The following is a 144,179-nucleotide window of genomic DNA, read 5'->3' as shown; positions in this document are numbered from 1 at the left end:
CATGGACAATTCATAAGCATAATGGAAATTAAATTCATTGAATAAAATATGTGCTGTAAGTTAAGCAATTGTCTCTAGCATGTTCTCTAAAAGCTTTGTCCATTCAATTTCAAATGATTCCAACGACAGATACATGGATATAACTTCTGATTTCCTCTGGCCCTCAGGACGCTAATATCTGAGTACTTTACCATCTGTAGCATATTTATTCTCACAAGACCACTGTGATGTAGTGAGGGACTATTAAATCCATTTTAGGGATGAGGAATAAGAGCCAGAACAATGCTGTGATCAAATAGGTGATCTGGGCTTGAGTAGGGTATGAATTGCAGCCTTCCTGATCATAAACTAAATCCTTAATTACTTCATTCCCACCCCCAGTACAGTCTTTGCTGGGAGTTTTTTCAAGCTGGGAAATTCTGTTGAGTTGGCAAAAATTCTATGAAATAAATTTATTTATTTATTTATTTATTTATTTATTTATTTATTTATTTATTTATTTATTATAGTCTATAGGGCTTTTTCCCAGAATGGAAGACTGGAAGGAGCTGGAGAATTAAATCTGAGTTATTGGGAATAGGTTTACAATCATAACATGAAGCTAACTTTCATGATATCAGTAAGGTAGAAACTCAGGGGAGGCCTCATGGAAGGAAGGGACAGTAGACGTTCCTTGTACCAATGGTCAAAAAATCCACAGGAGTTATACGTTTCACTTTTCAGATCAAATCAAAGTCAAGCACGCTAGATGGCTATTACCCAGCACAGTCCACTTTCCTTGTAAGAGCTTCAGATAGAGTTGGTTTTCAAGCTTGACTTGTAATTTTGCCTCTGCTGCCCCTTCCTGCTGTTTGTTCTCCTCAGTGTGTAGACCTGAAACAGTTTTTATCTAGGCACTAGATCAAATTACACATATCTAATCTGCTGTCCATTGCTATTACCTTTCATTTTTGCTAATTTCCAGAAATTCTAGATTCTCTAGCTATATTAGATTGCTTTTTTTTTTTTTTTTTAATCAGGCTGAATCAGAGTTTAATACTCTCAACCCATATTCCTCACCTCTGCTTGTGGACTTTATTATTACTCCTGGCTTCCTGCATGTTTACTTCACCTCCCTGCTTTCTGTCATCTGCAATCTTAATTGCTGTAGTTTAACCATCCTCTTCCAGTGAATCAATATTGACATGCAATGAGACTAATCCCTATGACAATGCATGAATAATTCACCAGCAGCTTGACCTATTGCCATTAACTGTTACTCTTTGTTTATAACCCTTCAGTTAGTGAATGCTCTACTCATGTGCTTACTCACTTCCAAGTCAATGTACATTAATTTTCCACGTTTTCAAGAAGCAACAAACAAGTTGCTTTCTTATATCTGGCTATATATACCCTAAATACAGTGTCATAGAAATAATTTACATGGACTTCTGTGCTGAATTATGTATCAATAAACTGAGGATGCTATGATCCATCTATCTCTCCCTAACTATTCTCATATGACCCTTTTCATTTTTCAATAATGCTTTGCAGCAAGAGTGTATGATTAGGCTTCAAAGTGTCCATTGCATCAAATGGGCCCTCTGATGGGGAGTGCTGTTAACCCACAGCAAATAGACAATTCACAAAGGAAAAAAAAAAGAAAAAAGAAAAAAAAAACTTTAAGCTATTTCCAATGAGTTTGCAACTAGTAAAGGCTGGGAGAACATACACAGTCAATTACTAAGGCTCAGATAACTTATGACAACTTAATTGTACTTTTGAAATCAAGGGTGCTAAGTCTGTGCTGTAAATGCATTTGCTTTGACATTTACAGTATCAACACATGCATACGTATACATACCATTGAAAGCAAATATAGCACCAGTTTTGCCACTGCCGGCTTTTCTATTGCACTGAATGACACCCTGACTCAGATTTGGATGTAGTAAGATTTCACCTGGACATATATATAATGCCTTTTTGATTGAATTGCATCAGATGGAAGAGTTAGGATTGTCCAGTACTTTAGGAGAAAATGTGAGCATTTTGAAGAGGGCTTTTAGTGACTAACAGCCCTTAAACTGATAACTTTCTTTCTTTCTTCTTTTTGTTTGCCCCTGCTGCTTTAAGTACTGTTTCTGAGAAAAGGCAAAATGAAGTCATGAGAAATGAAAATGAAATACTTATATCCCTATTGCTGATTCATATATTTACAAGAAATCTTTTAATCACTTTGACCAAATACAAATGCTAATAATTAGATCTGGCCTCCCTAAATATTCCCATTATTGTTTCCTATTAAACCATTTTTCTTAACTTCCCTTCCTCAAAAAGCTGTTATTCCTGGCATGGTATGGTTTACCCTAGTCTTCTCCAGCACTGACTACATTTCAGTGGTGGTTTAAGAATGATTTTTATATGTAGTCTGTAAAACTCTTTGGGATCTGTCATGATGAAAGGTGCTCTGTGTACAACACTATTATTAACTTATTATATTTCATCAGGTTATTCTATTTCACATCATGTCACTCCACTGAAAAACCCTTGCCAAAAAAAAAAAAAAAAGCAGTGCAATATCATCAATTGAGAAAACAGACTCCTTCAAAAGGCAATGTAGCATGCAGATAGCATGGAATTCCCCGGGAGTTCAGGCTGGCATTGCTATAGCGTGGGACATCTGCAATTTCAGCATGCATTATGTATAAAACTCTTATTTTCTAATGTACCGTGGGATGAAGAATAAGAACTGAATTAGATTGTTAAGTATGCTTAATATATCAATTTTTGAATTAATATATCTTCAGAACTACTGGAAATGATAATTTATATTTTATTAGTTTATGCAGATGGATGTAATTTGGCAAATTCTGAAACAGTTTGTTAAGCTTTTTAGCAGTCTTAATAAAAAACATCTGAGTCTTCTTAAACGGAAAGCTTCTATTCAATTGCTCATTATTTTAAGAGATAAAATAAAACCATTTGTTATTTCCATTTATTTTGCTGGACAGTCAGTGTTTATTAGCTTTATTAATCCCCTTTTTTTTCTAGCTAGTTCTTTGTAATGCTATATATTGTACCACGTAGTTTTTGTCAAATTTATAGAAGGCTGTTTCAGCTAAAGAATAAATGCAATGAAGATCAAACTTGGGTCTGAATGGTTTTTGGTAAGACTTCTGATGGTGACTCCTGAAATCCCAATCAAATTCTACCAGCTCTGATAGCTTTCTACACGTATTCAAAAATAGCTCATTTTAAAGAAGGAAACTAGATCCAAGTGAACAAGATCAAATGGATTTTGGAGTAAAAAAGTAACACCAACACTTTATTACTTGTCTTGCATATCTTCAGACAAACAAACAAGTACTAGTGTGATTAATTTATTGTATTCCCAAAGCCTCATAAATCTACAGGCCTTCTGTGACAGAATAATGAATAATTTTGTTTTGAAGGTTGTAGTTAGTATTCTAGCTAAGCAAGTTTCCTTTCCTTAAGGCTGTTGTGGACTTGTTCCAAGCCCTAAGCAAGAGGCATCACCAGAAGAAGCCAGGACTCTTCTTATGGTCTCAGGAGCCACCTCCTGCTCTGGCCACTTTGGTGATCTGTGGAGGCAGTGGTTTCACCAGGTCTCTGCTTCCTAAAGTGTGTTTCATGGGACGCTGGATAGCACAGCATGCTGTCCCCTCTCTTCCTTGCACATCTACACTTTCCAAACTATCACATGGCCCTAAATTATTATCCTTTTAACTGAAGGGAACGCTGCTCAATATGGATCAGATTCTTTGGTAAATCATGCTGTTTGGGGCACAGGGGAGTTAAAACTGAATGAAGGTGATCCTTCTTTGCACATTTCTAGTTCTGGACTGTATTTTTCTTAGTCCAACTTAAAACAGTCCTCAAACTGCTCAAAATTATGTGAGACTCAAGCACCTCTTTATAAGGCTCTTTATGGGCAAAGAAGCAGCTAGTAAATGAACTGTGGCCATAACCTCTGCAACTGCTGACTCCTTATCTGTGGTTCAGCACCTCTGTTGGGATAAGAGTAGTACACAGTTAAAGCTGTTAACGCTGCTGTATGCTAAGAGGCAGGTTGCATTCTCCTTGCAGCTCTTCTGTAAATGCATAACTATGCACTGTTAAAATAGAAATAAAAGCCTATGCTAAAATAACATATACATTTAATTAAAAAATAAAGGTTTCTGATTTCAGCAACTGAGACAGCTAGACCGTAATATTTTTACCATGCTTCTGTTAAAATCACATAGGGTATTGATCTCAGCCCCCTGTGGCTGTAAGCACAATGGGTGGACTGAGCATTCGCTCTGCATATGCTACTTGGCTTTAAGTCAGACTTCTTAACAGTATCTCAGTGGCATTTCCCCAGGCCAATTTCTTTTGTTGTGCTTTTCTTTTACAGCAAAATTTAAAAAAAAATAAAAAAAATATATATGTCACTGAAGAACCACATGAGAAACAGTTTTAAAATTGTGACATATCCTTCATCTCTGTAGAAATGCCCCCAGTGTTTCATCGTAATGAAAATATTGTAGGGCTGCATTGAAATGTAACTTATAAGAAAATGCAAGCAAAATCTCAGGAAAAATATACTCACTATTATAGAGTGAAGTCTGTTGAACTCCATTCTTTCACTCTGTTTGAAATGACTGATGAAAGAGAAGAAAAACAGCAAATGTAAAGCAGTGAGGAAGAAGGTTAGGAATCTCCAGCAGGAGACAGAGGGGAGTGCTGGGCAGAGGGTGCTGAATAGTCACCTGCCTTGATGCTTTGTATGCTGGCAATAAGAGTGATTTTAAGACATCTGTCCACTCACGCCCAGTAAAAGAAATACCATGAGCCACATTGTTTTCCAAAAATTGGGTTAAGCTAATCCACTGTAAGCCTTTGCAAATTGCCCTGACTGCGATCTTTTTGGTAAAAATTTGTGCTCTACTACTACTTTGCAGAGCTGCCATTAAGAATTAACAATTATTTTACCTGTAAATCAAACAAATCTGCCAGTTACTGAAAACAATAATAAATACAATTGACTAGCAAACACAGTATATATAGGTAATAATAAAATGAACACATCTCATACATTAATATTTATAGAGCCGTTTTTAGACCGTGACGATTCTCTTGGCTTAAGATTTGACTATTCCAATCTATTTCCTATATAGTTTTAATCTTCAGTTAATGGTTAGAAGTTTATTTTTTGTTTATGAAAATTACATGTTTTTTATGGGTCAAGAAAAAGGCCTTAGGAAAAATGTCGGGATGGAAAGGAGGGGGAAGTGCTCTGAACGTTGATGGAGAATTAATTCAGAACTCAATTCTTCCAGGCCTTTAATGTTTTCTTTCTGGAAAGACATTAGAGTTATTTCACTGATGTGACCCTTATGGCACTGAGGACAATGCTTTGATTTTTATTTTTTTCTTTACTATGCTTTCTGTTTTATCTTTTTTATTTGTTATATTTAATGTCTTTGTTACATATCAGATGTGATGTTTAAACTGCTGTAATTAGCAGCATTTTTTCCTTCTCACATTTAGTTTATTAATGTCGTTACTCACATTAGACTGTCTAAATATTTTGAGAACTCTTCAGGGATTGATAGAGGGCAATTAATATCAACTGTTGATATTCTCTTTTATTTTTTTCCCGTGCTCACAAGATCTTATCTTTAATCTAGATTAAAGAGATGAGAGAAGGAAAAGAATTCAAGTCATTTGGATCAGGATTCAGAATCTAAATGCCTTCAAAGATGTGCTTGGCTGTTTTGGTTTAGCCTTCTGCAGTGACAGGGACCATCTGAGGACTTTGGATTTGGATCCAGGTTTGGATTCTTTGGAAATAAGCCTCTCACAGAGGCAAAGATAAACACAAAAACTTACACGCCAGTTTAGACTGGACTGGGCTCACCTCTGGTTGCATATTTATAAAATTAATCTGGTATCAGAGCAAGGTTAACACTAGAATGATCATAGACAAAAAATAGATGGTCAGAGACAAACTAAGAAACCTGTATGAAAAACCTCTAACAAAAAGCTAAACAGTACTGCTAGATCTTGCTCCGTCTTCTAATACCCAGTCTGATATATAAGATCAGGACAGTAATTTAATAACATTTTATGGATGGAGCAAAAGGTCTTCTAGAAAACATTGAAATTTTATATGCTAAAAGATGCTTTCCTATATCTGAGGAGATTAATGGTGCCCCTGAATTTGGGCTCAGCAGTTAAAAGGAATGCACCAAATCCACCAAACATGCATGTGCACAAAAGCTGCAGAAAGATAGGCAGAATCCCATACCGCTGCAGGACTTGCTTTCCCACAGACTGAGGTTTTTTCTCCCCAGAAATGTAAGCAACACCTGATAAAGCTGACAGGAGCTACTGGAAGCTCTCTGATCACAGGAGTGTGGGAGGCCACTGAGATGCATCCGGTACTGACTGACAGACAGTTATTACATATTGACAAAATGACAGCCAGGTACATGATATTGAAATAGTGAACCAAGAGAGGAAAAAGAAATTCCTGCAGAATCCAGAAAAACACAGTTGCTGCAATTCTCCTTTCCATTTTAGTTTCTTCCTTCTTTGTAGCTTCTTCATGCTTCACCTTTTCTGTACTTCCAAGCCAGTTTCTCTTGCAGTCTTGGGAGGTGGTGGGGTCAAATCCAAACAAGGAAAATAAGGTTGTTGTGTGGACTAGTTTGTGACTAGGGTTGGCCTTGTTAGCTTTTATGCTTTGGCTGGTTTCATCTCACCTAACTCTAGGCAGCTGGCCAGGTACCTTAATTAGGAAAGTATTCATTGTTAGCTCCCTCTTGAAAGAGAAAAGGGAAAATCTTTCCAGACTGTTATTCGGCTCACCCCTAAATCCCCTGCTGAAGATGTCTCTCTTTCTTAAGAGACTATCAAGGTAGCCTAGGGCAAATATGCTCCTCACTTAAGTCCCTCAGCTAAACTATGTGAATCAGGCCTTTGCCTTCAGATTATGTCCCACAAACCTTAACTCAACATGCATAAAACTGAGGAAGAATGAGAGGAAAAAGTGGAGACCTGCAGGCAAGAAAGTGATGTAGCTGAATCCTGTGTGACACTTTTGTTCAGCCAGTAGCATTGTGCATGTAGTTGCATGAGCTGGCACCATGCTTTTGCATGTTGGGACATATGGAAACCAGAGACGCCACAGTGCCACTCAGTGCTACAGGCAAAAAAACGTGCTGGTCTTTGTTTCTTACATCCCCAGAGACTCAGCCAGCGAGAAATAAATCCTGAGAGGCCTGAAAGAAACCCACAAAAATGGGTCAAATAGTGGAACCAGGTCTCCTACTCTATTCTCTGAGGAAGATTAAAAAAATGACATTTTCTGCCTCTGAACTGTTTGCAATCTAATGGGCTTGAGAAAAAATCTGTGTGGGAAGAGTCCTGAATGTTGGAATAGTTCCAGCTGTGGATCAGCATTTTGTGGTCCAAGCCCAATACCTGGACAAAAAGCAAAAATCTAGACCGTGCCTCAGCAGAAGAAAAACATGAACTTGCTGTTTTCCCTGTCTCAGGGCTGATGGCAAATATTTAATACTGCTTACCACGTGAAACTGCAGTAAAATCAGCCAGCACACACAAGTATTTTGGCATCCAGGCTATTAAGAAATGATGACCTGGTTCTGATCTCGAGAATACATAGATCAGTATTAACCCCATTCAAGACAATGATGTTTGGCAGCTATAAAGGCAGTTTTTGTGGAAAGAAATCTACCTTCTATTATTGGTGACCAAAATTACTCATTTCTTACCTAGTTCCTAAGAAAGGTGTCCCAATTTTTAAATACATATTTAATTTGTAAAAATCCTCTACCTCTGTTTTTTCTCCTCTACAGCCGGCTATTTTACTTTACTGATTAATAAGGGTCCAGCAATGGGCTGCAAGTTTGAGGAAGTAATAAATGTGTGGTCCCGAGCACAGGGATCCGTGGAGAACTGAATCAAAGAATCACAGAATGGTCTGGGTTGGAAGAGACCTTGAAGATCGCCCAGTTCCAACCCCCATGCCATAGGCAGGGATGCCGCCCACTAGGTCAGGTTGGCCAAGGCCCCATCCAGCCTGGCCTTGAACACCTCCAGGGATGGGGCATCCACAGCTTCTCTGGGCAGCCTGTGCCAGGGCCTCACCACTTTCTGAGTGAAGAACTGAAGTGTAAGAATTGAAGAAATGAGCACTTTCTGTGGATCTCCTCAAAATGATAGATGCATAGGAGAATCTACATTGCAGAAGACCTCTGGACATAGAATCATAGAATAACTTAGGTTGGAAGAGACCTTTGAGATCATCAAGTCCAGCCAACAACCTACCACCACCAAATTCACTGCTAAAATGTACCTAAGTGCCACACCCACATGTCTTGAATACCTCCAGCGATGGTGACTTTACCACCTCCCTGGGCAGCCTGTTCCAATGCCTAACCAGGCTTTCCATAAAAAAATTTGTCCTGACACCCAATCTAATTCCTCCTGAAGCAACTTAATGCCATTACATCGCATCTCAACATCCAGTGCGAGCACCTGCATAGAGCAGAACCTTCAGTGTCAGGTCAGTCTGCTCAGTGCCCTGCTCAATCAAATTTTGAATCTCTCCTAGGGTGTAGACTCCATCTCCATCCTGGGCAACCTGTTCTAGTGCTTGACTAATGCTGTTGTGAAAATTAGTCTTTCTTTACTATCTTCAATGGGTAATTCCCAGAGTGTTTATGAAGGAATGTAATGGATGTGGCTCTAACTGTCCACTTATCTTGAAATGACTTGAAGAAGACAGAACTTTTTGCTTCAGAGGTCCAGTGCTTCCCCACTCCTCTTCCCACTCTCCCGCTCCTCTCCCCGCTCCCCCCCCCACCCAAAAAAAAAAAAAAAAATGTCCAGCCTAACTAAGCCTTTCCTGGAAGAGATGGAAAAGTAAGAACTTCTTATCTATCTATCTATCTATCTATCTATCTATCTATCTATCTATCTATCTATCTATCTATCTATCTATCTATCCATCTATTTATCTATCTACCTACCTACCTACCTACCTACCTATTTATTTATTTTTATTGGAAACTTAAAAAAAAAATGTAATGGAATTATTCTTCTCCAATTTACCCCTTGAGAAAGCTGTTCTTGGAAAAGTAGCCTCTACAGAAACTGGTAGATCTAGAAATTCTGGATGTGCCACAGCAAGATTAAAATGCAAGGGGCAGATAACAGGGCTGCTAAGATTTTTGTTTTATTTGCAAAAATCTGTTGCAGAGTAACCTGCAGTTTTGTGTTTTACACTCAGCATTGTGTATTGGAATTAGGACAACAAACATTAAAAGAGACGTCACTGCCATCCATGATGTGTTGAAATTCTGGGAATATTTACTCAAAACAACTACACTGCTGGCAGTTCATTCTGTTTCAAGGTTGAAAAAGTTTCCGTGTCTCAAAAACAACAAGGAAAATAAATGACTATTTTAACAGGTCCTGGCTGCAGAGACTCAGAATCACAGAATCACAGAATCACAGAATATCCCGAGTTGGAAGGCACCCACAAGGATCATCGAGTCCAACTCCTGGCTCTGCGCGGGACCACCCAAAAATCAGACCATGTGTCTGAGAGTGTTGTCCAAATGCTTCTTGAGCTCCGGCAGCTCGGTGCTGTGACCACTGCCCTGGGGAGCCTGTCCCAGTGCCCGACCACCCTCTGGGTGCAGAACCTCTCCCTAACCCCCAGCCTGACCCTCCCCAGTCCCAGCTCCATGCCGTTCCCTCGGGTCCTGTCGCTGTCCCCAGAGAACAGAGCTCAGCTCCTGCCCCTCCAACTTGTGATTAGATCACTTCATTGTCAGGGACAGTTTAAATCAATTCTGCCATTGATCCCTGTTTCCTGAGAGTGATTACAGCAACTATTCTGTTCTTTCCTCATGATTAAATGTAATAGTGATGGAATGGCCAATACAGTTAATACATGCCAATAGTTAAAGGGAAGTGGTATGAGAATTACCCAGCTGCAAATTTTGCCCAGCAAAGGCACTGAACTTGACATAATTGCAAAAGGTATTGCATCATATTTTAAAAGTCTACTATTTTCCTGTCATATGCTCAGCAAATTTCTCTGTCCCATCAGAGGGATTCTGGTCACCCAGGACTGCTCAGTGAAATGATGCTGGATGCTCCATGGTCATTCTCACCTCTGGGGAAGGCAAGTGAATTTCTAAGGGTATTCATGGATGATGTGTGCAAGTACTGGGAAAGTTCTGCAGCAGATGTCAGTGATGGGTAGATCTCATAGACTATCTGACCAAATTAACAGAATGATGTTATGCTTATCATTTTCTCGGCAGAAATATATATGTTTTATTTAATTCTGTGGCCAAATGAGTTTCTCTGATTGCTGTTTGTTTTTCTTTTTCTTTACAACACATCTTGGCATCACACCCTCTGTGGATGCTAGCAGAAGGCTCTGTTGCTTGTGACCCCCTGAAAGAAGGCCATGCCCTGTTTCTACCTTGACACATTTTTATGCTTTAAACATATGTTGATCTGGTGTGGTTTAGTCTGCATGGCAATGTGCAGTGCCATTGTACAGTGTACAATGTACAGAATCCAAACTTTTTGAAAAGGATACTTATGAACATAATTTCATGTATTTTTATCATATTTGAACTAGCAAATATGAAGTACCCTCTTAGGGCAGCAATATTATGAAAACTCTCACATGCTTGGAAATATGAGATTGTTTCTCTGTTTTATGTACTTCAAACATACTACATGTGAACAGAATACATTTCCTACAGAATGAGTAAAATCTCAAGATAGCACTGAAGAAGTTCCAAGATGTAGAAACAGGGGTGATGCAGTCTATGAGAAACATGTTCTGCTTTTCCATCCCAGGTCATACCTTTTGAAATTGTTGCTGTATCTCACTCACGTGCTGGCACTGTGTGGCTGACCTGCATACAGTCCTTTCAAATATTGATCTTTAAATTTGCAAATATGAATTTTCTTTAAGTGTTGCCCTATGCTCTAATTTACTCTAGCCTCCTGATGAGGCCAAAGAGGTGAAGGATCTACAGCTGGAAGAGGCATAAAGACAGATCTCTGTTCAGTAACATACAATGTCAAGGTGAAAAGTCTTGATAGTTTGCTTGTATAGATGAAGTGGTGCTGTAATTTGCATCAAATACAAATTGTATTAAGCTTTACATTTTCTCTGTCTCCACTGCATCATAGAGAGGGGATTCTACAGATGTAAAAAGCTAAAACAGGTACACAGGAGGCAAAAACAATATTGTGACTGGTCAGCAATTACATCAAATTAATTCTGACCCTGTCACCTTTGGTTTCAGAGTCTCTGAGATCCCAGGAGAGTTTACAACACCAGCATTGCCACGTATCCAGAGAGTCAAAAATGGACAAGATAGTAGAAATGAATCCCAAACCACAATTCCTCACTTGCACTCTGTCCCTTCTTCCACATAAGCTGTATTGTAAAACAAACAATGTTGCTGCATTGAAGATTTTTGAATATGTGAAGTTCTATTCTTGCTGGAGAGAAAAAGCATGATATTAAGCAACAATTTATTTTTTTTTTCCAAAAAGAAATCACAAACAGCTTCATCCTCTCTCTGTTCAAGTCCAAGGGAAAGAGCCCAATCAAAATCTCAAATCTACTATAGACTTGTCAGCTACAGGCTGCCACTAACCATGATAATTTACATGTGGATGAATGTGTGCATTGTTTGATTTTAGTTATAAAGAGGATAAAACTGGACATGGCCAATTTTAAATTGGACTGATGCTGGAGTTAAATGAAACTGAGATAGGAGTTCAGGATGAAAGGACTGAAAAATAGGCATTTTCCCTCAGTCCTGCAAAGACTTCTCAAGATGTTTTTACCAAAGGAATAGTAGCAACAGAAGCACTGAAGAAAAGAATGATTACCTTGGGGTCACTGAAGGAGGCCATGTAGCTTTTGAGCCCATATTAGATTTGTTACAGATCACATTCATTTCCCAGGTCAGAGATCTGAGTTGTGAGCCCAAAGGAAATTCCATATCAATTTCTACTTTGGAGAGTTTACTTTTACAGTGGGAGCTTTATGCCAGATTAGCTGAGTAATCCATAGGCCCTCAGTGAATGGTAGGAGGTTACTTGATATTCTAGAGATTTCTCCTCATAACTTCAAATATAATTTCTTTAGCTACACAAGTCACTTGATTTTTAATTGGAAAATTGTGTCATTTGAGTTTTTAATTTGAAAAAAAAAATTATCACAGAATTTACACTTGTTTATTCTCAAAATATAGGACAACTTTACTTCAAAGGTACCACCCCTAGATGTGCTCACAATCACAGCCTGTGTCTGGGGGTACCAGTACCCTGACTCTATCAGTGTAGCTCAGCTGATGTTGTGCATGAACAGAAGATAAAATGCACTCCATTTCAGTAACTCACACCTTCATTTGTTTGACATCAGCATGCTCTTTATGCACAAATTTCAAACTTTTAATTTTCTTGATTTAGTATTGAGAGAACAATTTCATTCTGGTGTTGGAAAAAAAAATCTGAAATCTGGGTTCACATTTCTGTTCTTAAATTTATGAATGACTAACAAAAGACTTTATCAGTATGAGTTTCTACTTACATATCATTGTTATATTGGCAATCCTTAGTCAGTAGTCCCACGAACAGTTTATTTTGGCATAAACCCCACACTGCTGCTGAAACAAATGATCCCACCTTCCCACTACTTGTTCCCACCCATACCTTCTCTCTTGAGTTGGCATCAATGTCCACGCAGCTGCATGGTGAACAGATATGCTTTCTTTGCAAAGTATTTCTTGGCTCAGACTAGAGGGCTTTCAGCAGTTACTACATTTGATGGTGACACTGGCAGCACTAGCTGAAAGTGCTTATAGGATGAGAAATGCTACGCATGCACAAACTGCAGTAGCGAATGCTTTCATTAGCCTTTTAATAGAAGGTTAGAAATTATTAGCATCAGGTTAATTGGACTGTATCTCCTCATTATCAAAAAAGTGCTAATCACTACCTACCTATCTGCAATGCTTCAAGAGCATTGTGAATTTTGACAAGATCTGTAAGCACAAATTCTTCCAACAAGACTGTAAATGTCCTTATGACAGAAAACACATAAAACTATGTGAAACTCAAGCCTACAGATACCAAACTTCATGTATTAAGCAGACATGGTGTGCTTCAAACTTTCCAGCTATTTTTATTTCTCACTGTTTAGATATATAGGCTTAAGAGGAAGGGACAGGACTACTCATAGGCTTAGCTATAAATTCTGACCAGTCAGGAAAACCTGAACTTCAGCAGTGGTATTACGCAGAGTGTCATGTTTAAGCAAAGATACACTTCTGTATTTTATTCAATACTTACTCACTTTCATCAGCACTTTCCATTTGTATCAGTACTGCATAATATAATGGAGGGACATTTGCTCTCTAAAAAAATTTGCAAGTCCCAGATCCCTATAACGTTGCTGTGTAACAGTATACGGCAGCATATGGTTCTCTCCAGTCAATGAAAGGCTGGTGAAGAAGGAGTCACTGCTGTCTTACTTTCTGAGCAAACTACAGTTGGGAACATGAATGCCTAGGTCCTGCTGCTGACTAGGAAAAGAGGTAACAGTTCCCTGGTTTTGGCTATATAGCGAAAGCTGAAAAATAAAAATTGAAGAGTCCAGTAGAAGTCCAGATTAAGAAAAGGAAGACCAGAAATATGCTGAGGATGGAATATGCCAGGGGAAAAATAATTGGGAGATCTGGCCAAATTAAAAACAAAAACAAACAAACAAACAAAAAAACCACCATAATTCTGCTCAAGTATAATTTATACTGACAAGGTTTACATGAGAGCTGGAAAAAAAAATGCCATAACTGCAGTATGTCCTAATGTCTTTACCAAATAAATCGCTATCTGCATGATAGAGATATCTGTTAAGTCATCTGAGTTAATCCAATGACAACATTTTAGTGCTTCTGCCCATGGAAGGATTATTTTTTTAATATGCAGGGGGTTGTTTGTTTGTTTTGTGTGTGTGTCTTTGTTTTTGTTTTGCTTTTATTATTTTTTAAATTTTAATTATTGAATAGTATTATTCCAAAAACATCACTGAAAAAGCGGAAATCTTTCAGAAAACTTTATGGCTTGTATCACACAAATTTTGTGTTAACACATTTGGATTCATTTTGTGAAACATTTGAAACAGTTTACTCCATTTGTGATTTGAAGTGCAAAGGAAAAGAAACTCTAGGGATGCAGAAAGATCCATGTTCTCACTGTGTATCTAAAGAAAGAGAGTGTTGCAGAGGGAAACACCACACAAGACCTCTCTAGTTTTTGCTGTAACCATTTTAAAGAGTCATCATTTCTCCATATAAGGACTCACATTGTGTGTTCAAAGACTGCATTATGTATTCACATACATAAAACAAAGCATCTGGATCGCTCATCTACTTCATTGCTTTCTCATTATTTTTCTTAGAATGTCATTGATAAAGTGCTGAGCAGGTTCAGGATCTCCCAGAAGCCTGAATAAGCATATTTCCAGTTGGCTATGTGGTCCAGAGTATAACAAGCTGCAATGAGATAGAAAAAGTTAGAAATCTAATCTAGTCACAGAGTGAAGCTTCCTCCTGAAGCTCCACAGCTGTCTCTAGACAGCAGGTATCTTAGTAGGTATCAGAATTAACTGGTGGGAAAGACCTGAACTGCCTCTCTCTCTTCATTAGCTATGGAAGATGCCTAGGCCACAAGTTAGCCTAGGACTTGGACTGGTAAATTTAGGCAAAAGGACTCCCATTTTTTTGTGATAGACTTCAGCTCAGAAGCTAGTCAAAAAAATTGCAGGTCCACTAGCAGTTTTTGCCACCACTCCATGCTGCCACTTCAGTTTATAGCCTTTTTAACCCTTATCTTAGTTCTTCTAGTTCCTGCCATGCCCTCAAAATCTCCTCTGAGAAGTCAATGCCACTTTGGTGCATATGAGTCACAAAGCCTCGTGAGCCAAACGGTGTCTGGCACACATCAGCTTCATAATTCCTCTCAGGTGTCAATACTCCTACATTGCTTAGGACACCAACAGTCTCAGGGTTTTACTGGGTGAGAAAGCTACATTTCCTGCATTATTTCTGTTGTCTCAATGTACATGCTGAAATCTCAGGTTGCCTGTTATGCATGATTAGCTTTCTCATCTTCTCTCAGCACATGAAAAATTTCTTTCCTCCTATATTATCAGCTGTGTTGAAGTAAACTGATGTCTGGTCTACTTTAAAATCAACTGTCAAGCAACTTTAGAAATCTTCCAGTGTCCCCAGGTTTGCTCCGTGAAACTGAAATCACTCTAATAATGTGACACAACAGTGCATGGCCATCCTTTTGCTTCAGCTTGGAGGTGCTGTTAAAAGAAACTTCACTTCATGTTCTTCATATGCTGAACATGTTACAGTGCAATGGTTTCAAACTCAACTGCATAGGCTCTCATCTTTAATTGATTTCAGGTGTAACATATTCATAAAAAAGCTTACCCTAGTCAATCAAGGCACAAGGCATCAGGATTTTCATTGATGAACATATATTCACCTAATTTGGTGATCTAGATAGCTCAACAAGTACTTTATAGATCAACCAGAATTTCTTTTATTATAACACTTAATGACTGCTGATTAGTTCCCCTTAAAAGTAATTTAGAAGGAAAAAAAAAAAAAAAGCAATGCAATAAGACAATCAAACAGCTCTCATTCCACTCCTTTCTTCCCATGATATACAACTATCACTCAGAGAGATATCAGAAATAGTTGCTGGGGGCTATAACAAACAAACTTCCATTAGTCATCTCTTGTATTTTACTTGTTAATATCTGAAGAAAGGAAATAATTGCTTAGAGTAGCTCTCGTGCCAAAACAACATCTCAAAATACATGTTCGTATACATATATACCTCAAGATGTTCTGGCATGAAACTAATTTATATTTAGTGGATATGAAACACTTGCATGGAGACTTTTCTTCCTCAGTCCATAGGTGATGCAGAGAGGAATCTCACAGATGTTAAGTTCTTCTTCTTTCCCCAAAATAGTCACTTGAGGATTTTGGACCTAGAGAACATATGTAAATTTTTCAAGACTAAATTACTATGCTAAAGGGAAGATATTGTCCTTCCAGATTACCATTTTTTCTTAGAAAAACTAGCCTGAGGATTCCTTAAGTCACCTTTCTCCATCAGCATATCCGGTAGATTAACATCTTCACAATTGTTTTATCTCCAATCCAACACGCAAGTTTGTTCTCATGCTGTGAAACATGTTTCTGTCTAACTACCTGCTTTGAGGCAAGGACTGAGGATATTCCTCAGCACAACACATTTTCTGAATTCTCCAACTCTTTGGCTTCCTGTTGGGGATGCAAATATTTTCCTATATTCTCCCCATTCCAGAGGTCTATACCATGATATTTCTAATCTTCAAGTAATAGTATTTTGTTCCCCTGTCACCAGAAAAGTACTCACAAGACTAAGATTAGCCCAGCAAGCCTAATTTCCCCAGACCACCCCAAGAGTCAATAGTGAAAAAGGCTTCAGCCAGGTTCAAGCAAGAGAAGTTAATTCAGCTCTTCTGAATGATTGTTTAGAACAATGCATGGGTTTTCACTGCATAGAGTCTAGGGAGATCAGTCCTACTAGGTTAAGACAGCTTTTTTGAATACCTTCCAAAGTGTTTTGGAAATTCCTGTCAAGCTTTTCTGTCCTTTAAAATGCTATGCAGTTGATTTCAAAGAAAAACATCCTCTGCATTACCTCATGTTGTGTGCAGTCATCCCTATCAAACAACCCTGCAATCTGCTTGGTGTAACCTTCCCTATTTAATGAATACACCATTACATCCTCCTCAAAGCGTGCAGCCTGCTGGCCTGCTGAAGAACATATCATGCCTTTACAGTTCTGATTGCCTGGCACTTTGGGAGCCAGAGAAGAAACCTGATGGTTCACATTCTGTGTTTATGTTGGTGAATGTTCTTGGAGTTCAGCAGGGAAAGGAAGTGGGCAGTCTTGGTCCTGAATCCTCAGTCTAACCCACAGTAATTGCTCTTTGCCTTTTTTTTTAAAAAAAAAAAAAAAAAAAAAGATTGTATAACTTCTACAAATGGAATGGGTGTTGTCTGCATATTTCTGTGGATTTAATAAAAATGCAGCTAAAAACTTTGGATTTTTGTTCTCTTTTCAAGGTTAAGAAATAATAAATGTTACAAATTTTAGTAAGTTCACTAAAATGTCATTATGCAGCCAGGTTAAAAAAAGATTTTAATTTTATTTAATTAAAGATCTTAACATCCCCCCATCTCTATGTGAATAAAAGTTTTTTCTTTTTTCTTTTTTTCTTTTTTTTTCTTTTTTTTTTTTTATTTTAAGATTTCTGTTGAATGTAGAATATGGGGAAAACCGAAAACATTTTTGCCTTAAGAACTGAAAAAGAATAAAACAAAATTTGGGAACCATAATGTTTAAGATTACAATCTTTTCTCTTGCTCTGTCAAGCACAAAGATGGAGTGACAATGGATTGACATGTTTGTTTCTCAACCAGATTACATATTGATCTGAGAATAAGATGTCAACTAGTGCCCTCATGTGGACGTGTGTGCTTCTATATATAAGACAAAACAAAGCAATAGGAACTTCAGTGTCTTGGTTTTGCACACAGAATTTGTACAATCTTTAGGACAGAATTTTTGCATGCAGAATTTGGACAATCTTTAAGATAGGCTTTTATTATTTGCTTGAGGTGTGGGCGATCCTATGTAGTTGTAAGCAGAATTTGTGAGCTGGATGCCAGGATATAGCACGGCTCTTAATCTAAATTTGACATACAAAATTCAACTCATTCTTAACTGCAGAGCCACAATCTCTCTCTCTCCCTCATAAACTATTGATTCATGTTAAAAAGTAAATGTTATCAAGTGACAGGCTTTCAGAACTAATCACACATTTTTCCAGGGTTTGGAAATATTTCATCAGAATATAAATTTTCTGAAAAAATGCATTTCTTATTTAAAAAAAAAAAAAAATCCAGATGTCAACCAGCACAGAGAAGAATTGAATATGCATAGTGCATGTAGGCTGGTAGAAATTATTCCTATTTGATCAGCCTCAGTAGAGGATGTTACCAGTAAGGATCTAGTCAAGCTTTTCTTGAAACGTGCAAAACAGTTAAGTGAAAAACATCCAACACTTCCATAAGAATACTGATTCAGGTTTATACATTGACTGTATGATGACAAAGATCTGCAGACTTTCAGCAAGGCTCCCATGTAGATGGCAAAGAAGTAGCTATAGGAACATGGCACATTCCATGCTGCAGCCAACCTGCTAGGGTCAGGGCAGATCTACCACTAGTGTCTCAAACCACCTACAGTAGGATTCATCTGTGAAGAATTTCTTCATCTTTACAGAGCTTGTGCATTTTTGATGCTATTACACAAAAACACTAAGCTTTAGGTGTTGAATTAATGAGGACATGAACCCAGCACTCTACAGCATCAGCTATATAACACAGAATCATTCAGGATGGAAAAGACCTCTAAGATCATGTAGTCCAACCTTTAACCTAACACTGCCAAGTCCACCACTAAAGCATGTTACTAAGTTCTAAATCTACTCCTTGTAAGAGTAAAAATAAAAGCTTGAAGGCAAAACAACTGGAATACTTTAAATGTTATTGAAGGAATTAATCTTGGGATACAATCAGAGTCTAAACTAAGCTAGACTGGAATTTGCAGAGTATCCTATCATGACAGTGCTGTGGGTGCTTCCAGGGGTAGGTAAAGACACTGATGTTAAATACTGGAAAACTTCAACAAAAAATCAATTTTCAAGCTGAGCAAAGTAGCTACAATGATCATAAAGGATTGATAGCTGCAATCTGTATTTTGATGTGACAAGCGTCTACCTCAAAATTTTGTTTCCAGCGGGTAAAGAGGTAGACTTTATTTCCATCAGCCACCAATGGGTCAGAACAACTCCAATGGAATTCCATTGCCTACGGCAATTCCACATTGTGAAATATTTTTTACCTTGTGCAATATTTCAGATTCTTACACATTATGAAAACTAGTAGGCCAACAATTTAATCTGGGAATATAAACTAACATGAGAAATAATCTGCGAGTGTTCCACATCTCTCTGTGCAAAGTGCTATACAAAGGAAGTACAGGAGAACATACAAGCCAAGTGAAATACTAGGTATGAGAAAAATATTATGCTTTTAAACACAATATCAGAGACATGATTTTTAGATTTGAAAATATTTCGATTTTTTTTCCCTTATCACTGCTCTGTTACAAAAATTTGGGGCCATCGCAGTAAGTAATGCATTTTTGACATTACAAAATATTTATGTAGTTATTTTCAATAATGACAGGTAACACAGTTGATATTTTAAATATTTAAATCCTCCAGAACAAATATTAGCCAGGTAGATGCAGTTCAGTGCCAGGCAATTTGAAATACAAGGTTCTTTGGGATAAAATTTGTCCTTTTGTCTTGGCATCAAAGATTGTGGAAACAGTTTTTAACTTGGCATCATCACTGAGTATCCTAGTGCTGTTTCCCATCATTCTTTACAGCATGTGTTATACTGCTTAATGGTCATCCAAAACTCCATAGCTAGCTTTATTCAAATAATGCCATGTGTATGCTGGTTTAATACAACCTTCTGCTATCCTTTGGGGCAAAGGACAGTATGAAAATGAAAAAGCTCATCTCTTTAGGAATACTGTAGCCATCAACAGAAAAGGAAAATATTTTATACAAAACCTGAAAATTTATGGATTTTAAAAACCTCATTTAAGAAGTTATATATTTCACTTACTGCTGTTGCTCAATGAAAATTAAATAAAAAAAAAATCTTGTAGAAAAGACTTGCCTGTAAATGAAACAGTGGAGCCGAAATACTTGTGTGCCTATGAATTATAGTTCCAGACTGCTTATACTCTGCCTTAAAGCTGTGTATTCTTTCTCTGTACTTGTGCAATGCATTTATATTGGAAGGCCCTCTTAAAACTGGGTGATCTATTGGTTTAGGGAGCTAAAGATTAATTCCAGATGTGGTCATGCTCTTGTAGCCCTTCAAAAAGTAACTACTGCACCATCTGTTTTGTAATAGACAATGTCAAAGAGTACCAAGGGGAATGTTAAAGACATTGGTCAAATGGCCACATATACCTCACACACAGGAATTCCAGAGGTCATAGTGCCACAGACAGATTCATATTTTCACTTTTTTCCCCTCCATTCTTCCACCATGGAAACTCAAGGAACAGTTCTCTTTCCTCCCCAAGTAGGAAGGAAATGTTTTCCAGATTATTACCTGTGTTGACATATTTGAGGCCAAATTTATCGGAATGACTGGAATTCATGGTGATATCTCTCTTATACTTGCCCCTCTTTGGGATCCTAGTAGGTTATCCCAAACAGCTTTGTTTTGTTTTAAATGAACTCAGTAGCAGGAGGTTAATGATCAACTGACTTTAAATCTGGCTGGAGGCCCAAGACAAATGGAGGGTGTAAAAGGTAATGAAGGGTTATTCCAGATCATGATAATTTTTATTTTCCCTGGCTAATACAGGAAGCACGAAGAAAAGTGATCATGTCCATTCTTCTAAATACAGTGTCATGCATCAATATCCACATCTCTGCACAAATGCACTCAGGTGTAGCACTAACACAGGTAAATTCATCACAACCGTAAAATAGGAATAAGAGAAGTTCTCTCAAGACTTCCAAAGTACAAATCTGAACTTCAGAACAGTAACTCATGATTTATACAAATAGACCTGAGAGAAGGTCTAAAATGAAAACACAATGAAACAGAAAGTCTAGTAGAGGTTAGACAATCACAATCTTGTGCACATTCTAAAGTGTCATTTTTTTTTGTGCAGTGACACTAAGTAAATCATTGGTAAAAAGAAATTAATACGATTAATAATACATCAACAGTTCATTCCTCTTTGGTTTTCCCAGTGCATCCAGTTATGTTCTATAACAATTCTTGTAGTAAGTTACTACAAAAATAGCTTAGGACTAGCAGACTGGTGTACCTACTTAAGTTTCATTAACTCTGATGTGGTTCTATCCATTCAACAGCACAATGCATGATCAGTGCCTTAACCCAGGCCTACTGCCTGGTTATGGTTAAGCTAGATCTTCACATTCAAAGTATGCTGCTGGCAGGTAAGAAACAAATTAACAGGAATAGTAGCTCCTCAGCATTTGCCTCTCCTTGGTACTATTAGAATGAAATTTCTCTTAAGCCACTCTCTATTGCAGTGGTGTAACAGCATTCTGTACAGGAAGATTTGCAATTTTTCAGTGTTAAACTATTAAAATTAAAAAAAAAGGTTGGAAAACAGAATATGAAATGTCTGCTTTGGAGGGCTTTGCAACAGCTTTTAAAATTAAAGACATCCAAAAGAATTATCATCTAAATGCTAATGTACATATGGACATGGGAGGATGCACATACATCTGTTAGCAAAAGCAAAGACCATGCCCTAGAACAAGATTTACTTTGAAATACTAGACTCAATAAACAACACTTAGAACTAACCATTACATGCCAGAGCTACTCACAATTGCAGTCCAAACCAAACACTGCAAGAAGAAAATGGTGCCTGAAAGAGGGATCCAAAACAGGCAAGATGTTAAGGGAACAATAATCTGGATATAGTCTATAGGAATCACAGAGAATCACAGATGTTTTAAAATCAAAGTCTCTACAATGCTAATGCGCCTCCTCCAGACCAGCAGAAATATTTTTAATTTCATTTTTCATAGGTACTTGTACTGACCATAAACAAAACACTAAACAAGCCAAGCTAAAAAATAGCAATTTCAGCAAAATTCACTCTTGCAAACCAAGAAACTGTTTCTGAGTCTAATATTCATGGAAGAAAAGACCTCCACAACTAACATGTATGTAGGGATAGTTTTTGTTGGATATTAATAATATACCTCAGCTTAATTTCTGTTCTTTTTCCTTAAGAACTGCTAGCCTCATTAATTGGTTCTAGAACGTAGTTAATAGATTCTAAGAGTCACACATCTTGCTCTATTCATGGGCCATGTTGGCCCAAATTCTGCCTTTAACCGAGTCACATAACACAGTGCTGAAAACTGACCCATCCTTTCAAACATGCACTAAAAGTGGCTTAGGTGAGTCATTAACTGGAGCTCAAATAAAGAAAATCCAGAAACTTGCTGCCTATAACTGCTCCCTCCTTATTCCATAGTGGACCTCACTCTAAATCCAACTCCAAATCTAGGGATAAATCTTTCAGAGCTTACTGTTTTGTGAGCTGAGAGGCTAATTCACTGCAGCTGAGCCCAGCTACTCACTTGCTTAACTCTGAGGATATGACACCTGTGGCACATCTTTTGCACTGGAAGAACGTGCCAGCAACTTTCTAGCTAGTGGCTAGGTCATATGCACTGTGTCAAAGTGATCTATTTCATGTTAGATGTATAGAGCCAAAATTACAAAGCCCAGAGAAAAAAAGAAAGCAACTATTTTATTCACCTGACACATGTCCTCTTGAGGAGAGTTCAATTTGTAACAATAGTTAATCATTCACAAACAAAATAATAGAGTTTTAAAAAATAACTCATTTGTTCCTCACAGCAGAGGATTAAGACATGGTGTACAAACTGTAAACTCCATGAAAATAATTGTGTTTCTGTTGCACTTTTTTTTTTGGGGGGGGGGGGGAGGTGGAGGGGAAGAACTTTATCACTTCAACTTTGCACAGTAGAAAATTGCTACTGTCTGTATCATTGTACCTCAGAAGCAAGAATTATATGTGGAAAGGTCTATTTCCATTCTCAGTGACCTTTTGAAATGATGGGATAGCAGTTCTAATTTTGAGGGCAGTTTTTATTTTTTTATTTTTTTTTCTGCCAGCATTGCATCCAGCTAGGATACTACTACCTACCCCCACTACAAACGTCTGCACACTGCAAGCTCAACATCACTACTAACAATTAAGGATTTCCCCCTGCTTGGCGTGATGGAAGAATTTTCTGTTTGACTGCTGTGAGGTTTTATGTATTGCCCAGTAAACAGCACAGAAATAACACTGGCCAGGACTGGAGGTACAACTGTGCTTGCCAAACCAGTGCCAAGGCCTGCCTGGCACACACACACCCTGCACTGTCATGCCGTCCCCTCACTGCACACACCACCAGCTTGGATTCCTCCACCCACTGTCTTCCCCCATGAGGAGTCACTGGAGGCCTACAGGGAACTGGGGTTGTTCAGTCTGGAGAAGAGGAGGCTCAGGGGAGACCTTATTGCTCTCTACAGGTACCTGAAAGGAAGGTGTGGGGAGATGGGGGTTGGCCTCTTCTCACAGATAACTAGTGATAGGACTAGAGGGAATGGCCTCAAGTTGTGCCAGGGGAGGTTCAGGTTGGAAATGAGGAGACATTTCTTCTCAGAAAGAGCAGTCAGGCATTGGAATGGGTTGCCCAGGGAGGTGGTGGAGTCACCGTCCCTGGGGGTGTTCAAGGAAAGGTTGGACGTGGTGCTTAGGGACATGGTTTAGTGGGTGATATTGGTGGTAGGGGGTTGGACCAGATAATCTTGGAGGTCTTTTCCAACCTTAATGATTCTATTGTCTGCAGGGAGATAGGCGATGCTGTGCCAAGGCAGTCTCTGTACTCTAAGTGAGGTTTTATCAACGTTTTAATGGATTTTTGGCTTTCATATGTTACATATAGCTATGCCACATTCGCGCAGCTTACATACGTGTGCCCTGCAGTGGATGCATGACTCCTGTAACTACGTGCTGACACCCCCACGCACTGCAGGGACCTAACTTATCCCCAAATCTGCCTTTTGGGAGTCTGCCTCCAGAGCTACGGCCCGTGCGCGGCGTGCACACCGGCCACCGCTGCCTCTCGCCCCGCGCACCCCCACCGCCCTCCGAAGCCCCTCGGGGCTGTCTCTCCCGGAGGTTTTCACCGCGGGGTAAAGGCCCCGGAGTGGGGCCTCCCTGCCCTGCACGGCCCGGCCTAGCAGCCCGGAGCCGGGCCACGCCACACTCCAGGCGCAGGCCGCAAGGGGCGGGCCGGACGCGGCGCCGCTCTCCCGGGCGCAGGCGCCGGCGTGAGGCCGAGGCTGTGCCGGCCGGGCTCTGCGGCTCCATGCGCTGCCAGGTGAGTGCCGCTGGCCCCGGCTCGGCTCTGGGTGGCGGGCCCCGGCCTCCCGTCTGGCCGGGGCTCCCTCGAGCCGGGCCTGCAGGAGGCAGGGGGCCGTGCTTGGTTACAAAAACACTTCTTTCCCCCCCCCACGGTGTTTCCCCCAGGTCACGGTGCTGTATTTTGCCAGGAGCGCTGAGCTGGCGGGGCTGCGCTCCGAGAGCGTTTCTGTGCCGCAGCGGATCACCTCCCTGCAGCTCTGGGAAGAAATTGTTAAGATTCATCCAAGGTATTTGGGGAAGGCGCTGCTGAGGTGCACGCCGTGTAACGTTTGTGGGGTGTTTCTGTTTGTTTTGTTTTTGTTTTGTTTTGTTTTTTAAACAGATTCAGTGTTTAGGGTTGAGCTATAACAAATATCAGTATTTTGGTATCATAACAGAAGTGAACTTTTCTTCTTGTAACCTCCAGTGAGTATCTTGTATGTTGGCCAGTTACAAAGAGTATGGCTTTACATAAACACTAAGAAAGGCTGGATCTGGTGTGTGTACCTGAAAGCTAGGCGTCAGTCCTATTCTCCAGTTGAACCAGTGTGAAGTAACTGTTGCGAATAAAGACAGAATGCCTAGGTTCTGGTAGCGTCTGTGGAGAAAATCAAGTGTCACGGGAAGGGATCCAGCCCAGCCAGGGCAATAAATAAAAAGTTTATGACAGTGAGCAAGTGGTTTTGATCACTTATCTTTAACTGTACTGCAAGTTGTTAATCTGAGTTTACAGCACTCTCTGGAAGGCAGCTGAAGAAGGGAACTGAAGACCAGGCTCAGGCGTCCAGCCACTCAACCCTTACAGAAGAAATACTTTCAGTCTCTCACGCTTTTGGCCTGCTGTGTTTTGGAAAAAGAAAAAGCGCTGTTGTTTGCATTTCGTAGGGAGTCTGATCCTGTGCTTCCTGGGAGTGGCAGCAGAATGGCCATCTCAGGTTAAGGCTGAGGGAATGAGCTCAGTCCTGCCAGGAGTAAATCTGATGCACAAAGGTGCAATGTCATTTAGAAAAAAAAAATAATAAAGAAAAAAAGGCATAACAGAGTTTAAGGTGTTAAGGATTTACTGTTGAATGCAGCAGGGTTTCCATAACTTTGGACTTAGGATCCAAAGTCTTCCTTTAGGCACAGTGCTTCTTTATTAGATCTCAAAGGATATGGGAAAAAAAAAAAAAAAAACCTTCTTAGCATTGGCAGCTGTTTCCAAAGGAGAAGCTCTAACAAGACTTTAGAGCAGGGGACTTTTCTTCATGCAGAATGTGACCAAGTGCATTTTTGTGGAGGAGGAGGAGGCAGTAAGGAATGAGTATATTTTACTTTGTAGTCTATTACTTGGTGTCAGAAGCAGCAGCACCTTTGGTCAGTTTGCAAAAGTTTGTCAACTTCACCCTGTTGTGAAAGATGATTTGGAGCCATACATTTTGCATGTGCAGTTACTTCACAGCGGCCTTCTTGGAAAATGCTTCTGTTCTTAGCTTTTCTGGAAAAACTCAACATAATTGTAGGGCACTGACCACAGACTTCTATTCATATTGCTAATGGATATTCAAACTGCAGCTTAAGCACACTTGACAATACTCTTCTGTTCTACCCATTTTCCCCAATGAATTCACTTGCAAGTGACATTAATTAGAAACCATCCTTTTAATGGGCACTTTAGTTCCATAGTTGCACTCAGTTCTTTGGTGACTTGCTTTACTCTTGTACAGTTCCTCCCTTCAGTCTGTCTTCTGAGTCAGTGCTACTGTGTTTTGCTCAGCCAGTGCCTTGCCCACTTTTGTGTATCTGGCTGGTAGGAAATAAGTTGATTTTTTACATGTACCCTTTTGGCATGCATGCTAGTTTCTAGGCAATACAGCTCTCAGCTGTCTGTGCCAGATTCTGTAGTCTCAAACAATACCGTTATTATGTGTGCATCTGCTAAAGTAAAATATTGGCATACTTGTCTAGTGTCTTAGTGGTGTTGTCCTCATACTCACTGTGTAATTGCTCTTGGTTGTGAAAGCAGGTCCCTGCTTCATGGTATCCAGAGTTGTGGACTCTCACACCAACATCTCACAGATGTGAAGGCCCAAAAAAACCCTGAAGATATGCCAGAAAGCACACCCTGTCTGCCCTCTTAGCACTGTTGCCACCCCCTTATCAATAGCAAATTTCAGGCCTGGAAGTGCAAAAGACCAAAAGCTTCATAATCAGTGAGGTTACACAAGAGTAATACTTTGACCACTGAAGCTTCATGAAATTTCAAGAACAGAATCTCTCAACACTTCTTTCTGCTGTGCAGTCCAGCCAGACTGAACTGGGGGAACATGTCCTTCTAATCCCAAATCAGACAGTTTGTATGCTTTTGAGTTACCTATTTATTTGTTAGAAGCTTCTAAAGTGGTTTAAATTGGCCAATTTTGATGTAGTTTATACAAGCTAATGACAAACCCCAATATCTGACTTCTGAAAATGTTACTTAATTGGTTTCTTCCTAGCTGCAACAAAAAAATCTAAGAGTAGGAGGTGGGTGTTCATGATGTATGATATTTTTAAAAGTATACTGGAAGCAGAGTTGCTTAAGTCTCAGCAGTATTTACTTCAGCTGCCCTAGACTGTGCACCAATTTGTTGTTTAATGACATCTCATTGTTAAATGCAAGCGCTCTATTTAGAAACCTATTTGTTCTCCTGCCATTCCCCTCCAGGCTTGCTGTCATCCGGGATCAAGTGATTTTTGCTGTTCAGCAGGAGTACGTGTTTCTTGGAGATCAGCTCCTGGTCCTGCAGACAGGAGACGAGGTTGCCATCATCCCACCAATTAGTGGAGGCTGAATTTATGCATCTTCTGTTAGGTAGGTATCACTTCTGACTTAGGAGAATGTCCTGTGGAGGATCATCCTGAGCTGGAATATCTCAAGGACTCTGTGTAATCTTCTTGTATTTTTTATTTAGATCCAGAGATGTGATGTGCAGTTCTCCCTATCTGCCTCTGATATTCTTTGGAAAAAGCATAACTTGTATTTCCTGCTGGAGAGAATCATTGTGCTGACCAGAAACTATAAGGTGCTGCATAAATAAATAATTAACATGTATGCAGTAAATGGAAGAAAATTGCCAGTGAGGTCAGGCATTGTTCTGTTTTTGTCTTTTAGGTCTTGTTATGATTTAGTAGTTGTTTCTGGCTGTCAGTACGTACCCAGCTTGTCTGTGTAAGATAATAATGAAAGATGTCCTACCACTTTTTAACAGTAAAGGTGATATAAAAAAATGCTGATTAAAAACACTTCTTTTTTTTGTGGTTGTCAAAGGATCAGGTACCCTTAGAATATCTCATTTCTTTGCGTGCTTTCAAGTGCCAGTCTCTGTATTTACTGCAGCTTGTTCCATTGCTGCTGCTCAGCCTGTTTCTCCTCCTCATTCTTAGACAAACTGATAACTGGTTTCTACGCAAAGCAGCCAGAAGTGGCACCAATGTCACTGAAACAGGCCAATAGGATGAAGACTTGATGAATGTCCTGGAGCGTAAATTAAACTTTGGATTGGAATCCAACAATCTCTGTGTTTATCAAAATCTCTGGTTTAAACTATTTGATTTCAGGATAGGACAGGGAGAAGGGGCTGACAATCTTACCACAGATTTGCTAGCACAGTGGTCCACGCTGGTAGACTGTACTGTTAAGCCAAGGCCTTGAACTAGTTCTTGTTTCATTTGAATGAACCAGACTTTCCTACAGGGAAGGAGCCTGTATGCATTAGAAAGAGGTCATTCCATGGTATTTGCACTTGATATTCTCTCAGCAAGTCTGCTGAGAAGTGAATTTGCCGTAGAGACTGGTCTCTTGGTGAGTAATTAGATGGTGCATGTTTTCTGAATAAATTGGGGCATCACTACTGGATAAAAGGCAGTTGGCAAATGCTCTTATTGCCAAAAGCAACATCAGGGTCTATTTGGTTTCAGCTCTTCTAGTCAGCCATGGATGAAAGCGAAGATGTGCCAAAAGATTTTATCAAGCTCAAGTCTGAAAAACTGTCTGTAGATGAAGTGTCAGAGCTGGTCATTTCACCAAACTGTGGGGCAGTGTCTCTGTTCATTGGTGAGTTTAATGTTTCATAGCTGGATCTCTGGTGTGTTAATAGTCTAATAAATGGAACCCAGATTGTCCCACACACCAGACTCGTGCTTCTCAAATAAATAAATTCCTGGACTGAACCCAGGACATTTAGAAAACTCATTCTGAATTATTTAGAACAAGACCATGGCAACTCTTAAACAGTTGCACTGGGACTCAGTGGTGAGAAGCTTTCCTGCTGGTGTGGGTCTCCTAGGGCTGAACAGAACAGCAGTGCTGGAGGGCAGGACTGCTTGGGAGTTATTCTGCTATCCACTTGGACACAGTTTATTTGTGGTGGGAAGTGGGAAGTTGTGGCTCTGCAAACCATAGGCCCTCACCTGTGTGAAAGCTGCTGCAACTCAGATCTCGGTTGTTGCCCAGGGTGGTGGTGGAATCACCATCCTTGGGGGAGTTTAAAGAAAGGTTCGAGCTGGCACTTAGGGACATGGTTTAGTGGGTGACATCTGTGATAGAGGGGTGGTTGGACCAGATGATCTTGGAGGTCTTTTCCAACCTTAATGATCGTATGATTCTGTGATTGGTTGAAGGCGAAGTACTGTTCTACCAGTGTTGAAGGTCAAGGCTGATAGCTCTGTCCTGTTGCTTAATGTCCAGATCTTCAAACCCTTTTTTGCTCAAACCTAAGTCCCACTGGGCTTCTAAATACTGAACACTTACATAGTTAAGACAAAAGATGTCCCAGCCTTGGGCATTACAGACTGCAGACTTGTATAATCTCTAGACTAAATTCATCATTGTATGTTAAAGATTTGTATTGTTTGAATAATCTCTACGCAGGCATGATTAGGGGAAGCATTTGCGTTTGCACAGTGCTGACCTTGGCCACAGTGGGAGATCCTCAGTTTTACTCAGTATTTATTGTTGCTTTTGGTTGATAACTATTTGTGTTTAGGTACTACAAGAAATAATTTTGAAGGGAAAAAAGTGATTCACTTAGAGTATGAAGCATATACTTCAATGGCAGAGATGGAAATAAAGAAAATCTGCAGAGATGTTAGACAGAAATGGCCATCAGTCAAACATATTGCAATGCACCATAGACTTGGGTATGTATGTCCAGGCCCCATCCTGCAAATGGTGTACTAATCCTTGTCTGGTTCTTGGGCGTGCTTACATACTTTCAGGATATGCAGGAGTCTGTGAGATACAAGGCAGCAAAACTTGCTGCAGGATCAAGCTCTTACTGCAGAAATAAGTTTCAGAAATTAAGTTTTGTTGTTTGAAATGTGTTTACTGCTACTGTTTGCTGGAACCCGTTGAACCTGCAGAATCTCGATCCTGGTGTGATGGTTTAAGAGTACAGAGAAGGAATTGAGATTTACTTGCAGGAATGCAGATGCTGTTAGGGCTTTTTTTGCATCCCCCTCCCCCCCTTTTTCCTTTTTTTTTTTTTTTTAAGAAGATACAAAGTTGAGTTGGTACTTCCATTGCAGTGCTGCAGCTTGTCAGTTTCTTGTCAGATTTAAATTTTGCCATACAGAACCTAAAAGCTTAGAATATGAGGAAAGGGAAAGGCATGACAATTGGCAGCCATGCTTGTAGGAAAACCTCCAGTTGTTCCTTGAGTCTTGGATAAGCATGTTTTGTTGGGTATAGAAAATGGGATACTAGTGTCTGACGTACTCCTGAGCCTTCACTGTTCATCACGTTTCTGACTAAAATACCAGGATTTGCATTGTGTGCAAATTTGATTTACAAATGTTTGTTTACTTTCTCTCAGCAGAAGGAACTTTGTGTGATCACAAAGGTTAATATTAGCCCCGAGGGGCAGTTTCTTTGGATTTCCTCTGTAGTCAAGAGAAAAAGAGATTCTCTCAAGGGCAGCTCAAAGTGTTTAAGCTTAGATTTTTCCTCTGAGCTGTTTTCCAATGGAGCCTTGCTATAGAGGGAGGATTAGAAGGCAGCTTTTGGGAATACTACCTTTGTGAGGAGGAAGACAAAACCTTGTGCTACTTCTGTTAGCTTAGTTTAGAAAAAAATGACACACTAAATGGAAAAACATACTTCTGCCAAATTCTGATTTCAAATTAAATTTCTGTTGCAAAATCTGTGTAGTTTGAGGTGCATAATTTCCTATTTAACATATTCTTATGCAGACTGAGATGATTTCTCAGGTTTCAGATAATACTTTGCTGTTCCTGACCTGTTATTGTTCATTTTTAAGCCAGCTTCCATTGAGTTTCCTATGCATTGTTGCAAGATAGCAGTTTTCCCCTCTTAATTCCATAGACTTTTTTTAAAATAATAATGGAAGAAAAATGCATAAGGCTGGTTTTATTTATTCTAAAGTATGGAATTCTCACATCTGGTACTGATTTTGGTTGCGGTTTTCTTTCTCTTTAAAAGTGCATAATCTTTTGGACATGGCTTGACACTTGCTCAGTATGAATGAGTCAGGAGAGCATGTGGCCAGAATACTGACGTGACACGGCTATGACTTTTGGGTGCTCTTGATGTTAAGCATTAGCTAAGGCTGCTGTTTCTCTTCTCTCCCTAGAGTTGTTCCAATAACTGAAGCAAGTGTAATTATTGCAGTGTCATCTCCACACAGAACAGAATCCCTTGAGGCTGTAACGTACTGCATCAACACCTTAAAAGCGTTCGTCCCAATATGGAAAAAGGTATGTTTGGGACAAATTTGATTCCAGCCTGTGCCAGAGTCTTAGACAGCTGGGCTGGAGGCTGCTGCTGGCTCTGTGGGAATGAGCTGAAGCATTATGTGCAGCATTTGCTCCTGACGGGGTGCTTTTTTTAGCAGTGGTAAGTTTCCTTTAATGCAACCAGGCTATTTGTGGTACATCAGGCACCTGAAAGGTCCTTTCTTGCCTCTATCTCCCAGCTACTCTTCATCTTGACTCCTTCCCGGGGCCAGACTGAAAGAGTCTTGAGCTCACTTCTGGGTGGCAAAGTTCGGTTCTGTGTAGGCTTGTGGAAGAGCCTTGAGTCAGCTCTGCATTGGACAGCATTGCAGTTTGCAAGTAAAAGTGGCATTTTTCTTTTTTTCCCCATGGCCTTGAGTAAGCACGAACCATTAAGCAACAGTGCACGTAAGCATAGCAACAGCACACAATGGAGGGATGTGCAGAGGTCCCAAAGCTCATATGGGGACACAACAATGTGTGAAGAGACCAGCCCAGGTCTAGAAAGAGCCATGTTGTATAACCACAGTGTTCCATGGAAGTAACGAACATTACCTCTGCCTTCTATCCTAGTCAAAACTTGGCATGTGGTAACAGTGCTTTTCTGAGTTACTGCTCATTGTAAAACACTGTCTTCAGTATCTCCACTTTTCTGACACCTCCTTCAGGAGGCTGGAGTTTTGTGGTCTCAGAAAGAATAATCAGGCTCAGAACACTGCTTTATTTGCTGCTTGGGACTGGACTGCTGCTGGGTAGTCCAGTCTGTCCTGAAAATGTAAAGCTGTATTTTGGGTATTAGTGTCTTTTTTTTTTTTTTTTTTAGCATCATCATTTTATATACATTTACATACTCTCATTCCTAAAAATGATGTTATAGCAGGTTAACATGGCATCATTTAAAAGGGGCAGCATTTCAGACATGAACACTCTGTACTCTAGAGCTTTTACATCGTTTTCTTCTAGATCTCTTTCTTTAGGTAACCTCAGCTTAGATGGGTCCTTCTAAATTTAATAGGTTCAGCCTAAGGTTCAGCATCTGCCCACATATAAGTCAGTGTTTTCTAAGGATGTTGCCCCTCTTTCTGTTTGCCAGCTAAGTACTGTGTAGTCCTGATGTGATCAGTAAATAATAGCAGGATGGCTGTTGAGTTGTTTGGCCTGGCTTGCGGCTGTATGTAGCAGACTCCCACAATATTTCCCATTCTTTGTTTGTATTTGCAGGAGATTTATGAGGACGAATATTCTTGGAAAGAAAACAAGGAATGCTTTTGGGCAAATTCAGAAAAATAACTGTACTCTTTTATAAATAAAGTGTTACTGCTCCTGATGAACATACTGGTGTAGCTTTGAGTTGTTCTTATTATTGAATCTATATGATTTTAAACAGTTGTAATAGACATTGCAATCTGAATAGTTTAATTAAGACTGAATAAAATGAATAATAATCAGGTTTTTTAAATGTTCTTGTCTCTCCTTTGCAATCATCTCTTTGTGCTTTTTAGCATGGAGTTCATTTTTAAAACTCTCTTCCCTAAAGTTCTTGGTTGCAAGTCATTTAGTCCTCTGTGATATATACTCCTTTAATGCCTTTATGTTTTTAGTCTTTGTTCATTGTCTGCATGAAAGGTCACAACAGGACAATCGGGTTATTTTTTATCTTAAAAAAACACAGTTTAATTTTATGTGATTGCAGAGTCAGTTTGCAAGGTTTATGCTATTTTAAAGTTCTTGTAACATGAAGGCTACTTGAAGTAGATTAAAAATGTTGGTACAGACAGGGAAGAAAATATAAACTATACCCTAGAGTTATTAACTTTTTAGTAGCGGTTACTTTCCAGTAGCTGTGTCTCACAGAAACATGCAGCTGGTAGAAGTCCATTACATTAAAAAAATATGTACAGACCTTGATTCAAAGTTAATTTTAATACTCAGCAACAAACTTGCATTAGCTATAACATGTAAACCTGTAATTACTTAATGATGTCTAGACATGATTAATTTTGAAGGAGGTTTTTTGGCTGTGTAATTTTGTGGTGATGCAGAAAAAAAGGACATAAGAATAGGTTTAATTAATTTTAGCAGTTTAACCTTAGACAGGCTAGGATTCAAAGTCATCAAAATGGATTAGTTGCTCAAAGAAAACTGAAATCTTTTGATTTTTTTGCAGTTTATATATGCATAGCTTAAATTCACATTTATGATTTTAATAGTTTTTCTTTCATTACTGTTTTGAAACTTACTTAAAGAAGAAAAAAAAAACTGACATAGTAAGAATTATAGTATGCCTGTGCTTCCTCTCTAAATAATGGGCTGCTCATAGGAGTAAGATTATTTTCTTTTTCTTACTGTTCTGAACCAAGATAGAGTTTAGATGCTAAGAGTTCAAGGTGTCATCGTGTATGGCATTTTTACCAACACTAAGAGGCAGTTTTATCTTGTCATCATTATCGATGTAGATAAGATAGATATAAGGGAAGGGGAGTGGGGTAAAGAGAAGTAAAATGATTTGCTAAAGCTTATATATCATGACGCACTCTTAAGCGTCAGCTGTATAAATCCTTTTCATTGTGTCTGCAGTAAAAGTCTTCAAAAGGCTGCTAGCAGCACAAAATAAAACAAGAAAAATAGGCAATGATCATATTTTCCCCCGTGATCTCAATCAGTTTTAATACTTTGTGATGGTTACTGTATCTAGGTTAAGTAAAATCCAGTGAAACGTACAACTTAGGTAGAGGCATGGTTAAACTGCCTGTTAGCTTACTGCTGCATTTTCCCACAATGGAAGTGAGTGAGTTCTTCCTCTGCAGGCCAGCAGCTGCTTCTTGCGTGCATGCACATACGCAGCTTCCAAACCATGTGGGCCCTATTATCTAGGCAGAGCTGAGCAAGTTCAAGGTTGCTTTTTCTTTGCTTTGGATGTTGAAGAGAAGGCCTCTGTTATTTGAGTGTCATTTTGCTGAGAATTTTACAGAATCCTGACTACAGATCACTTCCTCAGACTAGCAATTCTTTCAGTTCTTAAAGAAAAAAAGAAAGAAAACAAAAACTAATACATGAATAGTTTCCTATTTTTGGTATTCATTTCTTTCACGTTAATTTGTTTAATGTTTGCAACTAACTAGTTTATTAATTTCATACAAATGGCTAGCTTGCCTTGTGGTTTATGAATGAAGTAAAACCTGAGCAGTGCTTGCTTACTATAGCTATGCTTTGATGCAGGAGAATTGGTATTTAGGAGTTAAATCGTACTTGGGGCCCTATGGTGGGGGCAATTCTTACATAATCACCATCTTGCACTAGTACTTCTCTAGTGCTGTATTCTCTTGGAAGATTTATCCAGAGTGACCTTAAGTGCACCTTCCCCATCAGCAAGGCAGCTGGGAAGGAGGGTGCAGAAAAGAAGAGAAAGAATAATGCTGTACTTCCCTGCAGTGACCAGGAACAATGAATGGAAGAGATGTTGTACTGAGTCACAACTGAGTGTTACAATGTGTGTACACTGCCATGGTCAAAACAATGAAATGTCATTTTGTGTCCCTAGCTGTGCATGAGGCAAGTACTGCTTTGTTCTGGAACAATGATGCATCAGGATTGTGTAACTTTGGGTTCCTCAGCTGGCATCTAAAAGCGAAATGGAAAAGCCCCTAGGAGGGATGATGTGCATAATTAGAGGTAAAATGTATCTCACTGAAATTTAAGTACACACTCTGAGCTCCTTGTTCAGGCTCCATCTGAAGGGCTTACCTCTCTGCTAGGAAGATATTATCTGAAGAAGGCAAATTACTCTCCTCTAAGATAACTGCCTTAGGCTATGTCTGGAGCGACCCAGAAAGTGCTTCCAAATTTCCAGGCCGGGGGATGAACCCCAGCTGCTTTTGACTGCGTGTCAGGGAAGGATGTGGCTGCACATGTCCTGTTTTCACAGAACTAGGCTGATGGATGGAAACTACCTTGTGTTCTGATGAGGTCTGTAAGCTGAATGATAGGCAGCTGCGGATCAATATAAAATGCAGTCCTAGCTTTCTGGGATGAGTCCAGCTGTTTCTCTGCCTTGGCTATAATGGAAGGAAATCCCACCCTACTTCAGCTCTTCCAGCTGTGTCACAGCATGCTGTAGAGATGCTGGCTCCACATGGAGACAGATGTTCCTGGTAGCAGACCTGTAGACCAGAGAGTAAATCTGTAACTTGTGTAGTGATCTGCAAGACAAGGTGTGTGCTGGGTGCAAAGCAGGCATCTTCATAGTGCGAATTTGTCCTGAAACATCTTGTTCTTGGCTGGCAGCATACAAATACTCTGTTCCCTTTGTCTGGCAGGATGTCTGTATATCAGCATTGCATAATTTTAAAGTTTTCTGCCTCAAAACGAAATTTCATTTTGTCCTGTTCTCAAGAGAAGTTTAAATTGATAAATATTATGAAAATGTAATATGAAAACGTAACTGATGGAAGAAACACCTACCCAGGAGATGGCAGCAGAGGGACAGCTGTGAGGGTGGGCAGCCATTGGGAAGCACAGCCGTGCTGCACTGGGCTCCATCTACCGCAAAATACAGGTACTCACTTCTGCTGTAACCCATGAAACTGCAATTGTTGGACTCAGTAGTGAGGCTTTTAAGTTTTTAAACGTTAAACTAAAATTCTGTCTTTTCTTTCAGCTTGCTTTTCCTGTAGCTGTTCAAGGAATTTGTAGTTTTATAGACTATATATCACACTCCTTTGTTCCATCAAAACCACAGGAAAGAGGAAAACTACTAAAACTAATTATTATTCCGCACCAAGCTTTGAAAACTCAATTTTGGGCTCTTCCATTAAATGTTGTCCTGTGCAGGTATTTGGAGAATGAGTTAAGAATAAGTGAATGACAATAAATTATTGTTTCTTGGAATACCTTGTGACTCTTTTTCTTAAAATAAATAATAATAAATAAATAGACAAAACCAACCAACCACAGAGTTTGATCTTACAAAGTGTTACAGAAGTTACTATCCTGATATATTTTGTTAGCAGTTCTGTTTTAAAAGTTCCATTTCCACTGCTTTGAGGGAAAGAGGTAAATATATTTCTAAAACTGTTGGCACACCAAAGACTGCCTGTGAAAAATGAATTGTAAATGAGAGCAGAAAGGTTGACTTAAAAGATAGGATTCAGCTTTTCTGAGGCTATGTGAATTATGTACGCTTTATTACCTTTAAAGGTAATAAAAAGTTGAGGTATTTATAGGTTTCAAGGTGCATTTTTGTACCATTTCTTTAATACACAAGCTTTTGTTGTGCCCCAGTTTTGCATATAAGAAGTAATACAAGTCGGTATATAAGGAATCTGGTTTTCAGTTCTGCAAAACACTAAGACTGTTAAAGATGGAATTTTGTGCCTTAAGGTTAGGGACATTTGATCATAGAATCATTCAGGTTCGGAAAGACCTCTAAGATCATCTAGTCCAACTTTTAACCTAGTGCTGACAGGTCCACCATTAAACTATGCTTCTAGGTTCTACATCTACACGTTTCTTGAAAACTCCAGGGATGGTGACTCAACTGTTTCCCTGGGCAGTCTGTTCCAATGCTGCACATCCCTTTCAGTAAAGAAATTTTTCCTAATACCAAACCTAAACCTCCCCTCGTGCAACTTAAGGCCATTTCCTGTCATATCACTTTGTGCCTGTGAGAAGAACCCTATCCCCACCTTGCTACAACCTCCTTTAAGGTAATTGTGAAGTACAATGAGGTCTCCCCTGAGCCTTCTTTTCTCCAGGCTAAGCAACCCCAGCTCTCTCAACCGCTCCTCATGAGACTTGTTCTCTAGACGCTTCACCAGCTTCATTACGCTTCACTGGACACGCTCCAGCACCTCAATGTCCTTGTAGTTCAGGCCCAAAACTGAACACAGTATTCAAGGTGCAGCCTCGCCAGAGCCAACTATAGGGGGACAATCACTTCCCTAGTCCTGCTGGCCAAGCTAATTCTGTTCCAAGCCCTGATGCTGTTGGCCTTGGCCACCTGGGCACACTGGTGGCTCATATTCAGTTGGCTATTGACCAACACCCCCAGGTCCCTTTCTGCCAGGCAGCTTTCCAGACAGTCATCTCCCAGCCTGTAGTGTTGCATGGGGTTGTTGTGCCCCAAGTGCAGGACCCGGCACTTGGTCTTGTTGAACCTCATACAGCTGGCCTCGGCCCTTGGTCCAGCCTATCCAGATCCCTCTGCAGAGCCTTCCTGCTCTCAAGCATCTCAACACTGGCACCTAATTTGGTGTCATCTGCAAATTTACTGTGGGTACACTCACTCCCCTTGATCATTGATAAAGATGTTGAAGAGAACTGGCCCCAGTACTGAGCCCTGGGGTACACCACTGGTGACCAGCCATCATCTGGATTTAACTCCATTCACCACAACTCTCTGGGCCTGGCCACCCAGCCAGTTTTTAATCTAATGAAGCATACACCCATCCAAGCCTTGAGCAGCCAGTTTCTTGAGGAGAATGCTGTGGGTAATGTTGTCAAAAGCCTTACTGAAGTCTAGGTAGACCACATCCACAGCCTTTCCCACGTCCACTGAGTGCATCACCTTGTCGTAGATCAGGTCAGTCAGGCAGGACCTGTCTTCGGTAAACCCATACTGACTGGGCCTGATCACCTGGTTGTCTTCTATGTGCTGCATGATGGCACTCAAGTTAATCTGCTCCATGAGCTTCCCTGGCCCCAAGGTCAGACTGACAGGCCTGTAGTTTCCCAGATTCTCCTTCTGGCCCTTGTAGATGGATGTCACATATGCAAGCCATTGATTTGATACTATGGAATTTTTATTGTGTAGCCATAAATTATAGGAATGCAAGAGATGGGACTGGCAGAAAACAATGTAATTTTAGATTGTAGTGAAGATAACCGGATGTGTATAGGAAGGTCTGGCCCTGGTAAGGTTTATCACTGACGTAGCTGCAATCAGAGCTATCCAAATGCAGTCATTTTGCATTAATGTGAGCTGACTTGTAGTACTATTTAGATTACTGGTAGTGTAATACTCATGCCTATAACCTGAAAGATTTTAAATGCAGCTTCTTTGTAGCAGAGTCATCCCCTTAGGGTTTTTGCTGTGTGCTACTGGAACAATGACATATTTGGCCCCATTTTATACAGTGCTTTTTCAGTAGCATTTGTTTTCTTTAGGGTGCTGTTTAAAAATAAATAAGTCTGTGTTCAGCAGTATTCTTGTTTTTATTGTAGTAACGCTGTTAGGCCCTCAGGTAGGCACCACAGAGATACAGTCCCTGCTCCCATAGAGCTTACACGCTAGCTTTCAGAAGTCAGTTTGCTTATAAACTCTCTTGTTCATCACAAATCTAAACGTAACTTTGAGTTTAGACTTGAATCTAGTACTTCAAGAAGTCAGCAGCTAGATTCAGGACCAGAATCAGGTATAACTTGAAATTGTTGAAGGTATTCCTGACTTCTCTTCCTGCAAGCACAAACAGAAGCATTTGCTGAAGCCCAGCATTTCAGAATATTATTTCACCTGTAACATGCTGTTTTAAAAAAGTAAAACTAACAACAACAAAAAAAAAAAGTACAAAATATACATAATATTTCCAGCATTACTTGTGGCTGTGCCAACTTAAAAGTGCAGTAAACTCACCCATTACAAAAACTGTGAACTAGCCATGTAAGTATTAATCATAAAAGAAAAATAAAACTAGTAACTTGAAGTTGTTAGGATACAAAACCTTATGCATTGCTATGCCTTCCCTTTATTTTGGGAAAAGTCTTACTTCCAGGACCAGGGGGGAATCCTGTTGTCTAGGACAAAATAAAACCCAGTGTAGATTAGTGAACTGAATCATTGTTGCCCAGCTGATAAACTGTTAAATACCCAAGAAGTTGGGTGTCTGCTACTCACCTGTACTTGCCACCTAAGGTGGAAGAAGGAAGTCTAGTGACTGCCTCCATCATTTGTGGTGCAAGCAGTAACAGAAATGAAGGATGCTAGTCTGCTCCATTGTGAAATTCCCAATCTGGCCTGGACTGCAATGACCTTAAGTTATGTAGGAGTTTCTCACACATACAGGTGTGGGATTTTGTTTTCTTTCTCACAAGTTTATACAAGAATTGAGGCAGACAAATTTTTACCCTTATTCTTAGGGCATTTGCCTGCTGGGTTCATAACTATAGGTCAGGACCTTATTCTTTAGATCTATACAATAATGGCTACATTTTTTTAAACTTGTTAAACAATTGTTTTGTTCACAAAATCAGCTGATGGCAACAATCTTATTTGACAGTTAAGATCAGAATCCAGATTATTTTTCAGAATGTCAAAACAAACAAACAAAAAAACCAAACCACACCTCAAAATGTGTAACCTTTCATAGATACAAAATAAACCCAAAACATAAAATTATACTGAGCACAATGCAGCTGTCACTGCAAATGAAGCTGTTATTTGCCAGAGATTGGTTGGCCCATGACTGATTAAAAAAGACTGAATGAAACTTTCAAATATGCTCACATCTAATTTTTGAAAAGTTCCTCAGAAAATAATTCGAAATGTGCCTAATCATACTGACAAACTAGGTTTGGGAGAATGAAAACGTGACTTTGGGTTCTGAGTCACTTAGACACATTTAAATGTTTTACTCTTCAAGTAAATCACCTCGAGTCGGAAACAATTTTACTTGCATGACAGCATCCATAAAAAGACAACACACGCATCTTGTCTCACAACTGGACATACGCATAATTAATTGCCAACCACAAGAGTGAAAGGCAGACAAAAGGCCAAATCCCCTGACTGTTAACCAGTCTTACAGCAGAGGACTTTGTGAGACCGAGCTTTCATTAAAACCGGCCAGCATGTGATAAATTTGAGGTGTGTTAACTTACACAAAGTCAACCAAGTGTGCTCAGAGCTCATCCAGAGCACTACAGTACTTTACTGTATAAAGTATAAGTTAGCTTCTTCAAGACACGAAAACGTGGGACCAAATAAAACATGACAGGTAAGAAGGTCATACTGAACTTTGGTCTCTTGGAGGGCACTGAGATGTTAAAAAAAAAGAGTGCAGTACACAGTTTATAGAGCTTAGGTCTTCTCTGTCTTCTGTCCTAACATGTGCATAGTTCCTCAGTCATTATCCCCTTTAGTTCACTTCATGCTCTTGGTCTTGCAAAATCTTCTAGTACAGAAATAAAGGCAAGATCTTGAGTTTCTTCCCTATTTATGTCAAAAGCCAAACTGATGTCAGAGTGACTGCGCGTGTAAAGCCCAGTGTAACGGTATTGGTAGTGCTCCTCTAGTTAAAATTTGAAAAAAGTTATAACATGGCAGAGAACACGGTGTAAGTGGTTATGAAATTCGTATTTTCTTCTCAGAGACAGTATGCAGAATGCAGTTATACGTATCATTTGGCAATATTTAAGAAAAAAAAAAAACAGTATACTTCAGTATTTTGTGACCATAGTGCAAGGAATTTGGTGGTATTTTGGAACAGTATGCCTGTCCATTTGTCCTACAGCATACACAGACATCCTCATACACAGTTCCCACTTCACAGAATAGTTAAGACAAAGGTTTGCTGGTGCAAATCATTTCTCTAAAACAATAAGGATGGAGCTAGTCAATGAAAAAATGAGTTTTCTTCTCCCAGTCTGGAAGTGGTATTCACCACACATTCATCATCAACTTAATAGAAAGTGTCCTTTACACATATGGTATTTGTCAACTGAATTACGAACTGATGCTGTTCCACAATAATCTGAAATAAATTGCTCTGTTTCACTCTGCAGTGGATCAGAAGTGTTGCTGGCACAATATGTTACTGTAAACTCCGGACCTGCCAGTTCTAAAGGCTAAGTTTGTTTGAAAAGCAAAAATATACAAGAAAAGGCACTATAAATCATTTTTTGAAAAAACAAACAAACTGTCCTGCAGTTACTCTCATAATAGAGTAGAATCTGTAAAATATTTTCATCTATAAAAAAGACACTTTAATTAAAAATGTGTAAATGTTATTAAGCTTTAAGGCACTCTAGCTGAAGAACTGATTGTATCACAACTTCTGTTGGTGGCTCAGATCTCCTCTCTTTATACAGGTAACTCTTCATCTTCAGTCTTTGTCTTTTGTGAGTTCTGTAATTTCATCAATATCTTCTGTATCCTGTGTCATTTTTTCATACTGTCTCTTGAAGAAGCCAAGCTGTGAGAAGTATTAAAATAACATGGTCATAATCAGTCATCAATAGTTATATTTCTTGGTTAATCTAAACAGTACAATGGTAGAAGTACATGATGCATGCACATGCACACATACAGTGTTTAATTTGTAAATGATTCCTAACTGTAAAGTGAAAGGAGCTGGGCCTTAAACTTCTGCCTGGTACAACAAATGCCAAAACAGCAGTTCTGAGTAGCCAGTTGTCTCCCTGCCAAGGTACAGGGATCTCTAGCCTGCCTTGGTGTGCCAGGGCTTCAAGAGCCAATGCTCTGGCACACACAAAAACCTTTCCCTCCCCCTTATCTAGATAACCTTTGTAAATCACTTTTTGCCCTCGCCCTTCTCTGTTTTTGTCTGTCCAGCACATGTCCTCTCCTTGCTTCTGTTTCCCATCCTTGCCCACTCAAAATATGAGAGTTCAGAGTCCAGTTGGTGAATTGTGGAGGGAGACAGGCAGTGTCAAAAGACAAAAATGCTGCTGCCCTCATTTTGCACCATTGGCAGCCCATTTATCATTTCACGTTGCTAATTTCTACGGAGACTCACTTCAGAATTTTGATTTTAAAAGCATTTCTAAATGCTCCCATCAAGGGTGCAATGCCAATGCAATGTTATTCTTACTACCAAACTGTGTGTGCAGTTTTGTTCAGCACTTATGAATCGAGATTCCAAAGAAAAGAGCCCAAATGTATTTATCCCTTTCTGCCTTTCTTTTTAAGGTTATAAACACCTACTTACTTTCCATAAAACAGCAACCAGTATTAACAGCAAGAGGAGTCCAGCCAATATACTGCCAATCACAACACCAATGGGTATCTCAGCTTTCTCATCTGGCTTCATTATTATAACTGGGATCTGAAAGCAGAGAGATTGTGCATTAAGGGTTAATATTAACTGCACATTAAGTAGGATTTGTAAACCAAGTCCTTACCAAGAATAGCTGTACTGCATGCATTCCAGGATCAACCACTGGAACATGCCAGGCAATTGCAAACCTTTCACGAGTGTTCATACACACCTGCTTTCACCACAGTAGCACAAGACAGTGCCATTTAACCATTAGGGACCTCCACCACTCTTAGCTATACACAACAGGCAGAGAAGCAATCTCTTCCTTTCAGCTTTCTGCCTTACCAGGAACAAGGGTTCTTTCGGAGTTGTCCCCACAGCGCATGGACACCCTACCATGAGGTAAACCACAGATGCTTAAATGCAGGCTGGGAATAGCCTTGCCCCATCTGCTCAGAACAGACAGTTCTGCTGCATCAGCTAGAGAAGAGCTACTTCCAGCTGACTGTTTTCAGAGTCCATTATTTGTGGTGGGCAGCCGTAGGAGGCAATACTAATCAGAGGCCAGACACCACCATGCAGTCACTGTGGCTGCTCAAATTTCTTCCCTCCTGCCTGGTAGTACCACCTCAGTCTCCTTTGTCTGCTGTTCCTGCCTTCCTGGAAACCACAAAACAGCTTGCTAGTCTTCTCGTGTTAATCTGTGTTCTCCTGAGTTAACTTTATGGATTTGCAGTAAGATGTATGGGTCAAACAGGAGTACTTCTAGCACATCTGTGCTTCCTGAGCAATACCAGAGAGCTCACAGAACAGCAAAGTGTCTGTAAATTCATTTTCAGGTGATACTGTATCTAGTTGCATTGAGTATAACCAACTGTATAGTTGCATCTAACAGAGTTGCTCAGGGAGATATTGCTCTAATATTTATGACCTGTCAAATCTTTGGATTTAAGCTTGGAATGACATGCATTTAGCATGAAGATGTTTTTTTCTTTCCTGAAACACGATAAAAGAAGAAGTCATGTCGGTTTACTTTCTCTGAGTTGCTTGCTCAGTGCATTTGCCTGGTGTAATTTAATCCTAAGATTTCTGGGAAACTTGCACTGAACTGAGATCTCAGTGATTTAAGTCATTTCTGCTGGAAGGCTCTAATGTTGTGTTAGGTGTGGCTATATGTATTCATTTCACTGAGGCAGGCTGGCTTTAGGTATTTTCTAACAGAATAGCCGTAATGATGATTGTAGCAGGTTAATGTTATGTCCTCCAGCTGGCAGTCTTTCCCAACTTGGAAAAAAACTGAAAGCTCTTACGCACAAATATCAAGCAGCTTCCCCACCTAGCATCACATTAATTTATTTGACTACACGGCAATCCAGCTCATCCAAATTAAAAAAAAAAAATGTGTAATTTCTATGTGCAGCTTGCCTAGTAATGCTTTCTCTATTAGATTAACAGGGAAGTGCCACTACTGGAATGGTAAATCTATGCCTAAAAACAAATGTCTTCCTTAAAGTCAAACTGTGGTCAGTAAGACACTGTGGCTGTGTAATTCACCTCATCTAACACCGTATCTACCTACAAGTTAGCCCTTGGCTTCCAGTGGAGAAGGATGGCCTTTTTTTAGGGCACAATTCATCTTCCTATTTTTAGCATCACCTTTGAGATGAATGGCATCTCAAAAATACCTATTCTTTCTATTGACTAGGGTTTATAGGAGTACTAACTCTTGTGTGGATATCTAATGTAGTTGCTAAAATGGATTAATCCTACCACTTCAGTTGCCTGTCTAAAATAGCAAGGTAAGTAGGAAATAAACTCGGATTGCTACTGCACTGTCCCATTCCAAGTAAGTGTGAAAGGGGAAAAAGTGGGTACCACTCTGTCCTTCCAAGCACTGTGTCCACTGCTGCGTACTTGCTCCATCTCTGAAGTGGCAAAGGAAACTGCCCTAGGGAGAGTGTATGGTACTCTGCCCTTCATCAGCTGGCACATTTGCCAAGAGTTTTCACAGGTCAAGAGGCTCTCGAGTAAGGATAAGACTGTAAACTTCACTAAAACACATTGTGTTTCTTAGGAACCCTGTGGATAACTTTCAGGGTCTGCTCAGCCACTGCCTCAGAGCTGTAGAAGTCCCAGTTGCAGATCATAGAATCATTTAGGTTGGAAAAGACCTCTCAGATCAAGTCCAACTGATGTTTTAATGGCTGGCTGAAGAACTACCTATTATTTGTCAACTAACTTAAGTAAGAGTAAGTTAAATAGTTGAATTCTGATGCTCCTGAAATAACCAAGAGCAATGCTGGAAATGTAAATTTGGTAGTATCATGGTCCAACCATGGAAAAATACACAGTGAGCTACCTAAAAAATCTGTACCATAAGTGGAATATTTGTATTGTATGTTAATGAGTATCATATCCTAGCAGAAGCAGTATCATGTCACAAAACAGAGACACTCAGCACACTTCAAATACAAGTATGTAATTTTTCTACAAAAACATGGCATTAGTTCCAGGCCTACGCATCTATTTCCTTTCCTTCTTCAGGGTTTGTAGGTTTCCCAGGATAGAAAAGGGTCTGTTCAGAGGTTCCTCATAATAAATAAATAAATAAAATAAAATAAAATTCTCTGTGAGAAAACAATGAAAAAATAGTACTGAAATATGGTCTTATTTCCATATTCAGATAGGCTGGTCAGTAACTGTCTTGGTACACACTTAACTGACTCTTCCACTGCCTGTGAATGGACTATACTACATACTCTCACAGATAGTTGACTCTCTTACTAATTTGTATTTTGGTCTTCAAAGGACTTGATTATTTTTTATGGATGAAAGAGGCTGGTAAGTCCTGTAAAAATAAATCTAAACTTAGTCTTGCAAATGGAAGAGCATCACTTTCTAGATAAGTCAGGAGAACAAGGTATTTTATTATTATTATTACAACAGCCCAGCAAAAATGTATTTTTAAGTGCTGCTTATGTTTTTATTTAGTGGAGGGAAACCTTGGGAAAAGGATTCTAAACTAGCAAAGTGGTAGTTTGGTGACTTTTCCTAAGATTAGCTGTGTCCATATTGTCCATATTACAGCCATTCCATACACAAAAATGTTCCTCGGTCTTTCACAAATGAGATTAAGCATATTTGCTGGAGATCTGTGCAAAGTATCTGTCTACAAACATCAAACTAAATACACTTAACAGAAGACTATAAATCAGATTTGCTAGAATGTTTCCCAGAGTTCATATATCTATAGCAATTAATTCTGTTGGAGAAAGAGGTCCAAATTTTGATCTTTTCATGCACAGGAAACTAAATGAGTTTCACAACTTTTCAGCTGGGTTTTGCTGGTAGTTCTATTATCTATTTAAAATCTGAAGATTTTAACTGTCTCGTTTATATAGCAGTCAGCTGAAATTAAAACATTTTAGTAACTTAAGGGAGTTTGTATATAACCAAAAGGATACATTAGTTCAACATACTCAAATGTCATCAGAGCTTGTAATTCGCTATGTACTGCTAAATGACACCGAAAATTACATGTTATCAGTTTAATTCAAGAAAAGAGAAATTGAAAAAGTCTACTTATACTTCACTTACAGTTAGGGTATTCTCTCCAATTATAAACAAATCAGTGTTATGTGTATTGATTTCTGCCTCTGCAGAGAGTTGCAATGTCTGGAAAGTTGACTGAAAGAGAAGATTAAGAAAAAAACAACTGTAAAACTCTGTTACAGGACAACTCATTAGAATATAGACATCCTAAAGTAATTACCTTGTTTTGAAATGAAGTCTTCAGAACCAGAAGAAATTCACAGTATTAAGAAAATTAAAATGATCTTTCTTTTTATTTGTCCCAAGATAAAGTGCATATGGAAGTAAGTATGTATCAGTAATCCAGACTTAATTTTGCTATTTTTATTAACATTTCCTCTTTAACAAATAGTTCAAAGAAGAAAAAGAAAAGAAATAGAAGAATTTGATTATATATCCATTTTTATAGTCATTTCAAATCTGTTGCTTCAGCTAGCTGAGAAGAGATAGGGAAAAATATAATGGTGAGAAAGGGAGAAATCTCTCTGGCCTTTGAAAGAAATGGAAATTGGATGTTCTTTCCCTTCTTTTCCCCCTCACCTCTATCCAATGCTTCTCTGTTTTTCCTTGTTTATTTTTTCCTACCACGATCTGTTCCTCTCCACTGGTCAAACTCTGACATCATGCCCTCAGCTTAAACAAAGACAACAAAAATCTAGGCCAATTCCCAATTGAAAAGAGACCTTATGCCAGATACCACTTCCTCTGCAAACGTATCCAGAGGCAGAGAAGCATGGCTGTGCTTATTCTGCCATCTTAGTGTTGCTCTTATCCCCCTGCCTTAGACATGGCAATTCCTGATTCCCACAGGACCACTGAGAGCAGATTCAGGTTATGGAAGCACTAGCCAGCCATTCTAGAAGCAGCGAGTGCTTTGTCCTTTTGCCTCTGAAGCCAGTTAGTTCTAATAAGCCTACAGCCACTGGCAGGGCCAGGTATAGTGGACTTGACACAGGGAGCATGAGCTACAAGGCGTTGAATTGACTGCAGGTTACAGCATATCTGCACCATGGCTACCTGTGCAAGTGGTCTGTCCTGCGATCCTAGGTATGGAGAAACCTGCCTATGCACGATTTAAAGCACCTTGCTTATTCCTAAACACATCTTTCTTTGCTTTGATTAGCAGGTATCATCAAGTCTGCTGCCTTCTCCTTAGGCAATGATTGATTGCCACTAAATAACAAGGCTATGATGTGCATCATTGGGTGCTTGCAAGGGTATTTGCATTGACAATCAAATAGAAAATGACAAAATGGAAGATGAGAGGAAAACTAAAACATTCAGTCTTCCCTTCCCATCTCCCAGTGGAAAACAAATTGTTTCCATGCACTGTCTTGTGAGGGTAGCAACCTTTTACTTAGGCCTCCACCTTCTGCATATCTATCAGCACTAACAAATGTTCTTGACCCAGCTGATTTGAAAAATACCATCTTTAAAGACAGGCAGATGCTCTTCTTCACAAACTTGCCATAAGTATATTACATTATCAACCTGACCTTTTCCTTTTAAGCGCTGAATGATGAAGCTGACAACAATCCTGCTGTTCTATGTCAATACTTGCTACCAGACTCGCCAGACAGACTAAAGAGACTGCGTCATGTTCCTGATGCTCTGTGCAAGCCTAGGACTCTAAGACAGTTTGGCTGGTTGCCTAGCTGAGGAGCCAATATAGTCTCATTTCAGAAATCTGGTAATTCGAGATGATTTATATTCTGGAGGACACATAATGATTTAAAATGGGAAAGTCAAGGTTTTATTGATGCATATTTTTAAGCATCCTGTAGCTCTTTAAGCAAGGACTGTTTCCTTGACACCAACTCTGATAAAAACAAAAAGTCAATTTAAAATAAAAATCCACACCTTCTCTAACAAATATAACTGGCAGCACTAATAGGCTTTTCGTATTTTGATGTGACTTAAAATGATCACTATGTAGCCTATGACATTCAAAAGCTAAAAGCAACATTATTTTCCAGGCTATGACTATGCTCTGCTGTCCTACGCTGAATTTTGTGGAAACTCTAGTTCACCTTAAATGAATTTAACAGATGCAGAAAATGTTTTTATAGCTATGAAGATCTGTATTGTCACTGCATTTTCTTAGAGTTTGTCCTGGACTGAAATTTGCAGTTCTGTTATGCTGCCTCACTTTTTGATTCAACTTTTCAATCTGGAAAAACACAATAACATAAAAGAATATCTTTCTAGATTGGGAAGTTCTCTTTAATGAACTTTAAAAAATACCAGGAACTAGGAAATACTTGTGTATTGGTTCCTTCATGAAGATGCAGGTGATACTCACAGCAGCAAAAGTACCATTCCAGATCCGGGTGGAGACATTCACAAAATACTCTCCTTTCAGCACGAGGTCTTCCAGTTTGCATGTGATGGTACTGCACTTTGCATTTTTACAGTTCTTCCAGGGAAAACAGCAAGGAGAGACAACAGCATGCATTAAAAAGTACAATTTAACAATAGGTCCTTTGATATCGAGTTTAAAATTTTACTATTCTGTGCCTGCAAATTGAGTGCTTGCACACAGTGAAGAACATGTAGTGCTGCTTCTCTCTAAGGTAGATGCAGTTATGTGTGAGAGTATCCATAGGAGGCACTCCTGCCCTGTGAGTGAAAAATGCCATGGCCACCACAGTCATCCCCACAGGTACAGCAGCAAGGATCAGCTCTACACCCCTGTCCTACTGTACAGCAGACCTGACGTGTACTCACCATTTCTTTCAAAGCCCTGAAGTTCTCTTTCTTGAAGGATGCAGAGTAAGATCTTTTTCCTATTTGCAGTGGATTTATCTGAGCTTGACAAGTAACACCTCTGGCCTAGGAAAGGGATGGCAGGAATTAAACTGGTTGACATCATACTCCAAAATGTATAGTCATCATAAGAATATATACTTCTGATGACATGGTGGCTGTGAAATTATAGGTTGTGAATTACGTAATACTGGATGATTTTGGAATCTAACAGACCATGTATTTTAATCAGAATTAAACTGAACTGAAAGTTTTGTCCTGATCTAAAAAATCCATTTTTACTATTGTCTTCCCAGGATCTTGGAGAACCACCTAATTCCAGGGTCATATGAAAAGTCAGCTATGGACTGTACAGATAATTGGCATCTGCCAAGGAATAGACTGGTGTACAGTTGATGTCTGGTCCTCCCCAGTCCCTTTGTAGGAGGGGGCATACAGAAAGGGCGGGGATTATCCGAATCTCAGATACACTGTGAAGGAAATAACTGATGTAAATGGTGCTGGTTAAAACCCCCAAACATATCAACTTATATAGTGCAGTCCTTCACCTGATCTGTGTCAATTGCAGTTAGGTACATCAGTGGGTTGTCTTTGTTGGTCAGCTCTGGAAGAAGGATTTTCACAGTTGCCATCTTCACTGGAATTCCTCCTGTTGTTACCTGCAAAATAAATAGCTCACAATTAATTCAGGTAGCAATACTTATATACACAAAAAGTATTTGGCATAACAAGAGAATCAGAAATCACATACGATTATGGAAGAACTGGATTCCTTTTGCATCAATGTTTTTTGTATTGTCACATTTACTGGGGTAAATAATGAAATTATGCCCTAGTGGAAAGCATACTCTATAGCTTCAGGCCCCTGCCTGTTTCCTTAGCAAAGCTCTTATTATCTGCATGAAATATTTTTTGAAAAGCAAATATTCCACAACGGCCAATAGGCTTTTACAAAAGCAGTTACAAGAATATAAATGGAATATAAAGTTTCTTCCACATTGCATATTTAGATTTTTTTTTTGAGCTGTGTAATAAATGCTGTGATCTGGCTAGTTCCTGCATCGTGTTTGAGCGCTTAACCCCTGCCAAACTTCAAATTTCAAAGTCCAAGCCTGCAAAGACTTGTTTTCCTTTATCAAGTCAGCAGAAGACAAATTAGCTCTGTGAACAAATAGTGTAAGCTATCCTGAAGTTAAGCATTAACCCTCTTCCAAATACGTAAACAGTGCAGGACCAATCCCTCCACCATTCTACTTAAGTGTTACGTTCAAATTTCATTTTTGACCTCATCAACATTGTAAGGATTTATCCCTCCTGCTATTTGCAATTTTCTTCCCCTGTTTGACTGATTCAAAAGCATCAAATTCAGATAGTGAAATCAGAAGCATTTTTTTTCAACTGCATTTTGGGACCCAGGTGCAGGCAGAGGTAAGGCAGCTTCTCAAAACAGAACCAGAAACATTTACTAACCTTAACTGAGAAGTTGAATGCGGGGCCAATATCTTCAAAATTATTCACAGTGGAAGGAATGTTATGACCAGAGTATACTTCATAGAAGTTGATGTTGGCAAGCCTAGTTAACAACCGTAAAACAATACATTTCAGTTTCGCATCTACTTTGAAAACATATGCAACTGGATGTGCTTTGGTTTGTTCTAAGTTTGTGAATCAGGTCAGAATTATAATCGCAGGAAAATCAGTCGCTTGTCCTGCTGTTTGAACATTAAAAATTTAGTTCAGAAAATAAGTGCTATACTGAAGCCAACCGAGCACATGAAGACAGCAGGGCAGCATGAGATGTAGGTTCTGTTCAAACTTGTCCTTGCCACAGTGCATCTAGAACCCTACTGCAAGCTCCTCTCCCGGGCAGAAATTACAACTTTCGGCCCTAATGCCCTGTGCTACAAGTGGGTTTATTTCCTCACTGCCTGGGTGTGGAAACACACAGCACCCCGTTTGTATGCATGCCACATACCTTACAGCCCTCAGTCTGCTCTCATCCACTTTATTACTATAGTTTTTATCATTCAAAATTTCTAAAGTAATGTGAAGGTGGTTGCAGCCCACTATATCACGAAATTACAGGTGTGAGATGGAAAAACAGGTTGTGAGGGCCTGTGGATGACTCAACCAGGTGAGTCTGTGCTCAAAGACAACAAAACATCCCTGTGTAGTTAATTGCATCCATGTGCTCCTTGTGACCAACTACTACTGCTGAACCATCCCATAATCTTTCTGGTCTTCATCCTACAGGAGGCTTAGTTAAGTAATTTCGAACATGAAAAGCTAGGGAGTGAGTTAACAAGGAGCTATCATGACTCCCTACATCAGCTCTTCATGTAGCACAAAGTGCAGATCCCTTCTATTTGGCAATGCAGCTCTACCCAGTTAATCTGGGTAACATCTGTGCACACAATCCCAAACTCATGTGTGCAGTCTCAAAGAGATGCTTTTTGATTAGTTGTGCTCCTCCATACTGTGTCAGGGATCCTTCTCATTTCTTCATGCTTCCTCCCAAGGGCCCTTTCCTCAAAGACCCTCCTGACTAGACCTGCTAGGAAAACCCACATGAAACATTTTCTGCTTCCTTATTGCTCAAATATCCGGCCTTTCTGGTTTACATGATATCAGCTTCCTTGTCCTTGCAGAAGTCACTGATAAGACTGATTCCCACCTCTGAAAACCCGAATCAGGATGTTTTTCACTAGAAAAGCCTATCTTCAATGAGTTGACACTTTTTTCTCAACCCTTGTAATTTAAAAAGTTAGTTATTTGCTAAATTACCTGCCTCAGGAAGGAGCTATTTCCAGATAGATACTTCCTAAGTGTTAGAGGGTGTATAAATGAGCTATCTCCAAGGGAAGCATTAAAAATCGTGCGTTGGCTTAATGTGTACTTCCTTCAGTTCCTTTAAGCTGTCTCATCACCAAAAATAACTAAAATCTTTTTCCAACTCTAGAGATTCCTTCATGCCCTGACTTGCATATGAAACTGCATTTTCTCATACTTCAGGAGATGCACCTGAATTTGAAACACTGTTTTATCTTGAGTAACTCTTTTACAGGCTCTCTGCCTAGTCTTTTCTGAAGCACTGAGCTTCTGTTCTTAGCGCTCAGCTAAATTAAATTTGCTGATTCAAGTTTGCACTTTTTCAAATTCCTCAGAAACTACTACTTAAGTTGGTGTGATAGGCACCTACTCAGATGCTTCTGTAGTCTCTGCGCTGCTGCTAACTTGAATAACAAAAACTCTTCTGCTGATGTCTCACGTGACTTTCCCAGTGAGTTGAAAGAATTTGCATCACTGACCTAAATACATGCTTTTAAGCAACTAAAAAAATCCAAAAAATTCTGCAAGACTATAATTGGTGCACCCAACTGTGCTGAATCCTGGGCCTTATATTTTTAAACTGCTGCTGCAAATTAAAATCAGGTTCTGTACTGTGATCCATATTCATGCAACGACCTGAGCTAGAAGTTCTTGTGGTTACAGTGGCCTTTGAATGTTCATTTCCTAAATTCATTGTTGCTGTGCATTTTAGGCAGCTAAATATCTTACCCTACAAATCCAGCAATTAGGAAAGATGAACACATTTTTTGATGGAAAGTGAAGTAGTCTATCTTAAACTAAGAGTCAAATCAGTATATTTTTGTTTCATTTGTAATTTTGGATAAACTGTAACTGGAATTATTCTTGTCTAGAACCGTAACAGATGAATTACTAATTTCAGTACATCCAAACACACTGGACGTTTCAAGGGCTGAAGATGAGAAGTTTCAAGGGCATGAAACTCTCACTCTCCTTAATTTTCTTTGCTGAGAGAGGTATGCATTTGAACTGGAGCATTTTGTTTTGTTTGTTTGTTTTTGTTGTTATTTTGCTCAGTTTTGATCTGTTCAACTTCAGATTTGATCCAATTTCAGTAACATCTGAGAACCAGAGGCTGATCCTGATATAGCATATACTAACTTTATTACCAAAACCATGGGCAGTGTTTGAGTTTTATACATATTCCATCCATGTGAGCATCTGATCACCTGTAACAATTGTACAACGGTAAACATGGATCCCTAATTTCTTACTACATATTCTATAAATTTTTACATATAAGATTATCGGAAGAACATGAAGTTCTGCTATTGTTGACAATATAAAAATTTCTTATGAATTCCAAAATGAAAATAAAATTTCAGTATATTATCAGTGGTCTTTCAGGACTGTTAGTATAGTCTAAAGCCTTTGAAGGAAATGACAGTGACTTTTTCCATTATTTAACATACCTTGTGAAGTGAATTTCTGCATCATACCGCAAAGGAATTGATAAGCTGATCTGGTTGTCCTGTTCTTGCTCTTCATTACTTTCACTGTTTATCAAAACGCATTTAAGTCAGGTGTTACAATATTATTTTGAACAAATATGGTATTAATACAAAATTTGCTTTCATAAAATTATATACTTTACCTCAAGGCATGAAAACTTAGAACAGCCATATTCTGAAGATTTTTCAGGTTAAAATCAAAACTAATATCAAAAGATACCTGTGGAAGAGACGAGGAACACCAAGAGCACTTACCAATAGCAACACAATTATTCCCATGTGCAAACATCTAGAATTGCCCTCTGTAACTGAATTTTCCTATTTCTGTGTACTATTTCAGTAATCTCTAATACTACAGAATCTTTTTTCTCTCATGTACAAATTGACATCATTTTGTAAACATTAGCTACGTGCATTTTCAAATGATACATGACTAGCTACAAGCTGCAACAAAAGGTGTTTGCATTGCTTCAGTCACATTTTTAAAAACCAGCACTTACACAAGCTTTTTATTTACATTTTAATTTGATTCATTGCAACAGGTTCGCTTTGATGAATGCCATTAAAAGTTCAGAATAAACAAGCTTTTTATTTTTTTTATTGTTTTGATTTTGCAGAACATCGTATTTATATTACCCCTGGCAAGTTTCTTATTGCTCCAATTGAGGTTGGAAGCCTATTTCTCTTTTGCCCCACAGGAATAAGAGATTAAGATCCATAAAAACAGGGATATCCCCAAATTTTATGGGATATATGAGGAAAAAGTTTATATGATCTATGCTAGGGGATGTGTGGGCCTCCCCTTGCATCTCAATCTGATGGAATTGTGCTGAGCTCCTGAGAGACTATGCACAACGCCTGACTGCTCTGAGTCCCCAGCCTTCACCCTCCAAGAGTTACAAAGCTACAGAGGATCCATGGGCGGAAAGAAATGTGCTTTAGATTGCTTTAGATATTTTTTTTTTTTTGCGTTTAATCTGGTAGGCTGGTAACAAAAATTTAGCCCTTAGTTTGCTTCTTTTAGTGCCCCTGAAACCCAAGGGAAGTTAACAATTGCCATATCTAAAAATGCTTGCCACCAGTACATGCATATAAAGGGGAAAACAACAACAATGCTTTGGAGTATCACACAAGGTTATTTAAATTTGTACCTGTTGTCCTGTTCGGAAAACTGGATAGCTTATTTGGCAAATGACTGTAGTTTGTGTTGTTCCTGTCTGACATGAGACTTCAGTCCCATCGCTCTGCAGAGGAAACAGAAAAGTCATCTTAATGCTAGTTTTTGATAAAAGACAGGAAATTCACAACTTGCATCTTCAACAGGACCTGTGTTAGACTAAGGGGTAGTACAACTAAGTGTTACAGCAATAATTCCTAAAGATGAGATGGTTGGGGAAGAGAGGCAGGGCTAGGGGTGAGGGAGGAGAAGGTGGGATAAGGACTGGTCCTGTGTCCTGGCTCTAATGATCTTGTGAGAATTTTGTGCTGCACTTGGAAGAAGGAATACAGACCAGAGTACAGGCTGCCTACTGCATTCTCTTACCATGCTTTTTACAGTATTACTACAAAATTTTTACAGTCATATTTGCATGACCTGAGAGACAGTTAACTACTCTCACTGTAGAATTTAGTGTGCAGAGAAGAACTATCATACGTTTTGTAGGAAAGTCTACAATACATAAAAGTTTATTTATTACTTTGCAGAAAATTTTGCATGTCATCATCTCACATCAAAGACAAACTCATAGACCATAGCCAGTTATCATAACATAGAGAAGAATTAATTAAAATGCACTGTTTTTTGTTAAACACATCCCTACCAGACACTTACATTCATGACTTACACTCTGACAAGAAAAAATAACAATTCTCTGCTTTGAAACAGGCAAAATCTTCAATTGCAGGCTGAAAGAATTCTAATCAAATGGACTTTTAAAGCAGAAGAAAATCATAGCTCTGGTGTGGCCTTTTGACATGAGTGGCATGAGTAATTTTGTTGGACAAGGATAGGGAGGTAGAGGAGCAACCTCAGCACTTCATGGAGTACTTCTGCCAGCCCACTCTTCAGGAAAATGCAGCTCTTGGGCAGTGATGAATGCTCCCATCCCTCCTCTCCCTTCAGTATGGCTCTAGATTTCACCCCTAGTATTATCAGACACCTCTCCAGTAGCAGCCTGACAGCAGAAATCCACTCAAGTCTGGATTTCATCCTACATGAATTGTTTAGAAGTAACAATTCAGATTAAAGATTTATTGCACTCTCTAAAATAGTCTGTAAAATTCCTTTATTTTCCTTTTCTAAGACACAATTCATTGTAAGAAGAGTTTCTGGTATAGCAATCATTTCAATCTGATTAACTGTCTAGCTGAAATACATGGCTTTGGCAGTAACACCATTTCTAGATCTAAAGCCTGTGCTTTAAAGGTGCATCCACGCTGCATGCTTAATTTATCAGATATGAATTCCCTGTGGCAACAGCAACTGCATTCAGGTATGTTGTTGGGAGTCAATCAGCAGATGTGGGTGCCAAGGCCTAAAGTGAGGAAAAGATGACTGAAATACTGAGGTGAGGTCAAAATCAACAGGTTGCCAATTTTTATGCTGAGTTGGCAGTGTCTCTCCTTGACCTATATAAACTGATATGCTGAAGGGAATAATTCTGGTAGCCAAGAAAATAAACTGGGAGAGAGCTTTGCACACACATTCTCCTTTCCTGGGACAGGCACTAATAGAAAGAAAAAAATGTAAAATGTTTTCCCGAGTAGCTGGAAAAATCAGTGGCAATAACAGAAACAGTGAAGATGAGTACCACATACCGGTAAAGACGAAGAAGCAAAAAACAAGTTGTCTGAAAATGTAGCCTGTATTCTGGTATTATACGCATTTTCTCTTTTATTTCTCAAGTTCACGTTGAATGTTAGTCTTTTGTTTTTGCTGCTGACAATGAACTGCTGTTTGCTGTTGGAAAGTAAAGTTCAATGTTGTAAATGGAGGTACCAGAACAGCTGTGGATCATGAAAATGTATTGTACTGTGTTGCCTCTAGTCAACAAAGAATAACAAGCACAGCAAGACATTTCCTATGTTCTATACGCATAAACCTTCTGCTTTCTAAACCCTTTGACATGAGAAACTCTGTGATGGTGTTTTTTAAAACCAAATAGAATTAATGTCATCTTAAATTCTGGGACCTTGATTCTGTACAGTCATAATCACTTTGCTGAATTTTCAAGGTTTCCACCCTGGTGAGAAGGTGGGCAGAGAATGGCTGTCTGAGTCATATGGCAGCTCCAGGAGAAGCCAGTCTTTCTGCATACTGTAAATATATGTGTGTAAATATATGGTTCTGGATTATGTGCTGCCCAAAGAGCTGATCTCTGCTACCCAGTAGTGCAGCCTGATGCAGGATCCCCACTGCTCCTCACAGGAGGGACTGAAACAGCCACAGCTGCTCCCCCAGCACACTTCCTTTTCTGACAGCAGACAGCCAGACCTGACTCTTCTGAATCCTCACTGTCTACTCATCTCTAATCTAACAAAAGTCAGGTTTGTCTACACTGACAAGAATCCTACTTCTGTATCTGTTATCATATTGCTCCTCTTTTTCCTTGACTAGTTATTTAGACAGAAATGCTAATATTTTTTTTCCTCCCCTCTGCTATTTCTAAGTAGCATAAATAGAGGAAGAGCAACTGACATCGTCTACCTGGACTTGTGCAAAGCATTTGACACTGTCCCCCATGATATCCTTGTCTCTAAATTGGAGAGACATGGATTTGATGGATTGACCACTCAGTGGGTAAGGAATTGGCTGGATGCTCACACTCAAAGTGTTGCGGTCAATGGCTCAGTGTCCAAGTGGATATCAGTGATGAGTAGTGTTCCTCAGGGGTCAGTACTGGGACTGGCGCTGTTTGACATCTTTGTTGGTGACATGGACAGTGGGATCAAGTGCACCTTCAGCAAGTTTGCCGATGACACCAAGCTGTGTGGTGCAGTCGACATGCAGGAGGGAAGGGATGCCATCCAAAGAGACCTGGGCAGGCTTGACAGGTGGGCCTGTGCAAACCTAATGGATTTTAACAAGGCAAACGCAAGGTCCTGCCTCTGGGTTAGAGCAATCCCAAGCACAAATACAAATGCCCACAAAATGGGCAGAGAATGGACTGAAAGCAGCCCTGAGGAGAAGGAGCTAGCTGATATTTAAGTTCCCTTCCAACCCAAACCATTCTATGATTCTATGATGATTCTATGATTCTAAGTAGATGTTGAACTAGAAAGATATTCTGAAGAAATTCATCCAGAGCCTATAGAAAAAACAACCTATGAAAACTAAGAAAACACCATACGCCACCAATTCCACTTATTCAGCTCCTACCTGTGATCTCCCTTCTGCTGGACCTTCAGAACAAGATCACAGATACAAAGTTCATCTTCACCACAGTCTTTAATAAAAGGAATCTACAAAACAAATAATAAAAATAATCCTGAATGACAGTGCTCTACTTTAAAATTATCTAGTCACAGCAGTCTTAAACGCCTTTGAGGGGAAGGACATTGTTATCTTGCTTATGAGAAAGTCCCTTTTGCTGATGAGAAAGTCCCTTCAAATAGCATTAAGAGCCCATGCAATTCCAAGGTATAAAAGTACTGGTGCCTGCTTTCAGTCCAGTGACTTAACTAGAACACCAGTTTTTATTTGTATGTAGCATTTTGGTATGTGCATGTTTGAGGGGGCACACGTTATGCACAGAAGTATAGTCATGTCTTTTCCAATAGTAAGGCTGTATACTTACACTGTAGGCCACAGATGTTGGAGAATATATATCGAGGACAGGGCTGGAGCCAGGATTTGTAAGGCCAATGTCAACACGCAAACTAAGAGAATTCACTGCATCAGAAGGTTCCTGTAAAACACATGTTCATATGATAGCTGTCAGCACAGCAAACAGTGCAAAACTGGTAACTCTGCTGTAAATTGATAACGTGTAGTAATACTTGCTCTTTCTAGAAGAGCAAGTAACAGAAGAAGAGAAGTAACAACGTAGTCTTTTAAATGTTCCTGGAGACTCTACTCATCACACTCACTTCTAGGGCTAAGCAACACGCAGACTGTCTGCATCTGTGGAAGCTGGCTCTCAAAAGCCACCAGCAGGTGATTTTTCTTCTCACCTGGCTGCAGAAATCAAATTCCTATTCCACTTTGCTTTGCCATCACAGAGAGCAGCTGGGCCTGGGCAGGACTAAAACACAATACCCCTCATGTCTTTTCTGCTTCTTGGTGCTGGGTAAATACTCTTCTAGATCATGGCTCTACAATGACACTAGATGTGACCAACAAATCAAAAATATTTGTCCTCACAGTATTTGGGTATGCAATGAATAAAAGAAGGAAGTATCAGAAAGAGGGATGTGAAAACATTCCTATTTATTATTCAGCTCTGACCTTGGTGGTTTGCAAATATTGCAAAGCAAAGCATGTATCAGTCCTTTCGCTTTTTAACTACCTGACCTAGCACAATGCAGAGAGCTTACTGCAAGTCTCAGTGCTGCTGCGTTTGGTCTTTGGTACTAGGAAATGGTGGATGTTTTTGTATTTTTATTTTTCCCAAATACAGCTTCTGTATACTTAGGGCTAGCATGGATGAGAAACCCACCTGAAATGTTGTTAATCTGAGATAAAACATTTGCATATATTATGGAAGATTCTTTATGGAAGAATCTACTGAAAGGGAAATTAAAATCTATTGAAACTATGGACTATGAGCTCTGTGTTACATCAGAGCTGAAGTACATAATTAACAATGGCCTCTACTGTCCTCAACACCTGTGCTAAATAAGTCAGTTATTAGTTTCTTTGAAATCAGCTTCGTATTCTGTATTTTTTGTTACTGGGGAACTCGAGAAACTTAAATCATGAATTAAATTCATCTTACAGACATAAAATTCATCAACACCTTCCTCTGATCATTTTTGTCATGAGGCTCCTTGCAGTTGCACTTACCTGTACGTTGAAGATGTCATGAACACAATTCTTTTCACGATGTACCACAAGATCCCTCTGCATGTACCTTTCATTATTTTCTTTGAACAATCCTCTGGAAGTCACTCTAGAGGACTGGAGATCTGCATCCAGTGTTGCATTATACTTTATAGCTACAAAAAGAATAATAGTACTTTTTTTTGCTCAGCCTTACTGCTTATGATCTCACTACTATGTCCAGCATTACAGAATGATCAGGCTTTCCAAACCAATATAAATATTTTACTTTTTTCATGGTTTGCTAAACACAGAGCATTCACAAAATGATAAAGTTTTCCCTTGTGTTTTCCAAGTCAGTCTAATAGGTTTAAATCCTGAAGTAAGTTCTCATCCACAGACAGCACATTAAATGGCAATGAATCTGGTCTCCACTGATTGATGTCTGAGGTGTCTCAGATGTCTGAGCCCACAACTCAGGCAAGGAGCCAGGCAGCAGTGCCAGGATTACAGCAGGTAAAGAAGCCTTGAAACCATATCCCTCAGTTCTGAGGAGGCTATAAAGAAAACCTGCATCTTCTCTTCAACCACATCATAATTCGTCTTCTCTTCATATGATGACTAATACACTGTGGAAGTTCACCTTTATTTTATTACTAAAAATCAGAAGTTCCTAAAGGCACTGTATGTAACACCGAAGCAGTTCAACTGGTGTTATCCACAACACAAATGTTTAACTAAATAGCTTCATGAGGCACCAGTGTTGGTCTCGGAAATATTTGGTGCTCTACTGTTCTCTGAAAAGAGGTTCTCCCTATGGACATCTGTCTGCATTGAACTTATGGAAATTAACTTTGTGCTGAAGAAGTTTTGTGCTGAATTATTTTTGTGCTTGCCAGAGAGAAGAAAAGTCTGCAGTCTGCTGTTGAAACCATCAGCTCACAAAGACTCTGTCCCCAAAAGGAGCATTCTCCAGAGATACCCAGTTACCCTTCCTAAAGTGTCTTGCCATATCCGAGTGATACCAGCTGAAGAAAAATGATAGAATTGGTGAGCAAAGGATATACATATATATATATATTATATAAATAAAAGCTTCTCAGTAATGACATTTCCTGGGTTTTGGTGGACAGCTCTTCCTTATATTGTTAAGTCCTCATTTATCACAGGTTATGGAGGCAGTGATGACAGTAGGTCTTTAAAACACTTTCTTAAGCACTTAAATTTTATAGTGATTTCACCTTCCTTGACATTTAATGCAGTATTTCCACTATTCATTTGAATAATGGACTTCTGAAGAAATTAATAAAAAACAAGTCATTGAAACACTCTTACCCACTTGATTATTTCTGTTAGCAGGTCTAAATGTAGCCTGAAAACATATTTTGACAGTTATTTCTGTGTTCTTGTTCAGCAGACTGATTTTCTCAGGTTTAAATGAGGCAATTATAGACACATTTGCAATGCTTTGTGACCTGAAAAATATTTTTAAAAGGTTATATGTGATTTTCAAGAGCACTAGGTAGCTTAGAAGCTGTTTTCTGCATGTAAATGTAACATTGATCTTTTGGGTTCTGAATGTAAACACATTTTATGGCACTGGTAAAATTATTTTTCTCTGCATGTAACTGAGTTTATTGATACGGTACCTTTCAGTAATTAAAATAAGTAATTTATCACATCAAATTAATGGATAATCAATGTCTTTACCCTAACGCCCTAAGTATTCCCTTAAGATAACAGAATGAAGACCATGCCCTGTTTTCCCAACAAGTAGCCTTCTTCTGCTCCTTTAGAGAAGTCATTCAGCTCTTCTAGGAAGGCAAAGAAGGGTAATTCTTCATTTTAATTGTATCCTAATTTGTATCCTTATTATTATGTCAGAAAAACAACTTTCATGAAATTAATCAAGATTTTGAAGAACAGTTTCAAAGGAACCCTACGTGTAAAAACAAACACTTTAATCAAAAGTGAAACTCGTTAATCAGACCAAATGTTGGAGTGAAAGAAAAGATCTTCATTAATCAAATTGAAATAAATGCTGATAATCCAAGGAGCATAATTTTCTTTAATGTAATCCTTATCAGCACCAGCAGGAGTTCTGTCATGGGTCAAGGGTCCAAACTGATCATTCATTTTGTATAATCTCGTTTTATTATGAAATAAGTAGCACTACAGTGATTTTTTCTTGTTACAATGGGGAGCCTCAGGCTAGAATATGGGTGACAGACTGGAGAGCAAGCGACTTTTTAACTTAGCTCCTCATGGAAATAGTGGTACTTAGGGAGCCACAAGATTTGGGTTCTGTGAAGCCTTTCTTTTTTATTTTGTAAAAGCACTCTGACCGCACTGGTAAAGTCCACATGCCAGAAAAGATGGTGTTCTTGCCAGAAGTAGATGCCAACTCTGTTTCACTGCTCTCTGTCCTTACCCTGCAGGACTACTGTTTCCTAGAGATTAGCCTGCCAGCTAGTAAAGGTCACGCAGGTTGTGTGGGAAGGGGTTTTGTCTATCTCAGTAGACACAGCTATCAAAATTACACTGCAGCTATTGAAGTATGACCTGCTGTTTCACATACTGCCCAGCAAGCCCCATTCCCATTTACCAGCCTTTTCCTCTGGACCACATGCCCTCACATGTCTCCCAACCCTCCCCATCCCTGCCTGCATCCCTCTCAGCAGCCCCTGCCACCTGGCTTCCCCCATGCAGCCTTGCTCTGCCCCCTAGACTGGCTTGTCATGTCTGTTAGACAAGTCCAATGCCGTTTTTCAGCTCTGTAATAGTAGTGACAAGGCATTAAGCATGTTAGTGCAGAACACATGGAATAAAAGAGCTTTTTGTTTTCTTTGTTTTGCTGTTTAATTAAGTAAATGCTTAACTGGCATCTGAAACATTAAGTGCAGCTTTTAGAAAAGAGTTTACTAACCAAAGCAGAACCACTTTTCCATCAGCACCAACTGATACATCAGTAATGTCATCGTCATCTAAGTCTCTATGGCCATCTACTGATCTTCCAAAGAATTGGAGCCGTTTTCCAAAAGCAGGATCCGATCCTAAAATTTTCTGGTAAAGAGAGTTTGGTTACTAAATTGCCACAAGAGCGTTTAAGTCTGTAGATACCAGCCCAAGCAATGGATTTTTGCAGATATTCTCTGAATACGTAATATATTGTTTAAACAAAAAACCTGTGTGGATGTTTTCTCAAATGCTTTTAAGCACTTTTTCCTCCCCTGTTGGAGCAGACAATGGACTAGATTTTTCTGTCTTGGTAGTAAATCAACTAACTGACTGCTTTATGCCAGTTAGTACTTACTGGAAAATTTTTCCATCTTACATTGAGCAACTCAAAGAATAGGAATCCTAACAGGACTTCTGACAAATACTTTCTGTGACCAGAAAGTCAGCATGGACAGTGACATTAAAATTATTACTATTATGTTAATATATGAGATATGCAAACACCCTTGAGACACTTTTCCGCAAATACCACTCTTTTTTTTTTTTTTTAAATTTACAGAGCTGGAATTTATAAAATCTTCATTGTTGTACTTCAGCTTTGAATAATAGTTTGTCAAAAACGGTATAGGAAATTAGCCAACTTCACACACAGATACCAAAATTATGAGAGGCTCAGATAGAGCACCTTGCAAGCCCTTTTCCTCTGCACACTTCAGCTGAAAGCACCACAACAATATCATCCAGGACGTGTTGACAGCTGAATTGAAGGATGGTGGGTGGGGAGGGCACAGAACTTGGAATAAACCACAAAAATTACAATACTACTTTAAGATGATGAAGTAGTAGCCAAGAAAAGCATAGAAAATCCTTCAGTTTTCCTCTAACAGATCTGAAGGCACTAAGTACAGCATTATACAACAGTTATTTACCTGAGAATATTTGGTACGTATACACTTTTGAAATCCATTGTAAATATAAATTGCTCCAGAGTTTTGGTTTTCCAGTGGTGCACCTATTACAACATCATTAAAGCCATCCAAATCAATGTCTGCAAGTGCTGTGATTGCTGATCCAAAGCGAGCATTTTCTGACCCTTGTGGACCCTCCAAGAGTTCCTGTTGATCCAAAATTCCCTTTAAAAAGGGAAAAAGAAGAAAAAGCAAAAACGTAACTATCATTGCACCAGATTAGACATAGGAGCAGTATCTATGTGCATTGTTTCTTTTGTTGTTTTGTTTGTTTGTTGGTGTTTTTTTTCCTCTCCCAGTACATTCCCCTCGGACTGCTCAACCGTGAATTCCTTCCCCATTGTATTGCCCATTCAGTTTGCATTATGTCTCAGAGTCTTGGCAAGCATTACACAGCAAAATTAAAGCATGCTATGCAGAGCACTAACAGCAAATATAACCATATGTATGAAGCTTAAATGCTCTCACTGTCCTCATCTGACTGTTCTAAAGTTTCACAATACATTGAAAAATACAGTTTCCAGTTTTGGATTACCAGTTTTTATGCAGAGGGAATGGAAATTATGTAACTGGACATAATTCTTTGAAACAGAAATGGAATTTCCTAACTAAACTAATGCAAAAAACATGTGTCTAAATGGTAAACTCCTGACCTCTCCAGTGCCAATGAGGAAAGAAAGGTTGGAGATCTTTAGAGTTAAATAATCACATTTACTTAAATAATCACATTAAGTTAAATTCAGCTCCTTGGCAAGCATGACTCTCATCTTTAACCTCAGTTATCACACTGTGCTTAAAATTTAAAAAATACCAGCCAAGTTATTTTTTAAAAATGAGTAGAAAAGTATAATTTACGCAACATAGACACAGTTACACAAGTACAGGTTCTTTATTTGTTTATTTGTTTTATTATTTTTAATCATTCTCTCATTATACTGAACTTTTATATAATTTTAAATCCAAAACTTGTCACAGACAAATTGGTGTCAAGAAGTTGTTATTCAATGTATTCATTTTCGAAACATGTAAAAAATTCCTTTTCTTCTGTATTTTGTGTCTACAGTCACAATAACACAGTTCCACAGTCACAGTGACCAGTGTCAGCTGCCAACAGTGCTACTTCCAGCAGTTTGTCTACCACGTAATTGCTCTAGGATACACTTTCATGTTGCTCCAGGATGATCTGACTCTGAGTTGCTCTGAAGAGGATGGTACTTTATCTCTGCTTATTTGACTGCAATTTACGTAGGAAAAATGCAATTTTCTCTAATACATGCCATCAATCAGAAAAACTTTCTTTGCATATTCAGACATCCACAATTGTTTGCAAGACTGCCTATATTAACCGTCCTGAAGACTCTGGCACTTTTGAACATTCTGAAAACACCTACCACAGGTCTGAATAAAAAAGAGTCAGGCAGGCATCAAGTGAATAACATGGCTTTGCTGACAAAGGAGACAACATGAGTAATAGTGTCCACTCAGTGTGAACGTCCATGAAACAACGCGTTGGCAGAAAAGCATTTATAAAATGGTTTTGGGAGTACTGTTAGGTGTTAAACTGACCTCCCAAAATCAAATGGCAAAAAATTGGTTAGCAAAAGCCTCGAGCTAAACATTCCAGAGAAACGGTCAACCTTGTGTTATATTCATCCCTGGAAGTGTTCAAAGCCAGGCTGGATGGGGCCCTGGGCAACCTGATCCAGTGGCTGGCATCCCTGTCCACGGCATTGGGCTGGAAGTAGACGGTCTTTAAGGTCCCCTCCAACCCAAACCATTCTATGATTCATGTACTGTGCCTAGCACAATGTCTAAAACCAGGACCAGGGAGGGAACCTATAGCAGCCAGCCACTAATCACTAATACTGCTTAGCTATTGACTTGCCTTGTTGCTCTATTTCAGGCTGGTCCTACTGGCTTATTACCAGATTACATCCACAAGTGGTTCTAGCGAAAGCTTGCAGCTGCTTCTGAAAAGCACGACAGGCAAGACTGCACTGGGAAAGGCTCATTCTGCAGTCCTCTGAACAAGCAGTCTGCATCACCTAACCCTGCCCTTAAATGACACCCCAGAAAAAGCACACACAATTTCTCATTATAAAAGTACTGCTGTCAGTATTTCAAACACTTTGAAAAAGATACACAAAATAGTGACTTAAGGGCCCAAAATATGGTGACAAGGGATTTTTAGTGTAGCTGTGGCCAGCCTGCTTTGCAAGAAGATAGTGCTAAGCAATGCCAGATCGAGTGAGTCTGAACAGGTTGGATTTGGGTACAGGGATCACTCTTCTGAAATAGAACAGACATTGTCAATAAGTACTACTGCAGTTTGAACTGCCTTGGTAAAACTCTAGTTCAGGGAAAAACAGTAAATTCTTCAGCTGAAGATGAAAGTGCTCAGCACTTATTAAGGATGGGTACGTAGGAAGCCAATACTTTACTACAGTGCTGTTCTTACCTTTGTGATGGAAAACATGTATACTCTCCCTTCCTCTTTTTTAAGGTCATTCATAAACATTGGTGCACCTACAAGCAGCACATCTGTCACAGAATCCTTGTTAACATCCACTGAACACACCACACTGCCAAAGTAGGAACCAATCTGAAATCAGTAATAAGAAAATTGTGTTTGTACGTGGATTTTACAAGGCATAATGTTTTAGCATCTGAACCAGAAAACTCTTATACTTGAAATAGTCCAGCACTAATGAAACTGCCCACTGGGATGAAATTGCTGTATAACATACTCTAGTGTCTGAAGAATCATATCCTTACTATGTGTCCACTGTTTCTGCCCAGTAGCTGCTGCTATGGCTTTACCACTCAACAATATGAATGAAAACAGAGAACAAGCTAAGGAAGGTATACTTTTTATATTAAACTGCACAGGTAAAACTACCCAATCCTTTTCTTACAAAGCAAAGCAAAGCAAAAGGCTTTCCGTCCTTTCCCAAATAGTGAAAAAGAGAACGAACTTCCAAATCTCTCTTTTGATGTCATCAACTTCACAGCTTCTCAGGAAGCGTGGAGCTCATCGAGTCTCTCCCACTTAGAAGCATCGACAGAATGATACGTTAACAGGTTTTGTATATTATCTTTTACCACTAGTTGAATGACTTCCTGAAATGCTGTTGAAGAATTAATCTCGTTGAAACAGTCTAATGGCAGAGACAAATGCAAGCAGGATTCTAAATGCATTGCAAGAAAGAGGAATTTTCAAAACAAACACACTGCAGTCTACTACTGTGTCGATAAAAACAGATGCCTTCAAAATCTGCATTCATGACCAAAATATACTTGCCTGCTCGCCCCTCTGGGACTGCACAATTGCGATATTACCATGTCTGTCAACATCATAAACCACTACTCTGCCAGTGTAGTTGGATCTGGGTGCACCAGCAACAAAATAGACAGAGCTCTGAGTTGAGAGAACAGCAACAGAATAACCTGGGGGAAAAAGCCAACATTTAGTATGTGTGAGAGACCATTAACTACAATTTTGTCAGCTCATAAAGGCACAGAAGATGAATCAACCTGGTGCATTAGTGACAGAGAATGGTACTTCCAGATGGGAAGCTAAGCTGTCACATACGCATCAAACTTGCAGTAGTCTTCTAGAGAGAGCAATGACACACAGATCAAGTTGAAGCATGTTTGCAGAATAGCGTGGACAACAGCCTGGCCTATCCAGTCAAACACAGACCACAAGATTATCATGCTTATGAAGGACATAGAGTGTAAAGAGTATCCTGGGAATGAATAAATAAAGAGAAACATGAGAAGAACTTTTGAGCCAGCCTTCAAACCACAGCTTCAAACACCTAGCTTCTGCAGAATTCTCAATGCATTTTCTCATACATCACAAAACCACAGCCCTGTGCTTTGGCTGAACACAACAGACCATAATAACAGTTTGTCAGCTGAAGGGCTTAGGTTGATTGAACTTCTTTCAACATTTTAATCCTCGTTCCCATTATTCTAACATCATTTGCTTTCAGGAAACATCTTTTAATACCTGCTAAGACATTATACATGTATTAGCACTGTAAAGCTAGTATTACTACATATTTTATGTACCTGTGATTTAATTACACCAGGTTTATTTCAAGACAAGAAAACAAAATCATCCTTTCTAAAGTCTTTACTTAAACTGAGTAACAAAATCCCTGTGATTGGACAAAACATGCACGTCTTTAGCAAGCTGCAGTCCAAAGCAAGGAGTACACTCCAAAAGGATTATGTCTTGATCTTTACACATATTGGTGTAATTTGGATTTGTGTGTGGTCATTATGTTTTTCCAGGGAAAGAACATCAATGGAGACTAAAATTTCAAAACAAGACTTTATTCCGTAGGTTAAGGCCACATTGTTAATTAATACTGCATATAGCCATTGGAAGTGAGAGGGTGCAGTGCAGAATGGGATCCAAAACAGCAAGCTGTGCTGTGCTAGCAACCCTTTAGCTTGAGCTAAAATCTCCAGTGCTATGGAGAGCTCTTACTGGGGAACAGAAGGAGGATAAGATAAATGAGGGGACAGCAATAGCGCAGTAAGAAAAGGCACCGACATTGTTGGCTCCAAAAATATTAAGGACAATACTCTAGAAACTGCCTAGTGAGGAAGTGTTGAACAGAAGTGACCTGACCTTTTAAGAATTACTCTAGAAAAGGGAAAAACAGAAAATCTGAAGAGATCAGATATGCAAAAGAGCTACTGGTCTTTAAGGTAGGTTTCGTGATTCATTGTGCTGGATACACGTACTGCTAATCTATAGGGAAAAGAGTACATATCAATGTTAAAAATAGCATCTCTTTTAGTAACTTCATCGATAAGAAAACCATAGTCGATAAATGCAGTTGTATTGCTCAGGAATAAATTGCCAGAGCAGGCATATTGTAGGTTTGCAGAAAACATTTCAATGAATTGAGAAGACAAACTTCCTGGCTTTACTGGGTCATAAAACCATGCGTCAGAAAATAGATGGGGATTATAAATAAGACCTCTGTTAAAGTCCAGCGATGTGCCGAAAACTATAAACTGTATTGGAAAAGGCCAAGAAAAGAGTGAGCAGAGATGAAACTACAGTGAGTCAATCAATGTCTCATCCACATGCAACTCAGGAATTACAAACAAATATTAAACTAGAAGGTATCCAATATGATTATACAGTATTATACACTAAGTCATTTTCAAATCCTATGTTTTTTCTTTACTGTTTTTGTGAGAGAACCTGATTTTTTTTCAGCTTACCACATTGATGTGAATAGAATTTTAAAAACACAATAAAGACTTCACTCAATGTTTTCTTGTCGAGTAAATGAAATATTTTTGGATGCCAAGTTCTCTTCATCTCAAATCAGTTGTTAACAGGAACTAGAGGAGAATTTTCCAATTTCTTTAATATCTTAACAAAGGTTTGATACATTTCCAGCTCTGCATTTCAGCCTCTTACCTAGATATGAACTATGATTTCTGTCCTGCAGAATTTTCTCAAACACATTGCTTGGAAAGGTGGTGACTCTGTTTGAAGACTCCTGAATCACTGTTCCACTCCAGTCATAAGCCCCAACAGCACCCAGCAGCAGAACATCCTTTCAAAAATAAAAATCAACATTTCAGAACTCCCTATTTCAGCAGAAGTGTGAGTGAAGTTGAAGTTACCGTATGTAATTACATAAAACATCACTGTATTTAAGGTAGTGATGTACAGTCTAATGACTGCAAGCAGTTGGTGGGAGTTGCTTCCAGTTTTTACTCACATGCTGGACTTTACTACCTTATTAAGAGTGAATACCACTCTTCTATTGCAAGAGGATAACTGTCAGCTTTAGCTTCCATGGCACTAAAAAAGAATGGGCTTATTTAAAGCCTGATAATTTCCTAAGCCTGTCTTCCCTAGTGTTGGGCTTTAAATCTATGCTTTTATGCATTCATGATCCCCCAAAGACTGTCAAACAAAATGGTAAGAAAAAGCTAAAATCCACTTTTTGCCATTACAAGTGCAAATGATGGCATACAAAAGCTATTGGAAAAAGTCAGAAATTTCATCCTGTAGGTGTATTGTAAGGAGACATCCCAGAGAACACAGTTAAATCTAAAATCCAGATTAATATGCTTATATATAAATACTTAAACCTGTACACAGAAAACAAATGTCATTTAATTATTCACATTATTAAAATTCATTACTGTACCCAGATAAGGACATAAAAAATTGCAACAAAAGTAGTATGCGTAATTTCCCTGAAGAAACACTTGACTATTTTTTTTTGTGTGTGTGGTGGTGGTGTTATTTCCTAGCTTCAGATGCTTAGTAAGTTAAAACATCAATTTGTGCAAACATGGGACTTAAAAAAATAATATTTTATTATCTTTAAGGGCTAAAAGAAAAACTTTCTATATTTTCAGTTGAAAAATGAACCACACTTGGATTTTACAGTGAGATTTGGTCAAGATAATCTTAAAATTGATTATCATGAAATATATGCCTGATTTATCATCCTTTCTAATTTCTAAGGGAAATATAATTTAAGCAAATATCATTAACTTTATAAATATTAGATCAATTATTTTCAGACTTGATTTATATAAATCTTGTCCAGAAATATATCAGCATTACAATATTGTTTCAATTCTTCCAAGTTATTCAACCGAAAAATGTTAATTTGGAAAGAATAAATTTTTCATGCTAGGTGAACTCAGAACTTTCTAAAAACACTGGATTAACTCATTTCAAAATCATTACAATGAAATGGTACATAAGTATGTATCTATTACACAGCTTCCTGTATGAATATGTATTTTCTCTGTTTAGGAAAATACACCAACTGTTAGAAGTCATTTTTGTGTTATTCTGGTGAAAACAAAGAGGATAATTTGACATTCTCCTGCTTATAAAAATCTTAAAATTGGTATATATACATATTTTTAAGTCTTACATTGTTGCATTTCTCTGCTTTCATGTCTATGCAATTATATCTAATTATATAATTAAATTCACATACCTTTTTTTTTGAGTAATATGCACTGAAGCCCACCTGTGACATTTCCATTTGGAATGTATCACCTTGATCTGTACCTGGCAAAATAAATATTCACATATGGTTAACCCTACAGAAACACACAGGAGATCAAATTCCACTGCCCATGAGTGTAGCTATACAAAGGCTATAAATTTGACATTTTCACTAAATTCTGCTAAAAACATTTCCAACATTTACAAACAGTGTAAATCTGAGAGCTAATAACTAGTCAAATATTTTGAGGATTTAATGGCAAGTTGTTAACATGGCTGCATGGAGCCACATTACAAGTCTACTCCAGAAGAGGCAGATGATAAAGATGGCTTGGATCAGTTTGCACAGTGCTGTCACTGTAGCTAATCTGCTTTTATGTTCTCTAAGAACCACTAATAGTACAGAGAAATTAACAGCTATATTCACGACTTCCAAATGAATGTTTATCATCTCTTGCAATTGTCTTGAAACTACAGTGACATGATGAAATATTCCCTAAGGTAGATGGATGGTACTTGAGGAACAGAAATTCAACAAGAGTACTCAGCAAAACCCAAGAAGGAGAAGCTCAACTGACCCATTTGATTAGCAGCACAAACCTGCTGGTAAAGAGTAGAAGAAGGTGACAGAGGGGGGGAAGATTTTATCCTCAATACAGTAAGGCTGCAGCCATAAAATGCTCCCTAGGCTGAGGTCAAGTCATAAATATCCCAAGCAAGGTCTAAATTTGACTTTAAAACAATGGCTTTCAGGGGGATGAAGTGCCTCTGAGCCACCTCTACAGCACTTTCAGCTAAACTGTACAAGGACATGGATGATCCTAGGAACAGAGCCTGGCAGACACCATGAAGATTGATTACAAAACTGAGAAGGTACAGCAATGCAGTAACCCAAAATTTTGATTTGCTTTTTATCTTTACACTTGCTTAGTGTTAACAGAGAAATACAGTTGACTGACAAACAAAAAGATACCTTTATTTGTCCATTGGTAATAGCTGCAAACACATTTGGATGTGTATGGATAAACCCTCAGTTTTTTCCTGAAACCCAGGACATGACTAAAACTCAGCAACTGGCAAACTGTTCCCACTAATCCACAGAAACTTGGATTTCAAGCTCATTAGAGATTTGGTAGCTAGGGGAAAGCTTGTGCAAAACAGAGCCCGCCTGGGGAGCAGCATGCAGCCTGCAGCTCCAGCTGCCCCTCATTTGCACAGTATTGCACTAAGGTGAAGCCAAATAAAATTCTCACTTCTCTGCTGGGAGAATCTGATCTAATTTTTTTTTCCAGAGACATTGATTATTTTACCTTCTATGCTAAAAATGCGCTCTCCAAGTGTTCCTGCTTCTTCCAGTAGTGCAGCTTCAGATGATACATTAAAGAAATACTTGTCTGTTGGATGGCTAGCAATTCCTTTGATTTCTTTAATTAAGTTTTTAGTATCAAGTTCATGTCTGATTAAGTATCCCAAAACCTTGTGGGGAATAAAATGGACAAAATAAGAAAAGCAAAGGAAACCACAGTGTTCCTCCATTTCCTTCTGTATTACTTAAGTATTCCACATATAACAACAAAAATAAAATTAATTTCATTCATATTAATGAATTGCTAATCAGACTACATTCCTATCCAATGGACCATTCAAACAGGAAAAAGATATAAACCAAAGCAAAGGCGAAAACAACTGAAGTTTCTCAGATAATACAGCTGAAGTTTCTCAGATAATGTCAGCTTTTCTTTTTCTGCCAATTAACGAGGACCTATACTTCACTAGTTCATAAAGATGAATTTCACCTAGTTTCAGTCTCAGCACTGTAATAATGCATGCATTATATACAGTTTACACATAGAATATGAACCTTCATATATAAACAATGAAATGATCTTTCTACAATTGCCATAGTATACATAATTATAGGATTACTTACAGCAATGCCAAATCTGGTTATATTGTCTTCATTACATTTACCTATCACAGTTTTCAAATTGGAGCCATCGTGTGATTCACCATCTGTCACAACAACCATTACTTTGGTAGCTGTAGGGCGTCCTCCTGATTCAGGTGAGAAGGCATACTGTCTGTTATAAAATATCGGATTTAGCAGATGTAATTTATAACGTATGGAATTCTGCATACATGCTTTAATGAATACATCTATCGCTAACTTAGAATAAGGTGCATCTGTAATGCAATTAGAAGTTTTAATTATGCTCCTGACAGCTTTTTCTCAAAGAACCATCAAAAATGTAATCTAGGAAGTAGAAAACAAACAAACAAACAAAGTACAACTAGATGTTATTTATGATAGAAATGTATGCTCTACCTTTTGTGCAAACACACAAAAACCAAACTTTTCTAAATAAAACAGTGATTTTATTTTTGTCGGAACTATCAGTGTTTTGTAACATTAGAGTACTCAGAAACTGGCTACACTAATTTCAAACCAAAGGTACAGAATATTAAGGATAGGTTCCTTGATACTGCTACAGATTTGGACTCCACCAAATTGATACTTCCCCTAAATAAAGTTTCCAAGGCCATTTCATTCCACAGCTGCTTAGGCCTAGAGTCCTGTTCTCAATCCAACTGCAAAGCAGTACTTTCCTACTGAGGCCCTGATTTGTATATGAATTCAGAGTCATGGCATATAATTTTAAGTTTTCCCAGTTTTTCATGCTGCTAGTACAATAGTGACAAACTGACACCAGACAAGGAATTATTTTTCCTTGCAGCTAACCTGACCTTCAAGCACAAATGTTATCAAATCCACTAAATCTCTGGATAATTTTTACTACTTTCAATGATTTTGTACCTTTCCTTAAACTTTGTCCATGATGTTTGATGCACTCTCATATTTAGATATCTGAGACAGACCAAACAAGTCTGTTGGGTAGCAGAAATACATCAGTGTAGAGCTTAACTCAAAGGTTAAGGACTTGCATTTCAGTAAGTTGATTATACATATCCCTGTCCTTTTCTGCTCGGGGCACTGTTCGCGTAGCTGATGTACATTTATTTACACATACTTATTTACAAATGTACCTCCTCAGAGGCTCAAAATACTTGCGCTCCCAAGGGGGAGTGAAATTCATGATGTGCTCTTCACCTTGAGAGATAAGTTATGATAGCACCAGTAATCATCAATATGTTTTACCTCGCATTGTCAATGGCTTTGAAAGTATTAGTCAGATCTCCTCCCTTCTGATATGTTCCCTCCATTGCTTTAACAACCTCATCCTTTGTTTGATATGTATTCAAGTTGAACACCACCCGGGGATCATTAGCGTACTGAATTAAACCCACCTATAAAATGAACAAATTATGTTAGATTATCATGCATTATAATCACTTAATTAAGCATCACGTTTCCATTTATTTGCCAGGCTGGAGTAAAGGATCTGCAGATACGTACCATTTTTCTTTCAACACATAAAACCAATTAATATTTACACATTCGGAAAGCTAAAAAAAAATACCTAAATACTCTTGCATCGTACATCATTTCTTATGGACTACAATATGTTAATATAAAGAATCTGAAATAATAGGCATTAAATGTTTGCTTGGTTACTTCTGGAAGAGCTTATGGACAGCAGTAATACAGTGAGCTGTGGGATAAATAAAAATAGCAAAAATTCTACAAGCTGATGGCACCTCATTCTGATCTCTTCTAAGAAAGTCCTAAAGGTTAGTTACTTGACAGTACTGCTAACACTATTTATTTTTAAAACAGGTGAATGCTATAGAAATATGCTAAAATGTATATGTAGCATGATGAAAAAAAAAAAAAGAAAAAAAAGAGGAAAGATGCTAAAGGTAAGGTTCAGAAAGGACTCATGACACTGAGCAAGAAGGCTAGCTTTTAAGCACCTCGCTTCCAAAGTCGCCCAATGAAGAAGGCAGCCTTTGGGAGAGAGATTTCCAGTGCCTCAGTCTTTGTTCCCAGAACTGTTTATGGAAAATGGACAACTGCAAAGACAGAAAATGTTTAAAAACAGGAAACAAAATTTTCCTTACCATCATCAAATTAAAAGGAAAAAAGAACTCAAAGATCAGACAGTAACCAAGCAGAAAAAAACACTATTTTAAAGATATAGAAGTTGGAAAGTAAAATTGATATGAAAAACTCCATAAAAGAAACTGTTCTACTTTTACCACATTCCCACAGACTGCATTTTAATGAGTCTGACATCTAATATATGAAAGAGATCTGACACTTTAGAGTCAGATATTAGATATAACCTAGACTTCTATTTTAAACCAAATTACTAGTCCCTTTTGGAACAGATTAGCTGTGAGATTGAAAAAACCTCCCAATACTGAAACACAAAGGACAACTGCATTATCTATGGCCTTGGGGGAGTTACTGTAATTATGCTAAACTGAATTTAGTTTCCTTTAAAATTGTCAGACTTTGCTAATAAAATCCATCGTTCCCTCCCCAAAGCTGTCTTTGACTTACCTGGGTTTTGTTAAGGCCTATATCTAAGCCTTGTACAAATTTCTTCAAAAATGCCCGCACAGCATCCCAGGGATAAATACTGTTTGACTCATCACAAACCACCACAATATCTATGACAGATGAACACTCTAAAAAATAAAAATAAATAAAAAGTGGACATTAAATGCACTTATTGAGACTTTCACTCTCAATATACTTACAAGTCTTTGGCTAAATCCAGAAGAGCATATTTAGATCTCACATAAGCCACGCAGAAGGTTTGAAGGATCAAGAAAGTTTTGCCAAAATGAAGATTCAATAAAGCCATATACAGACTTTGAGTCTATATCAATTTTCATTGCTCTGGTTCAATGCATCCGAATTCAGAAGAGTGAGTCCAGATTCTTATCAACATCAGATCAGAATCCATCAATCCTTACGGGTGAGTCACAGGGCTTTTCTTTTTCCATGTATACATTTTTTTAAAATCCCAAATTAAATTGTCCCCAACACAATGTATCTTGATTTTATATATATATATATATAGATAGATATAGATATATATATAGTGTGTGTGTATATCTATATATATATACATATAAATATAAATATATATAAATTGAATCTGTTTTGTATATGTTGCCTTACTTTGAACAGCAGGAGAAAAGCTTCTTAGGATCTGGAAACTTGGACTGATTTCAGAACACACTCCTGTAGCATAGTATTGCCTTCCACACTGCTGTGCCCACAAGGGACCACAAGTCTTTAAAAATAACAACAAAAAGAAACTATAAGAACAACACGTATTTGTCTAACTGTATCCATATACATAAACAAAATAAGCAGGACAACAGGAATATAGGGTAAGATGAGCCCTGTTGGGTTATCAGGCCAAGTCCCTTGCTATCACCATGGCAGTGTCAGATACTTTTATATACAGCGTCAGATACTTCATATACTTTTTCATAAAAAGGATTCTATTTGTGGTCATCCTAATGCCTCCTTCTGCAAACATCTTCCTACAGGCTATGCACAGCTATAACTTCTAGTAGTATGACTAAGTGTGCAAGGAATCTGCGTTGCTTTAATCTACCTGCTCTACAAACTGTAGGTTTAAAACTAGGTTTGGTATTTGCACATTGCGGAGAAATACTTCCACTAAACCAGGAGGTGGCATCATATCCACAGGCATCTGTGTAGCTCCAAACATGCAGAGATGTGCTTTTATTGCAGTATATTCTAGCACCATGAACAGTGTGACAGGACTGAAAAGCCTTGCGATCAGTGCACACATTAATTTCAGAAGACTTGTTCTCAAGGGAAATGCACTTTGCCAAAATATTTGCAAGTTAAACTTCTTTGTCAACTCCAGTGAGGATGCATAATATACACAATCCTATTTAGCTGCTGACCATAGCTAAAAAGATAATTTGACCCTTGTCTTCTAGGAAAATAATCTTTGTTCTTCAAGGAAAATGGTCTCTGTATAAAGAAAAGTCTTCAGCTGGTTGCGTAACAGCAAGAACTCTAATATTGGAAGGATTTTTACAAAAGTACCTAAATAAAAAGTCAAATATCAAGACAGTATTTTGTCAGCAGGATATTTGAGGGAATTTTTAAATTATTATTATTTTAAAGAAAATCGTGTTAGAAACTCAAGGAGAAAACACTTAACTTGTGTTCAATAATTCTAAAAGAAATAATAGCTTCAATACAAATACTTTCTGGCTGACCTATCAAGTCAATCAAAGTCAGAAGAGTCAATGAAACAGAAAATGCACCATGTCTATTTAGGAAGAGAAGAGAGAGTGATAGCCTCATGACCCTTTTGCCAAGAATACTGGAAAAAAATAAAAAAGAAATTAAAGGCAGAAGTAAATGGAAAATGACCTAAATGACACACAGGTTTACCAGCAGCAGTTGGCATCAAACTGTCCTAATACAATTGACAAGATGGCAATTTTTTCTAGACAAAAGAAAGGGGGAAATGTTCTAATGATCTAACATAATTATGATCAGAAATACATGTTTACAGCCAGAGATGTAAGACACATCATTAATACAGGGGAAAAGTGCCAGTTCTGATATTAAGAACTGATGAACTTGATAAGTGGAATATTTGAAAGAGGCATAGACTTGCCCTTAAGGTCTGATCTTAAGAAATACGGACATAAACCAGGAGCTCACTGGATAGAAGAGACCAAGGAGCAGATGAATCAGGCACTGGCTGATTACAGGGTGACCAGCATGCAAGGCAAATATGGCCTGAAGGTACGCAACAAGAAGTACTTGTAGTTGAGACGGAGAAGTACTAAATACACCTATAACACAGTATTCAGGAAAGATTCACATGGAATACAGCTTCAATCCACTCAGTCGTATTTAAGACAGGTATGTTTTAAAAAGCTCATTTTAGCCAAAAAAAATGGTTGTCCAGCAAAGTGAAGGATATAAGAGAATGTTGTTTTAAATACACACCAGGCTGGGTGTACACCAGCCAAGCAGCCCCGGATATCTCCTCAGAAGGAGCACATACTGACACCACAGGCTGGAGTCTGACAGAGAAGCAGCCCCAGCGGGAAGGAGCACAGGGAGCTGGGATGGGGAAGCCCTGAGCTTCCCAGGCCCCATCACAGAGCCCAGCTGCCATAGAGAGCATCTCAGTCACTGGCACCAACTTGCAATTACAAGCAAAGACAGTCTCTGCCTGCTGTCCAAGTCAGAGGGCTTTTGAAATTCACAGAGGCTGAGTCACAGATAAGCACCTGCCTCCAATACTCATTTCTCCTTCTGTCAAAAAGAACTCCCTTCACCAAAATGGCAAATTGTTCACATCTTAGTCTTCAACTTTTGTTGTTGATATTGTTTGTTTTGTTACTTATTTCATGCAATTTAGGCAGCCATTCAATACCATATGGATCAGGATAGTCTTTTTAAGTGAAAGAAGTTCAAGTATTATTTGAAAATGCAAATTTTTCTGCATGAGATGTTTTAACTGCTCCAATCACTGATACTGATTAAAGTGGTTATGCTTGGTATGGCATTAATAGTATTTAAAGGTATTATTTGAGATACAGAATAACATTTTTAATAAATATCTTCTCAGGACAGAAAGCAAGAAGAAAACTGTTGCTATATTTTGAATTTAGGATTAACCTTACTAACACTAAGAAAACTGCTGGAATTAGTTCTATTTTTAAGTACTTCAACGAAGCTGGCTATGTGGTAGTGAAGATAAACCACTGAAAAATTTCACAACTACTATGAACATGAAACAGAAAGATACCAAGATTAAAGTATGTTTCAAAGCTCTTTTTTTCTGTATTTTATTGTTTCACTTGATTACTACACATACTTGCAGTGTGTACATCATAAACATCTACACTCCAGGCCTATGGTTAAAAGTGTAAGATAGCATATTAAATTGGCTTTAACTTCCTTTCAGTTATTAAATCTGTTTTACAGGCTCCAAGGAGTTGCTTGCAGGATATACACACAGAAAATACATCCTCCTCCAGCTCACTAACCAAATAAATCATATTGCTAAAGCAAAAGGCAGATCCGTGGGAATGGAAATCCTGACATCTCAGGAGAACTGTCACTGTGCAAGGGCAAGAGGCTTAGAGGAGAGATCTCATACTGTCTTCTGAAAGCATAACCAGAGATAGAAAAGACTTCCTTACAGATGTCCAGGGTGGAAATATTCCCGCCTATGTTGTCTGACCTAAATTACAGAATCGTTAACTGTATGTTTGGTGACTTTCTTCCACAGGGTATTTGGATAAATGCAGAAGGAGACGATTTATAAGTTTCCTGATTTCAGATCCTAGAGAGTGATAGTGGGTGGGATGGAGTATTTTAAAATATATATATATATTAATCTATGCTGAATAATAAAACACATTTAGTTTGGACTTAATTAAGAAGTGTGGAGAATTCTAGTTTCTTCACTGTCCTCATGAATTTATGTATCTATTGAATATGTTCTCAATACACACCAAAAATCCTCCTGTTTTTGAGTTCTGGATCAGAGTCAAGCCAAGGTTCATGTCTTCCTTTATCTCAGTCACATTTGGAATATTTATTAAAGCTGAAATAAAAAGAGGAAAAATAATAGCAAAAATAATAGATACAGAAGCAATTTAGTAAATTAGTATTCCTTTTCAAAAGCTTGATTTCTCAGAATCTAAGATGCCTCTTCCAAACACCTGTATAATATTTTGAGACAAAAGAAATGAAATCCAATCTCCATTAAAAATTTGCTAACCATTCATTATGGACACTAATTAAGCAGGGCCATTTAGAGTACCTGCCCTTACAAAATTTGAAGGAAAAAGAGAGGAAGAAACTTCCTTCCAGTTAAGTTATGTTTGGCTTGCTCAGTAGCTGTAGATGAGCAACTGCTGTTACTCCTCAGGACACCAGGCTTCTCTGATCCAGTATCACACTTCAGACAAAAATACAAAAGGAACAGTAGAGGACAGAAATGCTCTGCACCACAAATAAACATGTGTACATGAAGTACACATCTAAACATACTGTTATACTGTATTTTCACTGTATCCAGAAGGGAATCCCATTTTATACTTAGTCTGTAAACACACAGAAGCAGAAAAGGCTTCATATATGTATTGACAAAGTACAATTCAAAATGATAATGTAACAAGGATCCTCAAGTATTAAGTAAATATCTTACAAATGTTACTATACTAACTTCAATAATAGGGCTGCTACAAATGACTAAGACTATAAGAGCTTATAAATGCAGAACAAAAAGAGTTCCAGAGAATATATAGTGGATAATAATAATAACAACAATAACAACAATAATAGTAGAGTTGTACAATAAGCTGATGTCAGAAATCAAATCCACCTTCTGAATATGTGCAATAAATGACAGAAAGAAAAAAAAAATTCATGTCAATATCACAGGGGCAGCTGTAAAAATATGTGTAAGTGCTTACCCACAGTTAATTTTAGAACTCAAATACAGCTAAGTGAAAAAGACAACAGAGAAAGAAGATCTTTTTTATTCTTCACGGGTCCTAAGATCAAGGAATGCTGACCTTGTCAGTGAAAATGAAATTCCTTTGAAGCAACATTCGTGCATACCTTGCTGACACCTATTTTTGCTATTGGTCTTGCTAGTTTCCAATTGTTATTTTATTAGATAGATTGGCCTAGTATAAAAATGAGTAAAATCTGAACAATCACAGCAGATACTTTATTATGACTTACCTTCTAAATTCAATTTGTTACATGTGATTTTGGGGGTACCAACAGGACATGCATAGATATCTCCAGTTCTGTTAGCTGGATAGCCACTCCAGGGTGAACCAACCAATAACCTAAAATAAGAGGAGTGTCATTAGGTCTTTAACGGTACAGGAAAAGCCCAACAGCATTAATGCAAAGCAAACTGAAGGCAGCAGATAAAGAGGCTTTTACCAGATATAGAATGTAAGGCTTTTCAAGAGTTTTCTTCAGAGCTGTTCAGAAGCTGAGCTTTATTTGTGTGTTAACACTGGGTTCACAACAGGCAGCTTTGCTAGAGAAGCCTCTGGGGAGTAGACCTCAAACATGTACACTGTTGTTATTGTGAAATTGTATCATGGTGTCAGAAGAAATACAGCACAAACACTAATATATATTGATCATAAAAATTTAGAAATATATGGGTTGTTGATTGGGAGACAATAAATGTTATTCTCCTGTCACGTAACAGTTAACTGCTTCCTTTTAAGTTATTCTTTTAATTGATAAGAAACTTTTCCTACTGGTTCTGCTCAGCAACAGTGAGGTTCTTATGTTTGAGATCGAAAGCTACCACACCTTGACTACACTGAGTAAGAAAGAAAATACCTCAGGTGATAACAGACTGCTGCATGAAGTACTTAATCCTGAATAAGAAAGTTAAGACTTTGATAGTTTCTGCCCATAATATGAAGGGATTCACTTTCTCCAACTCATTCCTTCATCTGCTGTACCATTCGCTCTCCAGTATCTGTTCTTCAAAATGCATTTCACGTTTAATCTGAAAGCCTTCACAAAACGAGCAGGTTCAGCCAATAGAAAGAACTAAACCAAACAGCATAGGGCAGTGGAGCTCTGGGGGAGAAGGACAATTCTTTATACTGTTTAACATGCAGTGAAATGAGAGTAAGGTGAAACATAATCTCGATGGATATAAAAAAAAAAAATTAAACGGATGATTAGAAAGCAGGGACTTCCCAGCAGCCATATGACACGGAGCATAATCTATTAGTAGTAATTATTACTTTTAGAACAAACAAGGGAAGCCCAGTACAGAATACAGTTTTACATGAAACCATCTGTTTTTTTCCATTTGCCAATAGATTGCTAAAGGTTCATCTGTCATCCCCTAAAATTATATAGGTAGGTAATACAAATACTTTGCACTGCAAAACAAAGCATTTTATGAAATAATTATGTTTCAAAGGAGTTGCCTTGAATGCTAATATTAACTTTCCAGGGATTGTCTGATTTTCTCTCTCCAATTTTATAGTTCATTTTAGCAAAATGGCTTTGATAAGAATACATATTTTAAATGTAGAAAAGAAGAGTTTGAGTAGTTTTCAGATTTGTCAATGAAAATACTGGTATCTGCTTTTTAAAAAGTTTATTTAACATCAGTTAAACAACAAACAGTTATTCTGTTTTACCAGCTCAGCTAAGCATAACTTCAGATTCTATTTCCCTTGTGTAGGAATATTTTAAAAATACCTACACACTTCTCAATTACCTTGTGGAACAATAGTGATTCTGCAGTTGTGTGGAAAAAACAAAAAACATGCTAAACAAGTAAGCTCCTCTAATTCTAAACCCAAATCCAAATCTATGCCAACTGTGCCTAAAGTAAATTTAATTTTGGCTCTTATTTAGTTCACACTGCACAACAACGATGCACAACCATAAGCCAAAAAACCACGGTGCTCTATACACTGAATTTAACACAGAACTAACACTGTGATTTTCAAAAATGAATAGTTACTAAGCCTATATCCTTACTTGACTTAACTAATCAATCTTTGCCTGAGAAAAAGTTATTAATCGATTTCTGCCAAGCCTTGGCCTCTACTGTTTTGTTTTTTTTGTTTTTTGACAGTCTTAAAGGTCCTAGGAAATAACTTTATTATTATTTCTCTAGGATCTTGAGACTTACTTAAGTTTAATACAATCTTTAATCTGTATTATAAATCATTAAGTCCTCCTTGCCTTTGAAAAGTAAAATAAACCATTATAGTACATAGTTACAGAATACTGCTCTGGGAAAATACATGTGTATCTTTCTAAAACATCAGAAATTAAGCAAGAGAGTATCTGGCTAGTATCCTGCTAGTGACAAAAATATTTCTTTACTGTGATTAAACAGGATGTAGATGAAGCAGAATGAAACAGAATGTTTCAGGAAAGAATGCAAGAAATGATTACTAAAATACTTGAAAATACTTGTTTTAAAATAAACTGTATCGTATATAGAATGTTAATTAAGGGCCTTTTTCAGGCATGAGTTAAATATTTATTTCTGCAAAACTTCATTATGTATCCTTGTAGACCATCTTTACATAATACTATAGTGATCACTGAGTAATATTGCCATGGATTTTATTAGTCAGCTTCTTAATCAGTCTCCAACACTGTACACAAAGCAAGTGAACTACATGAAGTCAAATAAAGTTCAGCAGCAATGCCATGCCACACAGGCTGCAGCACTGGCAGATCAAAGTGTAACGGGAATTATTTCTGGGAAATTACACCATGACAAAATGAATAAATGGCAAAGTGTGATGTAGCAAAAAACAAAATCAGAATTCATGGTGAAGGGCTAAATTCTCAGCTGTTGTCAAAGCATGTTTTATACTTTGTGATGTTGTTGTGTTGTTTCTTTTTCTTTTTTAATTCATTTGCTCTTTAATATATATATATTTTTTAAACAAAGATGGCTAATAGGAAATAGGAATATAAAAGTAGAAAGGACCTTCATCATGTGGTTCTTTTCTCTACAATTACAGGAAACGATGAATAGATATGAAGAACAGAAAACTCTTCACTCTCATAGCTGCTTTTCTTCACACCCTAAAACCCTTATCATCACCTAAAATTTTCAGTCCTTTGAACAAGAGGCTCAAAACGTCAAAAGCTACAGTGAGTTGTGGCAAGAGTTTTGACTAACTAATTTAAAAGTCCTTGAAGACAGAAGATAGTGCTGCTTCTCCAAGCTGGGAAAAGGCTAACTGTATATCATGTAGCTGAGGAAGCAAAAGCTGGGCGAGGAACCTAATACATTTAGTTTAAAAAAAAAAAAAAAAAAAAAAAAGGGGCCAAAATCTGTCCTCTTCATTAAAACCAGAAGGTTCTGTAAATGCATCAATTTCAACCAAAGTTTCTTCAGAAATATGTCTTTTTGACAAAATGTCTTATTGGTCTAATGAGGCAAAAGACCACCTCAGGAGAAAGGTACTGTACTTTGATTGGTAATACGTAGTTTTCAATAATTTTTAAACCTGTTCAGTAGTGCTATGATTATGTGATACCCACTAATGACAGTATATATTAAGGTGTCATTACTGACGTGATATCAAGTGTAACATAAATATTATAAAAAAGACAAAATCCATAACATAAATTGCGAAACAAAATTGAAAAATTCCACATCCTAAGCATGCAGATACAACTGAGAAGAATGGCTGCAACTTCATAACAAATAGCATACTGAGATTTCAGCTCTATTGTGGGATCTATCCCACAATATGTTAATATAATAACAAGAATGTGGCCTCAATTTAAGGTTCAAATATAGTTAATCACATGACAGGGAGAACCAGATTATAAACTGAATGACGTTTCTGTTGTGGGTAATTACTTGAGCCTATATTTTTATATTTGTTGAGTTTCTTTGGTGTTCACTATTTTCTTTGACCTCATTAAAGAGTTCCTGCCTGGAAATTCCCACCAGACACTGTGAAAAGCTTGAGCTTTGCTTGGCTTGCAAGTTTGTCCTTATTTACGAGCTTCACATGCCACCAATGCACAGCAGAGCAGTGTCCAATTATCCTGGATCATCTGACTCTATACAAAAAGGATTCCCTTTGCTGGTTTGTGTCACAGCTTCCCAACATGAACCAGCACCCTCTATAGCCCTGTACTCCTGGTTGGATTGTCTTCTTTCTGAATACATCTCCAGGCAAAAGTGGTAACATACTGCTGCACACAGAGTCCCAAATCTGCAAAATTTTATCATTTCCTGTAGTTCTTATTGCTTTGTTGTACCTCCCAGAAATACATCTAAATAACATAACTAGACTCTGATGGTTTTTGTTTGTTTGTTTTAATTTTATTTTCCTCTGTATCTCTCCTTTCTGCTCTTTGAGAGAATAAAGGAGTTTTAAAGCTATATTTGATATGGCTCTATCTGATTTTATTATCAGAAGCAAGGTCTAGGAAGTGAAGAAATTTCCCATAGATCTCACATTCTGGATAGTCTTTCCCTTGGAGAGAGCTGCTACCCCAGCTGTGTTGGACTAGTGAGCAGCTCCACTGTTCCTGAACAGAGTTTTCAAGTGCTTTACACTCTTGCTGCACAATGAAGTACTCCTTATAAAAGCACGTGGTGATAAACGCTCCCTTCGGACACACAGCAGCATCCCATCCTTATGCAAAGCCTCTATCTTTTTCCTTCCTAGCTCAGCCATGTCAACGAGTGCTCTGCACATGGACTGCAAGCCTGTGCATCACTTACAGGAGAAATCAACTCTAATGAACAGTTTGAATGTTTAAATAACATACACAAGAAAAAGCGCTATTGTCCCCAAGAAAAAGAAAACAGCCTACAAATGAAGAGAACAAGAAAGTAAACTGTGAGTGATTTTTTTTTAAGCATGTCTAGTGATTTCTTGAGAGGAAGACTGAAAAGAGCTTTTCTTCAACAAGAGTCTCTAACAAGTCATGGTTACCAGAACAAGTGCTAATAAAATTCTCCAGAGTTTACAGTCAGACATTGTGCAACAAATTAACAAATGATGAAGTGCCTATCTGCAGAAAACAGTCCCAGATTCATAATATTCATATAGTTGAGAGAAAAGAAAGAGAAAGTTAATCCAAAGTTACTTTCTTTCTCAAACTCCAGAGTGTTAGCCAAGAGATTTGGAGGAATTATTATATCAGAAGTAGTAATAAAAAGGAAAATATAAAGCAAAAATAGGTTGCTTGAGTCCTGAACCTAGTGCTCCTGTTGTAAGCTTACAGAAAAATTTACAAGGACAGAATGCATGAAAATTTCTCCAGAAAATACCAAAGCATTCAATTCACTTCAGGCAAACATTCTTGTTCTCCTTCAATAGCTTTACACAGAAGTTAAAAAGTAAAGAATTTTTTAAAATGCTCTGAACTATGGACGACTAAACACATAATTAAAGGAGGCAGAAACATGGCAAGAAGCTACTGCTGCATCAGGCAAGGAGCTGGAGAAGTACCTACCTAAAGGAGGGAGAGGAAACATTGAGCTTTCATTTCAGAGGATACAGCTTCTTACTTCCCTCCTGGTCACTGGTGGTAAATGAGGGAATTCTAGAGAAGCAGTGGGATCTGTCCAGTCTTACATTTTTCCATACGAAACAAATTGCAACTGCACAGTGCAGCTGTACAGGGCTATGCATAAAATGTCTCAGCTAGCTCTGTAGTTTTGTTCATGCTCTTCCAAACTTTAAAATACATTATTATGTATTTATAAAATACTTTTTTTACTGAAAAAAGTTCAGCTACTTACTATCTGTCCATCATCAATTAAAAAAACATGCTAGTTTGTTGTTGTTTTTTTTTCCAAGACTTTCAATCTAGGGAGAATGATGCATCCAAAATGTCTCAATTTATTATAATATGTATAGCTTGCATGACTTTTCATTAGTCCTTTCCATGAAAGACACCTTAAGCTTTGTGGTTGCTGAGATTGCAGAAGGGAAAAGAACAATGTGTTTTCCATTAAATGGGTTTACTCTGGGTTAATATTTTAAAGTTCTTTTTGAAACCAATGTTACTAGAAAAAATATTTTACTAATTACTCATTAAGCCCAATGTTGTGGCAACACTGGATTTCACATCAAATTTTATGCCTGAGAAAATGCAGCAGACACAAGGCCTTTGCTGGGATTGCGTTATGATATACATCCAAATATATTGTCCCTTGAGAAGTAACCACTTAATGTTATATCAGAAACAAAATTATGCAAGTTTAAGTTCAATTAATTTTAATAAATAGAACTTCTTAGCCCTATTGATTTGTTTTAACCTCACCAACGTTAAAATGGAAAAACGTTGCAAATATATGAACTGTGTAACAGAGATGCTATTGCTAAGCAAATGACTGAGATCAGACTTAAAATGCTAAAAGAAATTGTGAGTTTGAGGAAACTAGTGTAATGGAGGTGAAAGTAAGAGCTTAAGAGAGAAAGACTTCAGAATGCATTGTGTAAAGGAAAAAAAGACTTGAACATTCATATGAATGAGTCTTTAAAATATTTTCACTTTTGTTTTAATTCTGTGATTCTATGAAAGTCAGTATTTACTAGTAAAAAGATAATATAAAAGTGAAATAATTGGAAGTAATTTAAATTTGAAATTAAAAAGTAAAATCAAGGTGCAATATTTTTTAACTGTTTAATTGGACATATAACAAGGTATTCAAACTGCTTACCATTTGCCTTGATCATTTACAAACTGTTGAACTGCATATCCAAACTGCTCTGTTGATGGACCAGAAAATATTTTTGCTTCTAGGAGCCCAACATTGTAGGCTTCACAGCAGTTATGAAGAATGCCTGTTAACAGAAAGATTAATATAACCACAGAAGCAATTAAAGAAGATTTTTGATCCCAGTGAAAACGGCTCTTAATCTGTGCCATCTCCCCCAACAGACGATGTAGCCTTTGACATGTGCAATTAAAAAACAAACAAAAACCGCCTTTTCCCTACAGTACCCATATGTCCATGCATAATGACTATGTAGCATTCTTTACAGGTGTTATAATATTATGGGCAGATATTAATGACTTGATCACTGTTTGGCTTAACAAATGTCTCAGCATTACTAACAGCAGTGCTTTAGCTGAAAGGAAGCAAGAAATGTGACTCAGAGGTCTGTTATCCTCCCTTACCTTAAGATGTGTTAAACTTATGGCACACCCAAATACATCAATGGCCTGCTGAGTTAAGCTAAAATGAAAATCCACAGACAATAACTGTTAATGCTGTTTGTATTCTACTGTTTATCTGCTGTTTAATGTTTGAAATAGTGGAACAAAATCAGATTATCTACCACATCAGAAAACCTACATTTTTGAGTCATTTTATTAACACAATATGTTTGTTTTCTGTCCAAACAGCCAGGACAGTTGTCCAAGCAGGAAAACTTAGAAATACAAACATGGAAGATATCACTGCATTAATAAACTATGACACTTAATATTGAAAACTTCACTTGGCTGTGATTATGGAATTAATAACCTTGTCTTGGTCTATTGCATCCCATCTGGGGGGAACCAGCAGCATAGCATGGGCTGGTACATGTCATAAGTTTGCAGGATGCATGGGTTCACTCCTCATTCATAAAGGACCTGAATTCTTTCTAATCAAGGGCTGCAAGTGGTCATCAGGGAGAGCGTCTACTACAGAAGTTGCAGGACCTCAGTTTATGTTATTTGAGACCACTAATAAGCATGAATAGATAATTCTCACCCTACTTGGAGGTAGAAGGACTAAGACAATGGTGAGAAAGTTCAGAAAAATCCCAGAAATACAACCCAGCTCAGAGACACATTCTGGCTCCTGACGATCCTCTAAAAATGACAGCAAAGGAAGAAATGGTGACCTGTGGTTGCACTGCTGAGGTTCCCAGGTGAGAAAAGTTCACAGAGTTACTCACTGTTTAAACAGTTCCCTCATGTTTTTCCCTCCCTTCCTGTCTGCCCAGACAGAATGAGTTTATCTGTTCCACACACAAAATACGTCTCATCACAGTTATTTAGTACGAGTCATTCTGTAATAAAGTGGGGGTTTTTATGACAATTCTTTATAGCAAGATCCTTTACGGAGATAACACGCTGATCTTTGACCTCTTAAAAGTCTGAGCTTAAATTTTCTCTAGTTTTGATGGGCAGAGTGAGAACTGTTGGTATTACTCTTTTCCAGGTCCCCACACTGGCTGGTCAACAGGGATTAAATTAGCATGAAACATCTCATCACAGTAGCTTAGCTGTATAGTAGCTTAGCTGTAATAGTAATAACAACAGCATCATAGCGATAACATTAAAATCACAACTGCAGGTGTGCAAGCAAAGTTCACTACATGTAAAAAAATTCATAGAATTTCTTATCTTAGCCATATATTAGAAAAGACAAATGTTACTAGCAAAATACAAAATGCAGCTCACACAATTACTACTTTTTGACCACGAACTCAAAACAGGAAATCATTCATTCGTCATTTCAAACAACCACTATCTATAGCAGGCCTCTGAAAAGCAAACAATCACCATTTGCTGAAAGTATAGTTCCTTGAGAAACATCATTAGAGAAACAAAATATTTTCTCAGTCATGTTATTTGAGACTGGAGAAGAGAATGTGTACAGACATATAACTCTGTGTTTCACAATACTTTTGACAGTAATTACAACCACTTACAGTCATAGCTCAAGTCTAGGTTTTCGGAAGGGGAGCAAAGAGTAGGTTAGATAGATATTGACTACATAAAAATTAAGATTACTGGGAAGACTTTGCCGCGATTTTTTTGTGTGATCTAATGTATTGACATTTTATCAAAATGTTTTGTGTACATTATAACCTAGGCTTATTTTGGGGGCCTAATTGTTTTTAAATTATATTATCCTCAGTGAGAAATCACAGAACCACAGAATGGTTGAGGCTGGAAAGGACCAGTGGAGGTGTTCTGGTCCAAATCAAGTACCATTTAGCAGTGCCATTATCCTCAAACGCCACAGGAAGCTTCACCACAGCAACATTGTATGCTCTAATTTCCCACATGCAAATTCAAGACAAGAATAACTCTCTAAGTCAGGAAGTGTACATGCATATAAACCCTGACGTTGGAGTGAGGAGCCAAAAAGATCCTAGAATGATAAACATTTAAAGTTTGACCCCAATGGCATAGGCAAAGAATCTACTTGACTGCCTGGACTTTGTTATACAGTTATTAGCAAATCATGTACCAATTTTAAACATGTTCTTAATATGCTGTGCTGCTCTCTAGCCTCATGTCACTTATAAGCAAGCTGCATTGCTCTCCAAGTCTGTACACTCACTTCTATGTATGCCTGCATTAGGTTACTGCAAATATTGTTCGCTACACTCGTTAAAGAGTGAAATATATTTTAACGTACTAGTAAGCCCGTCCTAACAAGTTTCTAAAGGGGAAGAGAATAAGGGTACAGAAATGTTTCCTTTTGATTTGCTCCCAAGATGCCACATTGCAGAGCCTATTTACAATCAGCCAAAGGCAAAAACACAGCACTGCTCTAACTGCAGGCTGTTTTATGTGCAGAGAAAAGATACAAGAAACAGATTTACGCATTCATGAGATTCACTGGCCACATTCTTGCTACCCTCCAGTAGCTTCAACTAGACAGGATCTCCATGTCTGATATTAGGAAGCAGTGTAATGTGGTTTTGCCTTAGCTGGATGGATTTGAGTGCAGGGAGAGCAGTCCGACTTGCCTAACACAATTTAAAATGATTTTATCTAAAAGGATTTTATCTTCCTAATGCCATCTACTGACACTGCAGCCATCCCAAATGGTACCTGCAGCCCTGGAAGAAGGGGCCTCAAGATAAACTTCCATTTGCATGACTTAGGCGAACACTGCTGCTGTGCCCAGTTGTCACTGGGTAGAAAGGGGTACTATCATGCTTTAATGCTCCTGTGTTTCAAAGGTATGCGTTAAATCCAGTCCACTAGCCAAACTGTAACTTAGCTAAATGTATTCTAAGTGCACTGGCCAACTTAGGTGCAAATACATTGAAGATCTCTCCTCATGTGTCCAAGGCTATGATTTTATTAAATGCACGAGCAAGGGCAAAAAATGCCAGACCTGGATAAAATAGAATAGACGTCACAACTAACAGCCTGAAGAGAAACCCTCAAGCTGGTTCAAATTCACCTAGGGCATGGTGTCAAGTCAGATAGGGGGTTGTGAAAGTGAATACTGGGTTACACATTCCCTGTCCACCTCTCCCCTTGCCCTCTTGTGGGCAATGCAGCATCCCTCCTCAGTCCTCCCATGGTCAAAAAACGAAACAACAACAACAAAACAACCAACCAACGAGCACAAAGAGCAAAAAAAGCACAGAAGACATTGTCTCTGGAGATATACTATAATCTGCAATTTTTTTGTGGATCACATTTGCCTTTCACCCATGACTACTTTGCAAAATCAAAGTAGAAAAGCTGGCAAAGATGCTCTGACTCACCAGGGACATTACCAAGTGAACCATAGTGTAAACATACTTCATACTTCATTGACAGTCATTTAAAATTCCACATTAAATTTGATAATCATTAGCAGGGTTTTAATTTATCTATTTATTTTCTATTCCACACAAATCTTACTTGCTATGGCCTTGGTGATGGCCTGAGAAGAATAATATATGAGGCATTTTCCCGCAATTTTCCTCCACCTTATATAGTGCTTACACTATAAGGTCATCTTTATCCTTTTTGTACATCTATCTAAATACAGTATTCAGAACAAGAAAATCAAGTATTCGTAGCCAAAAAAAGAGAAAATGCTACAATTGCTGCAAACTTATTTCAAGCCTGTGCCAGAATAAGAGGGCCTCTTACGCATTAAAAGGGTGCATCTAGATTCAAAGTACTGTACGTTCTAGGCTGGAAAGATTCAGTATCTGCTGCTGCCTTCAGGCAATGAACTTTGATAATCTGGGAATCTCAAAATAAAGAAAACTAATCCACTATCTGGATTTTAATAGCTTTTGGTGACAGAATTCTGTTCTGTGACTTAACGATCACGATGAGAGATTAGTCAGGCAAGTAAAAATCCACCTCCTAACTTCAGTCTGCAAATGGCACTTTATTTACAGTCAAATAAACAGACTGCATGGAACAAAGGAAGCCAGATACAAGCCTAAAGCTTCTGAAGGCCCCTCTGAAAACTTCAAAAGTGTCCGTTTCTCTGCACTGGATGGGCAGGGGACTTGTTCACTTTGGTTTAAAGAGGATTACTTCATCAGGCAGGGTGGCTCCCAACCTAAAGCTTCAGAAAAAAACAGAAGTTATAAAAAATACCTGAAAGGTATAAAAGGAACTGTAAGATTTCCAATAAAACTGTCGTATCACTTTGCTTTGTATTTTTTTTTTCTGGGAATTCCCACATTTCAGCAACTGCATTCCATCGTATGCAGTAAGAGCTGCAGCACAGAAGTGCAGCTGCTTTTACACTTTTGCACCACTGGTTTCTTGCTCCTAGTAGAATGAAAAATAATACATGTCCTGACTCTGCACCTTTAAGCCTGAACATGTGGGAATTCTTCTGTAACTATAAATGACGTCTAATGATGTCTTCTCTTTGCTGCTGTTGAAGTACAAGTTGGAGCAAGTTTTTTGAAGTAATGGCTTATATAAGGTACACCCAGTTTGTAATTGTTTTGATTGTTTTTGAAGCAAAATTCAGATCTTAAAGTGAGCAAGCAGAAAATATCTATTGAGTAATCAATCATTTAATGCTGTGATTATAACAATAGAGTGACTGCAATCTCTTAGTCGGATTAAGCAGTATAAGAAAAATAAATTTGTTTAATTAATTGGATGAGAAAAAAAAAAAGAAACAATTCTCTGTGTTGGATAATCTGGTTTGCCAAAAAACGTTTATAGACAATTAATAAAACATACTAAGAATATTATTGGTCTTCATTTTGTGTTGTAGTAAGTGTTCCAATAAATGCTTCATTTTCTTTTAAGTCTAAACACTAAAACTGAATTTTCAGTCATCTGATACTACACGGAAAAGGTAATGCTGCAGTTTGAAGTGGTAGCAATATATGACAGAATTTCATAATCATATAGACCCAGTTATGCAAAATCTCATCTCTGATTAAGATATACAGTCAAATAGAGGCATTTACTGTTGTCATAGTTTGAATTAAATAGGTCTAGCAACTGCCATGCAAAGAAAAGGAAGACTCAGTGGAATTTGATCACTGAGTCTATAAAGATCCACTTCATCTTAAGCATTAGTTATAAATTTATCTAGCATTAACCTTGCAAGTAGAAAATATTACAATGAAGCAACCTTCATTTTTTTCCTCAGTGATATGGTATTTTCTTCTTCAAAAAACTATTAGCTATAAAACAGAAAAAGTTCATTACATAATCCAACTAAAGCTACCATTTGCCTTTGTGAATGAACCCTCACTCCACTAATGTATCAAGAGAGGAAACAGAAACAGCTCCTATGCAAAGCTCCACTCTGCCCTGGAACATGGCCACAACCACAATTGCTGCCCACTGCGCAGCACCACGGCTTCAGAAACTCTCCCAAAACAGGGCAGCAGAACCCAGTAAACACACACCCAACATCAACAGCGCACCTCTGCCAGGTTTGTAACTGAACAGAAAGGACTGCCAAGTTCAAAAAGAAAAAAAAAAAGGCACAAGAATTAACTCTATGTTACATAAGGTTTACAAAATAGTGGTAACTCATTTAGGAAAACATCCAAATACATCCAAATAATAATAAAAAGACAGTAAAGGATTGGGAAGGACTAAGCCTGTAGTCACTGAAGAAGACAAAGGCCATGACCTAGTACGACAGCATTACAAACATACTTGTATAGCTTTTTAGTCCATGAATTGCTCTGGATCAAAAAACCCCAATGGATTATTGCTTCCTGAAGCAATTTCATAAATTAGCAGCCACTGAGACGTGTATAGCCTACATCTCCTTAACAGTTTGGTCTAGTGTTTTTTTTAAAACTGTCTTCTGGAAATAGTAGATACTTTAAATTGCATTTCATGTTAATCTGCTCCAAAATAGTTGCTACATAGAAAAGGATTCTATGAAGAAAATTTTCCCTTTAGTCCGAAAGATTTCTTCCTCTAAATAATATACATCAGCAGTGCCCTGGAACCTGCTAGCCCCCAGTGGGGACAGAGAAAAAGAAAGTAGTGGGAGGGAAGAGAGAACTTAACTCTTGTTTTCCTCTGGCTTCATCACACTGTGAATTACACATTCTAGTTCCAGCTTTCTCTACCTCCGAAGCAATTCTAGGGGCTCTCTTTGGGGTGGGTTTTTTGCAATTGTGCAAGCTCGCACTGGATCTCCTTATTTGTCAGGGAACTTGTAAAGGCACTTTTGTCTCACCCCAATGCTCATCTGTTTATTTTTTTTTCATTCCTCTGCAAAAATTAGCTGAATTTGGCTAACAGGTTCTAGAGTTAGCAGGGGAATACAGGCATCTACAGGCACTCACACTGTGAATCACCTGCTGTCCTTTAAATACTGGCAGAAAGGTGGAATGAAGGCAGGAAGAGAAAGTAATAAAGTTATGAAAGAGGGCAGTCAAGTAGTATTTGCTTCGTATTAAATATATTCAGTGTTATTTTCTTTAAAAAAAAAAAGCTTTTTAGTATAAGAGTATTCTTATCCTAAATGCTATTCAAAACCTACTATACTTACTATTCAAAACCTATGTTATCAGAACAATAATTCTCAATAATTCTTCACTGTGCCTTCTGGAAGCCACCAAGTAATTATCACTGCAATGAGCTTGTTTGAGGTGCAAATCTAGCCAAAAAACACTTTTTTCTTTTTCCGACATGTTAGTCTTCAGCGTGATCTGCTTTACTCCACTGCTATGTGCATTGGGTACGTGCACAGGTAATGACATCAAACCAAGTTCTTTTTAACGTAAAATAAATAATTCTATATTGGTTGCACTGTTTTGGGATTATCTGTACACGAATGTAAATACGAAACACAATTTTGTGTATTGCAATTATACTCATACATTAGAATCCAACTACATATAGCAGAGAAAATAGAGGACAACTTATAATTTAACCTGGAAAGGCTTACTAACCTTCACCTGCAAAAGTCAGGATAAGTAAAAAAATAATTTCTTATTAGATTTTTGCTGTATACGTCTCTATTACTTGTATTTTTTCTCCAATATACACAACCTTATCAGTATACACTCACAACAACACTTAGAAATTTTCAGCTCACGTACTGAAGCACTGCTTTTATAATCACAGTTAACCTGTTTTATTTTAAATTGAACATATTTCTTATTAGAAAAACCCTCTAAATAAAAATAAATAAATAAATAAATGAAAACAGAACGTAAATCTTCAAGAGGAAATCAGAAGAAAAGTATGTGAATGGCACAACACTGGATCTTTCATACTAGAAGTCAGAATATCTAATAATCCTCCCTTTTATTACTTTGTTATATGTCATCATGTTTACAGAAGTCTTAAAAAGGTAAGTCCTGATTACTTTATTCGTTCAACTATTTATTTTCTTTTACCTTGAGACCGAAGTTTTCTTCCCATCAGCTACAATATATCAAACTATTTAATAATTAACTGAGATTATACAGGTTAGTGTAGAAATAAATTAGAAGCCAAAAAAAAAAAAAAGAAAGAAAAAAGAAAGAAAGAAAAAAACAATGCCCAATGCCTCATTTAGTAATAAATCATCCTTTTTCCTTCCTCTCCCTCCCTCTAAAAAGTCTTTTTAGCTTAGTTGGCCAACTGTGTCTTCATGGAAATAGGTCAGCTCTGAGCCTGAAAGCTTCTGAGTGTGTGAAAGTCTGAGTCACTGCTTTTGAATTACAGCTGTTTATGAGAAACTGCACTGAAGAGTTACCAATAACCTGCTATGAAAGCAAACAAGATATAACACAACAAATTGTGAATGAGTAGTAGAAGAGCCTGGGACAATGCTGCTAGTTGCTGTCTGTTTTACTGCTCTGGCACTCCTACATAGTACAAGATCTATATAAAATTAGCCACCACTGCATTAGTTATTGTTGAAGACTCTACCTTGATATCTCCCTTTTTTGCCTACACATTGTTGTCTCCTCCATTCCCAAAGCAGATGAATATGCTGCTCTTCATCTGGAGTTAAGAAATCTCAACAACCTACTGTATATACAAGGACTGATTCCAAAGTCACACTCAAGAGAAGCTCCTGCTGGACTGACAACTTCCTACATGTTTTTAATAAAGACAGCAAGTATTTGGACCTACTCAGACTTATTATCCTGGCATGTTTCCATCTTTAAATCCAGTGGGAATAACTTTCTTTTACAGAAAGCTGACAGGAATTGCATCTTTACAAACTGACTTGCAGTTTTTTTCTTTTCTTCCTTGATCTTGGTACAACGCAGGATTATTTCGTCTTAGCTCTTGGACTCCCCCAATTTGTTCTCAATAATACCACAAAGAGATTGAAAGTACACATGGCTAACAAGCTGTACACACATATATGCTGCATGTGCAGTTAAGTTACTGGCTTCACAACTAATGATCATGAAAAGAAGTTTCATATGTTTCCCTGCGATAAAAACTGACTTTTCATGTGGAATTTTCTCTCCAGCAACTTCTCGTCCCTCATGCTCACATTATCGGTTGTTGACCCTTTTTTCAAACCATCAATATTTCCAAATATAGTCAGAGCAGCATGAGCTACATTAGGACTGTAAAAGAGGAAATGCATGTCATCACACAGAAACCAATATTACTGCTATCTCTGTATCCTATTTTCTGCATTTGCTCTTTTTGGCTTTTATGAAAGCCTGTTTGTACACAGATGAACACGCATGTTTGTACACAGATACCAAGAACACCAAAAACAATCAAAGTGATCTATATTTTCCTGTGCATAGCATACTCTAGACTATACGAGAATTTCAGTGTGTGTATCCTGTAAGAATATTATATCATACTATAGCACCTGAAAAGGCTAAATTAGAAAAAGTCTGAGGGACTTGCCTCATGACAGATCCAGTGTCACAGCCTGCAGCATGAGGACTGAAGTGACTTGAGAGCAACTCTACCATCACGACCACATTAGGACACCACATTTAATGCCCTGATCCCCCATCTCAGATTCTCAAGAACTAGCCAGGAGCTCAGCTCTCTGGGCTGCATACAAGAACTGCATCAGCTGTAAGAACTTCACTACATTAGCTTCCTGCAACAAGAAAACCCCCAAAGCACCACAGGATATATAATACAATAGTTGGAAGAGCTATAATTATCAGAACTTTTGTTTTCCTATAGCAGACAATGACTACTTGTATCCACTGTTTGGAAGGGGAGCTTATGGCCCAGCAGACTGGTCCCAGCCACTCACCTGAAATTCATCCTTAATGCACATCAAAATCATCAGTTCTGGCACCAGGCAGAATGTGGACTCATTAAAATCAGGAAAACAATTCAAGGATGCCCAGACTTCAGCAGCTGCCTAACCCAGACTGAACTTAAAATCACCTGTCTCCCAGGTTTTGTAGTGTAAAGTCATATACATTCTTAGAATATCACAAAGGTGCAGAAGCACCCCAAACAGCAAAATTATCCTACCTGAGACACACACTGCTATCATGGCCAGTGGTGATGGATGACTCCTGGATTAAATAACTTCTGCTCTAAATAAGTAAATGATTAAACTAAACAGCTAAGTAATTTCTTTTAATGCACTGCCTATTTTCCTAATGTAAATTATACCAGCAGTCCAAAAAGGCTGGCTCAGAACTCTTATCCCAGCCCAGTGCCCCAGCCATAAGGCCACAGGCAAGATGTGTCTTTGCTTGTCTGCCTGCAGACATGTGCTGGGATGAGCACAGACCAGTTTCAGTAGCACAGATTGAGAGTACTTCACTTTGACTGCTTTACTGCCTCGTAGAGAAGATGATTCTGGAAAAGTGAGAGAGGTGAATCCACACTGCAACACACCTCAAGGGAGAGCTAAGTCCCAGGTGACTATTATCATTACTTCTCAGGTAGCAACTTGAAAAAGAGCTCAGCTGGATGCCTCCTTCCCCAGAATTGTCCCCAGCCTGTACCTCAGGGAAAGGAGACACCTAAAGCAGGTGTCTGAGGAAGACAAAGTTTAAATACCCTCTCAGTCTACTGCTTGACTTCCAGAGCCTTCCTACTTCACATGCAAATACTTCTCACGCACTTTAAAAGTGCCTAAAACTCTCCACTAACTCAGCCACTCTGACTCATGCCAGCCGGGGCAGGGATGCCAAACTTTGGGTGCTGTGGGGCAGAATCGTGCACTGTCCCAGCCTCCAGACCACAGGATTGCAGTGTATCTAGATACTTGTGGTCAGGTGGGTGATGCTATCTCCGATTAGAGTTCAGAAAGAAATTCTCTTTTTTGAAAAATGCAGCCATTGTACAATCTGGGCACAAAGAGCAGGGCACATGTACATCTAAGAAGAGTTTTCTAGAGATAATATTTGTTTCCACAAAAGCAGAACAATTGCTTTTTGTCTTCAGAGAATGAGAGTCTATTGTACCTGTAATCAACTTCTGTGAAAGACAACTCCAGAGACTCCTATTTTCTTTACCTTATTTGTTCAATACGCTGAACTGGTTCTGGGCAGTTTGGAAAAGAAAACAAAAACAATAACAAAAAAGGGAAACACATAGACATGGTGAAATGAAAGCAAATTTGGCTAGAATAAAACAAATAACATAACTACTAATTAAGAGAACTACTAAAGGACTGACTACTATCCAAGTAGTGCTGCTGATTTTTTTTTCTCTGTTTATTGTTTTGCCCATCTTAATAAGGGAGTTACTTCATTGTCAATAATTTCTGCTGTTCTAAGTTTGACCTGTATATATATATATATAAGCATTTAAGGAAAGTTTGGATGCGGTGCTTAGGGACATGGTTTAATGGGTGATACTGGTGGTAGGGCAATGGTTGGACCAGATGATCTTGGAGGTCTTTTGCAAACTTAATGATTCTGGGATTCTATGAATATTTCTTAATTGTCTAAGATGCACTAGGTGACCAGGAACAAGACACTCCAATTCAGACAGGTCAATATGAAGCAGATTCTTTTTATGTTTTACCTTCCTTAGCATATCATAGCATATTACTATCAAGAAATCAGGACACTATTTCTTGGCATAGGCTGTCCTGACTTATACAATTATGTATATACATTTACCTCACTAAGAGAACAGGAGTAGCCAAGCATAGATTTAAAGTTCTGGAACTCACCGACTTGTTGTTTTAGCAGTTATGCACTTTCTTTCTTACTCACTGCACTTTCACAGTCAGAGGGAAACATGCACTCTCTATGGTCTACCACAGTCACAACAGCTGCGAAACTAGAATTGACCGCTACATATGTGGAAAAAGTAGACGTGCCATTTTCTAATCCCTCTGGTTTACCTCCAGGCAGCTGCCTTACTGCAGGCAACGTAGAGCATGGCACCTTCACACCCCAAAAGGTGGCAACATTGGTGCGTTAAGTTCGCATAAACCAAGCACTGGTAGATTATTCCTCAGTGAAATAAGTGCTCTTACAGATGGTTGAGTTAATACTTAACTGGGTAATCCAGAGAGTCAGGTGGCCTATGCGTCTGTAGTTTTAGCTCTACTGATTTCATACAGTTTTGTGTTGCAGCCTTAACGTAGCATCAACTGCTGCCTGCTTTCCTGTACAAGGATCCCATATATGAGATAGACAGATAAAAGGTAAAAACCTAAATCAACCCTTCCCTACCACCAGCCCCATCCTCCATTATTCTCTATTATAACTCCATTATTTCCTTAGGCAGATCTCATTTAAGAATGACCCCTTCACTGTGCAATATTCTCTCTTCCAGAAGTTTGTTGTTAACAGTAATTTTCCTCTGTTCTTAAGAAATAACTAACCATATTAACCAAGGAGATTTATGTGATTTTAAAAAATATCTTGTATGAACTAAAGGAAGAATGATAAACTTGGAAGCAGGAATAAAAGGGCAAAATAATCAGGAAGAAGTCAGGAGAGTTCCACCAGAGCTGTTCATAACTTGCAAGCCCTTCACCCTGTCTACCAGTGATTTGAAAGGGACAAAAGAATCTGTCATCACGTGTGACATTCAACCATTCACATGCCATTCAGTTAAACACAAGATGTCTTTGCTCATACAGCAAGGAGTCTGTGTTTATCTTACTTCTTTGCCTGTATAGTTCCTCTTTTAAGTCCTGATTAGTGTGCAAGTCTTACTAGATTTTTGAAGAATATGCATCTCCAGGAGAAAATAAAACTGACTTAGTCCCTGAATAGTATTTCAAGATCCTCAGAGGACTAATTCAAAGTAACAATTGCTGGCACTCAGAATATTGAATTCATTTGCTAATTCAGAAACACCAGCCTGATTTGGAAGTGATGTAAATGTTCACACAGCTTATATTGACTCCGCTGGATGCTTTTAGTATCCTCCACATCCAAAAAATGAGTGCAGCATGAGCAGAAAGAACATTATCTCATATTGCTTTACAGAAATATATACTCACACTCAGTTAACATAGACAGAAATTATCATTTATCCAGCATATTCCCATTCAATTATTTTTATTGTCCTTTTATCAGTGCCATGAAAAGGGGGGTATGTTCATACCCCTTTAGTACAGATACATATCAGTATTTCACTTAAATGTGTTATAAATAAAAATCCTGCTCTGTTATCCTTTTTAACAGAAATGAAAACTAAGGCTGAGACTGTTCTCTGATGTCCTTGACTAATCTGAATGGGAACAGCATGGCCAATTTATTTACACATACACAAAAAAAAGCTTATCAACTCAATTTCTCTTGCTTTGCAGGGTTTTGAAACCCTAACACAGCTCTTTATCACAGGGCCAGGGATCACTTTGTGAAGAAGAAGTCCTAAACATGAACATTGCTAATGGAAATGTCCTAAAGCAAGCAGATAACATGTGTTGGTATGCAAGTGCATGGCTACTCCGATGAGAAGCCAGCCTGTGTCCTGTCCGCATTTCAGCATGGTAACCATGGAAATGGGAACCAGCCTGCACAGAGCCTAACAAAGGAAACCTTGAAATGAAAATAACAACAGTGACGAGAGACTGGCCAAGATTTCTGCTGGGGAAAATGACTGGTCTGAAGATGGATAAACTCCCTTTTACCTGCATTACCCATAAAGGACAGCGTTTTTTTCACATTTACCCATTTGGAGATTAAGACATTGTATTGGCAGTTCCAATTATCGGCCCTCATGAAAATACATTACACAAATTACATGCAGAAACTACTTTTATTCATTCAAAATTAACAACAGTGAAGAAAGACCACAATGAATAACATTTATATAGCGACTAAGAAACACAATGAAATCAAAAAGTATCCGTCCTTTGACTTCCTAAATGAAATTTCTGTGCAACTGAGTAAATAATAATAATAAAAAGCATAGGACAATTCAAAAACTGTTCCAGAATCAGATAGCACACAGTTAAAATTTGTTGGTAAGATCTCATGTTTGCTTTGCCCAAATTATGCACAAATAAACATTAGCTGTTAATGTGTTTAGGAGTGTGACAGTAATACGCTGTGTACTTTCTAAATTAAATGTAATTTGTACAAAATACAAGTCCTGTGACACAGTATGAATGATGTCTTGCCTCAATGTGCAATGCTGTGAAAGGCAAAACTCCAAGAATAATATATAATAACACTCCTGCTACCTGACAAGCTCTCTGAAAGCAGGAAAAACTAGCGATAGGTTTAGTTTCAGAAAAGTTCACGTTTGGGTCCTGCTTTTGAACAGTCTTCAGATTTTAGAATGATTTTAAACAAAAAGATAAGCAGGATACTAAAACAGCAAGGTGACAAAAGTTGATCACAAAAAGGGAGAAATGCAAAACTTGATTGGAGCTGTACAGCTTTAAATTGATGTGGTGGATTGTGTGTGTTATCATTACACACTACATTTTTACCTGGACTTTTGACTTCATTTATTTTTACCAAATGGGCAATTTTCACTTGCTATTCAGTTAAGAGTTTTCTCCTTTCTGGTCAGCACATGGTCTAGTACTTTTTACGTTTGCTAACTTAACCTGCCAAATTAGCAGCTTCCTTGTGTGTTCATCCTTACATATTTTGACCATAAACATCTATGTATTTGCAAATGACTGTGAATTTATTTTTGAACACTCATGTGAAGAGATCCTCATAAAAAAAAAAAAAGGTTGAGGTCTAAAGTACTCACCACTTTTGGATATCTAATGATACAGCTAAAACCTTGTTTTTTCAGAATACATAGCACATTCAAAATACTATTTCCATTGACTTCATTCACAGCTGTGAATACACAGCAGCCTTGCATGTTAAGATGCACTTTCACAAGCAGCTCAAGCCAGTGGAAGTGTTGGCTACCAGTGCAAGAAACTTTTCCAGCTTCCCTCCCACCTCTGGCTACAAGTTCTGACTGTCCCCTATGCCAGTGCTAACACTTAAACAAACTGCTCAAATGAACAGGATCAGGTTAGCTGATCTCCAAAACTGACCTGGCCCAAAAAAGGGAAAAATTATTCAGACAAATGGGTCCCTGACCTGTTCCCCAGACCACGTTTCAGTAGCACCATGGGGAAGCTGGTGGGAACATGCAATCGGGAGAGGGTGAAATGTCCTTGCAGCAGCAGCCTCACATTCAGGTCAGCTTAACCAGATTGTGAAAATGCAGCTACAGTTTTGAGAACCCCTGGCTGAGCAAAAAGAAAGAGAGGAGCACAAAAGCTCCAACCACGTGTCAAAGATTTGATTTAAATGACTCGCCTGCAATTGCACTGGCTTTTTGTGTCCAAAAGAAAAAAAAAAAAAGAAACAGAAAAAAATCCAATTCTGCAAGGAACAATGTATGTATATATATAGATGTACATATATATATACATACATATATATATATGTATATATATATATATATATCTTTTCTTTTCTCTTCATCCTACTTTTCTTCCCATTCTTAGGGCCCTTTTCTGATGTCAACAGTAAGGGAGGCAGGAGTCCCAACCTCTTTTCTGATCATCACTACATTCACCTGTTCACAGACAGCCACATCAGAGAGAAGAAAGGATGTGGACCTGGGTTCAAAGCACCACGTGATGTGCTGGATGCGCAAAGGGGACAAATCCAGGTTGCTCACTTACTTCTTGCACTTCCTAACTTTTGCATCTTTGTCTCAGTTGTTTTATCATAGCATTCATATTTATAGTCACCAGTTCTCTAGGACTTAAACAAAACTGATCAGAAGAAAAAGACTGTTAGTGGGGTCTTCCCGTCTCACTATACAGATCTCACCATGCAGCCCATTGCCAGGAAGTCTGAAGGACACTGCTGCTTCCTGGAACCATGTGATGCTTTTCATCAGCAAGGATCAGATATGTACTGAACAAAAACCAAGAGATTACAATTGGAAATTCCGGATTCTATATGAAGTTTCAGAGAACCACCCCTTCCCAATTTCACATAGGACTGATTTCTTTCTCCAGGCTGTCTGGGCCTAACAGCTTAAGAGCTTGTGGTCCCCAAGTGGTACACATGGTCCAAAAGGCATAACTCTTATTTAGCTGGGATTTTTCAGTTCAGAGTGGAATAGTGTGAGCGATATAGGCTTGACAGTGGGGATTTTAAGAACGTGCCAAAGTTATATCTCTTGAAGGATCCAGATTAAAACTGGAAAGCAGAGATTGCAGTAAAAATACCAAATAATACAAGAACACAAAAGAGACAGTTACCATGTTTGCAGATATAGACCTAGACCTCATGCAGCTCATTGCAACTATAATCGCAGATAAAGCCTGGCTGAGCTCCACATCAAGGATGGACAGAATTTATGTTAAAACCACACTGATAAAAATCAATTTATTTCCAGAGGAATGAAATTTTCCAAACATTTGTTTCTTGGCCAACTTTGGGTACAGTTTCAAGACGATGCGAATAACACCCTCCTGACAAATTTCAAATATCTGCTCTGAAGTATGAGGGCACTACAGCTTTCCAAAGTAAATGTTACCAATATTGAGCCCAGGAAAGGCACTGTATTTTCCACTGGCATCACTCTCAGGAACAACTGCGCTATTTTGGCTCCAATTTTTAAAGAACAGCCTAAAGGAAGAAACCGGATGTTGAAAATGCAGATTTAAAGAATTACTTGTGGTGAAGCTATAAACAGCTAAAACCAGTGTATTGCAACAGAAAGCATCAGGTATAGGTTGCACTATGAAGTTACTCCTCTTAACTTAATCTACTTCTGCGCTACTCCTCATAACAGAATCTACTTCTATGGACTGTATACTGTTTGGCCATCAAGTAACAAGTTGGTAACAAGTTTATAAACCAAAACAGTAGTTCTATTACATTTTCTATTTCTTCTTGTAGCATCTGTAAAGTCTTAATGACTTTCCAACCATAAAAATGCACACAAAATAAAATCAATAAAGAAACAAATAACCCACACCTTTACCAAGTGTTGCGTTACTTTTAGTTGAGTTTGAAGATACAACAAAGCAATATGCTTATGTGGCCCATTTAATAAAGCTGATAATTCAGAAATTAATATATCATACAAAATCAAGTTTAAAATATACTTGGGGTATTTTCTTGCTGGATGGCCTAAGGTAGCCCAATTAGATTTAAGATTACTGCCTTTGAAGGTTAAAGAGTTCATCAGAATTCAATCATCGCAGGAGGACTAAACCACTCAGAGAAAACACTCCCTTACTGAAACTTACTTTTTCCTTACTTTCCTTCTAGTTCTGTAAGATCAAAAAAGGCTTTAAAGTGAGTATTAACGCAGCAATTACATCTATTAACATCAAATGTCACAACAGATCTGAAATCAAAAGTATGTCAGCTTTCAACAGTATAAATGAAGATGAATCATTGATAGTGCCTGAACAAAGCAGACCTATCCCATTCTGTCAGTCTCATTGCCAGGGGAATCCTGCTCTCAGAACCAGTCCTTATCTTGTGCTTTCAGCACCACTTGACGAACTTTTGCAGTCCTAGGACTTTTAGCCTGGGAACAACAGGGCCTGTTAATGCTCCTGGTGTGCAGTGACCATAACCAGGAACATAACAGATGGATGAAGCAAAGGTGCAGAGTGGATGTTTTTCCCCCTGATGCTTTTAAGAATTTTTAAGAAAACTACCAAGTTGTATTTATACTGTGTATCTCATCACAGGTTAATACCATTGCATTTAATTTCATACCCTGCAGCCGCACATTCCACTGTAGTGTTTGCTATAGTTACTGAAAGAACAAGTTGGAACAGCTCATCAGTGAAAACTCATTTTTATGCCTCTTCTTCAGTGACTTGCTAATTAAGGGTTTGAGAGAGCATACAGTAATATTACAAACTCTGAACGTGTTTGGGAATTTGCTTATGGCAAGTGAATATGATGGCTTATAGTTCCCAGGAAAATATATGTAATGGTAATTTAGTCAGCCAAGAGAAGGAGGAGATTGTTCAAGTTTCCCTGTCCTTTTCCAAGGAGAGACATCTGCCCAGCAGGGTGGGATTAGACCTAGATGACTTTTTGCAAATTAGGAGCAGGGTTCACAACAAAGAGTATAACCTTCCCAAAAGGGAAAGGCACAATCCCCGTACAACCGCAAACCCGCACAGCAAACTGCACCCTCCCCGTAGCACCACCACCACCACCATTTTTCTGAAATCCCAACCCGGTGCCAACCCGGGAGGAGTTCAGGGACCCGACCTGCCCGGGGAGCACGGGCTGTGCGCCTGCCCCAGAGCATCGCACCCAGAAACGAGCGCAGCAACACGCGCAGCGCCCGGCGCCGCGCTGAGAAACGGCAGCGCAGGGGCTCCGCGCTCGCCCTGCCCCTCGCCCCGCTCCGCAGGAGCGCAGCCCGGCGCTGAGACCTACCCAGAGCCAGAAGCAGCGGCGGCAGCGCCGCGGAGCCCATGGTGCGGTGCGGTGCTGCGCGGTGCGGTGCTGCGCGGTGCGGTGCGGTGCGCGTTGGCCGGACCGACGCAGCTCCCGAGCTGGCCGCTTCCCAGCGCGGCACTGAGCGCCACCTGCTCCTCGCCGCCCCGAAATACCCCTCCTCTTCCTCCTCTTCCTCTTCCTCCTCCTCCTCCTCCTGGTCCCGCCCGCCCCCTGCGCCCCGAGGAGACCCTGCGCTGCGGTCCGCCCCCGGTGCCGCTCCCGAGGGGCGGCTGTGCCCGGTGTGTGCCCGCTCTTCCTGGCTGTACCGGGCTGGAGGCAGCCCCCGGTACCCTCAGCCAATCCTCCGCAGGCGGGGGGGGGGGTCCTCTTTCCCACTTTTGGAGCCAGCTGAAAGTGCTGCAAGCCGTGGTGAAATTGTTGGCTGCCGAGGCAGCGCAGCGCGGTTGTCTTCACCGAGTTTAGCACTTTGTGCTCAATTGCCTTAAGCCGGCATCTTCTCCTTTAAATGAAATTCCTGCAGAATATGCCCTCAGCTGTGAGGAGTGCAACAGGATGCGGGAGCCTTGCCACCCGACTGACCCGGCGATGCCTATGCAAAATGCTGCCTTAGCTGCCCTGCCAATGTCCAGGGGCACAGTGGGAGTGAAAGCCTGTAAAAATATGAAGGCGAGGATTCTGCTTGCAAAGAAATCAGAAATCAGCGCAAAGTGCAGGTTTACCTCCATTCTGCGCAGCTTTTACTCTGTGTACTGTATATTCAAAGTATTTGAGAAACCTTCCTTTTCTCAATCCATCTGTTCTGGTATGTATCAGAAATTGTGGTACAACCTATATTATACTGCCTGTTTTTATACATTCTGTGTTTGCAGCAATGATTTTTGGTGAATAAATTTGAACTTTCTGTCAATAACTCAGTGGAGTGAAAAAGGCAATTTGTCTGGAAACTTGAAATAGAAATGTTTTCTTCCTTCCCCCTGCTCATCGTCTAGGTCACAGTCCTTTTGGTGTGACATAGACCATAGCTTTATTTCAGGAGTGTTATAAAAATACATGTATTCTCTCACTGTCTTATGTCTTTTTAATGCTGTGAATTTGAATTGTAAGTTAACATGTTAACTTCAGAGCCTGTTAACTTATAGAACCTGTTAACATGGATTGTTCAACAGGTATTTATTTGGACATCTTTTTTTTTTTTTTAGGAACTATGTATAGTTTAAGAAAACTTCATCGGAAACTTAATGTCCTTGATGGAAGTACAGCAGGGACCTGTCACTGCATAACTCACATTGGTCTCTTGCACATATTTACTCTTTAAGGACACAAAGTCTTGTTACTCAGCCTAACCCATGAACTCACACATGGACTCACTTCTCAAGACATCGTCAGTTCTGACCTAGGAAACATTCCCGCTGAGGACTCAGTCAATCGTTTACTGACAATGACTCACATGTCTCAGTGCAGTCCCTCGATTTCCTCTTTATGGTGTCTCAACAGCCCTGCAAATACACACTTCAAGGAGCAGCTACCTAAAGCAGAAACATCTGCTCCAGTGCCAGGTGTGGTAACAGTTCTGGGCTCTTCTCTCCTTGTCCATGCTGAGTGTGTAAGTATGTGTGCAGCTCTGGGACGAGGAGGGAAATCTGTACTACCACAAAGAAAACAAAAATAATAATAATAAAAAACAGAGCATAGGAAATTTCTAAAATCAAATTTCTAAAATCAAATACACCTAGAATCATGCTCTGCCCCACCTTAAAATAGGCTATGAAGACCAAGGCACCTCATTTTCCTAAGGAACAATGTCTTTGATTCAGTTACATCATCCTAATTATAAATACACCCTCAGGATACGAAACTTTCTTCCTCATCCAGACACAATGTTGAAAAATAGTTTCACACACACAAAGGCTGTCTCCCAGAGTGTTGCTTCCCAAACTGATATTTGTCTGTATCTGTGAAGAATAGGTCAAAAGAGAATATATGCTGCATAAATTATTTTGTTCTGTAACAATATACCTTTAGATGAATACTTGTTTTAAATAGATTAAAAGGCATTTTTTTAATAATCCTAACATATAATCCTGAACTGCATATTGTGTATTATAGAAAACCATATTTTCTGTGCTGTGCAGTATTTCACCTTTTAGATTATTTTTTAAATTATTATTTATTTATTTTTTCAGCTACACTATACATACTCTTTATGTAATTAGGGAAAGAAAGAAGGAAGGAAAAAATAAGAAAATTGTTCCTTAATATATTTCATCAACAAAAACAAACAAAAATTCAGAGAAAAGATAGCTTAGCACTCATTATTTTTGGAATTTAAAAGGGAGCCTGATAAGCATTCTGTGCTCTACATGTCTTCACTATTTACTGATGTTCTTTCTAGTACCCTGTTGTGCTTGCTCGTCAGTGATCACAAGGACACTTGCCAAAAATGCTTTATCTGCCTGAGCTGGTTTGCAAAGTTTCAGGCTTGGTTCTACGCAAATACGGATGAGTTGCACTTCAGAAGTATCTGTTTGGTTGGCAATTGCCAAATGAGCTTTCTTTTTTCATGGTAAGTGTTGTGGGAAGCAAGTAGCTTGATCAGTGCCACTACAAAAAGTTCACTATAGTTTTTGCATTTTCAAGAGAAAGAAGCTGCACAAATATTTGATTAAAAATATTGTGAATGCATATCGATCTGTTTTATTGTGGGATTTTTGCAGTCAATATATATTTTTAACATGATGACATAATCAAAACTTAATGGCAACCATCTCATAAAAACATTTGGGTATTTCCATTTTTTGTCATCTGTGAGGGGTGGCTGCACACTCAGAGTTTCTGTGCTGTGTACAACCTAGGAGTTTTTTGTTCGCTTATTTCTGGGAGGAGCTCTCATGAAGATGATGCAATATACAGGCTGTGAGGCCAAGGTGTATGGCTCCAGGTCACTCCTTTGATGTGTATGAAGATGTTAGAGGGAAGGGCCACCAAGTAACAGTTATTACTTTGGGCAGGCACATGTCTGTAACAAAAAATGTTATATTAAAAGAAGGCACTGAAGGAAGAAAAATGAGCTACGAAAACCAAACAAAAACAACAAACAAGCAAGCAAAAACAAAAACCAAACGCCACCACCACCAACAGCAACAACAACCCAACCCAACCCAATCAAAAACCAAAAAGAGAATGCTAGAAGTAGTGGTGCGGACATAGTTTAGACATTAGTAATAATTCAATTTTGGTATTAAGCTTTAAAAGGTCAAAAACCAAACCAAACCAAAGCAAAACAAAAAAACAACCTCAAATGACATATCAGGAATTATTTAGACAATTATTAGAATATAAGCCAGCACTTTGCTATTCTCCTGATCAAAACACACATTTTAAACACTGTGCAATTTTGCTTCATTCACCTCAAAGTGCTATGTTAGAACTAGAAAAGCTTGAGACAGAGGATGGAAGGTGAGGAAAGTCCTCAATCCAAAGTCTAAGTAAGTTAGGACTTTTAACTCTGGATTAGGAGTGTCTTAAAAGGAAATATTAAATGTATAGTATTAGAAGGGGCATGGATGATGGTGACGGGGTTAGTAATACTCTGTCTTCTAGAAAGGTGAGTTTGGGCTGTGTGATGAAGCTACCATGAAGAAAGGTGAGCACAGAAAAAAGGGTATGTTTCTTCTCCCAGGGTGTACTCAGGTGCAGACCTCAGTGCCATGGAGTGGTAGAAGTTTAATCTAACACGGGTTCCCCATTGTGGCCAAAGAAACAGATTACTAAACACACTGAAACCTTCCCAGCCTGTGAAGAACTTGAACTGCAAAAAGGCTTGAGGCTGGAACAGTGCTGGTGAGAAGCTGGTCTTGTCTAGGTCTTAGGCTTTTTCATAGGTATCTGGTTTGGCTGACATCAGAGACAGGACTATATATTACACAGATTTTGGTCTGAGCCAATATTAGTGCTTTTACGTGATTTTGCCATTGGGCTAATTTATAGTTTTCTATTCAGTTAATTTAATTCCAAAGACTAATCAGGAAGACACACTTCTTAGTATTTATAAGGATTGGCAATTTTTAGTATTTAGCTCATTTTATGACTTCATTCTAAGCCATTATTGAGAATGTAATAGTTGATTTGACTTTAATAGATATATTTCTTTATTCTCAATATTGTATTATTGATGAAATAAGTGTTTTCAAGAGGGTATATGGTCCATCGCTCTTGGGAATCTGCACAGAGGGCATAAGTTTAGTGAAAGATGAAAATATCCTACACTCTCAGTCACCTTTGAAACCCTCTGCATGCAAAGGGTGGACAGGAAGAATCACTCTGTGTAGGTTTCAGAAGTGCCTACAATGTTGACTTAAATTAAAAAAGAAGTAATTTAGTTCAGGAGGACTGGTGTGTCAGATGCATAAAGTACTATGTAATATGTAATAAAATATGTAAAGTAGTATGGTGAGGTCCCCTGCCTAGGCACACACATGTGCACACCCCTTACAAAGCAAACAGTCCCACATTTAGAACCCATTCCCGTCTTTAGTGCCCTCCATTAGAAAGTCACAATATACCATCTACATGATTGACAGTTTATCCTGACGGATAGGTTAATCCTCACAAAAAAAAAAGATCAGTTTAAAGCATATGGAGCCGCTTCCTTCACCTCCCCATCCATCTCAGGCCCTCCAAGAATCATTCAAATCCACGTGGGGAAGTGGATTTTCTTACATGGTGATTTGAGATTAACAGATCTTGTTACACAGCCCAACGAAGAGTAAACACTTTGAACTGAGTAATCTGTTTTCCACTAAACCTGCCAGCAATGAAGAGAAAGGGATAACTGAGATGACAAAGACTCACAATAGACCTTGGCAAAATGTTTGAAAGTTGAGTTGGGTCAGTATGCACTTGATTTTCACCAGCTGATATGAACCTCAGAGGAACTAAAAAGGATTGAAAAGTGAAATTTGGATTTTAAAGGGAAAACACAGGAGCCATAGTTTTATACTCCTTTTCACTACTGGCAAAGAGAAGTATACCAGTGCTTTGATGTGAACAGCAGATGTGCAGGAACAATATTCACATCCTTTAAAGTCAGGCTGTCCTCTGAAAAATAAATATGAAATTGATATTCATGAGAGGGTTCAGTAGAAAGCCCTCAAAAGGCAGAGTTTGGCCATCGTGTCCTCTCCAGTTCTGCTTCTGTCTATACATATCTGCACATGCTAACCTATTACAAATTGTTTTGACAGAACTATGTCCTACCACCATGGTACATACATATTTTTACTGATTCTGTTTATAGGTGAGCAAAACTTATGCCTGTTGTGAGGAAAATATGCTCATGGGAAATAAAGTAGCCAGGGAGGAAATGTTGCCATTCATTTTTGATCCAGAATTGAGGCTCAATATGACAGCCTGCTAAATTTTTATAATTTTGTGCTCTGTAGAACAGTTGGTGTTCTCCCTCAGTGGCTTCAGCCCACTTCCCAGAGCATTAACCTTGATGCAGCTCCAATAACCACTTGAGCTGATAATAACAGTGGGTATCTTCTTCCAAATATTTCTCAGACAGGAGTTATGGATTATAGGTACATGATGAGAACATGAGCTCTATCTGCTCAAAATATGCCTTTATTTACATTTTTGACAATTTTATTTTGAAAATTTGAAAACCTAGTTGTTGTCTGGTGTGTGGAACTAAAACCTATTCATTCTGCCTTTTTATTTGTCTGTCACAAAGAGTTGCTTAATCATTTGTTAGGCATTTTTTTAACCAAGCCTTAAAAAATCCCAAAGAATCTCATATGAGTTGTAAATGGATGAAGTGAAATTGATTAAAATCTTAATACATTTATTTTATTTTATTTTATTTTATTTTATTTTATTTTATTTATTTTATTTTATTTTATTTTATTTTATTTTATTTTATTTTATTTTATTTTATTTTATTTTATTTATTTTATTTTATTTTATTTATTTTATTTTATTTTATTTATTTTTCATATATTATTTGCAGCTTATCAAAAAATAATACTGAGTCTTCAAGAAAATACTTTTCAGTATGTTCATAACTGCTGAATTGGATCTATTCTTAACAGATCTTTTGCTAAGTTACCTTCCATTTGCTACTGAACTTTGAGTTAAAGATGAAATATAAGACAAGATTGTGGGGGGAAAATTATGGTAAGAAGATCAAGTGTCATCTAGTTGATCAGATGTACAAAATTATTCCTTATCAGATTGCAAAAATCTTATCATCCTACAAGAAAAAGTCTCAGCTGGCAAACAGGCCAGCCTTCAAAAATGATTAAATCTGAAGGTGCTTTGTATGAAAGAACAAAATGTGTTGCAGATGTATCTTATAAGACACGTGTTGCTCTCTAGCTATATTTGCCAATGCTTGTGTGCTGATAGCTATGGAGATCTTTTCAAATACTGGGAATTTATGTTGTAAAGGAGGCCAGAGTCTTTGAATTAATCTTCTGATCTGAGATCCTCAAATGGCAGATCCCTCAGATAAATGGCAAAAAACCTAAACTCAGTAGTTTCTGACATTCGCGAGATTCCCTAAACTCACAACACTGGTATCAGCAGAGCACTTTTTCTGGATCAGTGTTGAGGGAAGTTTCAACTGAACCCTAGCAGTCTGAGACCTGCTGGCATCTGTAGTGGCATACATAAAATGTCTGAGACCAGAGAAATATACTCTTATCAGTGATGTTTTATGAGCAGGCAAACAACAGCGAGCATCAGTGGCTATTAATGTGGGCCATAAGATGAGGACACTCAGCAAGGTTCATGTATACAGTTCCCCAAAAGGAAGGAAAATGAATTATATTTCTCAGACTACATTGACTGCCACAATTGCAATACTTCAAATGCCTTTTTAGGATAAATTGAGGAGATCTTCTGATAAGATGCAAAGGCTCCGTAACATAAGACCACATGAAGGAAACTTCACTGGAGAGAGTAATCCTATTTCGTTACTGCAGGAGGAGTAACAATGGCACAGTAAACGTGAAGAAGCCTTAAGAACCATACATAATAATGAACCAGATAAATGAAAATTTGCAGTAAATACTCAGTAACTCCCAGTTCCAAATCAAGCTGAACCATAACTGAGAAGCCAGATTTCACAATAGCCACCTCTGAAAGTGAACAGTGCAGAAAGAAGAAAGTTTGCCAAGCTAACTGACCTGCTAGATCTAAATGTGCAATACACTTCAAGCACTTCTGCTCCTTCTCACATTTCTTTGAAAATACGTACGCAGTGTAACATTCAGTGAGCCCTTGAGGAATGTCAATCTTTTCTGAGAAGACATGAGGAGGGAGAAAAGAAGACAGAGGAGTGCTTTGCATAAGGGGCAAAGCAGTGAAGGACCAACATATCTCCCCAAGAAAAAAAAGCTTGGGGGTCATTCTTTTATTCATCCTTTTATTTTTTATTTTTTATTTATTTTTTATTTTTTATTTTTTATTTTGTTTAGACTGAGGAAGTGAAGTCAAACACCTCTGGGATATCGGCTCTGAGGTTTTGTAATTAAAAACAAGACTGCACCAAGGAGAGCTCACTTTATCAATGAATTCTTTAAAAAGAATCTAGCTGTGCTTTCTGAGCAACCAGTTGTTACTAAAATTTCAGTAGTACTTTAATCTTTGTTGCAAAGGAATTTTATTCTTACAAGGCTCAAATCACACATGCTCCATGAACTCCTATTGCTTTCAGAATCCGAAGTATCAGGGCTGCTTCTGCTAAATACTATTAGTTGCAGTCCTCTTCTGTGCAACTGCTCTATAATATTGCACACCTTGCTGTGTGAAATGGACTATAGCCGTATTATTATTATTATTATTATTATTATTATTATTATTATTATTATTATTAATTTCATTGGAAATCACTTTAAACAAAAAAAAACCAAGCGGCTGATTTTCACTGAAGTACTCCCATCGAAAATGCCTAGTAAACTCCAATTATCAGATACATACATAGTAGGACTGTTGGTAAGCAATCCCCTATGACTGGACAGGATGTTGCTGTTACAGGATTCTGACTCACCATCAGAGTAGTCTCTGATAACAGTTAAGTCATTATGTGTTTTGTAATTTTTTTATTTTTTTTTAATTTAACTGTGATATGAGTGCAATCTTTATCTTTTAGGAAGTTTTGATACAAATAGTTATTATATTATAAGGAAAGAGGTGTGAACATCATTTCTATGTGGGACAACAGAATATTTGGGTCACAGGAGTAAGTTCTGTAGAGAAATTACTGGATGGCAAGGGTGGTTGGATGAGTGCAAGGTGCTGCACCTGGGCTGGGACAATCCCAGACCTGAGGACAGACTGGGAGAAGAACTCATTGAAAGCAGCCCTGCAGAGAAGGAGCTGGGGGATTCTGGTGGAAAAACAGCTCAACATGAGCCAGCAGTGTGTGCCTGCAGCCCAGAAGGCCAACTGCGTCCTGGGCTGCACCAACAGAGGGGTGGGCAGCAGGTGGAGGGAGGGGATGGTGCCCCTCTGCTCTGCCCTTGTGAGGCCCCACCTGCAGTGCTGCATTCACCTCAGGGGCCCCCAGCACAAGAATGTGGGGCTGTCAGAGCAGGTCCAGAGGAGGGCTACAAAGATGATCACAGATGAGGACTGGAGCCCGTCTCCTGTGAAGAAAGACTGAAAGAGCTGGGGATGTTCAGCCTGGAGATTAAACCAGAGGAGGATAGACTAGGCATTAGGAGGAAATTTCTCCACTGTAGAAGGGTGCTGAGGCACCGGTACAGGTCGCCTAGAGAAGCTGTGGATGCCCCATCCCTGGAGATGTTCAGACCAGGCTGGATGGGGCCCTGAGCAACCTGATCTAGTGGGTGGCATCCCTGCCTATGACAGGGGGTTTGGAGTTAGATGATCTTTAGGGTCCCTTCCAACCTGAGCCATTCTATGATTCTATGAGGAGTGAATATATCTTCAGCTTTTTTGTATATAATGTCATGAAACCAAATCTGTCAGAAATTCTTACTGTCCTTTGAAAAGTTTTTAAATGTGGCTACAAGCACAATCCGTACAATGCATGGCAACCTTCTGAGAGATTGACAGAATTCAAGATTTCCTTGATTTTATGCTGGGCAAGGATGCTTAGTTCTGCAATAGCTTTCTATTGACAAGTAGACAGATTTAGGTAGTTTTTAGGTACTGGGATGTCTTCACATGCATCTTATACCATTGAAAGTCAAACAAACTACAAAGTACATACATTAGATTTTTATTTTATTTTTAAATCAATAAAGCACATGGAATAATTTTACAGGAAAAACAAAATAGTGTGCAGAGTGCTGTGATTTCTTTCTTTAACACAAAATTCCATCCGATTCCCGTTAAGAGGCATAATTAACAGAGGTATACTCTCATTCTCTTGCTCTGCTTTTATTTATTTATTGTTTGAATTGGATCATCTATACAGTAGTTAATCCAGGAAAATAAAACAATTAGACAATGTGGAATTCATTAGATAAGCCTGATCCTCTGTCCAGCCTCTCTTTACCACGAGAAGATGAAAACACTTGGCTCCAGTTGTTGGTAGATTGCCCTGACACAAGCCCTAAAAGGTACATTGTGCCCAAAAGAACTCAGCACAGGCAGTGTACTACTGATCTCAGGCATGGGCTCAGGAAAAGTGGCTGGTATCTGTGGCAAGGGCTCAAGATACAGACCAAGAATGACAGTGGCATAAGCAGCAGCTCAGGGAGATTGCTCTAACGTAGATGCTGTTTGCCAAGTCTTGTAAAATCATATAGGGGACTGACAACCTCTAGAACAGCCTCGGATTGAAGCAGGAGCAATGTTTTAAAGCTTTTAGTCCTTTCCAGAGAAGTGCTATGCTATAGAAACATAGATTCTCCATTCCCTTGCTCTAACGTTAGCTGCTTCAGTGCTGAAATTAGGAACAGGCCAGGGCCAGATTCCTTCCATTGCTTAAGCTCAGGTTATACACCCAATTTATTATATTTTTTATGGGCTGTTATTTGAATAACAAAAATGTTTAGCTTGCTAGTAGTTAGAATCACATTACAAGCCTAATGTGTCTTCTTGTAGGAGTAAAACAGATTACATGCTTTACTGATATTTTTGGTGCCTGCCAAATTTCAATGAGATGTTCCTGATGTTGGAAATAGTGATTTCAGTAGGCTTTTCTGCTGTATATAGTGAGAAGCAGTAAAAATACCGCTCTTGCAGTGCTGTGGAAAGATTCTACATATAAAAATAGTGATTTCACTAATGTAGCCTGTGTAAGAGTAATGTGCTACAGTGGTATCCCCTTTACATACTTATATTTTAAATAGATATTATAATTAAGCTTCTGATAATAGGTCAAATGTGAAAAGGGAGAATGCATCATGAGAAACAGAATAGCAGTGTGGTTATAAGAAGCTTCCTACTGTTTTTACCAGTGCAAAGCAGGCTAAAAAGAATGGGACATCAATCTCAAACATACTTTGCATTGATAAGATACATATTTTTGTGTACGCATTAGGGAAACAGACTGTTCTATTGACTTATATTTTAAAACAGGCTGGTGCTTTAAAATAAGACATATCATCAGAAAAAGTACAAAGCATTGGTTATCAGATTACCATAACTAAAAAGTGAAATAAACAAAAGGTATGCTGCATAAAAATGATGTGTGACTTGAATTAACTTAGAGTGATTAATTTTATGAAGCCAGGAAAAATGACCTAATGGTTAACAAACTGGGTGAATAATAATAAATACAAGTATTTCCTTTACTACCATAGACTGTATGTGTGCATAGGTGAGTCACAACTTTTTCATAATTGTTCCTCCACAAAACCATATTAGGATAATAGCATTGTTATGTCTTTACAGAGATACTATAAGGAAAAAACAAACAAACAAAAAAAATAAACACACAATTCTAAGACATTCAGATTTTGTGCTGACAAGTGCCATTTAATTCTTTCAAACAAATTGGCAAAATTATACTTAAAAAATAAAAAAATAAAACTTGCATCTCACACTGACTGAAAACACCTTTGCAAATATTAATTTATCATCTTTGTTCAGCAGCTGGATTTTTGCATTCCTCTGAGGACAGTTTAAATCACATGATATATGAAGCAAGGATCTTCCCACAACTCTTCTGCCTCATTTTTTGCTTCCACTCAAGTTTTTACTCTGTGCTCAGAACCAGGGCAGCACATCTTGTATCCCCTGGGGTCAGGCATGCTTGCAGACATGCAGATGAGCCCAGCAAGCAAGCCCACTGACTCCGTGGCTCTCCCAGGCTCCTCACAGTGCTCCTGCAGAGTGCTTTGCCTTCTCCTCTGAGTCTTGCTGCTTTCAGCAGAACATTTGTTATGAAACAATCACCTTTCCCACAGGCAGAAGGAGAAATTACAAACACTTTCAAATGTAATCCTACTTGCTGCATTAACATAAATCTCAGCCTTTCTCAATAACTACTCTCTAATTTAGGAACTAAATAGAAGGTACTTAAGAGTGACAGCATCTTTTAAACAATGAAGCACCTTCTGGCACATTTCCAGAGTCATACTTGCCAGCATGTTCAACCCAAACTATGGTCTCTTCTTAAAGAAGAAAAAACTCTTCATTAAATGAATTAAAAGACAAAAAAATCTTTATAAAATATATTATTGCTTTTTAAGCTGTTACTATAAAGTCAGTAGAGCGTATCTGATAAAATAAAACCTTTTGAAAACTGCAATGATTTTTTTTTTTCATTCCAGTGAAATTTGTACCAACAAGAGGAACAAATTATCCTGGTTTCCTTGGCAAGGCAAAGGCATTTCCGCAAATGAGGACATCTTACAGAAGTGCTCTTCAACATTTTCTGATATATTGGCAATCGATATTGAGTCATATCATGCCGAGACAACATTGCACTTTGCCTGCAAGCCTCCATTTTCTACTTAGTTTTGTGTGACTGCAAGTAAAGTAGGAAGCTCTTACAGACAACGTATAGCCATGAGCTGCAGAGAGAAATACTTGTAGGAGGAAAACAAGTGTGTGAAAGAAGAAAGGAGGAAGTTTCCTGTTAAGCTGAATAGTCTAAATAGGTTTAAAGAAATCTTTTGTTATCTACAGTTCAGTGTATTCTTATATAAACTTTTAATCCTTGACACAAAATAAACATCATTTGTTAAGTGCTTATTTAGTATAGAAATTCTTCATTCCTTTTTAAACTCGTAAGTAACAAAGATGAGGTGCGACTTGCACTACTAGAAGAAGCTTGCCAGTGCTAAGTTTATCTGTGCTCTTTTGTTAATTATTATTTTGTACACATTAAACTCATTGGATTAAATAGCTACACAACAAATGTACAGTGACAGTTTATGAAGCACCCTCCTGGCTACTCCAAGATATACAGCAAGAGTCAAACTTTCAGGGTACCTCTAAACATTTTCTGCATAAATATGGACATTTCAATCTGCAGACACAATTGTGCCTCTGCTTATTTGAGTACAGTGTGCAATTAGTTGGGCTTGAATGTTCTGTGCATACACTTCTAGGTCTGCCAAAAATCTGTTTGATGTTCAAACAGTTACATGATTTAATGGATCTATCTTTACTGGTCCTCTTGACAATAAAAATTTCTTTCTTGGAGTATCCTGGGTTCAGCTGGACATACTAAAATAGTTGAAAGAACAGTCCAAGGAATTTCAGTGATTTTCACCCAAGGTTCTGCAGGTGCTTCTATCTTCTGAATTTTCATTACCTCAGTTGCCATGCAATATTTGGTGCATTCTCGAAGTTTGAATGTTCTGCTTTGTGAACTGACAGCCCATAAAAGGGAGGAAATTTTGAATATAACACTTTTTCCCTTTGAAAATCATAAGTTGATAAAAACAGTGGGACTGCTACATACAAACTGACTTGTTGCATAATGTGGGATGAAAAAGGATTCCACATGTATAGGCATATAAAAATATGATTAGGCATTTTTCGTATTAAAAAACTTAGAATCTTTGAACTCAGTTACTCTCCAAAAATGAGTAACACGTGAAAGTATGTCCTTGAGTATCACAAAATGACATAAGGCTGTTTATTCTTTCTTTGCATCATTCACCTGTGCCGTTGATTTTCTTGCTTGACGTTCTGCTGTCTTTTAAATGCACCAGAGTTTAGAAAACATTGTAGCCACTGCATATATATCTAAGTTTTTAATTTTACAGTCACATTTTTGAGGCAGACCTGAAGAAATCTTTTTTTTTTTTCATTTTTCCATTTTCTTCTTTAGTGGTCTCTTGAAAAATCCAGCCTGCAGGAGAAAAAAACACGAATAAAGAACTACTCAAAGCATACAACTCAAAGCATATTGGTAGCATTCATACTCTAAGTTCTTACTACTACTTTCACACTTGCAGTGCAGTAAAAAGTCATTTAATATTTTATCAGTGAAGTACAACCCTTTAGGTTTTCCGTTCCAGGAAAATATACAGTGAGTGATTGCTGAATCATTGTTATTCTCACATAATGTCACAGACTAAAATGCTTAATAACAGTTGGTACTCAGTTGAATAAATAATAATTTACGCTTGTCAAATTTTTTCAAGGCATTATGCATGCTGAAATTTATAAACTGTAGCTTTCTAACTGAAATATAACTTGAATATTTAGCTTGGAGAAGAGTGCCCACTTGTGGCAATACTTACACCAGGGGCCTAGCATTCCGTGTACAAAGAAAACACCTGGCCACATCCAGCCAAAGCTAAAGCAAAAAACCTTATGGTACTAAAATCTCTTTTTAAATTTTCTTTCCATCACATAGTTATGTATATAGCACTACAGGCTTTAATCAGAAAGCATAGCATGCCACACTTCAGAAGAATGTGGTGTTATTAGTTATTTTGTCGTTTCTACAAGATTTCACTCTTCCTATTGGCTAATATTAGTGTCCATGAGGTTCTAGTGATTATAGAACATGACACAGAAGTTAAGTATATTTGTTTATTTTCATGAAGAGACGAATGTGCAGCTTACCTTCCACAAAGCAAATATAAGCAGTGCAAGAATCAAGAGTCCAGCGAAGATACTCAGGAGGATAACCCAGAGGGGGACTGAACCAGGTGGGAGTTCTTTGGAAATCTTAATCATGGTCTGCAAAGCATTCAGAATGTAAGCAATAAATAACTTGTCCTTCTAAAATAACAACAGAGCAGCATGACTTTTATTAGTAAGCACTGATTTTCCAGGGTCTCACTTCATGAGGAATGGCCCTGCTATTAGTCAGTAGTCATTTTTATAACGAACTCAGAACCAAAAATATGGATAGTTGAAATGAATGTTAAGGACTTTGTTCAGTATATTCTTCATCACTCAATGCATGCCTCCCTGCAAGATGGCAGTGATTAGCAAGCTTAGTATGAAAGGCTGTGGGGACACTAATTTAATTTTAAGAAGGCTTAGCTAGTGTAAACTGAACTGAAATATGGAACATTCAAATTTTAAATGGAAGTGATGATACAGTGAATTTGAATTATTTTAACTTAAGAGTTTATTAAAGAGACAACTTTATAGTTCAAAAACATTAAAGAGCTGAACACAAATATTCAACTTGAAATTATGTCTTTATCTACTCTTTATCGACAAGCCTCCCACATGTGTTTTTGCTCCAGGATTGTATTTCAACCTGTCACTTAAAAGACATGCCTGGATATAGTATCATTTAATAGTTGACTTGCGAGATCTGCATCCCAAAAATATTTTGCACAAGATCTAATTCTCATTGTATGTTACACTGTTATGAATTGAGGGATATTAACAATAATAACATAGTAACATTTAAAAATGTACACTGTAGTAAATAAACCCCTGCATGTACAAGTCATCACAGAAAAGCAGTGCATTAGCCACTATAAACCTCTTGGAATTTCTCTTGGAATAAAATGTATTCAAGGATAAATAGCAAATCAAAGAAATTGAAGACATTTATTTCTCTTTGTATCTGATATCTCTGCTATGGCATTATATACAAGTTCCTGTTAATAGCCCATGAATAAACAACTATAGATTTTAATAGGAACTCATTAGTGGAATGTTGTTTCAGATGTAGCATACAAGAAAACGACCAGGAAAATTTCTGGAAAATAAAAGATACTGTTTCAAATATATGTCTTGGTTAATGGAGTGGAAAGAAATAATAAATAAAGGAATAATAAAGAAAATACAATGTACAAAGTAGGATCACTTCACCAAAGACAGCTTTAAAAATACTGTAAATTCACTAAAAGAATAATTTTAGTTATGCTTTCAATTTACACACATGCAGGAAGTACTTATACTGCATCAGGCAGAAGTACTTTAGATAGTGCTTCTTCTTACCCAGGTACATTGGTGGGTAACAGGATTTCAGTATAATTAGCTGTCTAATTCTGACATTTTCTACTGTAATGTGAAATCACTTACTTGTATTTAGAGTAGGATAGTACACTACAACAGATAGCGATCGATTCACTAGAAATGAATGACTGAATAATTCAGTAGCAGAATAAATCCTATGAAGAGTAAATCCATTAATTATCATGTTATTACCTCTAGTTTTTGGTGGTCATTTCTCAAAATCAGTGACGAGTTTTCACTCCTAAGTAAGGCTTTCACAACAAGGGTTAAGCTGTGAATAGTTGCCTGGAATAAGAAAGAAATGTCAATGGTTTGTATTAGGTATTTTGAAGCAGAAAGCTTTGCAGAAATGAGAAGGCTAAGAGCAAAACATAATGCTAAAGTTTTGGGGGTGATGCTGAAAAGGTGTATTTATGAAAGTCAGCAAAGCAGCTTGTGCATGACACCTTCAGCATGCACGTCACTGTTTGAAAGACAGCAATACAGATTTAAAAGTATAGAGATCAGAGATTTCAAAGAAATACTGCTTAATCCTGGAATAGTACTTTGGCCACAGGGACAGATTCAGGCTTTCTAAAATTCTCCTGTATCTCCTATCTTGTCCTGTTATTTTTCATAGAAAGACAAGCCACAAACCAGGAACTCAACTCAGTATCAAAAACTGATCAAAATTTGTTTTCTAGAACTGTGAAGTCTTTCCAGTTTAAAACTTAAAAAATGTTTCTATATATCCCTTTTTACATCTGCTGAATTATAATTTGTGGATGGTTAACCAACTAATAAAAAAGACCATCGATACAGAATAAGTAAGGGTTGTCTTTCTAATGTGTTTTAAATTTCATCTTAAGTATTATAAAGACAATAAAAGAGATCGAAATTAATTTTGCAGAAATATAAAAAGAGCGAGATTAACAATTCAAAATACCAGAGGACCATGCAGAGTTAAAAAATATTAAAGATATAAGTTCAAGAAACATTAAAGAGAGTGGCTTAAGATTTTCAAACTTCCAAATGAGATTTACTTACTTTAATGATAGTAGGCTTCCACACTCTTAATGAAACATTCACTTGTGATATGTCAGATGGGAGCAGGGCACAGTTAATAGATGCACAGCTGTATGTATCACAGTCCTGTTTAAAAGTCAACAGCGTGAATTAATAGTAACAGATTTTTCACATTATTAAAGTAAAAACAGTTAAGCTTATTATGTACGCAAATCATAGTCTTGCTGTGATATCAATCCAAGATTGGTATAAATTACTAGGGCTTTTTATGCAAAAACTACACTGCAGTAGGCAATTAATTGAGATATTCATGCTGTGGTAGAACAGTCCCAGTTTTTGCAGTCCCTTAGCCTTCAGGAATCTCAGTTTCTGTAGCTACGCAGCAAAAGGCATCATTAGAGTTCCCTAAACGAGGCACAGCCTGTAACTGCAGGAAGTTTTCTGCCAACACACCTATGTCTTCTCTACAGTGTTTCCTAAACATTTCTCTTTGTGGAAAGATGATTCTTTCAAACAGGGCAGGAGGGCTTGGAGAACAGCAGACATGTTCAATGGCTTGGAAACATGTGCTAGCCTGAACAGTTATCATCCATGTGAAGGATATATGATAAACATGGCAGAGCACTTGTTTCTTGGCAGTTTCACTCATGCCAGAAATTCAACTTGTACCTCTCTGCTGAGTAGGTAGTGTGATGGCTTTCCCCTCAACATGACAATGTAACAACATCAGCAAAATTATACTTTGCAACTCTTCGGTCTAAATGTGAGAGGCTAGTCCTTTCCAAATTGGATCAGCAACTACATTTCTTCCAGTTGCATAGAAAATTTGTCAGATTGGATGGGTAGTATTTGAAAGTATTTTTAACTGGATGTCTGAAAAGTTGCAAGCTTTTAAAATATAATTTGCTAATTACAATGGAAATACAGAAGGTGAGATTTACTCAGCTGTCAGAAGTACTGTTGAATTAAACAAACAAGCAAACACACGAGTTCAGTTCTACATACAGTTTTGTAGCTGGAAATAATAAAACATATAGCTAGTCCTACATAAAGATACCTTTTATGGCTATTAAACACACTGATTTTCCATAGGATGCAGCGTGAGAGAAGATTTTGTATGTTAATTGTAGAAATACTCAGCTCAAAGACCTAGATTAATATCTAGGATGAATTATATATACTATTGGTAGGCTTACCATAATTGTATCCTTTGTAGGTTCTTTTATTTTTGGCAACACAAACGGTTTTCCAGAGCTGATTTTTAAGGGATCTACAGGGTAACTAGTTCGGCAGATGGCATTCTGTTAGCAGAAAAAAAAAAAAAATATATATTATTGCTTGAATATTCAACTTATTACTAATAAAAGGTCTTGGAAACAAGACAACATTAAAAATATTTATTTTTTAATTATTTTTTTAAAAAATAATATTTAGTAACATCAACTAACTGTACCAAGCAGCGAAATGCAATAAAACTTTATATAGCAAGAGTGCAGAAGAGCAAGTTCAGATGGTGTAGGTACTGAAGTATCATTAAGCAAGCAACAAATGAGCTTTTTATGAGATAATTTAACCTAAGCTCTATCCAGCTACTTAAACATCTGTAGAAGCAAACAAGAACTTCCTGTATGTTGACCGCCTCATGAACCAGCACGAGTTGGCTATTAAGGGAGCTAAATAGCTTTTGCATGGGGACCCACAGCTCTTCTGCCTTAGCAAGCAGACAGGTAGGTTAAGTGCAGCTTTCAGGTGCTCCTGCTATGCTGCCCAGGGAGGAGGGGAAGGTGCTGCTGTACTACTGGCCTTTCATGACTCCTTCAAAGGCAACTGAGAAATTCTTTGCGGGGAAGAGAGATGAGCTTTCTCCTGGAGTCCACCCCTTCCCCCTCCTTTTTTTTTTTTTTTTTCAGTCCAGGATATTTACTTTCGGATTACAACAATGAAGAAGGATTGCAATCCTCTGCAGTGCACTTTGGCACACCACTATCACTAGGGTGTAGTTAACAGTAGATGAATTATTCCCACAGAAAATTCAGAGCTGTGAATGCATGTGTAAGCTTAGGTCAAATGTGGTCACTGGTTAGCAATTAAAATAATGGGGGAAGAAATTAAAAAAGTCAGAACTTCTTTGCATTCTAAGCATGAAATATTTTGATTTTGTTTTGTTTTAAAGTGAACCTTGAACTTTCATTTAGACCTTTCATTCATCTTGTTTTTCAGTGGTGCAATACCTTACACCTAAGTGAAATATTTGGGAAGAGGTGTGGTTCTGAGGGAAAGATGAAAAGGAAAAAAAAGAAGTGGGTTCAGGTCACCACTTAGTGCTCAGCTGTCGCATTATTGATATAGCTCTAGTTTTACTGTTTTGCTGGAATTGTGGTATCCTCCAGCTGCTCTGGAAAAACTAATTACCCTCAAATAAGGACTACAGTGAAGAGCATTTGAAAGGTGTGACCTACTATCCCTTCAAGATGTCACAGTGCCCCAGACAAGGAAGAATCCAGAGGATTGCTAGCGCCAGGGAGCAGATATACAGGAAAGCTAATTTCAGTAACAGAAAGAAGAGGATTGTACAGAAGACTGAGCTCTAGATTCAAATAGCAGGGCTACAGCATTATCAGTAAGCACTGCTAATAATGGAGATAATCAGCGGCTCAGAAAGAGTCCTGTCCCTCGTATCTCAATCTGGACTCCTAATAACATGGCAATATATCATATTAAAACTATTATATTCCAATTATTGTTCAAAGTTGTTTTACACTTGCTTATTTGCTTTTAAGAAAATTTGCATTTCTGTCTTCCTGTGAACACCTTCACAAACATTAAAAACACCACCATCTTGCCTTTTAGACTACAAGCAACATCTACTTTGAAGTAATACAAAACCCAAAATGTTTGCAGTTCTTTACACCAAAAAGTTTAAAAGTTAAGATAATAATAAAAATAGAAATTACTAGCTTACTTGGGAATGTGACAATGCAGTAAGGTAGAGAAGAGTGTTCTTAGAAGATGTTACATCGGGAAATAGGATTTGCAGCGTAAGGTTTGGCATTGGAAAGTGTTCACCTTTTTCAATCTATAAGAAACAAGAAAAATGTTTTGATTAGTACTTTCCTTACTTTATTGGTTTTTAATTATGCTTTTTTCCTTCTCTATATTTTTCTTCTCTTTTTTTTTTGTTAAACATTTTTACAGTCTGTCACACAAAAAGTGGTATGATGAACTCTTACTTTTACCCCTCCTGACCACTCATTTGTGGTAAACTGCTTGCAGAGATAAGTTATGCTTATGAGATCACAAATGGTATGCTCTGCAGTCCACCAGCTCTCTTTCATATTCAGAGAACACATTTTTTGAAAAGAGATTGAACAGTATCTAGAAAAACATACACAAAAAGCCTCAGGATTACTGGATTTAAAATTTTAGACTAAAAGAAGTAGTCAAGTAAAACACTGTAGGTGGGATAGAAAATATAACAACTTTTGCCTTTGTTGCTTATTGAGAGCAAGAACAATGGGCCTTTCCCATGGCCCATTTTTTACAGACAGAAAGTTGGTTCAGAGACTTTTATCCTCTGTATACGGGACTCTTGTTCAGCTTTGGATTTGACACTGGGAAACAAGGATGCTCCCAGTTTAACTGAATTCAGTCCTACTGCAACTTGAGACTGGGCTTCTACTCCATAACATATCTTTCCCAAGTGATTTTGGATTGCAGTATTTATTCCATTGTGAAGACAATGTTCTTGGAGCATGGCATATGCCTTTTTTCAGAGCTGACCGGATTTTGGAAATATCTGTTCTAAACTGTAATGGACGTAGGCCAAGTTCTCATTTATTAGCATATGCAGCAGCTATAAAACCCACTGGAATTACTCCACAGGAAATGGACCACTCTGAGAACCTCTGACTCACTTTATTCTAAAGCAAGCAAGAAAAAAACTGTTAAACAATGTAGAAGGTTTAACATATTGCATAAAATGAAACTACTTAAGTAACAGGCTATCACATTGATTAATTCAAACTAAATGAAAATATATATAGTTTTAATTGTGTCTTACCCTATAATGCAGAGTAACTTCATCCCCAATCTGCTCTGTTGTGTTAATAGCAGTAGGGATGGTATCATTTGCAGCAATTATAACATGGTGTTCTTTGAAAACACTGCAGATTTAAAAACAGAAACAGTAAGAACAAAACTTCATAAAAACTGTAGTGAGTGAATTATTTTTGTTAAGCGCACTGCTGCTTCTACTAATTTTCTGAGAAGTGTTCACTTTTTATCGTGTACATTTCAAACGCTGTGTTCAGTTAAAACAAGGAAATGAGTAAATATTGCCCGTGCAGTTCCTTATTCTAAGAATTGAACGTTTGAAATGCATCCAAAATGAATTTACACATGCACACCATGCCCTGTAATTCTACTGGTAGTATTTATGATGTTTTTCAGGGATGGAATTTAACTGAATTTAACTGGAATTTAACAGGGATGGAATTTAGCTGGGGTTGTTTAGTCTGGAGAAGAGGAGGCTCAGGGGAAACCTTATTGCTCTCTACAATGGCCTGAAAGGAAGTTGCAAGGAGCTGGAGGTTGGCCTCTTCTTGCAGATAACTAGCAACAGGACTAGAGGACATGGCCTCAAGTTGCACCAGGAGAGGTTTAGGTTGGAAATTAGAAGACATTTCTTCTCAGAAAGACTAGTCAGGCATTGGAATGGGTTGCTGAGCGAGGTGATGGAGTCACCGTCCCTGTGGGTGTTCAAGGAAAGTTTGGATGTGGTTTAGTGGGTGATATTGGTGGTAGGGGGTTGGTCGGACCAGATGATCTTGAAGGTCTTTTCCAACCTTAATGATTCTATGATTCTACGAATTCCAGCTATTTCTGAAAGTACTGTATAAGACCTGCATTAAAGCTTATATCTGAACTAATAGAAACAACTCTATGTGAATCTAAAATTAAGGCTAATTTTTGAAACTGGAGATCAGACACTACACCATGCAACATTACATTAATACAAAGTTGTGGCTGCCAGGAAGCTGAAAGTGTTTTCTTTCTTATGTACCTGAAATGCCTTTGAATGAATAGGGCAAAGTACAAGAATCAACAAAAGCTGCTGTTGTACTTGCAAGTTGTAGACTGAATTTAAATAGATAAAAAGGAGCTGCAGCAAAACGGAGTTGTTATCCCTATCTTTTCCTATACCTGCTCTTTCAATGAAGCTTGTTCTTCCTATTCATGAGAAGCTGTTGCTTGTAGATACTGCGTGCAGCTTAAGAACAAAGCAATACTCTATTGTCTTTGAACATCTGGCCATTTACTATGTTAGCAAACAGAAGTACAAAGAAGCATATATACCTTACAAATATTAATCCTACTTCATATTTTACTGGAATTGTAACTTGTCCTCTGTTGTCACCCAAGGTCTCAGGTGGTTCTTCGCTGTCACTAAAATAAAACAACATATGCAACTTATATGTGACCTTGATACTCATCTGCACATGTGACAGGACTACCAGGTGCCAAGAGATATGAAGAAATTGAAATACCTACAGTTCTGGGTGTGAAAACCTACATTCCAATTAATTACAAAAAAACCTATGTATTTCCAATTAATTACTATTACCCCAGCAAGGAGGCTGTGGGTGCACAAGAAGTTGGGAGGGACAGAACCAGGACAGCCGACCCAGACTGGCCAAAGTGTTGTCTCACACCGTGTGGTGTCATACTCAACAATAAAAGGTGGGGGAAAAGATGGAGGAAGGGAGGACATTGGGAGTGATGGCATTTGTCTTCCCAAGAAATCATTACGCATTTTGAGAACTGCTTTCCAAGAAGTGGCTGAACATCTGCCTGCCAACAGGAAGCAGTGGATTCCTTGCTTTGCTTTGTTTGCGTGCGTGGCTTTTGCTTTACCTCGTAAATTGACCTTATCTCAACCCATGAGTTTTCACACTTTTATCTTTCTGATTCTCACCCCCATCCCACCTGGGAAGAGTGAGAGAGTGGCTGTGTGGTGCTGAGCTGTCTGCCAGGGCTAAACCACAACAGCCTTGAGGGTCAGAACTTTCTGTTTAGCATACAATAAGGCTGCAAAAGAAGAAAACTACTGTGAATTCTGACTCATTTGTGACTTACAGGATCTAGAAACAAGCAGCAATTTGTTTAGTACACTAAGTCCTCTGCTAGACAAAGTACATCTGCAAAACTGCCAGCTCTACAGACTGTTTAGCCACTTCTAAGTTTAGACATGTCATCCTTGATTTACCATGAAACAGAAAGCTCTAGAGTTTCCTAAATAAAATCACAAGATAAACAAGCAACAATTGGAACTAACCTTGTTGCATATACATCAACAGTGGCATTTTCCAGAAGATATGATGCGTTGAATTGGAATGATATTTTGAAGGAAATCTGTTTGGAGAAATACACTGCACATTTTAAAAAGTTTTTTTTTTTTTTTAACAAAAAAAAAGAATTAAAAACATAATAATAAGGTTTGGACTGATGAAAAATGAGCAAAACTTTGCTACTTTTATCTACGGAATCCTTATTAATATTTTAACCCTTTTCTATGAAGGAATCAACTTTTTTGAATTTGTCCCAACAAAGAAAGAAATAAGTTATCACTTATTAAACATGAGCATCAAATTTTTGGAGCTGAGAAGCCTCCGTAAGTCTTAACACATAGTATATTAGGAATACATAGCTACATAATTCTTAATACAAAACTATTGCTCTTGCAAGCAATTTATCAATTGGATATATTTGAGGAAGAAACACTTTTTTTTTCTCCACTGAGGAAGAAACAAAGCATAAAAGCCTGGTAATTGCAACGGAGATGAGTGGCCTAAAGAAGGCTTCTGGAAACTCACCTAATATATAATGAAACAACTAGAATTCTGAACAGAATTTACAGTGTAAATAAATGGCTACTAGGTCTCTCAAGAAATCCACACTCATTCTATCTAGGGTGAACCTAACACAGTTTGGTGCCATGTAAGATTTGTAAACAAATCCCAAACAAGTCGCACTGAATAGGGTAAATTTTTTATACGAACCAAAGTTTTACTGTTTGTCACAGTAAGGACTTTTGAGCTCAGAGTTTTATCTTTTCTTTAATGGTTACAAATCTTTATTACGAAGTGATACAGAGAAAATTGTCTTAGATATTTCTTCATATTAAAAATAAACTCAGGAAGAGACTTTAAAAAGGAATGTATTAGGGATGCATATCAGTGAATTGGAGATTAATTTTCAAATGCAAAGGAGGGAATTAAATTTATAGATTTAGGGGTCTATAGCTACATACATACTGACAAAGAAAGAAGAAAAAATGAAAAAACTAGAAAATCTGGGGATGGAGTGTTGTGGGCACTGGCTTTGGGTAGTATGCTCATTTGGCTTCACGAAAATAACCACTCATTGACTTCCTGAAAGTCCCATGTACCTGTTCCAGCTTGTGTTTTGGAGGCAATGTAAGAGGACATCACTCCTGACCCTCCCTCTGTTATGCATCTGCAGAACAGACCTGATAATGATAAGGGAACAGACAAGAAACTAACAGGAAAGACAGTTTGTCTTGCTTGCTTGCAATATGGTATTTCCCAGATCAATATTAGACTAATTCAGTGAGGCTTAGATGTATATTTTCAAAGGCTAAGTTCAGCTAAAACTCCTCTTTCCTAGCTTGAGATACAGACTCATCACTAGAGAGATTCAAGCTGGTACTTGATTTTAAGTGGACCGCTTGCTGGAAAAGCCTCTCAGTCTCCACTGAGCATGGGTGAAACCTTGATGCTTGGCTTTGGCAGATCCAGGTTAGCATCTCCACATGCCAGCTTACCCTCTTTTCAAACAGCTGGTTACATTTTTTATATGAAATTACTAAAGTCATAGGCTCAAACCTTTGGAAAGTCACAGTGTCTGATGTCTTAGTATATTTTTTATAACACACGCAAAACAATATCCTATGCATTTGGAGACAGATCTTTATAGCTAGGTGTGCTCTTGCCTTCTGTTAGTGTCATTGACGGCAGTATGCACTTTCTACCTCCTTACATACCACAGCTGCCTGTATAGGTACCAAAGACCTGATATTTTCATGTCTGGCTCAGTGTACTTGCTATGTGTCTCTGCCTTCTGATTTTGCCACAGAGGAGAGTGCCATCAGAGAAATTCATGTCAAATACAGCTTAGGAAATGTGCATAGACAAGTTTTTGAGTGAACGCAAGACAAAAGAAATTCAGAAATGATAGTGACTGGCCTGGCCTTAGGATAACACGAAGCAAGGAAATTGTGCATGTGGGAGAAATTTTTACCTCTTCTGCAGTTTTTAGAAATGGATATCCCACTTTACAGGTGATGTTGTGATTAGATTCACAACTATCTTTCTGTATATCCTAAAAAAAGAAGAAAGTGAAATTATCACCATGTGCTAACTCCTAAATTTTGACTAAGCATCAAGGGGCTATAAAACATATACAGCATTGTAGTTTTTCATTATTAAAACATCATCAGAGTCAAAGCCTTAACTGAGCTGGGACAGAACCAGGACAACTTCTGCAAAACAATTTCCACAAAGGAACATTTGCATCAGTTAGTTTCCATTACTGAACTTTAGTACTTACTATATACAAGCTGGACATTATCCAAATTAGTCATGGGGTCTAATAGATCAACATGGATATAAGTACACAGGTTTTACACATAGTTTTGTAAATGTATTCCTAACTTAGCAATAAAAACTTCATTCAGCTGTCAGCTGACTTCTCTCAGTGTGCAGCATCTGGACTGCTGACTGAAAACAAACTTCTCAAATGATTTCCACCTGAGCTATGGTGAATTCAGAGCTTCTACTGAGGAATGCAGAAGCAGATAGCTTGAAGATGCTATATGAAGCTGTGATAAGGCAGGCACTGATTATGCCTCCCTACCAAGACAGTGCAAAAGGAGAATTCTGGAGGCACAGGAGCCATTCTGATGAATAATGAGGCATTTCTGCGTCTAGAGAGAGATGTAGAGATGTTTCATGATTCTGACGTTCATCTGAGATGCAGCCACTTACTGTCTAAGTGGCATTGTGAAATGTGTCAGTCATTAACAGAGGTTTATGCCATAGTCAGGTCAAAATAAGTGCATTCTTTTAGAGGTATAAGCAAGGACAGCACTCTCAATGAATCTTTTACAATCAACTGAGATGATGTCAGAACAGTGAAATTGTCTTGATACAAAGACTTCCTCAGATCTCCCTAGCAATAAGTTACGAGAAATGTGAAAAATTCCTACCTCAATGCCAGCAAAAATAATATTTGGAGAATACTGGACCAAAGCTCTGGTATTATAGGCACTGTCTTTTTTATTCTTGATAGAGAGCTGGATGGTGAACTTATCATTGCGTGACTTTACAACGAATGGAGAAGAGCTGTGAAATAAAGTATGATTATTAGACATGTTAAATTTTGGATATGTTCTTAAAAATAGAAAGGAACATCTTTCAGTGTCCAGACTCTATTGTTTCTGATTTGAAAATTATACCACAGCTCTATTTTACCAGACTAAAGATATTATAATTGACATACAAATTTTGTACAAATATCAAGCAATACAATAAACCCAGTGTAGTTACCTGTCTCCAGCTATGCTTGCTTTTACATTCAGAACAAGATCTGAAATGCATTTATTTTTGGCTCCACAATCTTTTGTGAAAGGAATCTGCAACAATAGTATTTTTATTCTCAATTTTATTACATTGATTATTAAAATTAAATACATGCATTTTATTTTCTTATCTAAAAATATTATCTAAAAATATAAAAATATTATGTTTTCTGTCTGACAGTCAAAGAAGTATTCCCTAATGTTAATCAGTTCAACATGCCAATATCCTGTAAAATGTGCAGGTAAAACATAACTTTCCTACTCATTCTGTCATAAGCGATTCATCTAGGTTAGAAAAAGAAACAATAGTAAAAGCATGAATGATGCCAAGCACCACCAAAATATGTGACTAATATTTCCCTGCTCAATCTATGTTTAAAAAAAGAAAAAAAAAGACAATAAAATCACTTGTACTCTTCTATCTTCAGTTAACTCTGGACAGCTATAAAACCACAGGTTGGTTCCAATGCTCATTCACCCCTGAAGACTTATTTAGAGTAAACATCTTCTGGACAGGCTTAACAACTCTCCCTCTTTAGTCATTTGGGGCCAATACTTTCAGGTCTTGTATGAGCTATGAATTTTACTTTAAATATTCTTCTTATTGATACAGAATCTTGCTGACTTACATATTCAGATATTGAATTTGGCAGATTGCTGTCAAGAACAGGTCCACTCTCTGGATCAGAAAAATTGAACTCCAGCAAAACCTTTACAGAGTCCTGAAAATCAGGTTTATCCTAGAACATAAAGAAAACAAAATTGCTGTTATGAACATTCACATTAATATCTAAGCCAGTAAAGGAGGATATAAAAAGCAAACCAAATGCTAAGGTAAAATATTTTTCAGTCACACTTCATCCTTGCTAGAGAAGCATTTGAATGTTCAGAACACATTTAATGTACAAGCCAGTCCTTATAAACACCTACTAATGTTTTTGTGTATCTCAGCTTGTCATAAAAATGTCACATAGCCAGAGCATTTCCAACACAGTTGCATTAAAGAATATGTCAGAAATGTCAACTTGTACACTTTCCCTTTTAGTTGTGTTTAAAAAATCAGTAAGACAAACAGCAGTCATATCATGTTATGTGAAGTCAAACTGAGACCTGCTGCTAGGAAATGTACTGCATATTCAAGAAAATGCTAGCCATCATTTATCATTAGTTTTGAATTATCATACAACTGTGAAGTTGCTAAATGTTTTAGATGTGGGGAGCTTGTATCATACACCTCTATTCTCTCTGTGAATTAGTTATAATCTGAGCAATTTCATACTCATAGTTGCCAATTACATTTCTAGCTTTACGATGAATTAGTATTCTCTATGCCAAACTTAATTTAGGAGTTTTTGATTACTTTTATATTAGAAGAAATAGCAGCAATATGCAAATTAAAATTCCAGCCCACATACTCCTGCAGAATTTTAAATGCACCTGAACTATTAACAAGTTTAAGCTGCTTAATTCAACTAAATATGTTATACATTTTCTTAAGACACACCCATAATAGAGAGACAAAGATAAATAGACCACATAAAAAAGTAAATAGTTCATACCTATATACATATATATGTATACATATGTATATAAAGAGTAAATATATACATAGTAAATGCATTTTATGTACACTTTTAAGATTAATTTTGGATGGTGATTTTTTTTCCAATTTACAATTAACTGAATACATTTGGATCATTACAATATCAACTTGAGAAAAATACAGCCACTTTAAATGATTTACTTGCCAACATGTAGAAGTTATGTTTAATACATTCTGACCCTTTGACAGTTATATTTTTTTGCATTTTCCTCTCATGGGTTTCTGTGAACAAGCTTCGAGATATTTGTCTTTGTGAGTCAAGAGTAACCCAATACTGCAGATCTGCAAAGGAAGTTCAGAATTAATATTCTGCAAAATTTTAACTCTACACATTATTTTTTTCCCAGTATCATAAATATGCTTCAAATAGTAAATTTAAAAGAGAGTTGCATTCCATTTGGGGGGAAATAAATTAATGTGAGCCTAGTAGCTTTATAATGGAAAGATTCCATAACTCAGTGCTTGTCTACTTACTTGATTCAAATATATCTTCCTTTGATTTTAGTCTGGTCTTAAAACAAATTGTGGCATTTATACATATTGTTTTTCTTTTATTTATCTGACAATTTTGCTGTTGGATATTGATGCTTTTGGGTATGAACTGCATGGAAACATTTACTTCAGCCACATCACGAGACCTTAACAAACACACACATACACAAAAAAAAGAGACAAAGCACCTTGAAAATAATAGCAGCAACTTTTAAAACTTATATTAATGAACTAACTAAAAAAATTTGCAACACTGAACATTAAAATACACACATATCACAATCTAAACAATTAATTAACTATACACTCTCTACATAGTACCAGTAAACAATATATTAAAGATAAAGTGGTCAAAGGGCTTCTCCTCAGTGCTCTACGTGTTTCAGAATGGATAACAGATGAAAGGAAAGATTTTAAAATCATTTAAGCAACACTAAAGAGCCCTTCAGTCTCTTTTCAAAAGAGACTGAAGACCCATATCCATTCTCAAGTGCAATGACAGATGAACAAGTTACTCCACAAGAGCTAGAGGGCAGAGTGTCATGTTAGGTTGTGTGTTGATAAATGGGCTGAGGAATTTGCTGCATCTTTAACTCCCCTTTACCCCCACCCCCTGCAATGCCTCTACCTTTGCTTTGAGCCAGTTCCTTTTTGGCCTCAAGACACCAGCCTCAAGTATGTCAGTGTACTAAATTAGGCAAAAAATGTAGCTGACAGAATAGCTTTCCTCAGATGTGTGATCTAAACATGACAGTGAAGGAGCAGATGAGTCCCACCCCCAGAAAATGTAGGGACAGGGGCAGGTGTATGGCATTGGGCAGCTGGGAGGGAAAAGGCAGGAGCTGTGGCCACCAGCCAGCAGAACCTAGGCCTTGGGAACAGCAGTGCTTGAGCAGCATGGACAGTCCTCACTCTTGCCCTTATCTCCTCCTCATGGTCATCTCTTGCTGGAAGGGCTCAGCTTTTCCTCTTCCTGGGTCACTTTAAATGGCAAAAGCTTTGATGCAGCTGCATGGTGACCAGGCTGAGGAACAGGTCAAAGTTAAAGAAACAAATAAGGAAAATAAAGGGTGGGAGGGGATGGGTGACCTTTGCTCCAATTAGATGAGATCCTGGGCTAGCTCATTGCACGGCTGCACAAACATTTGGAAGGAGAGCAGAAAGCGGTGGGACTGCTCAGCCAAACATTTCTGTATAAAGAAGAATGCCTATGGCCCACAGCAAATATGAAGCAACAGCGATTAACTTAAGCTTGTATCAAAGAATTTTAAGCAAAATTATTTTACCTCACACTTACTATGGTTAGATAGCTTAATGTCTTGCTAAGCCCCGCTGACCTGACCACGGAGCTTTTAAGCACCCTGGACTCTACAACTCATTGAGAAAAAGAGGAATTTTTGTGGTATCCTTGCTCATCAGAAACATATTTTAAAGAATTTAGATCTTTGGAACAGAGACTTTTGATGCTCTCATGCAAACTTGTGAATTCAATCCAGTGCTAACAGACCAATAAATTATAGTAATATAAAGAACCAAAAGCTACTGTAAGCATTACAGGCCAAGTTGGAAGTGAAAAAGATTCTTTTGCTAGTATCAAGATTTAAAACAGATCAGATATGCATTGAAACAAATGGTAAAAAACTTACAGAAAATAAGTGCTCCCTGAACAAGTCTTTAAAGTCTTTAATGTGAATATTGGGCATTTTGTGTACCAAAGAAGAGGTGGGTTATGACGGATTCCCAGCTTTTATAAAAACATAGAGAGAACTTAACTGTCGTTATCCTAAGTAAAAGTTTAAAAATGTCACCAAAATTAAGAACAGAAAATATAAATCAGGAAATATTATGAGATCAAAGTCCAGCTTCTGATTTTTTTATGGGGGAATGTGTCCCATAACTCTTCAAATGCTGAAGTTAGTAATACTGAGTTTCCTTTCTAATCATTGTACAGTTTCAGATCCTGATCCTACAAAGACTTTGACGCATTCTCTTCTGTACTGAGAGCTTCCCTACTAATTTTGCAGAACATCTGGGGAAGACAATGCAACAGGCAAAAAGGTAAAGGAGGAAAGGAGTGTAACACAGCACAACAGAATGTATTTAAAGATTATTAATAGTTTCTGTAACATTCTTCTATGTTAGGCTGTAAGAGCTAGAAGTCAGGAAAACAAAATCAGAAAAATGACTTTGCTAAGGAGTCTTCTGTAAGCTGTGAAATGAGAGAAATTCTCTAAAAATCTCAAGTTTTTAGCTGAATTGTTTTCCATCCTAACTTTGTATACATTTTTGCTAAAAGGTGAGTAGATCAAATGCGTTTTCTCAATGAACCCTTTACATTTGAAGCTGTCCTTCATATTGGTGATAAAACAATACACAATATAGTGTATAAAAGACAATGCTTAGTTTTATTTATTTATTTATTTATTTCATTTTACTTAGTGCCATGAGTGGAATCAGTTTCTGTTTTGAATATGACGTAGCAGGACAGGGTCTTCATACTAGGCTAACAAGGTTTCTAAAACATTTCTATATTTATTACTACTATCTATTAACTTTTATATTTCCTCCAGAGAGATATGAAACTAGGAATATTTACAGTCAGTATCAAAGTATGAGATGAAACCTGTTGAAACTTGTATTCTCACAACAGTTGAAACTATAGTGCATGCAAGTTACACAGATATCACAAGACAAATTATTTTCTAGCCTGACAGCTGCTGTGAGCATCCTTACCAGAAGAGGGCAGCCCCACCAAGGCCTCCAATAGTGACATCAATCAGCCCATCATCGTTTAAATCCATTTCTCCATGCACGGACTGGCCAAAAAATTTCACTGTCTCTCCATCTCCACCTGATGCAATACGCTGTGAAAAGCATTAAGAGGTTTATTCAGTGCATACTGATGCATTTTATAAGAATATCCAAGGCGCATTTGTTGGCAGTTGGATGGCTTTTGGATGGCTTTTAAACTTTATATGTTTTAAATTTTCTTTACAATACGCCTAAAAAGGTTACCATGGTAACCGTTATAAACACACTATAAATTTTCAGAATTACAGAATACAGAATATTTCAGAAGGTTTCTAACAAAAACATGCAAATATATTTTCTAGCAATACTATAGTCAAATTTGGTTAAATCAGTTTAAAAGTACTGAACATTTTAAAGCAGAAACTCTCATGACAGGCGAAGTCATAATTTGATTCTACATTGCAAAGACATGCAGAAATGGGAATTATGCTGCATATTATAGCACCTGTCAACCTGTAAAGTTTTACTTCATACCTGTGTATATTTTTTATTGATTGTGTTGCCACGGCCATGATAAATATAAACAGCTCCCCGATGATCATCCTCTAAGGGAGATCCTATTACAATGTCATTATATCCATCAAGATTGAGGTCCTTCACTGCAGCAATCGCAGTCCCGAAGCGTGCACCACAGGGCTCATTCCTAAGAACTTTGCAGGTGTCATGTTTTAACGGCGAACAGCATGTTTGCTTTACAGGTTCGAGACTCATCTGATATTCGAACTTTGTCTGTGAAAGTACAGATTTAGAGTTTGTGGATTTCCATGAGCTATGCAGGTTTTCCATAGCTATGCAGGTTTTTAAGAGCTCTTGTACAGAAGACAAACTGGTGAGTTAAATAAAACAATTACATCCTATTCATAACGAATGAGAGCACTGCAGAAACTGATTCTTTAACTATGCTATTTTTAAGCAGTGTTTGTGAAAGAACCTCGCTCCCTCTCTTTCTCCATCTAGATCCTTAAATGCATGTTATGCTTATTCTTATGCAAAAGTTACGTGTTTACAGGAAAAGCATAGTTTTATAACAATATTTGGATGTTATTATAAGTAAACTACTTCATTCTTAAGATAGCATAAAGATTTCTTCCAAAGGCAGTCTTTTAATTTGAGAAGTAAGCCAAGTTTCTGATGAATCACAGATGGCAATACTGCTATTCCAGAACAAAGGAAAGGATTTGTCTTACATAGACTGAATTCTATCTTCAGCACACACATACTGCATGGCCTCACGTATGTACTCTTCTGGTGAACTGTGTCTAGTGTGCATGAATCCTAAACCAAAACCACACATATAGTATGGCATGTAACCCATCTTTCCAAGAGATTCCCCAGGAGCTACATATTAGAGATTAGCAGCAGCAAGCAGTTGCTGCACCTCCTTTTTTTGGTGATGGATAAAACTAGTAACAGGAAAAACAAATTTCAAACCCTTGCATTATTAGAGGACACTGAATTCTTGTTTTCTTGCCAAATCTATTCACCCACCATCAATTTGTTGTTAGCAACATGCATGTAGAAACTGGAAGAGTTCCTTGTCAAACAGATCCAGCCTCTTCAGACCCTTTTCCTGCCATAGTATTTTAGGAGACCATTGTTTCTAGGACCTACTTTGATAACTGTTACTACAACATACAATGATGCTGGACCAAAAGAAGAGAAAAAAGATGAAAAAAAAGAAAAAGTACATACAGACATTGGGAAAGAGGGGCTTACCAAATTAAGAAAATCAACTGTATCTGATATACTTGATCTAGCTGTGACATGCTTAAAAGCTCTTGAATGTATGGGGTTTATCTCTAGGCTGGTAATTGAATCATAAAACCGTTGAAACACGTAGTTTTAAGACAGATGAGCCCTACTGTTCTCTAGTGTGTGACAGCAGGAAGAAAATATGATAGAAAATTAATATTATAATTTTTCATCTATTCCATATTTCAGTTTAGTGGATATAGGGCTTATCTGTATAAAATACTCTATTAGAAAAACGGTGAGAAGAAAGTTTTCAAAATATATACAGTGTCATACTCTCAGTTGTCAAAAAACTGTTTCTCTGTTTTCAACTGGTCATCATCCCCAACTCAAATTATCATATTTAATTAAAATAAGGTTATGAAGACAGAAGGGAGCACATTCTGTTCCTGGTCAATAAACATTATCCTTACCTTGTTCAGAGCATACACATACACTTTCCCCTGCTCCTCTTTTTCAGTTCCCATATACATAGGAGCTCCAACAAGAAGAAGGTCTGTAAAAGAGTCCCTGTTGATGTCAACTGTGGTAATAACACCTCCAAAGTATGAGCCAATCTGCAGAAAAATAGAAGGTATAAATCAGATGCAGAGTCAGTAGCATGATGCAACAATTCCTACTGAGAGACCTGTTTTACAACTGTTTTACAGTTGATTACAACAATGACAAATATTACCATTATGCAGAAGTTTTCTTTGCTACCTAGAAGATCCTTCTGGTCTGCATGTTTTTGAAGCTTGTTTCTGCTTTAGCGTTCATTGTTTTATTTATTTATTTATTTAATTATTTATTTATTTAAGGCTGGTCCATCCAACTTCCAACTTTGTTGGATTTGAAAAGTACAAAAGGGGCCTCTTATCTGCTAAGGAGACTGGAACCTCTCAGGAGAGACAGCATTTGAACAGATGTGTCTTGGGGAAGTTAGTCCCAACGGTATTAAATAGAGCGAAAAATCAATGGTCATAGGCTCATGAGGGGAAAGAGGTAGGATGATAGATAAAAGTTCTTAGCTAGTACAGGCACTATCCAAAATTCCCAAGTTGCTACTGAATGAAGAAGAACAAGATTTACACAAAGAGCTAGATTCACTCATAGTTTAGGCACAAGGTGTGGGATTCATCTGACATTTATTTTACAGCTAAGCTAGACACCCTTGATTTCCTTTACACTTAACATGAAAAGCAGTCCTTTCTAGTGCTGGATGCATCTTATTCAACAGAAAGTGCTTCAGGTAGGACAAATCACTCAAACCTTAAAATGCCTTCTTTCCTTCATTGACTCTAAAAGCGTCCAAGATTGATTAGCTGAGCTGCAAACACCAGCTACCGAAGATAAATATTAGGTAACCTGAGTTGTTCTGAACGAAGCTTGTACTGCAGCCTGAAGAGAGTGGAGTAGAAAGGTCTTTCAACTTGTTTGTGCATTGTATTTTACTACCGTCTTTTATTATGTAGTTACATGATATTTTTTTTTCCTGCAGGAGCAGCTGCTACTGAATGTAATGAGCAGCTGTTCAATATTTTATGGTATCCCAGATGATGCTCACTCACAGAACCCTGCTTATCACATCTGTTTCTTGCCAATAGTGTACCCTTTCCATGCAGCAGACAGAAAATTGACAGTGCAGAGATGGCTACAACCACTCCGACATCTGCGAAGACTTACCCCAAACAGAGAAGATTTCCAATGTTCTCTAACTACTATAAGTCTACTTTCTATTACATATTACACCACAGCATTCACCTAATCTTTAGTTCTGATCTTGTAACCTTTCTGATTACAACTTACAGTTTTGCTTTTTTGATACAGTTTTGTCATTTACATCATTTCTATGTCTCATGCCATATTCCTCTCACATGTAAATCATGAATGCATACTTACTTGTTCTCCTTTTAACCTCTGAAGTACTTGCACCTCTTTTCCCTCCATTTTATAAATGATAACTTGGCCAGTGTGATTGTATCGTGGCTGTCCTGTTATATACAGCACACCTCCAGGTGTCAATGCTGAATTCACAGTATAGCCTAGGAAGCAGAAAGAATTCAAGATGCAGTAAATACAGAATGCATCAGGAATAATTGCTGTGATTCAGAACCTTTTTAAGGCGGGGTTCTGCAAATAGATGTTTACGCTTAATTGTGCTAGAGAACAATAGCAGAGTCAAATAAAAGGGCTGGATGTGTATTTGGCTACAGGTTCAGAGTCATGAGCATCAGTGTGTCATTAAACCTGGTGAGGCTGGTGAGGCTGGTGATTCTAAACTTCTGCAGAATTTTTTATAACGTTTGCTTTTCTATTCTTACATAGTGTAAGAGAATGATGGCACAGATTAAATAACAGGTGAATAGCTGGTTGAAAAGAACAGTTGTCACTGGCTCACTGCCAAACTGATGGTGTCCAGGTGTGATTCTGGAGGCATTTTGAACCTAGCTCTGTTTAATATTAACAACAATAAAACAACTTGAGCGGAAAAAGACTTATAAAATTTGCAGATAAATAAAAATTGCAGCAGGGTTGCAAGTATGGTGGAGAACAGTGTCTAAATTTGAAGTGACTAAATTGGACATATAAAAAAATAGTCTGTAAAGAAGGGAAAAATGTACTTAGGGAAAAAGATTAAATGATTCTAGTGTTGACTCCTCATCATTGAGATGTGTGTTACATGAGAGGAGGTAACAGAGAGCAAGCAGAGATAGGAATGAGCAAGGCCATTGAGATGGTTTTTGGTTGAAAAGGCTCAGAGGAAAAGAAGAGCTTGCCAATATGTAAAACATTATATAAAAAGGATGGCGGTAAACTCTTGTTCTTGTCCACCAAGTGAAAGAAGATAGCTTAATTTTAAGCAAAGAAGATTTAGATTGGATATTGTATCAAACTTTTTAAGTATGAAGGCAGAGAAAAATTTGAAAATGGTGCTAGGGGAATCTTTGAAATCTCTGAACAGATTAGACATCTCTACCGGAAAAAGTCTAGATATGCTTAGGGCTGCAACTGTTTGGACTATTTTTTTGATGGTAGAAGTAGTGTTTTTTTTTTAAAGAAAAACAACAAAATCATACAAAAGACACATCCATAAATTATAAATTCTCCCAGGCTCCTAGAATATAAGGAAATACTCTGTAAGAGAATCTTTGTGAATGAGGTTTTAGAGAGCACTTGTAGCATTTATCAAGAAATGTTACAAAATGGGCTAATTCTCTTACCTAGATAGGCTGCAAGAGGTTCATTTTTTTCTGAAAATCTGTCACGAAAAGTGTCATTAGTTGGTATTGAAATACCACTGTCCTTCACCATGAGCACTGTACCATTCCAGTCATATGCTCCGACTGCCCCAAGCATGATCCAGTCCTTGTGCAGAGAAAAACAAAAGCCTTTTCTTTATGTGGATCATCTTCAGACATTCATTGATCGTGATGCCCACATTTAGATAATGCTTTCTGTATACTTACAAGATTCAGCCCTGCTTTTCTTACTAGATTATGGGCCCCACACAATCTCAGTATTTGTTAAAAATGCAAAATTTGAGAAAACAAAACAAAACAAAACAAAACAAAATCAGGAGCTGTTCAGGAAAAGTATCTATTCATTGGACCACCAATGAATAGCCCACCGAGACACACAGCACAGAGAGATAAAAGAGATTTAGCAGAGGTAATCAGAGAATACCATACCTAAATAGAGTCCACAGATAAACTTTCAGAAAGTTAAACCATTCTGTGTTGAACCTGTGACTATCTGAAAAGTGCTTTTTGTCAATTACAAATGCTTTGCTGACCTTTCTTGCCTGAAGGGATGAATGTAGTCTTCTGGATAAAAGAGACACCAGATGCCCTGAGTCTGTAAAGGTAGCAAGGTCTGAGGACCATCTTCTGAAGTGAGGTTCTGATGACAATAGGTCAGTTCTTTGGTAACTTCAAGCATATGCTCTACCAAATAGATAACCTTATAAATCTTTCTTGGGTTGACTAACACCTGTTTCTAAGGTATAGTACATCATCTGAAGTATAGTATACGATTTTACAGTGCAGAGAGTGAAAATGGATGGAGAGTATTTCTGCAAAAAAAGTATTTATGTTAAATTTCACTGAAGGTCATTTATGATTTGTTTTACCAGTGATATGCTGAGCCATACGCAGCCATACTGGAAGTTTTCCTCTGCATGTCAGTTTGTCTTGTACTGCTCAGAGTCTGCCTAGTTCAGTTACTTTCCTATTGTGGTCTTTTCAACTGTCACTACTTTTTCACATCTTTAAAACTTAACTCTTCCCAGTTCCTTTGATCTTATGTTAAGATTCTATTTCAGTTGTGTACACTGAGCCTACCATCACAATGAGTACTTTTGATTTTCAAAAAAAAAAAAAAAGATGTAGGGAGTCATTTTCTGCTAATAAATATTCCCAGGGTTTTTTGCAACCCAGTCTAATAAGAGTTTACCCCCCCTGAGAATTCATGTATTCAATGTATTAACAGAACTAAGAATATGCTGTGTTACTGTTAATGGAGATATCCATTACAGAAATAAAATATATGTATGTACAGGGTAAAACCACCACAATCCCTTACATTTATATCTTCTTGTCTACATTTCACCAATGCAATACAAAAACAATTTATATATTAGTATTTATAGAGAACAGTTTTATAGTTAACATATTATAGAATATTTCTCTGATAGAAAAATGCTATGGGAGTGTTAAATTTATAGTTCATGTGAAGACGGTACTTATTCTCTTATGCATTCATTGTATATAATCATTCTTTAAGTACATTTTACAAAAAGCTAGATTACAGGAAACTCCAATATATCTATCAGCAAACAAGTAACAGGACTGTACAATGAATTCTAAATACTTGTTCCAAATTCATGCCATCAGCAAAAGAAGTCTACTTTGCAAAAGTTATTTCTATTTTCAAACAGCTTGTTTACCTGAGAATAATGAGCACTGAAACCAGCTTGAGACATTTCCATTTCAAATGAGGCTGCTTGCTGGTCTTTTGTTGCTATTAAACAGAAAAAAAAAAAGAGAAAAAAAAGTTTTAAAATAAATGAGTTTTAATTTGAAAAAATCTGAATACTGTAATGAAAATGCTTACGTGATGGTAAAGGATAACACCATTAATATATCTTGCCATAGATTTTGATAATAAATATAGAAATTAAGATCTGTGTTAAATATTACCATTAAGTAGGAGAAAACGTTTCCATTTTAAGATCACGTCTCAGAACTTTTCCAAGAAATATTTCTGGGCTAAAACTGACCAGATTTGACCTCAGGCTGATGGTAAATATGTTTGGAATGTTTGATTAATATGGTTAAGCCATTTTCCACTTGAGCTAAGTGAACAATAAAACACCATCCATGTAGCCCTGGCCTTGTATTCAAGCAACTAAAAATTTGTAGGCAGCTGGTAGAACTTTAAATGAAAAACACTTGATGTTTGTATGAACCTTTGTTAAAAACAACATAGGAAAATCTCAGCCATCCAAGCTTCGTAAGCCTCAGGGAACTGTATTGGGAACTGTAATCCTTCCCAGAAAGTTACATGAAAATCTCTGTTTTTCTTAAATGTCTGAATAAAAAAGGTATCAGGTGATTTAGTACTACTGTCAGTATCTTTTTCAGGTAGTCATATACTACTTATTAAATTCTGGTGGGCCTTCATAAGATTGCTGTGGTCTCAGTTACATGGGAAATATCCAAGAAAAGTCTGACTTCTCCTCTACTTCAAAGCAATACTCAGTGACTATTTTGCCACTGTAAGCACCACAGATCAGGTAACTATATTCTGCATATTGATTCCTCCGTGAGAGCATCACATGGTAACAGGCAGCAGATGGGATCTATGAAATCTGTTCTGAGACTTCCACAGGAAGAGTACACAATTTTCCACCAGATGAGTGCAGAGGCAAATCTCAAACAATGTGACTGAAACTGAGGCAAGCCATGGCTACATGAATTTCTGGCATCAGGACTACTAAACAATACTGAATTTCTGCTACTTGGCAACTAAACCACTGAGGTTGTTCACTTGGACATGATGCCTGTGCTAATCGTTGCGATTTATGACCAGCCGTGGGAAGCAGACATGATCTCAAACACAAAATGTTTGACACACAAACATAGGCCATCATGTTTCACAAGATGTAGCTGCTTTGCTATGTCTGAAAAAATATGGTTCCTTTTAAGCATAAAACTCTTAAGTTGCCCATTTGCTGATAAACAATATTTTTCAGTGGCAGCATTAATCATGCAATAAAAGATGCTCCTTAATGAGCTGAGAAAGGCAGGACTCTCACAGTTTCAGGCAGAGTACAATGCCAGTATTGTCAGTATGTGCAGTTCTGAATGCTGCTTAGATAATGGCCCCCAGTCTAACTTTCCATTAAGTTTCAAACTGCCAAGCATCCTACAAAAGATATTTTGTGAAAAAACATTTGTGCCTGCCTACAGATTGGATGAAACATAAAAATGCTGTTAAATCCAGAAGTCCATGCCATGAGACACAGAAGCATATGAAAAAGATTATGTGTAAAAATCAACTGGCTGTCAAGTGTGGGTTTTTGTTGGATTTCATTTTTCAACTCTCAATTTTCCTTTGCATTTTTTTAAGACAAAAACCAAAAAGAAAACAAGAAATCTAGAGGGTGAAAAAAAATAAAATGTACTATTATAATAGTAGGAGACTTAAAACACATTCAGATACAGAATTGCAAGAATCAAGTTTCCTGTGATCTCCATGTTATGTACAGAAATTTTGTACAGAAATTATAGAAACATTGTATGGGGTTAATTTAACTTTCAATAATGCACAAATCCAATAAACTAGTTTGTCACAAGAAAGCTGTGTGGGACAGGAAACCATGGCTAAAGAATCAACAGAAATGGACTTATTCACCATCCTCTAGCTCTAGGGACTTTAACTTCCCAGACATATTCTGGAAATACAGTACAGCCCAGAGGAGGCAGTCTAGGAGGTTCCTGGAGTGCATGGAAGACAGCTTCCTGACTCAGCTGGTTAGTGAGCCTACCGGAGGGGGTGCCCTGCTAGACCTGCTGTACACAAACAGAGAAGGACTGGTGGGAGATGTGGTGGTAGGGAGCTGTCTTGGGCAGAGTGACCATGAAATTGTAGAGTTCTCTATTCTTGGTGAAGTGAGGAGGGGGTCAGTAAAACTGTTACCTTGGACTTCTGGAACGCAGACTTTGAACTGTTCAGGACACTGGTAGGGAGGGTCCCTTGGGAGTCAGTTCTGAAGGGCAGAGGGGTCCAAAAAGGCTGGAGCTCCTCAAGAAGGAAGTCTTAAAGGTGCAGGAGCAGGCTGTCCCTGTGCGCCGTAAGATGGGCCGGCGGGGAAGAAGACCAGCATGGCTGAACAGGGAACTTTTGCTGAGTGATTGGAAGAGTTTATGACCAGTGGAAGAAGGGGCAGGTAACTTGAAGA

General features: G+C 38.0%; 3 protein-coding genes across 12 annotated transcripts in view; 1 reads left to right on the top strand and 2 right to left on the bottom strand.

The window, feature by feature from the left end:
• Positions 1-24,086: 24,086 nt before the first annotated feature.
• On the top strand, positions 24,087-32,347 carry MOCS2 (molybdenum cofactor synthesis 2). Of its 8 annotated transcripts, XM_080574102.1 has the most exons (7): positions 26,948-27,094; positions 27,195-27,305; positions 27,977-28,084; positions 28,201-28,336; positions 29,268-29,421; positions 30,873-30,996; positions 32,236-32,347. In XM_080574102.1, the coding sequence occupies exons 4-7, from the start codon at positions 28,216-28,218 to the stop codon at positions 32,302-32,304; spliced, it is 468 nt and encodes a 155-aa protein (XP_080430228.1). In that variant the 5' UTR covers positions 26,948-27,094; positions 27,195-27,305; positions 27,977-28,084; positions 28,201-28,215; the 3' UTR covers positions 32,305-32,347. The 8 variants fall into 8 exon arrangements, 6 of the variants coding, with proteins under 6 accessions (XP_080430231.1, XP_080430230.1, XP_080430228.1 ...); XR_013943553.1 differs by lacking the exons at positions 29,268-29,421; positions 30,873-30,996; positions 32,236-32,347 and adding exons at positions 24,087-24,238; positions 24,388-24,509; XM_080574101.1 differs by lacking the exon at positions 27,977-28,084.
• Positions 32,348-38,210: 5,863 nt separating this feature from the next.
• Positions 38,211-104,229, bottom strand: ITGA2 (integrin subunit alpha 2). Of its 2 annotated transcripts, none has more exons than XM_080574099.1 (30): positions 104,025-104,229; positions 85,760-85,883; positions 79,288-79,397; positions 78,048-78,139; positions 74,698-74,812; positions 74,071-74,198; positions 72,763-72,911; positions 71,536-71,686; positions 70,916-71,081; positions 69,595-69,668; positions 68,043-68,181; positions 65,892-66,037; positions 65,049-65,192; positions 62,552-62,755; positions 61,591-61,727; positions 60,000-60,139; positions 58,689-58,840; positions 57,481-57,591; positions 57,063-57,145; positions 55,502-55,643; positions 53,836-53,928; positions 52,828-52,904; positions 52,646-52,729; positions 49,836-49,938; positions 48,914-49,024; positions 48,327-48,431; positions 47,902-48,015; positions 45,606-45,695; positions 41,958-42,074; positions 38,211-41,201 (listed from the first exon to the last, which is right to left on the bottom strand). In XM_080574099.1, the coding sequence occupies exons 1-30, from the start codon at positions 104,062-104,064 to the stop codon at positions 41,112-41,114; spliced, it is 3,531 nt and encodes a 1,176-aa protein (XP_080430225.1). In that variant the 5' UTR covers positions 104,065-104,229; the 3' UTR covers positions 38,211-41,111. The 2 variants fall into 2 exon arrangements, with proteins under 2 accessions (XP_080430225.1, XP_080430224.1); XM_080574098.1 differs by lacking the exon at positions 104,025-104,229 and adding an exon at positions 95,686-95,722.
• A 9,055-nt stretch (positions 104,230-113,284) lies between these two features.
• Positions 113,285-144,179, bottom strand: part of ITGA1 (integrin subunit alpha 1) — an 80,153-nt gene continuing 49,258 nt past the window's right edge. For both annotated transcript variants that reach the window (XM_080572989.1, XM_080572988.1), the window contains exons 10-30: positions 141,663-141,736; positions 139,939-140,083; positions 138,617-138,759; positions 137,149-137,292; positions 135,458-135,712; positions 134,906-135,036; positions 132,155-132,318; positions 131,826-131,962; positions 130,707-130,817; positions 130,046-130,131; positions 129,706-129,841; positions 128,739-128,819; positions 126,754-126,830; positions 125,775-125,864; positions 124,480-124,582; positions 123,382-123,495; positions 121,616-121,720; positions 120,441-120,545; positions 119,607-119,699; positions 118,056-118,172; positions 113,285-117,333 (exon numbers count right to left, since the gene is read on the bottom strand). In XM_080572989.1, the coding sequence (XP_080429115.1) occupies positions 117,289-117,333; positions 118,056-118,172; positions 119,607-119,699; positions 120,441-120,545; positions 121,616-121,720; positions 123,382-123,495; positions 124,480-124,582; positions 125,775-125,864; positions 126,754-126,830; positions 128,739-128,819; positions 129,706-129,841; positions 130,046-130,131; positions 130,707-130,817; positions 131,826-131,962; positions 132,155-132,318; positions 134,906-135,036; positions 135,458-135,712; positions 137,149-137,292; positions 138,617-138,759; positions 139,939-140,083; positions 141,663-141,736 (2,456 nt within the window). In that variant the 3' untranslated portion in view covers positions 113,285-117,288. The remainder of the gene's footprint in view (positions 117,334-118,055; positions 118,173-119,606; positions 119,700-120,440; positions 120,546-121,615; positions 121,721-123,381; positions 123,496-124,479; positions 124,583-125,774; positions 125,865-126,753; positions 126,831-128,738; positions 128,820-129,705; positions 129,842-130,045; positions 130,132-130,706; positions 130,818-131,825; positions 131,963-132,154; positions 132,319-134,905; positions 135,037-135,457; positions 135,713-137,148; positions 137,293-138,616; positions 138,760-139,938; positions 140,084-141,662; positions 141,737-144,179) is intronic.

This window comes from Anser brachyrhynchus (assembly GCF_964034855.1).
Source record: "Anser brachyrhynchus genome assembly, chromosome: Z".
Lineage (NCBI taxonomy): Eukaryota > Metazoa > Chordata > Aves > Anseriformes > Anatidae > Anser > Anser brachyrhynchus.
Note: the sequence above shows the minus strand (reverse complement) of the source record. Positions and strands in the feature narration are given on the sequence as shown.

Bases quoted from the DNA above. Each gene is read 5' to 3' on its own strand.
- ITGA2 (XM_080574099.1), bottom strand. From the start codon at position 104,064: ATGGGCTCCGCGGCGCTGCCGCCGCTGCTTCTGGCTCTGG. The intron at 66,038-68,042 runs GTAAGAGGCTGA...TTTTTCCCCCAG, and splicing joins AAATCATAGTTCATATCTAG to GTTATTCTGTTGCTGTTCTC. The intron at 49,939-52,645 runs GTATGTTAAATA...GTTGTTAACTAG, and splicing joins GCAGAAATTCACTTCACAAG to GCTTGCCAACATCAACTTCT.
- MOCS2 (XM_080574101.1), top strand. From the start codon at position 28,216: ATGGATGAAAGCGAAGATGTGCCAAAAGATTTTATCAAGCTCAAGTCT. The intron at 29,422-30,872 runs GTATGTATGTCC...TTCTCTCCCTAG, and splicing joins GCAATGCACCATAGACTTGG to AGTTGTTCCAATAACTGAAG. The intron at 30,997-32,235 runs GTATGTTTGGGA...TTGTATTTGCAG, and splicing joins TCGTCCCAATATGGAAAAAG to GAGATTTATGAGGACGAATA.